We start from the raw sequence: 144,179 nt of genomic DNA on the forward strand, positions 1-144,179 counted from the left end.
TATTTTATTTACAGTATTTCATTATGAAAGACATTACTTCTTATCTACTACTACCCACTGGGGAAGAGATGATAATCTTCCTCTCCTTACTGTACCACTAAACTTACCATTGACACCAAAGTTATAAACAGTAGTGAAAACGCATGCTACACACCACAAATACAAGAGCTTACTGCCAATGCAGTCAAATAAATGACACAACAAGGAATGGCAACTGAAACAAATGGACAAAGAGCTGGGATCTTACAAATGCATATATGCAAGACCTTTCTTGTATAAAACACTAGGGCCTCTACGAAGACTGAATGTCAGCAGAAAGATTGCCATATTTCACTACCAGCTAGAGGATACGGACAGGTAACCAGAACCATCGGGACTATTACTCCTGGCAACAACGCATGGGACTGAGCACTCCATGAATGTTGAGTTTGGCAGGCAGACATATAAATGTCAGACAATGAGTTGCTGTAATCTTGATAACATTATGATTAAGACCCGTAGATAAGACAAGTAAAATGCTTTTGTTGGCTATAACACCAATAAAATACTATGCAGAATAAGTTGGTAAAGACTCAGACCATTATTTATAGGCTGAGAGTTGTAAACTCAGTGTCCCAGCCCATATACAACATTACTGCTTGTGGTTTATTTCAAAAGAACAGTATTTACACTGCATCAAACATAAGGCACTGATTCAGCAATGATTTTCCTGTACTTCAGAACTACCACTTAAAAAAAATCTTTTTCAGTCTCCACACTTGAAAGGACAATTTTCAGTTCATAAATTAAACGCCAACTGAACTAGCAGCAGCTTCCTGATTCTGGTGAAAAACTGTGATTACAAAGTTCACTAAGTACTGAAACTACAGCGAAAGTGCAGACCAATTCTATGTTGTATGTGCATGGACCTCCCTGGTGCTTGGAATGCATATTCTTTCTTCCAAAATAATGACATTAAACATGTGCCACCAAGAGTGTGTCCCTTCACTTTAGGAAGAAGTCAGGGAAGGTGGGAGAGGGGCTAGATCCATACAAGGCAGCATGCAGAAATCTAAAAGGTGGACAAAGGAGAAGCCAAGTACTTGCCCAAGCAAAACAGTATCTCCTTGGTAGGGAAACACTAGCAGAATTTTCTAGACATACTTTGTTTCTTCCAAAAGCTCTTTACATCAAATCAGACCAAAGAGCCTGTTTGCTTTTTCCACACTGACATCAGGACCTCCAACTCCAACCTTCATGACACTCAGCAGCCTTCAGCTTGCTCTCCGCAACTTCTGTGCCAAAGACAATTTTTTGCTGCTAAAATACATTGCAACTAGAAATGTTAGAAAGCATAACAAAGCTTCAGCTAATGTCTACATACATAAATAACAATGCAAATGATGTGAGGGTTATTTTTATTAGGGTCTAGTATCCTTATTGAGATGCTTTGATGCTTCCAGTATGCAGCATTGATAAACCACTGAGTCTTGGACTTTGCAGCAAAATTGAGAACCTGTTTGCATGGATACCTCAGGTGTGCTGGGAGACATTGCACGGCAACACATTAACTACTTCAAAATGTTTCCAAAGAAAACGTTTTTAAAATTGCAACTTCTAGGATGTGATCTGTAAGACTACAAATGTGCACTGTGCCAAGAGTAAAGCTGTATACAAATGCAAAAATCAAACAAAATATTGATCACTTAATATACATGATATATCACTTAATATACATTACATTGCTTAGGGCCGGTCTGTGGACATGAAGATGTGAGATTATAACCAGTCATCCTTCACTGAGACCTCCAAACTGAAACAATAAAAACAAGTGAGAAGGGAGAGAAACTGTTTCTTCCACACATAGTTTGGACAAAGAAAACAAATGTTACTGAACGTCCCTACCTCCTCTCACATGCCAGATGCTTTCCAAAGATCTCCCAGTCCTACTCTTTGTTTCCTTCTTGCTCAAAGAGGGAAGGCCAAGAAAAATTCCTATAGCTGTTAAAACCAAAATTTGCTTCCCTAACACCTACTTTGAAAATCAAAAGCAATTTTCTGCAATTTAAATGAAAATATCCTACATTTCTGCTCCAAATAAAAATGGTTTGTTCAGTGTACAGTATTTATGCTATTAAGACAGTGTTATCTTAGCTGCAATCCTCCAACATGTTTTAAGTAATTGGAAAGTAATTTGAAATTTCAAAACGCATTTCATAGTCTAAATTTACTGCTAAACCTTCTTACTAGGCTTTGTGAGTTATATCCTTAGGATTATAAGAGGGATGTTTACTTTTCCTTTAAACACAGTCTTTCTTCTGTGTCAATATTTATATTCTATTTCCAAGGCCTTTAAGTATTCCCACATTTTTGTGTATTTGTAAACATTACACTTCCTATGTCAGATAATTACATTCCCTTCTTTAAAATATGCCACCACATAATATGGTAGAATTCCTTACAGCTTAGAATAGTCCTAGCCTATTTGTCTCATTCTAGCTAAGTATAGTGTCTCTCTTCAAAAAAAAAAAAAAAAAAGGATTACATTATTTTAGTGCATTATAAGAGCCAAATACATATAGTTAATTTTGCACTTCTAAGGAAGTATATTAAACGTACTCTTAAAAAACATGTAACAGATAATTTAGCAAAACAGTAACATACATTATTTTTCTAGAAAATAAAAAGATATGAAAATTATCCTTTCTCTCATATTAAACATTTTCAGTTCCTTGTCATCTTTAATTGTTTGTCTTCTCATGTTAGCACTTTTCCTGTCTGATTTAAACCCTGACAGAATTAATGTAAAGACTCGTTCTCTATAAATAACAATAATGCCCACACCCTGAAAGTCTTAGATGATGTCACTGGGAGCCTAGCAGAAGAATTAGTGAGTTTAAAAAAAAAAAAAGGGCGGGGGGGAGACGACCACATCTACTCATTTTTATTTTGTTTTATTTATTTTTCTTTATGCCACAATCAAAATGAGGGTGAAAAAGATTGTGCTTACTGGTGCCATACACTTCTGTGTTGCTCAGGAGAAACACCTGTCACGAGCAGTATATACAACAGCAGTGACATCCGAACATTGCGTCATCTTATCTTGTGTTGTGCAAGGTAGCAAATAGCGTTGTCCCTATGTGCTTATAAGGTGAGTGTTTGGGTGTAGCTGCAAACATACGCAATACTTCATATAAACCACAGTGACTACCATTTGTGAGTGCTTCACCAGACTCTATATTCAGATTGACGTAAAGAATTTAAACATTGCTCATGGAATGGGAGACATAGGAAAAGGATTTGACTACTCCGATATGCAGTCCAAAAGAAACCTAGAACCTTAATATTAACAATCAGAATTCATTGTTTCCACAATCCCAGAGAAGCTAAATAGTCTCTCATACGTGTACAACCTACTGGATTTACTGAAATGTTATGTTAGTACATAATTTTGTATCTGTGGGTCTAGAACACTTCTGGCATGGTTAAAATAAGAAACTTGTTTACAGGCTATTTGTAAGGCCCTGAGGCCTAGAGGATCCATCAGTAGTTAATGCAATGCACATGTAGACTTGATATATGTAAGTGTGGCCCATTCATGAGCAAGCAGTTAGGGTTCGGTCATATAAGTTTATCTCTAGAATGGCTAGCAATCCAACAGTACTGGGTCAAAAATAACACAGCTACATGGTGCAAAACACTGGCTACTATAAACTCACTTTGCTGATGCACATTCATGCATTAAAAAATCTTAACTAGTTAGGCTCATTGACTTTTGGGTAACTTTTCAGAAAAGTAGTTGCATGTCCATAACTGATACCCTTGAAATTTGTACTGCTACGTGACCAGATAATGCACAGATCTGGCATTAACAATCACAGAACTCCAGCTAAGAGCTTCTGTTCGGTCAGAACAGGGATGTTCCTTTGGATTTCAAAATCAAGGTAGACACTTGGGACCTATTTGTTCAAAACCGTAACGCACTAGGAAGGTTATTTTTTATCTCTATATTAAACTATAATACAGCATGTTTCCTGATAATGGAATATGATTTCAGCTTTGGGGGTCTCAGCTTTATTATTTGTAGCAGCCAAAAAGCAGTTATTGAAGAAACATGAGTATTTTTTGTTAGGCAGAGAGGCTGATTTTGCCTAACAATGCATGCACAACTACTTGAATACAAGAGCATAAAGGAAACAGAGGCATGAAGGAAGGTGTGATGGGCTCATGGGGTTTCTGATAATATCAAATTCCCAAGCAATAGCCAGTTAACAACATACATCAGCAGGACTTGATCAACAAGTTGATATTGTACAGGTTTCCAGCAATAACTAATAAGACTTCCCTTGCATCTTTCCTATTTCTCTGAACACGCCTTAAAAATAGTAATGAAGTAATCCTCACAGCTTCTTCTGAGGCAGGGAAGTGTTATTACTACTTAATTTTACATGTGAAGAAACCAAGTCACGGAGGGATTAAGTGACTCGGCCAAGGTCATACAGAAAGTTCGCTGCCATACGTGGTATGCGTCAGTCCTTGTCAGCACTCAGTGACACTCCCTGAGGAGTTCACTCACCCCCTTTCTCTGCGTAGGCTAGCATCTTTAAGATTTCTTAAGAATCATCTTCTACCCTAACCCTGAATGAGAGAAGAAACATCGCCAGCCCAGGTGAGAGTCAAGCTGAGCATGATCCCCAGTTAATGGCTTTCCTGTTAATTCACATAGGACTCCTGATTATCTTCTGGATTGTACTTTATTTTCACCTCTGCCAGGAATTCCTCCTAACGGACTCCTCTAATTTAAAACTATGTCACTAGGCAGGGTAACATGGCACAAATAGACTATACAATAAATACATGCAGTAATTATTTTAAAAATACATTTGTATTTCGCTCAGAATGTAAGTGGAACATAAAACTCCCAATTTCTACTGCACTAAAGAACAAACGAACTAACAACTAAACTTTCCTTCTTTACTTAATATAAATTTGACAGCCCAAAGTTTCATAGAATTTGTCCTACTGTGTACACTTTTGCGTACAAATGTACAAACAAAACACGGATAGCATAATACCTCCAATATAGACACTGTTACATTACAGATGTAAATCTGTAAATCCATAACCCTCATAATGATTATCAGCAGGAATAATCTCAAAAACTAAAAACCACATGCTGAAATATTTCACTTTTACAGCAACTTTCCAACGAAAATCTCTGATGTAATTTTATGTGTAAGCATTTATGCGTACTCCCACTTTAACTACAATGATGCATTTCACAGATTACTATTTCATTGTGTGCTTGTACAGTCAGAATATTTACTGTACTTCAGGTGATGCCTAAGGTGAAAAACTTCAGTGCACATCAGGTCCCTGTCTTCTTTCTGGTTAAGCAGAAACTCGAGCTTTATGTTAGGTTTCAGTTCTCTAAACATTGCCTTAGTTTATGAAATTTCTTCAGATCTTCCTCATTTTAATTCTTCTGTTCCTACTATTGAACAAGCACCCTGAATCTCTCTTCATATTCTTAGAATCTTTTTCTAAACTACCTAATAAAGTTTGTAACTTTATTCACTCTGAAATTTCAAAAGAGAAGAAAATCCTGCTAGTTGCAATATCTTTTGTGATTTAATTTACTTTTAACTTTTATTATGTTAATTTGCATTTAATTTGCATTTAGTCTTTTCACTGAATTATGACCTTTTTATAAGGTCAACATGACAGATGACAAATAGTGACCAACTCTGAAACAAAAAGAGGAGGTAAGCGACAAAATAGTCAGTTTAGATTTTGAAGGTTTTTAAGTGGTTAACCTATAAGGGGAAGTTAGATGTGTTGGACAGGATAGGAGAGAAACATTACTCTTTTATCTGCATTAGCAAACTGCAAATTGAGAAACTGGACATAGCCAATGAGTCAGCACTTAAGTATTGGCCTCATCATATCCAGCAGAGGAAAGAAAACGAATACCATTTCTGGATGGTCAACAGAAGCGATCAGTGCCTTTTTCTCCACGACAGGGAAGAGAAAACACCGTTATCCCCTGTGACCAACACTGTGAAGATTGCATTTTCCTCAGGTGAAACAGAAATGCTGAGGTACAGCCACAGCCAAATCGAGAAACTCAGTAATTAATTGCTATGTTCAAGACTCAAGCCAAGATTAATAGCTGTCCCATCAATTCTGGTCATACTAGATTTCTGGAGGTTGGTCCTGCTGAAATCCCCCTTCCCCTTCCTCAATTTCTTCAAATTCAGGTCTCTTGTAATCTTTACAACCTGTTATAAAGCATCCCTGTGCCAATAATAGCTTAGTTCCTCTATTATATTAGTAGAAGAAAAGCAGAGTTGATGTTGTTTTACTTGTGTCACTGACTCAGTAATCCACCTTTTCAGTTCATGCATTAGCAGTACTGCTACAAGAACAGGAGTGCCTTTTCTTTGGGGCAGAAAGAGTCATTCTGTGAACAAAACAATAGGCATAAGAGCTGGGGGGGCTGCCATCTATACCTTGCTCTGTCACCGATTTCCTGCATGACTCTAACAAGTCATTAATCTCTATATGTCTCATCTAGAAAATGGGATAATAATATTTAACTATTTCATTGGAAGGTTTAATGGTTGTGAAATGTGCTGAGCTCCTTGGATAGAAGGAAGCTGCTGTCAGAGTAAACAGTAATAGCATGATTATATTTGGTGGGAAGGTTTTAGGAGAGTCACTTTGTAACATCAATATTACAATTCTACATTACACAGGCAAGCCTGGCTTATGAATCACTTACCAAGAAATTTGTCTTTTACTTCAGCTGAGGCATCTACGCACACTGCATGGAAACCAAAATTAAAGAGAACAGTTAACACCTTGTAAGCCTGTGGAAAGGTACCTTCTTTAGAGAACATCACATAATTTTCTTTAGTTTTAGAATCTAACTGCAAGTGCCAGCCTACAAAAGGTTTAGAAACACGTCTAGGGGCACTGAAACCTGCTACAGGCAAGTATGTCCCACCACATGACAGATCAATTATAGACAAAAGCACATGTATTAGTGCCTTGTTGATTTTTCCTTTGATATTTTAGAAAACAAAAGGGTCTTGAACTAATCGGTCTTCCATTAATATATTCTTAGATGAGACTGCTACTATGGATTCTGAACACATTTGTAGAAAAAAATTCTAATCCATGAAGTCAGTGGGAAATGCAGATGCTTGGCATTTCAAAACAAACAAATAAAACAACAATGATAAAAACAACAAACTGACCCACAAAGCAAAACAAACAAAAAAGCATCATTTTTTTTGCAACTTCTCTTTTTGTAGGTATTTAATGTTATACGCATACCAGGTAGCTCAAACTTCCCAAAGCCTTTCCCCTCTCCAGTGTCTCACTGTCTCCCTCTTTCTCATTGATGTTTTGATGTTGATACAACATCAGTGAACATATATTGTTTTCCTCTTCAAATTAAAAGGTAAATAAATGTTCATATACACTGTTTGTAAATATCTGTTTCCCTACAACTAATATCTTAATAAATAAATAAATAAATAGATATCTATATCCAGTACCTTGACTACAGGTAATAACATGCAACTTCTTTACTTGGAAAAGAACTTAAGTGTTCACTTTCACCAAATGCATATTACTAAATAATAATGAATAAGAACTGTATTATGTATTAGAGAAAACAGTATACAAGGGAGAGAGAAAGCTATTCTTGTATCATTTTCTGGTAAATATATTCTCAAAGGTTCTCATGGCACTGTCATGGCTCTTATGGGATTAGCAAGAATGTATAATCATTGCAGAAAAAAAGCCTTGTAATAGTAGTGGCTCTGTACCTCTAGTCCTAACAAATTGTCTCAGTTCACAATGCCTTTGAAATTCAACTGAATTTTCCCTAGGAAACACCTGTCCACAGGATATTCATATTTCAGAAAAAAAAATTATCTTGGGAAAAACATGATGTTCACGTATTTTGTCAAACACAGGGCAACTAGCTATCTAACTGATTTAATGAATTACACCATTTTGCAGCCTCTCCACAGCAACACAGATGAATAAACATCCTCTCACACTTCAGTCACACTTCCAGGTTTCATTTTTTAATGATCTGGAGATCATTAAAATGCCACTCTAGTGCCTATTGTGCTGTTGTCTGGTTGCAAAGTAACCAGTTCTGAGTGGAGTCAAGAGATGTCATTTAAATGGATTTGTAGGTAGCAGCACTTCTGAGTTCCATCAGCAAATAACTTGATTGAAGCAAACCACAGCAGAATCAGAGCCCTGTTATGATATACAAGTGGCCAGAACACATATATAGTAGGTCAATAGGATAGAATATTCATTCTACAACCTGCACCTTGGGAAGCACATATGAAATAATTACCCAAGTCCCCCAAATAAGAAACATTTACCATTTACCATGGCAATTTTCAAAAACTCAATTGCAAAATGAATGTTGAAATGGGAATTAGAAACGCAGAACCATTGTGCTTTTTTCTGCTTGGCAGTATCTAACTCTTTTAAATCTAACTCTTTTAGTGGCAAAGTTTAGAACACCAAGTAGATGAAAATTATGAATTATGTTAAATGTACAGATATAGAAAGACTTGAAGGGACTGTTTCTGGTCTCTTACTACGTTCTGTCTGCTTCTGTGCTCTGAAAAGCCTTTGTGACAAGCATCTTTTTAACGTATAAGCTTTTTGAAGTGCCCAGTACCTTCTCTTTTGTGTGACAAAAGATAGTAGATATGCTACAGGAGAGAACACTGAACCTCTGAAAAGGCCATGGATTAAGTTCAGTCCAAATTTTAGAACCAGGAGGAGTCACCTGCTTTGCAAATTGTTATAAAATAGATATACAATGACAAGGCCTATCCAACACCTATAACTGATCATTCACTAAGGCTAGGGCTTGTCTAGTATGACTTTATACTCTAGAATCTGCAGATTTAAAATGAAATCAGGTCATGTAAGTTCCAAATACTCGCTTTCAGCACGAGGAACGCACCAACTACATTGTATAAACTGACATCACTGACAGGTCTGTACAAATCTACAGTTGCTCATAACAACAATAGACATTTACAACTGAGAACGAGTCCTACTTTTGACTCAGAAGGCAGTGCCTGACATCAGGAGCTAATAATCAACACAGAAAAATGTGAGCTTGGCATGACTGAGGTAGGCATTATAAGATGTACAGCTGGGAGTGGATAAACCAGAATGGGCAAGGTGGAGACTATTAAAATCTGGCCTATTTCTTCTACTGAAATGCTCAATGAAGAACTGTACAAGTATAAGGCACCATACACATTGTATGCAAAAATAGTAAAAATGAACAACTCTTCAAAAAAAAAAAAAACAAAACAGAAGTAGAATGTATATGTCAAGTTTAGGCAAATTAGCATTGAAGAAAACAGAAAAACGTGAAGAGACATTTTAAACTCTAAATGAAGAAGTTACAGATTACTTATTTTCCTCTGAACATTGCTCTTGATATTCGTATTCATCTGTATTGATGGAAAAAAAATGTATTGTGTTGTATATACTGCTCAGCTCATACCCAAACTCCCCAGTTGACTCTGTACCTATTTAATTGGAATTATGTAAGCTTGTAAAGACTGTACCATACCCATGCAGCTACAGAAAATACTTTGTCAAGATTGCAGAGTTCTTAAATTGCATAAACTCTTCCTTGCTCAAAAGTATGAAATAGTTGTAATTAGAAAAGTAATAGGGGAGAAAGGGAGCTGCAGAATTGAGAAATCTATAAGTAAGAAGAGTAAGAATTGCAAAAGGTGTGGAATTTACCTAACATAAGCACAAAGTAGCAATAAAAGAATGAGAATACTAACCATTGCCTTCAAATACAGCTCTTTTGCATTCAGCCTGTGGTAAGAGCAATGAGCAGATCTTTGAAAGCCAGAATCTTTCTATTTTTCTCCCCATGTAAACCCCCAATACAGACATGTACAAGAGCAATAAAAGAACAAAATGATCGATGACCTAGCTACTCTTGCAATGAAATCTGTTCCTTTTTCCTGTATCAACATTAAATGTTTAATAGTTAACTATAGAAAGTTAATATTATCAAAGCATAAAAAATAACTTTCATAATAAATCATATTCATGTTTCACGTTAATAATTTTACAGTAGAAAAAATTACTTTCTTTAAAATTCAAATACATAATAAACCTCAAAAGGTAGTGTTTATGTAGTTAGGTTAGCTCCAAGGTATTTAAAGTTTTATGTGTTTACAGTTTATACTCTGAAAGTGTTTATGTGTTAAGTGTCTTTTAATTGTAAAGGGCTGCTTTGTTGAAAGGGTGCAACCCAAAGTTCAAGGGCTGACCATGACCTGTGCGGAGATGACTTGGAGCCCTAGGGAACTGGGATGTTCCTTAATTTATTATGACGCTGGCTAAGACATCACAAGATTTTCTGTTCTCTTGGTTAATGGTAACCTTGATCCTCATTCCCTCACAACAGAAACACAGGCTAGTTAGGATATACACTTTCCTCAATATGCTGTTGCAGCTTTATGAAAATAAAATAGAGAGAAAAAAAAAAAAAAAAAAAAAGAAAATCTGGGCAAATAAATTCATTTGGAGGCATACAATTGATAGGCTTAAAAAAAAAAAAAAACACAAAACAAAACAAAAAAAACTTTATTTGAGCAACACGGTATTGTCAATTCCTATGATTCAATAATGAATTTCTTTAGGCTGAGAAGAAATAAATGATTACATAAGAATATTGGCTTTCTTCTTTTCACTCTAGTGAAAAGCAATTGACCATTTCATCTGTATTTTAAAGACTGAGGACAGGAAATATTATTTATTTAACCACATAGCTTTTTAATGTTAAGTTTGCAAATTTACAATCCTGGACTGCAAAAAGATGGGAGACAGATAAGAATACCATCTGTATAATCTCACTCTCCAGTATTTAACAGCCACAGCAATCCAGAAACTAAAAAGGAAAGTGCAGCATTAGTGGCACTCTGGTTCCAGCTAGCCACAGCTATTTATTTTGACAGAAAATGCAGACATATGTTGGAGGAGGAGGGAAGGATTTGAGAGGGAGTGCTCTGTGTTGAAAACAGGATATGGTGAAACAGCTTCATTAGGCTTACCCTATCATTAATTTTAGGAACATATCTTGCAGCACCCTAAGGATATCTACTCTTTCCTGGCTTTGTGCTACAGAAGCTCACACTGAACTGGTACTAATTCTAGACCATAAACTTTTCTAAGCTCATGAAGGGTCAGTAAAGCAAATTATTTACTGCATTTCAAAGTTTTAGACCAAAGCATTAGTCTTGAATTGGACTGTTGGGGAGTTGGCAACACACTTTAGTAGCATGAGTTACTTTCTAATTAATGACCTATCACCTATTTTTATTATTCTGGAGCTTAGGATAGAAAAAAATGAGACCCTAAGAAACAGTTCTCCTGCCACATGAAAAAACAACACAACACTGGATCCTACAATATATACAAGTGCTAATGAAGAATAAAAATTAAAAGCGTAACATAAGGTGGCCTAACATACTTTCAGTTAGCAAGACTAGAAACCACAAACAACTTACTGAGCAAGTTCAGTATATTGCAAACACTACAGAAGCAAACTTAAAGGTACAGGATCTACAAATACTTTTTCCTAATAAAAGAGTTTCTAAAAAATAATAAAAGGTTAAACAGAATGTGAGAGAAAATGTATTAAGTGATCTGAAATTCTGAGTAGCTGTTTTTCTGATACTGAATAAAACCAGGTTCCTAAAAATAAAGCGTGAGAACCAATCACCACTGCTAATACCAGCAATGGTAATTATCCGTTCCACTTATACACGTACCAAAGCGATACTTAGTGTTATGAAAATAGGAGGGTGGCTGCTTCGATCTATCAGCCAGTCTAGATGAAGGACCCTTCCATGCTCAGAAATAATGGAACTGGAGAGGTGTGGATACACTTACATATACGAAGAACATTATTTACTGGTAGGGCCTGGGAAACAAGGTGTGACAGGCTTGAGCAATGCCTGTCACTATTTCTACAGATAGCTTGCTACATTGAAATCAGGCCTGTGATACATATTTCTAGGGGCTTGATTGGGTGAAGTTGCATCATAACTCCATTTTCAACTTTGTACCCAAAATATTTTTGCAGACCGAAAACTATTTTTATCCCAAAGCCTGTTGTATGATGACAGGAAATGTACTTTAAAAAAAATGATGGGGAAGAACACAAACTACACAGGAAGAGGCAGGCAACACTGCACATGATATGCTTATTCTGTATTGATCAGTTTTGATAAGTGTGATGCACACCAGTGTCTGTACACAGTTAGATCAGTGACTGACAGTAACAATCATTTCATCTCCATTTATTTGTCTCTTTTAAAGCAGCAAAAGAAAAAACTTGCTGGGTGGCTCAACTATCTCATTTATATAGATGAAAATTTCTGGATGACTTGGAACAATTTTTTGGATGTGAGCTACTTCATACTTTTATATTTAGACATGAGGGCATCTCAGCTAAGATTTGCTGTTGCTGACAGTTGATAATTTCCTTATATCCTCAACTTGTGAGCTAGTTATCTACCCAATGGAACATTTTTGTACAATCATATGACCCTGACACTAATACCAACTTAATGTACTTCTAAGACCAATGTATAAAATGTTACATCAGGAAATACAATTTCTATTTTAAACTTCATCAAACTTTTTAAAGTCAAACATTCAAACCTGTAGATTTTAATATATATATATATATATACAATAATTATTATTGCATTACTCCCAGAATATTTTTGATGCTTAGGCTATATATTCTACTTTTTGTTATTTAACTTCAATTTTGGCTCTGTCTAATATCTTCAATTTAAATGCCTCAATTAGACACTTCATGGTTAAACAAACAAATGCTTAGGAGCATTAGTCTTCATCGATTAAACTTCCGTGACTTTGTCAAAGAAAAAAATGTAAAATTTTACATTTTTCTTAACTTGTTCTCTTTCATCAAAGATTCAAAGAACATATTTGCTACTCTTATAAACCTATGCTGGTTGCTTACTTAGTTATCATATGAGTAAAATATCACAGAGAACAGAAAAAAAACAAACACGTTTTCTTGTAATTACTTTATCAAAAAACAAATATTCTCCCTCAGAATGATGCAGTAGATCCAGTGCAGTGGCAAAGAAAGTACATACAAATTTTGAAGAACAAGTGAGTCTTTGGAGCTGAGTTCAAGGAGTTGGATACGAACATTCCCAACATTAAAGAAATTTACAGAGGGCATCACATATGAAGCCAAGGAGACAGCAGTGAGTGGAACAGAGAAACTTGAGTGGAGTGCAGCAATACATAAGAAGATTATAAATGAGTTAGGTCAAACTCGTGGGCATAGATTTAAATGCAGTAGACAGAAATTTGAACTTAACATAAATCACAGCACCTCACTTTCTTCTCTGCCCTTTTTACCAAAAATCCCTCTGCCCACTTGTTCGAGAATACTGCAGTTTCATTTCTTACCTACACCACTTCACTGCCCTCAAATCCATGAAAAAAATACAGCTATCAAGAATCTTTTTTTAGGTCACTCCTTTCACTCTACATAGAAATGAGAAGTCACCGCAGAATGTTCTCTCATGATGCTAGGTCATTAGAGTTGTACTGAGTTTTCACTTTCAAAGGCAGAAGCAGGTGAAGTCCCACCCCTTCAGAGAATAACACTAAAACAAATACCCATGGGAAAATACCTGTTCAGAATTCTTAATATTTTCTTTAGGTGAATTTGAGATCTCTCCACTGAAAGGGAAAACATAACTTACTTTATATAGACAGCCAGTTCCCCAAGGCTGGAACAATCTTCCATTTTGTTTCAAAATACTAAACGTGCCTGAAATAATACCTGAAACAAATCCAAAATAAAAATGAGAAATGCATAACAACAATTTAATCCTAGCACAGATTAATTTCATTCAGAAATTCCTGTAGGGCACTCTATCCTGGGATATGATGACACACCTTATTTACCTAACATAACAATATAGATAGTAAATACATATATATTATATGTATAAATACTTAGTGCACCTAATACTGTCTTTTTTTTTTTTTTTTTTTTTTTTTTATTCATATTGCAGTAGACAGAAGTGCAGTAGTGGATTAATGTAATACAGAATCATAGGATAATTCAGATGGCAAGAGATCTCAGGAAATCTGTGGTCCAAAGCTGTTCATATCTGTTGAATTACAGATACGAGGTCAAACCTCATATAATCCTGTTAAGGGTCATATCCAGTCAGGTCTTGAACACCTCCAATGACAGACTGTGAAACCTTTTTGGACAACTTGTTCCAATGCTTGAGTATATCTCCATCATTACTTTAGAAGGGCTCAGCTTCTTTTCCAGATTTACATGACACAGTACATAATGAGCTTTTCTTGTTGCCTACAACATAGAATCTAGTTTAGATTCTAGATTAGATTCATAGAATCTAGTTAGATTCCTCTAAGAAGAGGAGATGGGAAAGAATACAGGAAAGGGTAACATAACCTGGGACATGAGCTTGACCCAGATGATTTGGACCAGTCTTAGAAGTTTGAAAGTAAATAACTATATTGCATTCGAGTACTGTCTAAAGGCTAAAACATCAAAGTTTAATCCAATTGCAATTAAATGGTAGCATAAATATAGGTTTAATCTATTAGGCACGTAGGATTAGTTTATGCTTTTCTTTAAACTTTGCTGATTTACAAATTTTGTTTTATAACTGTTGCAATATTACTTAATAAAATGATAGCAGCTGGGTTCATGCATTTCAAATAAGGATCTTCATAAGACAATTTTGTAACCATAGATTCAAGTGTTATACCTTTGCTTTGATTTTTTGATCCAAATTGATCACGGGTTTTAAAACAACATACACGTCCAATTGTATATCTAGTGCATACAGCATTTAGCATACAAGCCAGCCTGCCATTTTGCCAAACAACATGCTCAACCTGATGGCATTTTTGTCTCTCTATAACACAAAAAATGTGAACTTTGTAACTGCATTATAACCAAAATTCCTGGAAATGCTTAAGGCATTGATGGCTAAAATCCTACTGGACTAGGGAAAATTGCTGATGGAGAGAGAAAGCAAGAGTACTCCTTGCTTTATTTAGTATAGCTACTCTTTCAGGCACAGATGTACTTACCAATCTGCAATTTTTTGACTGGGATATGGTCTGTTAATGCCTACCAGCATCATTCCCAGAATGCCCACTACCTGAGCCTCAGAACAAAAGCACCTGGCTGCTGTTTGTCCTTCCCATTGAATGACAAAAGGTAGAAGTGCAGAAATGGATAAAAGGTGCAATGGTTGGAGCCTTAAAACAGCTAATATACCATATATCCTACAGTACCACAAGTAGCTACAGAGCCTGATTTGCAAAGACTGCTCGTAACAGCATAATACATAAGATCAGACAAAAGTACGACAGGCTGAAGACAAAGCATTACTACAACTTGAGGCCTTTTAACCTTCCCTTTTTGAACTATTTTTTTTCCTTCCTCTTTATCACTTTCCTGCACCATCACTGACTCCTCCATCAGACAGAAAGAACATTGTCCTCACGTGGGAGCTGTGACTTACACCAACTTCCTGGCTTGCAAAGCTCATTTGTAAACCTTCACGTCCCTCTGGCAAAACCTTCAGACCCGGAGCTTGGTTAACAAACTCAGCCTTGGAACATCCACAAATTCTCCATCCTAGAGACCAAACCAGAGATGACAATTTCTGCTAGACTAAGATACCTTTTGTTTTCTCAGGTACTCTGCTGTGGGATACTTTGGTACCCCGTGTAGTATTCAAAATACAACAGAGTAAGTGACACACTAACAGTGACCTCTGATTTCTGAGACAAAGTCGTAACACGGGAATAGACACAGCTCGTGGTATGGTGAGGAGGAGAACCTGTTTTGGCAGACAGTGGAATGGAATATAACGTACATGGGAGTCCACTATCTATCAATGTTTCATTACCTCATAACCCTGGGTGTAAGGGAAGGGGCACATGGAGACCCAGCATAGAAGAAAAGGCAGAAATGAACTGAAGAGAGCAGAGCAATAAAGAACTCCAAATGGGGGAGGAACGGGAATGTGAACAGCCCCTTTTTATAGGGAAGTACGAGTCACAGGGAAACCTCCTGTGAAATGGAAGAGTCCCTGCAGCGTGCGAGCAAGCCTCTTACAAGAGTGGTGAAGTGTACCTGCTCTCTACATTGGATAAATACAGCTGCCCTTACAATTTAAAAGACTGTTTTCAGAAAGAAACAAATAACGCACTTCACACTAGTAGCATTCCCTTCCATATAGCAGTCATTCATGAAAATACTTTGAACTCAGAGTTTACTTAATTACAAACACCCAGCAAGTTAACTAAGACAAAGATCATGTTTTTTTTTGAAGTGGCCACTCTAGCCTCTTGCTATCACTCATGGTGTTATGCTTAATGTGTGATTATCACCTTTTGGAGGCAGAGACTGGGTATTATGTCTTTGAAGCACAATGAATCCTAATTAGGTATAATCAATAATAATTACAGTTATGTAATGGAAAATAAGAAGATGAGGAAAAGCAAACAGCTGAGATCATAATAATTACTGTGTATTACGACTGATAGGGAAACTAGTGTAAGAAGCTGGTCAACCAAGGAAACAGATAACTATTTCTTTGGCTTTATAGTTGAAAAAGCAAAGCTAAAGTGTATCAAATGCCACACTAAACGTGATTTATAACTTAAGTTCTGGAAGTGAAGCTATGCTTTTTTTTTTTACATGCAACTCTGAGAGTTTTGCTGAGGTAATTTCTTTGGAATGAAGCAATTACCACCTACGTGGCAAATTGGAAGTGTTACATTCCTCTGGTAGTAATCCTCTCCTCCATTTAGCCAGAGGACAGGGAGGAGAAGGAGATGACTTGAATGGAAAGAACTGTCAGAACTACAGAGCATTCTACTGCAAGAGTGAAGAAGCACTAGGTGTTAATCTCACAGTATATGATTTAAAAGCTCTCCATGTGGAATGTAAAAGCCTTCTACACAAATGAAATAAGAGATAATTTGGTCAAGAACTGAAATTGGGCTCACTGACCCTTCTGATCATATACTTTATATTCCTACTAAGCATTGAACTCTGGCATTCCCAGAAACATTGCACAATGCTGCCTTGCTAACCCAAGATATATCTATTTTTTTCACTGACAGGTTCACATTTAAATGCTACACACCCAAACGATAATTACATGCTACAACTATATTTATATATATATTTTTTTGCTTTCCAATCCATGGAGAAATCATGCTACAGCTGTGCAATAGTATCAGCACACACACATATGCATATATGCATACATGTAAATATTTATGTACGTGTATTGATTGGGAAGTATCAACTAGCACTTCAGAAATTGAGTTTTATAAATAAAACAATGTTTTATCTTCCAAACAATTGTGGATAAAAGACAGGATTTCAGAATAGGTCTGTACTTTAAAGAAAGAGAAAGCAGTATTGCACAGATCCAAGCTTCTCAAGTTAAGCTTCTTAAGAACAGCTGTGTTGTTCTGAACAAGATAGGACGGAGGTACAACTTTCATACACACTTATGTTCTTCTTGGTGCAGTTAAAACAACAAACAAAACATGGAAATCTCAACCTTTTGGCTGCAGTTCAACAACTGCATTATGCAATCTCTATGGCCAATCAATAGCACATTTAGTCCTCTACCTAATTGGACAACTGTATTTTAATCACTGTAAAAAAAAAATCCTGTCAAAACCATGTTTTCTCAATTGTCTTTATTACTGTTGGTTCATATCCAGTTCTTACGTGAACAAAGAAGTGCTCATGTTAATCTTAAAAAACATGCTCTCTATAAGCTTTCCCCATTGTGCAAATTCCTGCTCTTGCTGCAACCTGTAGGGTTATATGAATGTCAAACACAGCACCGCAAAGACCCAAAAACGTCAGACTCAGTTCTGAGTAGGTCTAAGATGACATCGTGTTTTGCAGCTTATATTAATGAAGACAAAATTGTAGTATGATGGTGCTGAATGCTGAGAAGTAAATAGTGCAAAGCAGGTGTTTTAGTACAGTGATGGATTGTGTTCTGAGTGCAGGTCTTAGGCCTCTTCTAAGCTTCAGAGCAAACTTCAGTTCTGACGGCTCCACAGAGAACCTGCTGACTGTTGAGGCTGTTCTTGGCACAGGGTCATGGCTGTGCTAGACCTGTAGCAGTTCAGCATACAAAAAGACAGGGCAGTAAGTAATAAGTTATTGTGTGGCAGCTATGGCAAATGGAAGCTTTAGATCCTTTTATTCTTCCAACACTATTTTTTTGCTCTGCAATACGAACCTACTGTCCAGCCTTCTTCAGGCCATTGGGTCACTGCGATCAGGTGAAGTTTCTGTTCAGCTTTCTTGAGTTCCTCCAGACTGATGTTCCATCCATTAAATGGATTCCTTAGAAAGTACATTATTTTTTGCAATAAATACAAATGCGATTGTAATGTGTGACTACCCAATATCCTGAATTGTCTCTCTGATGGTTACAATGGCCCCATGATGCTGAATACACGGTGTAATTGTACAATCATCCTTATGAAGAAGTATTCATCTAATCTAAGCCATTAATTTAAAGACTTTCATTCTTAAAAGGAGTATGTCTTTCAGACTGTGGATAACATATCTGTTAACGTCATATCACCTTTTCACAAAAGGACACCATTCTTTTTGTCACTGTAGTGATAAAGAAAACTTTATATATACATGCATATATGTTTATTATGTCTTTTAATTAGGTTTAGCAAAGGAAACTATTTGTGAAAGTCAATTCAAGGTCAGATGTCTAAGTGATTTACTATCAGTGATTTGCCACCCTGCAGCAATTCACAGGTTGAGAATTTCTGCAAAAACGCAGGAAAATGCATTAAACTATTTGCTACAACTGCACGTTCATACCTCTTGTTGTATTACCTATGCACAAAAATGTCTTTGCATGTCTACTTTAAAAGTGTTAATCCATGTCCTGATCCACAGGGCAAATATTAATTACATACTTGAAACTAGGTCACTGGGTATAGTTTTTAAACATTAATTGAAACTAAGCAATACAACTAGGAATAAAAGGATAATAGAAGTGAAAAATGGGATACAAAAAGGGAAAAAAATGAAAATATAAACATGTTTCAAATCAGACAGAAGTCACTGAAGTAGTACATACATCTTGCAGTTAGGCAATCCACTGGATTCAGCTGTGGAGCCAGACACCCTCAGCTTCACTTTTCTGTTCTCAAATAAGCTTTAATTTAAGGAATATGTTATTTCTACATTTCCAACCCTTCCTCCATCAATGCCAAACTAAAATAATCAGGAATAGTTTGTAGCTTCCAGTAACATTAATTGCACTATTTTATTTTTAAATCATAATATACAAACCTGTAGTCTACAGATGTAAAGACCTAAATTATGGAATATTTTAAAACAAAACAAAAACAAACAAACAAAAACCCACCTACCATCCAGCCTGCATCAAAGTGTTATATAAATGTAACTTTCACGCATCAGCTTCTTACATGCCATGTAATTTTCTACAGAATGCTGTATGCTGAATAACATCACAATACATCTGATGAATATTTGAGCCGTTTCGTTAGGCACAGCCATATGATGATCAAAAGAAAGACCTATCCTGGACCTTCTGAAAGCTATGGGATACATTTCAGGATTCACTTGGGAGATCGTGCCCAAAACAGCCCAGAAAGCTGCACGCAGTTAGGTCAGAGCACAGGTCGTGAGATTTCCTGATGGCTAAACACGATATGATGTGAGCCTTGCCACAGCAAAGGAGCTGCAAATTGTAAGAGATAAGGTCTTCGTTCTGCAGAGCTGGCTAAGCTCTTACCTATGGGCAGTAATCTAAAGACAAATACACAAGTGGACCTTGCAAAGTAGAGCTTGATGAGGTTGGGGATGATATAAACTGCTGTGTAATCCCTGGCAGATGCACATTAAGATTACATGTGAAGCACATATGGAGGGTGTATCCAAGGCCTTACCATTCCTCACATCTGCTCTATCATCAGGACTGTCTTAAGCAGCTCCTGATGAGTGCAGCTCACAGATAAATGTTGTGCTACTGGTACGCTGTTGGAGTGATATGAGCAGGTAAAATTAAAACTGTGGACTGGAAACTAATTCTCAACTTCCTGTTTTCAGATGTTTGAGTTCTGCTGAACTTGACGGTCTATGAGAATATCACCTATTACCCCATTAATATTAATTTTTATTTTTTTCCCCTGTTAATTGTATCAGCAGCAATGGGAGCGGCAATCTTTAGATTGTTCATCCTTTAGATGCTGCTCATCCAGGAGCAGCAGCAAGGCCGATGGTTCTTTGCTTAGAATATGCCTATTTGGCCAAGTAGGAACTTGGTTAGCAGCACACTTGTTATTGGCAGAAAAGAATTATTGACTATCTGGGAAGGACAGTGAAAATGACGGAGCTGTAGAGCCATGTCAAAACTACCCCAGAAGTGTTTGAACCAGCTAGCACTATTGCCATCCACTTCTAGATGTCCTTGGGATACAAAATGTTCATAGGGTGCAGCAGTCATAATTTTCTGAGCAAGGAAATTTAGGCCATAGATACACCTTCATACTGTGCAAACATTTCTTCAGTTAATTTTAGGTGAACCCTAAATTCTTAGTGCTGAAAATGGACCATTGTGAATGATGCGTATTAATTACTGCCACAGATGTTTGGTATTTCTAAGCATTCTCACATCTGAGTTTCACACCACATTTATAACATAATACAGCATTTAGTAAAGCATTAAAACTAAAATAACAATTACAGTGTTGTGTTTGACTTCTACTGCTTTCCATGTTTGAAAACACGTATACATCAAACATGGTGAAAGAGTATATTTATTAGCAGTACATTGAGTATATAATCATAACAAATAAAATAGCGAATGCTGAGAATTAACTTTATGGGATAAAAGTTACAATTATAGTAATTATTATTATGAATCACTTTTGTACATGACACTAAGAGACATTCAGATGTGAAGTTCAAGCACATAAAATCTTAGGACTTGATGTAGCATTTATGTCTCCAGTGAGTTCAATGATGTGAGTGAAATTCAGAGGAGTATTTTAGCTGTAGTGAGGAAGTGTGAAGTACAAAGAAAATGAGTTCTCTTTAAAATACCACAATGCACTAACGAAAAAGCTAGAAATAGGGCTGCCAAAAGAACAAAGAATGTTGACCACGTTTAGGTGGAAAATGTTTTTTCAGCTTTTACAGGAGCTCCTTTCCCCTGAGATTTCAATGTAAAAGAAGTGTCTAATTTTCAAACGTGAAAAACAGGTGACAACTGAAGTAAGTTTGGAAATGCATCTATGATTACAATTAGTTACTCCAGCCACTCTTCTCTCTTCTGTGATCCAGAATTCCTGGTCAGACTACTGTTCTGTTTTGGTATATCACCAGAACCCTACAACAGTGATGTCTGCAAGGACATACCGTGCAGTCAGGGAGACAAACTTCTCACCAGGCACTTGTATTTCCAAACCAAACTACATTTCCACCACTACCACCATCTCTATCTTTACAGATTTAGAATTATAATCCACAGACAGCTGTATCCAAAGGGACTCTTCACTTCATACATCTATTAAAGTCATGGTAACAGAATGCAGAGTACCTTTGCTATATAGCCCTAGCCCAGTCACTAACCCTATAAAACCTTAATGCTCTTTTTGCTCTACATTTTGCTGACTTTTTCTTGAGTATCATACATGTGTTACTTTGCTCCAGGCTGAATGGTGTACTTTCTGTTGAAGGAAACAATATTTGTATTTGCTTACAGTATAAATAAAACTAGAAAAAAAAATCTACCCATATTAAAAAATTATTCTAAATTTTAAAATTGTTGAAAAAATTCCTTTGTAAAGGTCTCCCATAAGCTGTAACCAAAGCCCCCACTGTCTGCATTCGCCTGCCTTTAAGAATTAATCTCTATAAAAAATAAGAGAAAAGCGATTACTTCAAAGCAACATTGATACAGGTAATTTAAGCAGCCTCAGTTCAATAATTTCAGTGAGATTATACAGGAGTCCAGAATCAGAAATGGATACAGATGAAGAGTTAAATATCAAAAGATAATTTACTTGCCAAAATCTTTCTGATGAAAACTTTTATAGCACAAAAACAGTTAAAAGCAGATTTCTTGTTTATCTAACAGAAACTCTGGTAAGTTTTTCTTTTATGAATGAATGTTATTTCATGAATGTGACGAGCTAAAATGTTACTATACAGTTATAAACAAAAACAAAACAAAAAAATGCCCATTCCTATTTCCTCTCTTTCCTGTTTCCTCCCTTTGAATCACTCTGGAGCTAAGTAAACACCCTCCTTGACCCTCTTTGCTGTCCTTCTCCCTTTCCCTCACATCCTGCCCTTACACCATCACCATATCTGCGACCATCCAGACAGATTCACTGAGTGCCAAGCAGAAGGCTGCTCTTCAGTGAAGCAATCTGGGGTCCAAACTGAGGCACGGGCTGAAACACTGAGCTTCCACCTTCCAAGAGACTTCAACAAACCCCTTTCACTTCCAAACAGCAACCCAGCATCTCTCCCTCTCAACAAATATTTAAGTGGTTTGTAATTTAAACTCTGGCACCAAAAATAGAACACACACACCCCTCAATTAAATAGGGCCTTTTATGTTAAATGAGAGCAGGGAGAAGGACAGGAAGGAAGATGAAGCAGAGCTCTGGAATCATGCTAACAGCAACTTTCAGGTTAGAGCAGCTGATTCATCACTGGCACAAAATACACATCAAAATTTGAGAGAAAGGTTTAGTTACTAAAAAAAAGCTCCTGAAAGCTCACATCTCAGCTGCTAAACTAAAGTGTTTATTTATTTATTTATTTTTAAATATTGTAACTTTTAAACTTCTCTAGTCAATCTTCCAGCACAAACAGAAAAACCTTCCCCCAAACCTTTCAATTTTAGTGGTTTTCTTCTGCAGAAGTCAGCTTTGAAACGGGAACAGAAAGAATCAGATGAACACCTGTCTACTCCTACTAACACTCATACCTCATTGTTCTTACAGAGAACACTTGTTCCAGCTTGATAAATCCACAGCACAAAATCTTCTGGGAATACAGCAGAATTTAGTCTGCCCTGCTAGGCTCCCCCAAACATCTGACCCTTTATTTCACAGGAGGTAAAACCCCCTACATACAGTTTAAAGGGCTTACCGTGACTATATATCCAAGCACAGAGCAGGCTCGTACCCTGGAGCAAACAATAGCGTGTAGCCTTAATGCTTACCTTTCCTATTTCAGCTGCTGTTTGTAAAGGTGTCTAAACCACCTAAAGCCAAAATTATGCAAAAGGAAATCTGAAATAACTCAAGAGGTGGAAGTTAAATTACCCCATAATTACTCTGATGCAGCTGATAATAACATCTGGTGCTTAAATTTAACTGAATTTGACTGGAGGTCTTGGGAATAGTGCTGGGGAACCAAACTGTAGGCAGTGCGTTAACATGGGGAGAACAGTCCTAGAAACACACAAACAGCCATTACAAGAAACGAGTACACTTTTTAAATGGCTCTCACAGTAGGTCTGATTATAGGCCTTACAAATTACAAAATTATCTGGAAAATCCATCCCATCCATCTTCAGCATTTATTTTTTCACCCAATATTCTGACAATAGCTGGGTCTTCTTGGTACATAATGACAACAGATCTCTATGTGTTTCCATAACTTTACTTTTATGGTGAAGTCAGTGGAAACATAAGGGGATTTGACATATTTCTAAGTTTACTGCAAGTGAATCATTTTCAATTACAGTTTCACCATTTTTGGCCCCAGTGCTTGCAATTGATTGTCCTTGAAAAATACTGCATGCAAGCTGAATGCCTTTAAAAAATGCATATAACAAAATACCTAGGTTAGAGTAACCACAGCTATTGTGAAAGATCAGGTAGACTTTCATTTTCTGTATTGAGTTTATATAGCAACTGTATTGAGTTTACATAAAACATTAGGAGACAGACACGAATGTAAGCAATTGCAGTATCATTAGGTGAATTACAGTGGAAACAATGAAATGCATAATGTATACATGGTTTCATATCCTAACATGTCCCATTCTTTAGAAGGTAAACAGATTCCCAAACTTCACAATAAAAGGAAAACTGTTTGCAACCTTCTCAATACTGAAATCTGCTCATGAGCTTCGATTACCACTTTAAACCATCAAACTGTCACAGATATGGTCCTTTCACTTTCCCCCATGTGGAAACGTATTACTGAAACATTTTCTAAGGACCAAATATATATATATATATCTGGACCTGTGGGAGTAGGAACAGAGATTCCAGCCATCAAAATACCGACAACATAGCACCTGTGGCTGTACCGAAATAGAGACTTTCTCAGGAGGATGTGGAGAGCTGTATCGCCCTGAGAGCAATGGAAAGTGGCAGACAGGCGCCACCCTCTGCTATCAACACGGAATTACTCATTTCCCTCCACTTAAAACCAAGCTTTTGTTGTGTGTTACTAGAGCAGATAGCCCTCTCCAGGTGTGGGGTGTATGCTGGGCTATTTCAGACAACGCCCATATGATCAAATAACGAAAAAAAATAAATAAAAATAGCTCCTCAGTGTGCCCTACAAAAGAACAGATTATTCATTTTGTAGAAATCTATTCTGACTGTATGCCATGCAAATAAACATACTATTTGGAAAGCCATAGGATAGTTTTATATAAACTTATTTCTTTTTCAAAGAAGCTTGTACATAAAAACGGCCAAGAAGACCAATAGAGCTAGAAAATACTATAAATTGTAGTAAGTAAACCTGTTTGGAAAACAGAGCTTCTGTCTCATGAAGAATTTCCAAAATTGACATCAGCACATCGCATCACATCAGCTGAAACATTAGGCTTGTTTAGCCCCTCCAGCAAAGCTTCCCCAAAATACACTCCTAAAGCTCTACTTCTGGTCATGGCTCTGCTTACAATCTGTAATGAAATTCTGAACAACTGCTTCAGAAATCCAGGTTGAAAAGCACAAGGTTAAACCTTTGACTGAATACCAAAAGTACAGCCTAGGCCTTGGCCTGGCTTCTTGCAGACATACAATCTATAATAAAATCACATTACTGACTGAACAAATTTTTGTAATGCCATGTATCAGTCTTTCTTTGTTTAACCATGGTTTACAAAAAGAACTACAATATTTACATTTCTTGTTCGAGAGAAATCAACTAAATGCAGAGATTAAAATCTGGCTCTGACATCAACCCCTAACACACTAACAAGCTGAATTCCACCAACCACCAACAGCTAACAAGTTGTTTCACAGGCTGGGTCTGGCTGGGAAAGCTAACTTTCTCCTTAGCAGTCCATGTGGTGCTGGGTTTTGGATTTGTGTCCCAAACAGTGTCGATAACATACCCCTGTTTGACTGTCACTACACAGGACCTGTGCAGCGTGGCGGTCTTACCTTTCTTCCCTGTTCTGCCTGCCAGGTGAGTCGGCTCGGGGTGGGCTTGAAGTTTGTGCAGGATAAAGACAGGATACCTGAGGTGGATTGACCAAGGAGATATTCCATAGCACATAATGTTATGTTCAGCAAAAATAAATAAATAAAAAAAATGGGTCTGAAAGGCTCTGTTTTCCAAGGGGACCGGTGTGTGGGCACCGGCTGGTCTGCTTGCAGGAGGCTGCACCTTGCTGACAGCTGCAGGTGGCTGCTCACGCCCCAGAATCAATGTTCCCTTGTCCTAATTCAAACAGGCATTTCTCCACTTGGGCAGCCCCACCTTTTTACAAAATTCAGAACGAAGAAGCTTCAGACTTGTTTGAATAAGCACCTTCTGTGAAGTACAAAATAGAAAGGCAAGTCTTAACAGACTGCGAGCAGCTCTGAGGCTCAAGCTCTCTCACTGCTACGCGAAACTGACAGGCACAGAAGCTTCAACGTTTGCACAACGAACCACATATTCACAGGCAAACTCCTTTTCCTTTTTACGGGAAAAGAGGGCTGAGCGGACACACGCAGGGCGCTGCCCCCGCTTCTGCCTCAGAAGGAGCCCTCGCCGTTCCCGCCGCCGGGCGCTGAGGTGACGGGGCCGCTGCGCCCCAGCCGGCTGAGCCCTGTGGCGCCCACAAACAGCCCGGCAGCTCCCCAGATAGCGCTGTGCCACGCTCAGCACCAAAGATGTTCACACATTCTATCACAAAATTCCCGTACTATGAGACTTGATTTATTTTTTACAAAGCAGTGCAGGAAAATGAGATCCGTTCACTAGCGATCAAAATTTTGCATAGGAAACCGACTAACAATTGTGCAGCACTTAGATGGCTGTTAATCAGTCTACATTAAAACTGTTCTGTTGGGGAATTTGCAGTACTGTGATGAATTTATCCCATTTCATAGCTGCGGGGACACCTGGTCCACTAGTCCACTCCCTGCACAAACCAAGCTGAGACAGCTGACAACTAGAAGAAGCTGGGTGCAGAGTTCAAGATGTTTTTATTTTTCTCCTTATTTTTTTCTTTTTAAAAATTTGATTATTTTTAGTGATACTCTTTATTAATCTTTGACCTGAGGAGCTCATGATCTGCTCTCTCATGTAAGTAAATCTGAAAAAAAAAAGAAAAGAAAAAAAAAAAGTGTTCAGCTTTCTTCCAAACAGCCCTATGAAAAGATTAATTTGGCTGAATTAGGGAATTTTATTTTGTACATTTCAGAAATTAAGAACTACGTTTTCTAAACTCATCTGTTTCTGTGCTAGACATATGTAAAATTCAATTATGCTGCAAGCTTTCCATTTTACATTACAACATGCAGTGCCAGAATGATACATTATTTTACATGAATTCCCAAGTTAATCATCTCTGAATAAAACAAGTGCTATCAACTGCACAGGAGTATTGAAAAAATGTTAACTGTTACTAATTGGGAAGAAAAAAAATCTCAGTACCCCAGATCAAAAGACATCAACTGGAATATAGTGGAGCCATAGTTGTTACCAAGTTCTTTAATTTATTTCCAAAACAAATTTTATTTATAGCTTTCCTTTACTAGACACTTGAGCGTATAATATAAATGGTACTAATGAATAAAAATACAGTTCAAGATCAGTCAACATTTCAAGAAGTACAGTTGGCTATTTTTAAGATATTATCACTTCAGTATAGTTTATCTAGATTAACACCAGCTCATATAATCCTAGATTTAACATTGCTTTCTTCCTTCTTCATTTTCAAACTGTCCAGTTTGATGAAATGTTGAGTAGGTTTGTTTTAAAAAAAAAAAAAAAAAAAAAAAAAGCTTAGAAGCTTAGTCATAGCCTAACATCTTACTTTTCTTGCTACGTAAACATTTTTTCCTATATAAAACATTTATTGTCACTAAAGTTATACTTAACTAATCAGTGCAAAAGCAACATCATAAACAAGCTTAAACTCCATCATATGTATTTGTGTACAGAAGTGATTTTATCTTTTAAAATATTACTATTAAATTAGAAAAATAAACTAGCAGTGACAATCATACTGTCAGCAGTGCAGTTTGCAAAACAGTGAAAAGTTACCTGTAATAAAGTAGGAATAATTTGATGAATAATTTCTGCCATTTTCCCCCAATACAAAGAGTATTATTACCTATGTCTATAATTTGACATCTTTTGGAAATCTTTTTTCTCTCACATCTCTTAAGATCCACTTCCAATTTCAAAGTATTTTCACCAAATAAGAACAATTTATTCTGCTATATTGTTCCTGCTTTCCACAGGAGCCATAACATATGCTGAAATAATAAACAAGAAATAATTATCTAGGAAAACAGTAAATGATAGTGACACAGTAGGACATAAATCTCAATATCATTATCAAGAAACTTGGAAATTCATTATTATTTTTTTAAATGCGCAAGACATATAAATATTTTTCATAATCTGTTGCTGACATTTCAGTAAAATTTTTGATCAAGTGACACCTCTCATACATTACGTCGAGAAAATAAATCTCCTAAACCACATATTGCAGCAGTTCAAAACTTGAGGTACAATATACTCCATCCTTAATCGGAACTTTTAAGTACTTTAGCAAGGGAGTTGATCTATATAAGATTATTAACCTTTCAAGTAAATAGTGCAAGTATAGCCGCTTCTTACAATTTATCTGTCTTCTGTTAACTTGCCATTAAATGCATCTGTAACATCTCCCTGAAAAAGGCAGCACACTTGCGCTACACTTCAGACTTTAAGAAAAGGGTAAAAAAAAAAAAACAACAAAAAAACTTTAAAATACTGGTACAATAAAATATTGACCTATGTGTTACTAGTGTGTTATAATTTCATCATGTATATATTTCATTTTCAGTATGTTGTTTGACATTAAGAAATGCACTGTTGATTTTGTTTTTCCCCCTTGTGATGCAGGAAGCTGTCAGCATCAACTTCAACCTATTTATTCTACCTGTTTTACCACTAAGATGTAAAACCCACATGAATAGAGAGCGGAGAATTACAACTGCACTTTTGCCAAATGCTTTCAGTTTGGGAACGCTAAACAGAGGTCAGTAAGGGCATGCAGGTATCTATACATTAAAGAACACAGGTGTTTTGCATTTTGTTCACTGGATGTTGTTCCCAAAGAACTACACGTAGAGGTAGCCTGCTTATTCCTACTGGTGTAATTTCACAAGTCTTTAAAACCCCATTTTCACCAGTGGTAGGTTAATTTCTTTTCCTACTGATATTGTTTCTATTTGCTTCAACAAAGCCAGGATTTTACTAAGAATAAAGACCTGAGGTGGCCATATATTTTCCATAACCAAAGATATATGGGCTCCCTTAACATATACGCAGTCCATTTTATGCGCATGCACGTTTCTTACGAATTTCTCATAGTGAAAAATCACATTTAAATGAATAAATAAGTTTGCTGCAAGACTCCTAGTATTTAAATACATTTATAAATGGATTAGCACAGGATATTGTCTCATCATTGCTCAAGAATTAACTCTAAAGAGTAGTTAAAGGTCTTTGGAAATATTATATGCAACTTCAAAGGTTTACATGTTTTGTAAACTTATTTCTGTGTTTACTTAATGGAGTGTTCAAATGAACACATACAGCTCCTCCTCCCAATACAGGTCAAGACAAAGTACTCAGCTTTTATTAGCGTATGTTGCTGTATGTTAGTCTACTACTCCTCAAGCATGCATTTGCAAATAACCATTTATTCTTAAAGAGACAAAAAAAAACAAAAAACAAAAATAAAAACAAGAGAGCTGTTCTTCATATGTTTAGCTCAGTAAAGAATCACCCTGCTTTGTTATACGTATGATTTTGACTTGAGATGTCTAAATTTCAAAGCTACCTAAAATAAATTTGTGCAAATGCTCCTTACTAAAAGTTTCTGCATTACATGTGCACTGCAGTTTTATTTTATTTTCTTGGCCTGATTTTCAAAAGAAAAACAAGCCCCACACAGTTACTCAGCATAGGATCTGCTCGCTTTCAGCATTTTTGAAAGTCAGGATGCAGTTAGTGATTGTGCAGAGCAGGACATTTCTGTTGCAGTGTAAGCCAAGTGTTCATTTATGCCCAATAATGAGAAGACCCAGAAGTTTCATCACATCAATCAAAAACTTTCACAAATCATAAAGGATTTCAAGGATAACACCAATTGACCAGGCCTGAGTTTCACAGCTGAAAGGGCAATATTGTCCATTTTCATTGGTCAGCTCTGGAAGCCCTTTCCAGGACGACCTTATAACGGAAAAACAAAGAGCATTCTTGTTAGATTACACATTCAATATATATTTATTCAATATATACAAACAATATATCGCATAAACTTATCTGCCATATTTTTATTCTGTCACCACTAGCCCTGTAATTCTTTTGTTTTGCAGGCTGTTTATAAATACTTTTATTAAAAAAAAGAAACAAAAAAAAGACACCCAACATTTTTTTGTTGAAATTCATTTTTTGTACAAAATTAAGATTCCTAGTTTTTACACAAAATGTATTTTCCCCAGTCTTTCATACGTAGGTAAGTAGTAATTCTAAAAATCTATAAACAGCATGAGATTGCAGCTGTCCTTGAAACCTGACTTGAGATCTGCAATAGAATTTATAGCACTGGACTTTGTATGTAGAAAACAGATGTTATTTATATTATAGACTTGAGACATTATAGATGTTATTTATACCACAGACTTCTATATCATAGGATAATATTATATACTTTTATATGCAATTGGATAGTGGATACCACTAGTTACTGAATATTTTGAACCTGTTAGCTGCTGTATTACCTTTCAAGGTGAACATAGTGGCGAGAAAGCACATTCTTTATCATAACTACAGTTTTTGCGTATATCTGTGGACCAATTAGCTTTGAGAAGTACAATTTGGCACGTAGGAAATATCCAATTGGCCACAGCCATTCCTAAGAAAAGGATGATAAGAGAGGGTTATAGCTGTCATTTTGAAAAATTATCAGCACTTATTCTGAAATGGAATAAACTGACTCTTACAGGTCCTTGGTGATAGTTAAAACCTCTGGCTACATTATAGTTGTCGTTGTCAAGAGCATTATCATATACTCCACAGTACACCATATCACTGCAAGAAAAAAAAAAAAAGAGAAATTTTGTAAACAAAGCATTAACTAAAATAAGGCATAAATTAGGATGCAGAAATGAACAAAAAAATTGTCATGGCATTTAGATTTGATGATGGTTAGGTCAGGGAAGTCTCCATCGGGTTTTGCTTTTACACGACAATGGAATTCCAAATACTCTTTAAACTAGTGGGAAAACAGTTAAAATCTTGGAATGACATATTTGTAATTTTGCCCTTATGTTTTTATTCGAACTGCAATGCATACACTGTATGCTTATGCTGTATCATATACAAGTAAACATTACAATGCAATTTTGATAGCATATTTGACTTGCCTGCTATGTGGCATCCAAAGCCACCTGCCGCTTGTCTACATAAATAAAAGCAACTGCATGGACTTTTAGAACAGCAAAATACTTGTTCCTGAAGCATTTATTGCAGCCTTATTTTACAGGTATACGTGAGGATTTTAACAAACGAAACATTACACCCACACATTAAATAATCCATACTGGCATGTTTTAACACTTATTCTTATCCCTACTATACTTACTCTGGGTCTAAAGTTTTCATGCCTAACGGACCAAGTAGTTTTTCCTCTGCTATCTGCAGAGCTTTCCAAGCTCTCTCAGGTGTGAACAACTCAGGTGCCTAGTAAAATAATAACGATTTACTCAGTAAACTCTGCACACGTACAAACACAGGACTATGTATATGAATGTAGAAGACCACAAAAGCCCTAGCTATCATATTACTGAATTAAAATACAGTTACTCTTACAGAACCTACAAGTCAGAGTAAGCAAGATGACAAAAGCTATTGCTTTGGACTATTTATTTTAAATACACTTGGAAAAGACTATTACTGAAGTCCTTTACAATGAAAATAAACGACCCCGTGCTTTTTAGCTAATTTAAGGGGACTTCCCCCTCCTCATCCTAACCTAAAAAACAAACAAAAACCCACAAACACTTTGAATACAGTGAATACAGTGAACATTTCAAATTTATCCCAGTGATGAATTTGGACAGCCATTTCATATAGCTGAGTTCTGTCAGGGATATACTTTTAGTGGATATTTTAAGACAGATCATTATTAAAAGCAAGGAAAAGAAAACAAGCTTTGAAACTTTATCCTAATCAATATATATTCCTGATATAAAGTCTGTCTGCATGGCATTATAAGTTCAATAATAAATAAAACAGTTTTAAGTAAAAATACTTCCCCCCTAATACGCCTCACTTACCACAACCATTGCTATTGTAAAATTTGGTCTGAGTTGGTAATCACACCATGGACTTGAAGCTCCATAGCTGTCTTTATAAATTCCACGTTTGTGAACAAGATTTGGATGTTTTTCATTTGGATCTGCTGGGTTCTCAGACACAAAGAAGAGCTTTTCAAAGTGTGCTTGAATTTTTCTGTCCCATTCATCATATGTGATAGTTTCCTCCTTTCCTGAAAGATATTACATGTGGATTTCATTTTCTGAAAACGGCCACAGTGGTAACAAGAGAAGTGTGCTTATGCCTAGTTCTGTTTATTACAGTATTACTTATGATATTCCTAACACAGAGGTCATTGAAGCATTGCAAAAAGGGAATTATTTAGAAGTTGAATTATACTGTAGATCAATTCCAACACCTGCACAACTTTTTACAAGACAAATTTTCTCATTTGCTTTAATTAGCTGAGTAAACAGTATGAGATACAATGATCTATGGTAACTAATTAATTGAATAAGTCTAAAATTTTTAATCAACGTTTTTCAGCACGTTAACATGCCATCTCTTGCATCTAAAGATACTTAGGTAAGTTGCCAATATTTACAACATAGGATCAAAACAGATGTATCTTGTGTCATTTTACTTCACCTTCTGTAATAATGTGTTTCATTGTGATAAATGGATATCAGTGATATAATTATTATGCAAGAAATTGGATATAGGCTCCAAAATTCCTTTGAAATCCACACCCTATTATACAGAATAAAATATTTGATAGGTTGACCAGAGAATGTTGATTGTAATAAACTTTTGTGGTAACTAAAGATTTTACCTATACTAGATCCTTTCCCAAGTTTTTCCACTTTTCCTCCTAAACCTTCTTGAATGGTTTTGATATTCATCCCTGATGTTACACTGCCACCAGCTCGTTTCAGTTATATTTATATTCCAATCATGAAATTGTGAGATATGTGTGTCTTTACCATGTCTTTTTATGGTGACTCCATGGAATGGAAACTCGTTTTTCCTAGATAAATCCAGAAGCCAGCGAACAGTTGACTTGCACAAGCCAACGATTTCCACAGCAGAGCCATCTCTAAAATGATAATAGTAAGTAAGTCCAAAAATTACTTTAAGAAGGCCATTAAGGATACAGATTGTTTTCAGTTACTTGTTGAACTTTAAGGACAGATTATTCAGATACTTAATTTTTCCCATTTTGTGTTGCAGCCCACATCATACCTGATTTTTTTTAAAGTTAATATTTTGCCTCAAAACTGTGTACCATGTCTATCAAGTGTTGCCACATACATTCTCATAGTCTTCTCCGGATAATTTCCGGTATACAAGAATATTATTTCCAACATACATGTTTTTTAAATTACTTTTCCCTCACTGTTATTAAGAAGGCCAAGAATTTGAAAACTTAAACTGACTTTTGTTAGTAAATAGTCACCAGTCATTCACAGCAACATCATTCAATTTCATAACTCTGCTATTAGCTTTGAATACAAATTCAGCGAAGAAAGAAAAAAGTGAAAAATAAAACAAAAAACCACAAACAAAACACAATTCAGGAGGACAAACAAGATTTCCAATACTATCATCCAGATGGAAAAAAAAAATCATTTAAATACAATACCACTTATTACAGCCACAGTCTGTACATGATCTGAATGCTGAAAATTGGTCTGTGAAAATTAGTAAAGTAGATCCTTGCATGGAAGACATGAATTAATCAAATGAAACAAAACGCAAATCCTAGGTGATATTGGAAGGTTGAAAATAAATTAGCTTGCCAAAAGCTTCTGTGATTCTGATTTATTAGTAAACAAAAGGTATGCATTAGAGATATACTGATAGTTGCTAGGATTGCAACTTTTTTTTTTTTTTTTTTTTTACACAATACTGTCACTCCATAGAACTCTTTCACTGAGGAAACCTGACATATCTCCTTTATGAAATAAGACCATTATATTTTACTGTTTGTAATCCAAGACGAAAATTTACAATTGTACAAGAAAAACTCAAACAACAACCAACCAAAAACTGGGAGACTCCTGCACAGGACGCTTAGTCTGTCATTGTATCTCATTTTCTGGCTTGCTTTAAATCATACTGGTTAGGTTTGTAATTTGTTGCAGAAGCCTACCACACTGCCACAGTATTTCTCCTCATCTCACATAGTACTTGGCCTTCAGCATCAAGCAAGAAAATCAAACAGTTTATTTCACTAAAGAATACCCTAGTGCTGTAAATTTGCAAGAAAAGAGCTAATTTTTAAAAACATTTTATTTTTGCCTTAAGCTTAGATGTTGCAAATATTTTTGAATTCTAAATAAGAAATACTTATAATTGTGTGATTTTAATATATTTTATAATAAAAAGTTATTCATAACCAGTCTAAATAAAAATTTTTCCAGTAATCTAGTATTGCAAGCATCTAATTTTTCCTGTTATGTTTTACTACTTGAATTTAAAACTTTCGCTCCTGGCATGGAGCAAAGTCCATGAAGATGAGGGCTTCCCCTGCTAAAAATACACCTCTTTTCTTTAAAGGAGCACAAATTAAAAACACAATTAATACTTGAGCAGTCAAACAGAAGTTAGAAACACATAGAGCACTGAGAGCACCTCTCAGATGTGTTAACAAAAGGTATAATTGTGGAGAAGAACTTCAGCTGAAAAGAAATCAGCCCCCCACATAGGTTAGATTTTGTACCTCGGAGTAGCAGGAATTCCTCTGTTGCGAGCTCTGTCACTCTCCCCCATTTTATCCATCCAGGTGCCACAATTGAAACGGTTCCCTCCGAAGACAAAGCCAGTTTCACGGTCAACACCCGCTGTTACATTAAAACCTGCCAAGCAAGAATATCATGTACGAAGCCTGTACATTAACTGACACAAAACCCCAAATGCATGCTGAGCCCAAACATCCTAAATAAATGAAAAACCTTCACACAAGAGATGTGAAGTGGGTTTCTGAAGGCAGCTATACTTTTTGAGTGAACTTTCAAAAAAAATTGCACCACAACATATAAACAGTTGCTGAAAGAAAACAAGCACTCTTAAAACATTAAATTTACCTTAAGTAATATTGTTTTAATAGCATTAAACACTTTTTGAAAAATAAACTTAATAACTTGAGGAAAAGAATATAATCTTAACCTTTTGAATTGCATAGCAAGTGTGTTATATTTTGTTACCTTCATCTCTCATGTTTTGATCTATCTGTGGGCCGGCATTCCTTTCTCGGAAATTTATGCCTTCCATGTGTCGTTGCATTGCTTCCTGTATTACTTCATAAAGCGGCTGATCCTAGATTGATTGCATGTTTGGGTGATAGGAGAAAGGCAAAATAAAAAAGTACTAAAAAGGCTGTATCTATTGTGCCAATAGTAGCAATTCTTAGCCTCTAGTTTTTTAGAATTCAAAAGAAAAGCATCTAGCATTTTCAATAGCGTCTTTATCAATGGGATACATTTTATAAATTTTTTAGTATTATAGAATTATTAATATAAAATTTTTTCAAGACTGAAAGCAAAGAAAAATTTAGAAGTAAAGCCAATGGATTTTTTCTTTCTTCATCCCCAGTTCCACCCTACAATTTTCTAATCAAGTAATGCAGATGTACTAAGAAGTGCCTAAAATATGTACTTCTTGCACTGTAGTCATCTTTCACCATAGAAAAACAAATACTGCCAAGTTCCTGTAAACAGAAAAATTGCATCCTTTCATTAAAAATTATAGCTGCATTCATGACTTATAAATCAGAAGTCATCTTTACCACGCTGCCTGCAGGTTGAGGAGAAGAGTCATCTCTTGGGTACATTCTGGAAACAGGACATCTGAGAATGTCTAATCCATTTGGAACAATTTTACAGTAGTCCTGGATACACTGAAGCCACCACCATACAGCATCACGACAGTTGTATCTGGCATGCGTCCCCTGGCCGAGCAGGTTGGGAATGAGACCATGTCTTAAAGTCCCACCAAATGCTAAAATTATGTTTCTAGAACAGAAATAAAACACCGTCTTGATTAAGTTAATTTCAGGCAATTATTTAGCCAAATATTAATTACAAAATGTACAAGTTCATCTAAATAGCAAAGTAAGTCAAAGAGAAAAATAGGATCTTAAATACAGATTTGTAGCTTCCAACTGTAGCATTTTGGCATGACTTCACTTAAATTCTTCACTAGCACAAAAACTTCTTTTACAATAAAAGTTCATCTATTCTACAAATTTCTCAGTATGAATAAATTTAAATACATTTGTTTTTATGAAACATACGGCATTGCTAATATGGTAAAGGCAATTTCATTTTTCATAGGTTGTGATATTGGCCCTCAACCTAAACCGCACTGAGGTCAGAGGAAAGGTTTTTACTGATGTTTACTGTTTATGATCATCCTTGTAACCTTTTTGATTGGGGTGGACGGGGAGGGAGAGCAGGAGCAGGTGACAATTTCTTGTTAAAATACAGAGAGGTGCCAGCAACTGAAATGTTGAGAATTTTCATTTGAGAACCTTTGCGCAAACCTTGCAGAAGACACGGACTCCAACTCGTTTTAAAAGGGAATATAAACATACTAGTAGACCGCAGATATTACTGTATGAGAAAGGTAGCAGTTAGCTGGCCAAACATACAACAACATAAACAAGTGCTAATTTAAACTAACTTTTATGTTCGTGTCTTGTGGAGAGCTATGCCCAAAGTGAAAGATTAATTGGAATACCAGCTCAGTAAGTCTGGCTTACATCTAACTCATTTATCAGGCTAAACATTAGCATATCATATACAGATATCAGATGATAATAATCCAGTTAGCTGATTTCTAGTTTTAATAGAGTAGTATTAGCAGTCACCAAAAAATCATGATAGACCTTCGTACCTTTCTGATCAAAATAGAAATCCCTTGCTACTTCAAGTTCTTAAGTAATTTTCAAATTATTGCTCAGTAACAATAACACAAGTATACTTAAAATAATCACTTTAAGGACAAGCAGTAGCATTACATGGGCTAAAACTCCCTTATCTATACAGAACTGGAATATGCTATCAATGCTAAAAAAAAAAAAAAAAAAGGCAATATGAGGAGTATTTTTCATTCCATGTAAAAAGAACTTACGAATCCATCTAAGACCATTAAAGTTTTATTTTGCACATGAACTGTTTCTAACAGGTTGCATGTTCTTCCAGGTTTTAAGAGCAAGAGCATGAGTTTTTCCTAACTATCTGAAAAACTATTTCAAGCAACAGTAAGAACTAAGAATCAGTCAACTCTTACCTTGCTTCTAGATAACGCCCTGTAACTAACATTAGACCTCTCAGTGCAATAAAGGTATCCCTTCCCCAAGAGCGAAAAATCCCTGAAGAAAAGTGAGGTAAACCTAAAAAGAAATGTCATTGATGAACTCATTTGTTGATATGGCAGAAATTCCAAGAACACATGTATGTAACGAACTATACAGGTAAAAGTATATTCACATGCATAATTACTTTTTTTTTTTTTCCTGAAATAGAAACTCATTTTAGAACAATTAACTTCTAGAATTTCTAAATCATGCAAAAGACTATGCATGTCAGTAACAGTCATGTTTTTCTTTTTTTTTTTTTTGATTAAAGCACTTGATGTCACCCTTAAATAATAATAATAAAAAAAAATACACAACTCCTACCCCTCTCCCTTCCTCCTCCCCCCACAAAAAAAAAAAAAAAACGAAACAACAAAAACCACAAACAATACAGAAAGAAAATGAACAAAAAGCCAGAAGTATGGCAATATACATAATGCTCTGCTTGCAAGAGTTTATGTATGAAAGCCATGCTATCTCAGTATCATAAAAGGAATGATTGGAGAGCTGTGAATTTCTTCAGCCTAGTAATACTCTCAGCCACTATAAAAGGAATCCTGTTTCTTTTTTCCAGCAGCTTCTAGAGCTACATCTTACTGCAGACATTACGACATGTATTTTTATGCTTTAACAGCAAGACTCATTCTTAATAATTAAAACAGTGAAATCCATCCTTGTCTTTTCTTCTATTTATTAACTTTCCAGTCTAACAAACAAAAAGTTCCATAATAAAGGCTCAAAACAATAGTCTGTTGTGCATGCTTGCTCGAACTAAATTGTAGCTTCTATTAGGTACTTATTCAAAGCATTTGCTAATGCTCAAAGATGACCTTCACACCTCCCTAATTTTATAGAATATGGCAATAAGCAACTTGAGAATGACAATCTATTCAAGAGTTAAAAATATCACAGACTCAACTACGTGAAGGGAATATTTAAAAGGAAGCCCTTTCATATAATTAATCTTTATGACTAAATTAAGGGAACAATGCTTGTCTGTGCTTCCAGGCAACACTAAAACAGGCAAATGGAATGGTACAAAAAAAAAACAGAAACTAAAAGCAGTAAAATTCCGTAAGAGAAGGACAGACAGCAGAAAAAAAAAAAAAAAAAAAAGAAGAAACAAAACAAAAACCAGACAGACAGAGGCCATAGAACCTGTAGATGCTAAAAGTTTCTATAGTTTCAAAAAAGGAATGGACCAGCTTAGGGAAAAATAAATCCATTCTAAGTCACTAAACACAGGAGCTAATGCTTTCAATTTAGGAAAGTGCCAAGTTCAAGGACTGCCAGATGCTGGCTGAACATTTGGAGGAATAAATACTGTTTGCTGACTGTGTTTATGTTCTTTCCTAAGCAGCTATTGTTGCCCCTTTCAGGGACATGTCCAGACCAGAGGTTCTTCTGGTCCACTAATGGTTCTTACATTTTTCTGAAAACTTGTAAACAATAAATCCATGCTTAGACTCCATTACAATTCACTTCTTAAATTCACATTTAAAAACAAACTAAAGCCTATTATGGAAAGTATACATTTTTCTTTCCAAAAGACATAATTAAGATAGAGAACATAATTGCAGATCTCCATACAGGGTAAAATTGGATATAGTTTAGAATGTCTCTAAATAAAATATTTACAAGCTTTTATTTCCAAGAGCAAAACCAAAATGGTTGTCCCCAAAAATACTGCTAGATAAAACTGCCATAGTTTTAAACAGTCAAACCTTTATCTGGAACACAAGTTAAAGCACAGGAGAGAAGTGAAGAAAAAAGCTACCTAAATTTTACATACAGATGCTGACATTTAGATCCCAAGCATAGTGGAGAAAACTTTATAGTTTTTCAAAGCAATTTAACTGCTTTGTGAGGTTTTGTTTTGTTGTAAATGTTGTGTTCACTTACCAGCTGCCAAAGAAACACAACACTGTTCTTTCTCATTTGTAATCTCATTCAGTCTATAGGGAACATCATGTAAGGAAGGAGACAGATCGGGCAGACATGAGTATTTTCCTATCCCACACATCTGGATTGAGCCCAAGGAAAGGTGTTTAACAAATGTTGATCCATTCTGCACAAAGCTGTAATTCAACATAATTAAAAACAAAAACAAAACCCTTTGCATTCAGCAACAGCAGTCTACATTTTTCATTTACAGAAAAGTATAATAGATATTATGTGTAATAAATACGATGGACTAACAATGAGTTATTCTGAGTATTATGCATTAATTTTGCACATAAGCTTTACTTTGTATACCCCTCTTTTTTCCAAAATAGGTGCCCAAAATTAGCCTTACATTTTTAATGTATTAATGCCAATGGGAGCATTTTTGCTTTGCATACTTTTAGGGAAGATGGCAAAATAGTGAAATTGGTTTACTTACACAGATCTGAGACCTCAAAAGTATAAGAAAGCAAAAATATTTTATCATTTTTTTTTATTTAAATAAAAGCTTGTAAAACCTAGTCATCATTTTTAAAGACACATTTGTATATATATAAATTTATATATATATTCATGTAAAAATAATTCATTAAATCATTTAGTACGTTGTCTAAAAATAATGAAACTTGCATTCTTGACCAGTTCATCTCCAAGTATTTTTTCATAAAATATACTATGTTCCACATGCTATCACATCCATACCAAATTCTATGCCCATTTTAACATCTTTATTTTTACAAAATAATGGTGATTTAGAATACTCATAGCTAGAATAAAGCCTCCATTAAATCAACCTTCTTTCGCTTTCCAAGAAATGACACTGAAGTTCAAACAATTTCCAGAAGTAAGCAAAGTACTTAGATATGAAGGATATTTAAAGGTCTTATAGAAGAAACTGTCCTGATTTCAGCTAGGATAGAGTTAATTTTCCTCCTAGTGGCTGGTACTGCACTGTGTTGTTTATTTTTTATTTTTATTTTTATTTTTTTTTATTTAGGTGGAACAAAGCATCAACAAGTACAATCTGGTATCTTATTTTTCCTTCAGACTTTAAGGAAGCCTTGCATTTTCACTAAGATCGTAGCAAGAAAGTTTCTGAAGCATTGCAGGGAAATTCTGGCTTAACATTTCATCCCCTACACAATGCCAGCAGTAGTTATAAATTCAAATCCAGGACAGACATCTGAACTCTCAAATTTCCCAGCCACTGCTATTAGAAGATTGATTTTTCACTACCAATTTCACCATTTTCCATTGGATAACACAAATATGAAAATATTCTAATGACGTTCTCCAACAGATAAAACATAAAAGGTGCAGTTTATAGATAACTCTACATATCTGACATGCCAAGCATACCTAGACATCTGATGCCATCCCACATCCAGAAGCGTTGTGTATGCACCCACTAATATGGCATCAAAGTAACATGGGATAAGGTAACGTGGAATTTTCTTTAAATAGATAAACATGGCCTTCAACCATTTACCAACCTATTAAAATATAATATTATTAGAAGCTGATAACACTTGATAACAACGGGGTTCAAAACCAGTGCTTTTAGGATGCATCTAGTTAAAATATTTATCACAGATTTTGAACAGATTGTATTATATATCCAAATTATGCTTGGCCATCACACAGCTGATGCTATTGCCCGTTACTAGCATCACCACTACCATGCAACCATTCATATTCAAGAAGCATTCCATGCTAGATATTTGTGGCAGAATTGCTGTATCCCCCTGCTCCAAAACTTCAGCCAAACTCTAAGAATGGTAGGGAAAAATTTTATATTGTTCAATGACAAATGGGCAAGAACAGCAATTATGGAAAGAAATTAGTTCTTGCAAATAGCACATTTCCACAAACAACACAAACAAGTTTTTAAAACTAAGAAGCAAAGGGAAGATGCAACTCAAAAGCTGTCACTATGACTCGAGTGTGGGAAGGAGGTTTCTCATTGATTAAAAAAAGACAAGACTGAAGAGGTGAAGCTTGAGACAAGGGACTGAAAAATTGTCAAAGACCGAATAACGTGTGGCCACTCATGCAGATGGCTGCTGATCTGGGTCTGTGACTTTAGATTCTTGGGCTACACCATCTTCATTTCATGACAAAGTAGTTGACACCTGAAAGTATTTTTCTTTCCTTGCAGTGCTTTTGAATGACAACCTACTGTAAAGTCACTACCACTAAAGACTGAAAACCTGCAGATGAAGACCACATCAATGTAGTACATATAACACTATACTTTTAACATAGAAATTAGAGGGAAAATTACCTATGTAAACACTGAAATCGCAAAATTTAGTTTCACGAGACTTTGATATAGCTATTGCTACTTCATATTTTCTGCAGAACAGAAAGAAACACTGCAAATTAAGAACTCAAAAAGTATGCAGACAAAATAAGCAACAATCTTGAAAGAGCACTGAGTCTGGCTACTATCAGACTAACTTGCTTTCATCAAGCTCCCATAACTGAAGTCAGAGTCATCATTCACTTCCGTACAGCATTCAACATTCAATTACCCTTTTTTCTGCTTTTTATCAGTACACTTGGCTTCAGGAACAAAGCAAAGTAAGAATGTTACACTCTTTCTTATTAAATTCATCACCTTCATTACCCAAAACATGTCTTTCTCTTGTGAAATGAATACAGAAATTGCCTTATAGGAAATTGAAGTTATAAGAGTTATAATATAAGAGTTATAAAACAGTTAACTTGAATCTTCATAAATTATAGAATAGTTTGGGTTGGACAGGACCTTAAGGATCATCTAGTTCCAACTCCACTCCCATGAGGGGTTCCAGCTCCTCTTCCACTCAACCAAGTTGCTCAAAGCCCTATTCCAGTCTTTAAATATTTCCAGGGATGGAGCAAATCCTGCTTTCTCAGTGCCTGGCTGTGCAATCTTACTGTAACTGTATCACAATCACATATGCCTCAGTGGTATTTAGGTCATCTTTTGAAAGTAGTCACTTAAAAAAATGGTTACTTCATTTTCATTTGAGCAGAAGGTAGTAAGCAGAAGGAACCCTTCAGGCCCTAAATATTTTCCATCTCCCTTTTGCAACCTACTCTTAAATAGGATTAAGAAGAGGGAAGAAAAACATATTAATGGTTTAATCTCCTAGAAGAAATTGCCTAGACAATAAATACTTTACAGACAGACTGAACTTAAAAACATCGTAATAATTGAAAAAGAAGCAAAGCAGTCATTTGAAATCCCCAAGTCACCAAATATATATTTTTACTTACTTCTGCACAGGCTCCAGTACGTGAAATCAGACGATTGCTGACATAATCAATCATCCAATCTCCAGATCTTAAATTATCACAAAATGGGTGGCCCAAATCATTCTTTGGTCTAATGTCTGCCATTACTGACATTAACCCTGAAGATACAAACCCAACTCAGTATTAAAGGACACATGATTAGCCAGAGGAAAAGCTACAGTGCAACAGCTATAATAACTGGCTTTAACTAGAATACTTTTCTTGATCTGCAGGGAGTTAGGATACAACTCAGTTTCCTGAGAGTACATCCCAGACAGTCACAAAACACACTGTGAAATAAGTAGCATGATGGAATTCATATGCCTGATAAATTAACAATGCTCCTCAGTTATCTGGTAATGCATATGGTTTAATAAACATTACTTCTCTCATTAGCTTCACATTATATGTGTTTTCTTTTTATTTTATTTTATTTGTTTTTTTTAATGATAGAGCACTGGTGTTAAAACATATACTGAAAATTAATTTTGCAACCCCCACAGTACTAGAAAAAGAAGTTCTTGTTTAATTATGTTGTGATGATTTGATTTCTTGGGGTATAACACCAATTAGCACGGTCAAGCAGAAACAACTTACTGTTTTTTATCCAAGCAGTAGCACTAACCATTAAACAGTACTAAGGTATGATCTAGATTGAGCTGCTCTATTTTACCCTTTCCATGACAGAAAGATGTAATGCTGAAACTATTACCTTGGAGGCCTGCATACTTCAACGGTGACCAGTTTGGTATATTGTAACAGCCGCCACCATCTTCTTGTTCTTCTGCCTCACACCTATACAGCACTTGATTTAGGTCAGCCAAACTTAGTTTAGATGCAATTCTGAAATAAAGATGAAAAAATACAAACCCAAAAGCATCATTTGCATGGAAGTACAGAGAGGATTTTACAAACAATTCTAGTTGCAGACTTGCATTAAAGCAATTAAATACATAAAACTCCCTCACTACTTAACCTTGAAAATTAAGAGCCTGAATTTTCAGATGTCCTAAGTAGTGCTGCTCAGTTGTTTCTGAGTCTATTTAGAAACACCATATTAAGAGATTAAGCACAAACACTGTAACAATCATACTCCAACACTGACAAGCACTCCATGTTAGGAAGTCTACTTTAAGCAGCAGTTATACGGAACACGAACAAAAGAGTCTGGGAACCTTTTAAGTATTAACCCTGTTTGGTCTTATGCATATAAAAGGAGTATCTCAGAATTTTTATAACAATCTGACGATCCAAATTTATCCATAGAAACAACAACAACAACAACAAATCCTTCTTTTAAATGTACAGACCTTTGCTCTTACTATATCTTTCTCAGTTCTACTTCAGAAACCTTAAGAATACTTACGAAGAAAATAATGTTTTTAATATGGGTGCTGAATGATCATCAGGAAGACTTCCAGATTTAAAATGAGGACTAAACTGGATCAGATGACTACGGAGTACACCAACAGCCTCTTGTGCCTTTGGATCAAGACTAACTCTGAAATATGAATGCATAATTTATAGGAATGTAGCACTTAAAGTAACTCTTCCTAAGTCTCAAAACAAAGAATCCTATCATTCTATTTTAACTAACACATCTATTTGGCAATTATCATAACGTACCTGAATACTATTACACTTCCTGGTGTTAAATTTTCAAATTCTATTTCTTGAACAAATTCATTTGGCCCTTTTATGGCAGTTCCAGCTTGCTTTATAATTTTACTGTCTTTAATCTTAGAAGAGAAAACATATTTGCAACTGAAATTCAATATTTTTTCTAATATAAAAAATCATAAATGACAACATATTACATCAGAACATGGGTGAATAAGGCTAATTACCTGAATGTGCTCTCTGAGTTCCACTGTGAAGTTAGGCAATCCATTTATAAAACGTTCATCTTTTTTGTAAGGATTAGTATTTCTCTCAATGGTTCTAGCCTCAAGTACTACTTCTTCAATTTTCCCTAAGAAAAGTTAAATTATGTTGTAGCTGTTAATACAGATTCTTTTGCAAACATGAAGCAAATCCTAAAACTAAAGAAATAACTATGTAAAATGCAACTCTGGTTTGTACAACTGAAGAATAACAAGGTGACAAAACATGTGAGTGCTATAAATCATATGAGCATTCATTACACATTCATCATCTGGGTTGTATTTAAAACTGCAATTTTGTTCTTCTATAATAAATTAACCATTAAATCAATCACCAATTACAGCCTGTTTTTTTACTGGTCAGCTCTAGTTAGTTTGTTTCTAGTTAGTTTCCTTATTATCTTTTAGGAGACTTTGTATCAGATTAGTTTCTAAACTGCAGATGGTGTATTTTCAGAGTGTAAAAACTTATTAATATTCAAATAATTTCCTCTGTTCTCTAAATAATCTACAAACTAAGGTGTATAAGTCCTGTAGACACTTGTGCATGGTCTTCATATACAAATGTGACTGACTTAAACACACACACAGACCTGGATAACACACAAAAAGCCAGTATGGAAAGCTACTCTTCAGAAATATGAGTTTATTTATTTATTTATTTATTTATTTAAATCAGTGTAACACTTTACAAATCGCAATTTCCTCCCCTTGCCCTGTAAAACTAATCACCTTCTCACTTCTGTAAAACTAATCACCTGTTAACTAGTTCTTACCATTTCACAAACACACGTGCATGGCAAACTTACAGCAGAAAGTGTACTCCAGTAAGTATGCCTTTGAAAAACCTAAGCAAGTTTCTTAATGTTTAACCACTTTTAGAGCATACATTTTAGTACATACATAAGAAATGTTACATACTGAAAATTCTCATATTGATTTCACACACTCAACGTTGGAAAATATAGAATTGGAATGACTTGATTTTTTTTTTTGTATAATTGTCATCCCTTGAAAAGAGATCTGATTACCTGGGATACACATTTCAGGCACTTCTTTACTGTAGAAGGAAGTCTTTGGATCTCTGAAAGCAGTTCTACTTACAGCCACAACAGACTGGTGTGTGTTAGGGCAATGTCTTGTCACTGCCACTATATCTTCATCAACTTGATCTACATACACCTAGAAAAGGCATACCATTACAAAACTGTGCTCACTCAGAAAATAAATATAGAAAAGTCCCAATGTTACCCTCATATCTTGCCTGATTAAAGCCTTTAGCTCCCAGCTCCTGATGCAGCCTGTTTATGGCCAGCCTTCCTGCTAGAATTCCTGTTTGGAAATTAACTTCACCAGAAGTCAGGTGTGCTGCTGGATTCCATGTTGCATAAAATCTCTCTTCAGATACTACGGATATCTGTAAAGATATTAATATTTCAACAAATATCAGCCACTCTGAAAAAAGAACTACAGGTTCAACTATACAATGAAATTGGATGATCTTAAGTAATGCTAGCTAGTAAACTGCTTGGTAATCAATAAAATCAAAACAAAACACCAAACCCACCATCAAATACAACACCACCACCACAAAACCAAACAAAATAATTACCCTCCCTCCTCCCCAAATATTAAAAAAGATATCATAGGGCAAGAATTTTGGAATTAAACTGTAAACACAGACCTGGTGTGGTACAAGTTCATCATAACCTTTGGTGCTACCTGTAGCACAGCATGCCATGGAAACAATCATTGCACTGGGAAGAGCATCATATGCAGATCGGTGCTAGGTTAAAAAATAAATAGGTAGAAAATTAATTAAATCCATAATTCATCCCTCCCAATTCACCATACGTAGGATACACTCAGTTTAACAGAGGAAACAATTGCTATCATAATTTTCTTAATCATAATTTTTGTGATTACAATAGATTTACTGAAAAAAATTGCTACAAATACAGTACAAAAGCAATTTAAGAGTACCCCTCAAAAACCCACTCCAGTTCACACTGCTGTCTTTCTCATCCTCTCCTGTAAAATGGGATCTTAGGAGAATGGATGAAGAATAAGAGACAGAACTGCTTACAGCAGCTGGAATGAAAAAGTCAAAAAAGCTCATTAAATAGCTTTGTATACCTTTTCCCTTAAAGGACAAAACCTTGGAATTCAGTGGAACTCGTTATAAAATGTTTTTCATTTGATAAAAACTTGATCTGAAACAACATTTTTCCTACATATCACCCAAAAAAAAAAAAGAAAAAAAAAAAAAAGCATCCAGTCTGCATCAAGCCCACCCAAGGTTCAGAAACATCAATTTAGAAAAGGTTAAACAAACTGGTTTCCAGTTTAAATGCTCACCTGGATGGGACACTCATTATCATGTGTAATATCCATGAACAGTGCATGAGCAATAGCTGGCATCAGGGGTCTCAAACGTGGCTGAACAAAAGAGCCAACAGGTTCACCTCCAAAACGATAAACTAACCTTCCCTCCTCATGGCTATTATAAGCTGTCATTGCCTCTAAAGAAGAAAATAGGTAAGTGTTTGCAAAAGAATAACCATCATATATTACAGCATGCACAGAGACGTTAATGCAGCATTTTACATTTGTTATTTTGCTGTGTTCAATCATTAAAAAAAATCAAAGTAAACCTTTATTCTCCAATGTAGATACTCAACTTTGAAATATTCTGTCTGCTATAATATGGGAAGGTAGGGAAGGGAGAAAAAAAAAAAAAAAAAAACAACACAAAAATCTGAAATGGCTTCCCCAGTGGGCTTAAGAAATTCATGCAACAATAATCAGACACAATGCAGCACTTGCATAGCAGAGCTGTGCTACAGCTTCTTCTTCTCTTGCTAGAACACAAGTGAAACCTTCTGTAAATTAATGTAGGATGTTTTTTCTTGATTTACAGCTAGTACTGTATTTTTTGCTGAGTATCAGAAAGCCACAATACAACAGCTGTGCTTCTTATCACGTTGGGTACGAAATCAAAAGTGCATAATCCAGAAGCAAACATTTCTTTGGAAAAAGTACATCCTCTATAATCTCTGGTTGGAAAGACACCACATATATAGCAAGCCTACCTCTTATTAAGGAGGTAATGCCCAGCCTATTCACAAAGATATTGTCCAGCTCCTCATTTCCTGTGAACAGTTCAGCCACTACAAACAAATCTGCTCGCAATTTTCTAGCTGTGTCCAGCATGTACTGCAAAAAGCACAGCCAAAAAAGCCACAGAAAAGGGAAAGGTAGACACAAAAGTGGATAAGTTTCAAAGCTAGGCAGGGATTGACAATAGGAAAATGCCATGCAGCAAGGACAAATAGAAAGCCAAAATTAAGGAATTCAAAAAAAAAAAAAAAGAGTTGAGTTACAGAGGACGACATAAACATAAGCAAAAATCAAGAATTAGGATACAAGATAGAAATTAAATACAACACAAAGAAAAGATAATTGCATAAGCAAAGAACGTAAATACGTAAGGAAAAAAAAGCATACCAATGTTAGTGTCACATCAAAAACTCTGAACCATACATGACAATCCTTTATAACTTTCAACTGCTTATTGTACCTCTAATCAGGCTGGTAATTCCCAGGCGGTTGACAAAAACATTGTCAATGTACTCACTGCCCGTGAAGAGTTCAGCTATCACATAAAGATTAGGTCTGACTGATCTGGCTGTTGCCAGCATCTCCTATAGATCATAATACATATTTAATGGAAGTCATCCATTGTCAGCTACATATACGCAATCATTGATGTGAATCTTAACCAAACATAAACGAGTTCTTAACACATGCAGTTCATAAAAAATATTACTAACAGGTAGCATTCATAAAATTATGTTTTTATTTTATAGAATTATTCAGATAACCTACAGATCTCTATAAAAATCTTCTGAAGATTGTAAGCTAATTATAACTTTGTTTTTAAACAAAAATTTGACTCAAAATGCAAGAACAAAAGGTTGGATAAGAGATGTATCTGTTAAAATAAGAAACTATTGCAGGACTTTGGTTAAAGCCTTCAGGGTTACCATTCAAAAAATAGTAACAAGTGAAAGAATGGCAGAATTTTTGAAAACGGCTGCATTTAGGAGTCACTTATAGCTTTGGTGTGGATGCATAAACTGATTTAAGAGAGCTCTTCACAGATGTAGGGAAGCTCTGTACCCAAGCTAGGACTTAGCACAGCTCAAATCTATATAAAGATATTTTACTAATTAAGTACAATTTCTGGATGTAGTCAGTTGCGAACTTACTGGGAAACAATAAGTGATAAATGTTAGCAATAATCCTGTCTGACTGAACTTTCTGTAAGTGTTCTTTACCAACTTTTAAATTCTGGAATGTAAAACACTTTCTGTTTACTTCATCAACAGCAAAACATACAGGAAAGTATCAGTGTTTGTTTGCCATCCAGGTCTTGGAAATTACCAAGTCTAGAGCTGATATACTAGATACTGGCAGTGATTGCACTTCAGTCCATAGATACACAACAGAAAATTTACCCATGCCCATCAGCATCTACAAGATCTCAGCTGAAATGGAGAATGGAGACATACAACAGCTATACCATTTTGCTAACTGTTCAAAGTAGCTGAAACCATACCTAAACCTAAACATTGCCAGTCAAGAGACTTTATCAAGAAAATTCAGTCACTCTGCCATGCCAATTCTACAGATTCTGTAGAAGCAGTGCAGAACTTTTGTCACAGTCAGAAGCTGTTTTATTGTAAATGTGTTTATTTTTGCGTACCTCAGCTACATGAATAGGTGTTGAGTGACAGTTGTCAAGACGAACGCCATGGAAATATTTGGCAGTGATTTCAGTGTATTTTTTCATATGTGCCCAGAGGTATGGGCAGTCTTCAGGTTTGTTCCCATAACGCAGTTTCACACTGTCTCCCCAGCAAATAAGCTCCCTTCTCAAGTAAACATTTGAACCTGTAAGGGGAAAAAATCACTCTAAGAGCTATAGGACAGAATGTGAACCAAAAAGAAGATGTGGCAATTCGTTTTCTACTTCTTAAGAGTAGGAGAATGCTATGATGATGAGTAAAAATTCTAATAACAGTATCAACTCAAAATCTTGATATAGAATAGAAAAAAATAGAATAATATTTTTATAGAATAGAAAAATAGATCAGTTTGGTCTCTGTGGAGAAAGACAGTTTTGTCCTCAACTGGAATACTATCTAATCTCATTCCGCCCTCCCCCTCAAAAAAAAACTTTTTTTTTTTTTTTAATTTTTAAGTACTAAGAGAAATTGGAAAAAAAGAATTAAACCCCAGAGAGTAACTCTAATATTTGACTATTACTTTGAAAACTGTCTACACACTCCTTCTGCACTGAAAAGAATCCAACAAAAAATTGGATTGGATAAGTAATCTTTATTTAAGTACAAATATACATGTATTTGAGGGTTTTGAAGAAAGCACTCTCATTCCCAAAAGAAGAGATTATCTGTGAGCTAATTCAGAAATTAATTATATAACTTTTCCTTTAGATAATAACTCCCAGCAATTTTACAATAGCATATCAATGCAATTTTCAACATGTTTCTACCTACACAGTTCTGCTGTCAGAGACTTCACTATGGTGCAGCTCCACATGTAGCTGAGGCGACCTACTTCTTCAATGCTGACGCTGAGAGGAGAGCAGAGAGAGCCCTCTCTGCTGTCTCTTTCCCTGTCCCATCTCAACATCATCTCAGGTGCCCACCTTTCAACTGCCTGACATACACACACTGGACTTTTCAAGAAGCCAGGTTTTGCTCACTAATGCAGCAAAATGCCATTAATCTTTTTATCGTACTAGTTTTCTAATGCCTTATGAAAATGCCAACAAGTAGTGGTGTTGGAACAGTGCAAGATAAGCAACAATGACAGAAGTAGGGGAGGTCTCCCTTTCACTGACAGAAAGCTGATAATTTCCCTCTCATATCTTGTGACGCTGTATCTCAAATTCCAGTTTTTACAATTGACCTTCAGTGTGCTGAATAGGAAATAAAAGCACTATGAAGTGAGTATCTGCCTGCTATTCTGCTTTTTTAACTTCATAGGAAACTTCAACTTCATATGGGAAAATTAGACTAAATAAAATATTTGCTTCGGCTATAATATCAAAACATTTACAAAATGATTCAAAATTCTTTTACAAACCTGGTTCTGCAAAGTTTCTAAGAGGATCATCGCCCATAACCCATCCATTATGGGCCATGAAATAGCAAGCTTTATCTGGGTGATGTATCATAGCTTCTTCTTCCTCCACAGTCATGTCTTTGAATGGATAAGTAAAATACCTGTGGAATTAACAAATAATTCAAAAAAGATACATAAACCGAAATTCATTGTCTTTGAAATTAAAATATCTGCTATGAACTGGCTTGTAGACAAAAGATTCAAAAAGTCAGACTATAAATGATGGTGAGTTTTCTATTTTGTATCATGTTTTGGAGGAGAAAGGACAGGTGCTGCCACTACCTTGGTGTCAGCTGGTAGTGTAAGACTATAGCCTCAACCCTTCAGATACATTAATGGCATCAAGTATATCAGACTTTCCTAGTTCCACTCCTGCTCCATTTGCAAGAGCAATTTGCACTATGTAAGGCTTCATTGTGCTCAGAGTATTATTTCAAGCTGCCTTAAGTCACATTCATTTAATAAAGAGTTATTATTGTGGCTTTAAAAAATAGTCATCTCATTGATAAAGTGGCATTTATCTATGGGAAAGAAAATACAGCTGCACTTATGTTTATTTTTAATTAATTTTGAACTCACTTTCCCTGGATAGATGAATAGTTTTCAACAACAACAAAAAACAATACCTGGTAACTAAAGGATATTTTCTACTAATAGGACCCAGTTTAGGACCATGACCAGACAGTCGTTCATAAACCACAGTCCCCGCAAGACAGTTGACTGCCTAGAAGTAATTGAATTATGCATTATTAGAATGCCTGAATATATTTGCAATTTAAAGCAATTCAACATTAAAAAACAGAAAGTGTAAGACCTGCTCTTGATGGTGATGAATCTGTCTGTGTTGCTCAGCATTCAGCTCCTCAATCCTCTTGCGAAACCAGTTGCAACACTCTTCTATTGCACCTGGTCCATTGCTTAGCAAGAAGATGCAAAGAAGAGAACAATTTAAATAATTTAGTTTTAAAACACATAATTAAAATGAATTTAAAAGAAGATTTTTCCTATCTTTGAAAAAAAAAAAAAGATATTTATTTGGTTTTGTAAATTTAACTTCACTTGCAATTTTAACTTCTGCTTAATCATACAATACCTGTGCGGTATGAAGGTTGCCAATGCTATATTCATATCTACAGTACAGCCAAATCGTCTATATTCAGGGTCCTGAACTATCTGAAGATGTTGATTTGGATCAGATTTAGTGCTCATTTTGCCTGAGGACAAAATAGAAAACTAGTCACAAAGTGAAAACAGAAATTACATGTAAAAGACAACTTTTACATTTTGAGAACAAGTAAGATATGGGTAGACAAAAGGTTACAGAGGGGTGCAAAGGAAAAGATCTGACAGAGCTGGCTCCTCAAAAACATCTGTGCTCAGTTACAATATTGACTCCTGGCAAAAACAAACAAAAAAAGAATCTTTGTTATTTATTTCCCGGACTATGAAGCACAGTCTTCAAATGCTTTACCATTCCTCAGAACATTCTTGCATGCTCCTGTCAGCATGGTAGATTTTTCACACCTCCCCAAAAATTGGATTTTTTTTTTTTTTTATTATTTTCCAGCTCTTTTTTTTTTTTTTTTTTTTTTTAAGTTTATTTATAATTCAATAAACATTATAGGTAAAGAGTCCACCTGTTCCAGCAACACACACTTTCTTTACCTTGAGTTAGAAGGGTTCTAAATTGTTCCACAGCTTTATTAACATCCACTTGGAAAAATTCCCACAGTTTAATTTTTGGATATATCTCTTCCCAAATTATTTTACGGACACACTGTAAAAATAAAAATTATGTTAGTTAACGTTCACGATTAATATAAACACACAAAAAAGCTAAGTGCTTTGTTCAGAAAAAAAATAGTGAAATGAGGGATTATTTCAATAAATATATCTGCAAAGTATATATTCTGTGCATTTCCACAACCTTAGAACTGTTCAAGGTTTATTCAGCTATTTACAATGTTCATTGCCATATACTTAATTCTCATTTACTTACATTCAGGTGGTGATCATTTTCAATCAACGGAGGGACCCCTTTATCAATACACTTTCCATCAGCCACCATACAGGTCAAGTGCCACAGAGCTCTATCTAAGACCCAAGCTGGCTTCAGGTGAGGGGAATTTACAAGGTTATAGCCACATTCTGGATGCATCCTGAGCCACTCACTGTTAGTAGCTTATTCAAGAAAGGCATGGAAAAAGAAAAAAAAAAAAAAAGTACACAAGCTGAATACTTAGTTGTTTTACACAAAAATCTTAACACCAAGAAGCTAAGGTACTATGTCATGAATCACACATTTCATTTTAAATAAAAATGGGTGTGATATTCTAATACAGACAATAATGTGCATACAACGGTATGAGTAAATACATATAATGCAATGAGAACTTTAATTCTGGAAAAATAACAACAACAAAAAAGGTTTCAGTAGTTAATTTCTTTCCATTTTTCAGAACTGTCCCAAACACGCAATTTAACTGAAAATAATTTCCATACATTCTTTTGAATGTAACAATTGAAAAACTTCACATACAAAAAAAACATAAAAAGAAAACTGCTGCTTAGGTTTTACAAGCTTTTTTAGAAATTTTGTTCTTCACAGAACACATCTTAACATTTACAAAAACAGAGAAAAATGAAGTAACATCTAACAGAAGAGAAAAAATATAACAAGTTATTATACTGGAAACAGTAAAATAGTAAATAAAATGCCTGAAATTAGAGCAGAACAACTAAAAAAACAAGTCTGCTTAATTCAATGTTCAAACTAAAAAATGAAAGGTAAAGAAACTAGTGTAATCTCTCACTCTATAGTATGAATAGCTCTTCTAAACACCCTCCTGCATATCTAAAGTCCATTATGACTATGGCAAAATTCCATGTTTATAAGGTCAAACCATTTGTGGAAGTTAAGAACTTCATGGTTTAAATGTCATAAACAACTATAAAGCACTTTACTTATTTTAAAGTTGCATATAGCAATAATAAACTCAGGCTGTTAAAGGCCATTCTAGGCCAACCAGATTGCTTTCCTTTCTCTCTCTCTCTTTTTATTTAAATGTATTCTTGCAGCAAGAACCATGATTTACTACTCATATCCCTTCTGAAGGGAATAGCAGCCCCAAAAGTGAACATGCACCAAGTTACCAGGCAGGGTTTGCAAGTCTATCTATGATAACTCCTACTAACATGCCAAAAGTACATCTATGTTTAAGTTTAATGCATATTAGAAACTAACAGAGATGTTAACATCAAAAACTGATTCCCACCATTCTCTACTATACAAGCTTTCTCTGCTCCTTTCCAGTGTGTAAAAAACCAAAACCAACAAACAACAACAATCAAGAAAAAACAACACTTCAGCTTAACCACCACACATTTAAATTGAGCTGTCTGACTTTACGGCAGGAATGGTGGGGAAGCATCACCATTTCATACAGTGGTCTCAGCTAGAAAGAAGAAACTCTAATGATAATGACTGCTGTAAGCTGAGGGCTCATGAGCTGTAAGTGCTACCAGCATTAGCAGATTTAGTGTGAGACAACACAGTGCTTTAGGTTTTTAATGCAGATATACTGTGGAATTAATAACCATGAGCCAGTATCCATAATCCACTCAAAATAACTGACTATGCATTTCACATCTTTTACATTCAAATGAGTCTGTGAAATATATATTACAATTAAATCATCCCAATATGCAAGAATTAACTGGTTTTAAATTAGAAGTTTCTGTTCAATGAAAATGCGAAACACAGTCCAATTTCCATCTTATCATGCTATACAAAAAAAAAAGGAAAAACATTTAATAAGTTTTCTTATTATTAAAGCCCATAAAATATCTACCTGCACATGCAACACCATGACTTTAGCAGACATTTATCATTTATATGCATTTCTGCTTATGCTAAGTTTGGCATTTAACAAAGTTTGTAGCCAGTTACAAATCAAGAGTTTTGATAATGAACAACCCCAAGGGAAAAAAAATCCAGCAGTCTTATTGCAAGCTTATAAGTTTGAAAGCAGATAAACCCATCAAATACATCTTGATTAATGATTTAAGTCAGAATAATGATCACTTGAAGATGCTTATAAACATCCTTTCACCATGGTATAACTTAAATAGTTTACTCATCCATCCCTTGAAAATTAATTTGAGCTCTTGATATAACCAAATAAAGTCCTTCTGCAAACATAGCCAAATATCAATGTGACTTTTTTCCTTATATTCCTGAGTATAATAATTAGACATAGATATTTCTGTCCGTAAATACATTTTCCTTGGTAGCATGCAAATATATACTGTAAAAAGGTGATGGGATCTCAAGAACATATGATAAAAGAGATGGACTTTTAGTTGGGAAAGTGCAAGAACTGTTTATCTGCTGAGAATGTCAAAAAGCCAGCTTCCCTGAGACATATGGTCAAAAACTACACTTAGGAGAGTAACATTTTAACAAACAGAAAGGGCAAACAAATGGGCCCATATTACTTTGCAGATTGATTGGATAGGAATGTTTGACAACAGTAAACACCAAAGAAAAAAGCAAATAACTCTTCTAACTCATAGTAACTCTATGTAACCATTTTTGTTAGTGATGGTTTTGTTTTTTAAACCTCAGAGAACTGTGACATGAACATACACAGCCATTTGTTGTTTTCTCTGCCATATGTATACTAATTATTGTCATCTTCAGGATTACAGAATAATCAAAATAATCTCGTTATCTAAATAATCAAGCTTATGAATAATGAAGTGTTATCATTTAAACTTCCTCAGTCATACTGAAAAAAGCCCACTGTCCCTCTGTACAGAACGCACACCTTTAGCTATGAACTGCAATTAGATGAAAAACCTTCAGTGCTTTGGCATATCTATGTTTAAAAAACAACACAAAAACAGAACAACCCCCCCCCCACCACCACTTCCCACCAACACACACAGAGCTGAAACATTTCCTCCATTGCTTAATCCTAGCCTCTTGTCCCTATCATGGTTGTTATCTGCATGTTAGAACCAAATTGAAGCAGCAATAAAAACGACCCTGTTTAACAAGCAAGTAGTCAGTTTATGTTCACCACATAAATTAATTATGCAGATTCCATTCATTTATGTGGGCGCTGCACACCATAGATCTTAAAAATAAGCACGATATTATGAAAAATACAGATGCATACACAGTTTATTAATTCATCTCTGCGAAGGGCTCTATTCACGCAAGTTACAATACAAAATTATTTTACATCTGTTATGGAGATGTATCTGTTGTAATTGTGAAGAACTCTCCTAGACTTGAGAAACTCAAAACCAGAAAAACTAAGCTACTTAAAAACACTACTTAAAGATGTGTTAGAGGGAGAAAGGTTAAAGGAGATGATGAAATATAGGACCGATTTGATTGTTCACACAGAAATCATACCGGTATGATTGTAGACCACATCTGTGATGCAAAGCATATTCCATTCATTCTTCATTTTTTCCACAAGAGCTCCTATATCACTCCAAGTGCATTTTTTATTATGGCTTGAAAATTCAGGATTTACTTCTAACTGATCAGCCAGGGAATAACATGATCTAGACAGTCCAAGCTTCTGCAGTGGTGTAAAATGAATCATGTTGTAACCTGTGTAATAAGAAATAATTTATTTAATAAGAAAATAGAATTTCAGTCAAAGCAGTTAATTGACAGAAGCATAAATTACAGGTATACCACATATCTAAACCTAGTGTCAGGAATATCCATTGTAAATTCAGCTTAATCTTCCCCTTAAAATTCTGCATAATATAAGTTTTAAAAATCATCCTGTCATTTCTACAAACTCTGGTATTTATCTGAAATCAAAACAACAAAAGTAATTTCCTATTATCAGGAAATTCTGAATTTTTGCACTTCTGCAAATATCTAAATCATTTCACTGACTTAATCTGTTAATTAAATTTAATCTAGTGGAAAATACTTTATTTACAAACTAAAGGACAAATTAACTGTTTATACTGAAGCTCTTCAGTGCAACTTTGTTTTCTCATCTCAAGATTTAAAAAAGCAAGCATATATCCTTTAATATGTATATTGTCATTACCTGTTTCTTTTGCCACTTTGAGCCTATCTTCCCATTCATGAAATGGTCCCAGACACTTAGCAAGGAATGTCTGGAGTGTAACGCAATCCAAAGGTAACACATGGTTATCAGCTCCAACACGCAAAATAGGATCCACAACTATGTAACCTCCACCGCTTTTCTCATTTCTAGAAGAAATTGATTCACATTTACATTGATTTACACAGTAGATGCACATTGTACTAGTCAGTTACAGAAGCAGAATCCAACAAGCAGAGCAATTTCAAATATACAGTACCTTAACAGGCTGGTTAGGGGGTTTGGGGGGAGAAAGGACTGCAGGGAACCTAACAGGAAACACTGAACAGATACTCATCTACAAGGCACCATCGCTCTACTGCACTTAATGCCACTTGCTTACAAGAATACAACTAGGTTACAGAGCTTTAAACTCCACAAAAGTGATACCTTTGTTACCCTGGTTCCTCCTTTAAGAATACAGATGGTAACAAAGAAAACACAAGTGCCCACCTTTTACACAAAGGCCTCTATTTGGAGCGCTATCCTGAGAAAGAGACCTGAGCTAAAAAGAGACCTAAGCCTGAGGGAATTTAGCCAGCAGCTCCTATCTTCCAGGAGCTCAGAATACTAGGCCATTACAGTCATTCTCTTGTGTTGAAACAAAAGAGGAAGTATGTGAAATAAAGAATGACAGAACCTCGGTGCCGGAAAGATACATCTTTCAAGAAACACCATCCCAGGTCAATGAAGAGAAAACATCTTACTTGAATATTTAGAATACTGATGATTTTGAAATCTTGTAAAAATGTCTTGCCTTTCCAACTTACACAGAAAATTGATCATTGTTCTGTATATTCTTCAAATGACTTTGCAGAAAGTCTTAGCCACAAAAGCTGTTGTCTTTCACTAGCAGATTCAGATAGATTCTATTTTTGCATTTGAAAAATGCAGGGGAAAATTATGTTTTTCTTCTTAAAAGTGATTTCTTCAGTTTAAAAACATAAACTAAGGGAGCAGACTGCATTTGGCTGTAAGTATAGTGCTTCACTTACCCAAGACTGAAATAGTATTGATATGATCCAGAAATCTGGAGATCTAATTTGCAATATTTGTCAGAGTCATCTTCTTTTCCTGTGGGATTGTGCCATGATAATGTCCTGAACTTGTGGCGATCAAATAATTCTCCAGAAGCTGGATAATTAGTGCACACGGTAACATGCTTGCCTTGAAGAGTTGGGCCCAATCGGAACTGTAGTTCAAACCCTCAAGGAAAAAAAAGAAACACAAAAACACGGGCATCTCATCAGGAGTACTAGATATTTCTACTCTGTAATAAAAAGTTATAATCTGGTATTATGTTAAGAAGAAAATATACCAACGTATCTGCCAAAACCTTTTGCCAAATAGTCATATTTTCTCCCTATTTTCTATTCTCCAAACGTTTTTCCTTGCACACTTCACATAAAGTCTTTTTCCCTTTACTTATATGGTACCTTTCCAATTTGTTCTGCTTCATTATATAAACAGTCTAGGAAACAAAATACAGCAGAAGATCACAGTCATTAGACTACACATATTTTTATGCAGATTTTTATATGTAGTACTGTTAAAAAAAAAATCTAAAAGGTAAATCTTAAATTTACTGAGTCTATATATTAAGCTGATCCATGAAAATAGGAAAAAAAAAAAAAAAGAGGAACAAACTTGAAAACAAAATATTTCAAATTCATTCAAATCTGTTCTCCATTTAAAGTTCACTTAATACTAAATTCCTTACGCTTTCAAGTGCAAAATGATGTATACTTGTGTGTAATCTACAGGGTACAGACTGTTAAACTGAGAGCTCAGCAAGTCAGAGAGCTTTGTATACGTGCTGCAGCTCACACACATCAGAAAGAGCAGTACTCAGACTAAAGATAGCCATGACAGAGAGAATACAATTACGTTAAAAACACTAGGACCTAAAATTATTCTGTAGTTTGCTAACTGGATATGAAGAAATCAGTGTCGTACAGAGGTTTCAGAATATGTTTTCACTTGCAGGTATGAGAGCCTCCATCACGTACCTGGCTAATTACAGAGCCCCTTAGACTGAAAGAGGTCTAAGTGCTTGCACAATGGCTTTTACTATGTTACATACCAGTCATGCAGCTGACTAGCTACTAGCCCTAACAGTCTACAAAATTAGAATTTTAAGCAAAAGAAACCCAAATATTTGTATAGAGACAAAATTATCAATACACCCCTAATTAATTATGAAGTATAAAAAAAAATTGAACAGTGGCAAGTTCTAGCATCTTCAATTGGAGGAAAAAAAACCACAAACACAAACAAACAAACAACATAACACTCATACTTGCTCATGAAATAGAATCCCAGCAACTCTGATCTGATATTGATCAGGTCTCAAAGTCTGAGTACATTTAAACAAAAGTCTCACCAAGCTTACAGCTTCTCTTATTAACATAATCACAATTACCCCAAAAACTTTACATACAATAGTGGTTTTAGCATCTGAATGTCTGCCAGGTAAAACAAAGCTCATTTGATTAAAAAAATAAATAAAAATCCTTACATTAGAAAGTCATTTCAGGAAGGTTAACTACACTCTCAACAGTAATGTCCTGACATTTTATTACAGTGATTACTAAAATTAGAGCACAGGGATATATGCCATCGATATCTTATTTCCTGTAACAGTTATACTGATATCAAGAATGCTGCGCTCAAAATTAGCTATGCCCTCCCAGAGACTGCCATCAGCAGAGACATTTTGAACGTCTGGTAGCCATGCATTTCTGTCCAACTCCTTCCAACAAAATTTACAGAACTGGGAGGAAGGGTTAATAATGGAGGTTAGGGTCAACTCTGCACGTATTCACTAATGGCATTTTTTTTAGATTACATTGTTAGAAAAATTTGAAATCAATTTACTTGAAGAGAATTCTTATTCTCATGAACCTAAATCTTGCTCCTCTACTAAACCACTTTGACATTAGGTTCCTGGATCAACTCCATAAAGTAACAGAAAACAAACAAACAAAAAAAGATTTATGAGCAATAAATATTGCTGCATTGTTAAAAATGATTTCTAAGCAGAGTGGCTTTAATTTCAGTCTGAATTTAATGACCAGCATAATAGTGGTCCGGTTCTGTTTTTTGTTTTTGTTTTTTGGCAAACAGACTCAAGAACACTTTCAACAAGAAACAGCATCAAGTTCTTATTACTATGCAGGCAGAACACCAACATAGCGCCGCGATAAGGAATCTGACAGGCACGAGAAGAAGATTTAGGAGGAGCTGGGGGATCCTGCATTCTGAAATGTCACCTCAGACTTTCCAAGAAGTTAGTGTCACCGTTATATTTCAAAGCTATTTTATTAAAGATGGGGTGTGTTGCATAACATGTTGCAGATTAGTACTTCAGAGTTTGACTTAAGAGGACTTTTTCAGGTCAGTACAGCACGGCCACACAGAGAGAAGCTCTGTCCCGTAAATAACGCCTCACACGAAGACTGCCGGCTCCCAGCCGCTGTTTTCTCGAGGTTTGCGAACCAGGCTGCACCTCAGGGCTCCGCAGTGGAAGTAACCGTACCAGAAACTGTTTCATATTAAAAGAATGGGAAAAACAAACCCAAACCGGCAGCCCTCCCCCCCCCCCCCCCCAGCCGCGACCACGGGCTGCCCCCCTCCCTCTCGCCGCTGCCGAGCTGCCCTCAGCCGGCCGCGCCCCACCTTGCTCCAGCCTGAAGAGGGTCTTGTCCAGCTTCTCCATCTCGTTGAGGTGCAGCAGCCGCGTCTCCCTACCGCTCGCCATGGCTGCTGCCGGCTGCCTGCCGCTCCTCCGGCGGCTGGGGGCTGGCCCTGCCGGGGGGAACACACACACACACACACACACACGAAGCCAACCCGTCAGCGGCGGCCCGGGGAGCAGGCGGCCGCTCGGGAGCGCCTCACGCCGCCGGTGCCGCTTACATCTTCCGCAGCCCCGGGGCGAGCGGGGATGGGGCGAAAGGGGAGGAGGAGCAGGGCGGCAGGGAGCCCTCAGCCCTCCCCCGGCCGGCGGCAGCAGCTCCGCGGGTCAGCTCCCGGCCCCGAGCCGCCCCCGGGAGGGGCGCGCCTGACACCTGTCACCCCGCCGCCCTGTCACTGTCACTCTGTCACCGTCACCCTGTCACTGTCACCCCGCCGCCCTCCCCGCTCGCCCGCTGCCGCCGGGCCCCGTGGCCGCCATACTCACGGGCGGGACCGCGGCGGCGGCTGCCGAGGCTGAGAGGAGCCGGGGCGGGAGCGGCCCCGGGCGGGCAGGCGGCACTCGCACGCTCGCCAACAACAGCGACAGACCCCGCAGAGCCCCTCCCGGTCCTGCCGTTTTCTCGCTGTTTTACAAATAAACTTCACCGGCTCGGGCGGCGCCGGCCGAGCTCCCGCGAGAGCCAAGCGCCCGCCCCGGGGGCGCGGCCAGGCCTGGCCCGTGCGAGCGGGTCCCTGAGGGACGGCTCCGTCCCCGGCGCTGCGGGGCTGCGGCCGGGCTGAGCCCCCCGCGAAATGGCGGTGCCCGCGCAGGGTCTGCCCGCCCGCAACCCCCGGCTTTCTGCCCTGTAGCCGAGGTGTGAGGTGCTGGTTTTAAAAAAGAGAGCCCTTCTTGCCCTTCTTTCTCTGAAGGACTCTGCCCCTGCCATGGCTGCGCGCTGCAGCACCCGCAGCACCTGCAGCCGTTTGCTGCTCCCACAGTAAAGGTCAGGCTTGCAGCCTCGGAAGGTCAATCTATTTCTGTGGCCTAGAACTCCATAAGAAACGATTTTGCTTCTCAATTTACAGTCACTGTGTTATGCTGTTTATCGTTCCCTCCCAAGGTAGTATATTTGTGGAGCTATGAGAAGACCACAAAGCAATTTAGACTTAACCATTTACCTCCAGTCATCCCATGCACCCTATAGCTGTGTCTTGCGGCAACGCATTCATCCAGTTAAGATGCATTTAAGGACAGCTGAAAGGCTTTGATGTTTATGGAAACACTTCCAACCATTTCAAACTCAGTTTGTTATCCTTTGGTAGGTAAATCCCTCCCACCCTCACTCCTCCCACAGAAAATTCTAAAGCATCTTTTTTTCCTCATTACGGCTAACACTTTTGTTATCATTGAAAAAGGTTTTCACAGTGTAAGTGAAAACATCAAGTTTTATGCCCCAGGCATTCCCTAGACAGGCTGAGGGAAAATTAGGAAAAGCTCCCCCTGCATGATCTCCCAGCCCTGTTAGGAGCCCTGTGTGAGTGGATGATCCAGGCTGGATTGTTTCACGTGGATATTTCCATGGTGCCCTATGGGATTCTCCCTTCTTTGTTCTTCCCAGCCTCCTTATTCCTTACCCGGCTTGCTAAACCTGCATGCTTCATACACAGGACAGGCTTGTGCTCAACAGAAGCCCAGCTCTGTCAGTACACTACCTGTTTTGGTAGTGTACTTCTCTGAATTGGAAGTGTCCTAGCAAGGAAATAAAATAAGTTCCAACAGGTACGGGAATCACAGGAACAAAGTCAACAGTAAATGAAAGAGATCTGGACTGTATATTTGCTATGGTCCTCAGCAGGCTTCAGTATCCAGAAATGACTTTGCAGTTGTGCTGCCACAGAGCCTTACACCAGTGCCTTTGCCTCCAGGCTAGCTAGTGGCCTGGTGCATGCTGAAAACGGAGAAGGATTTAGAAATCTTGTAGCTGCTTAAGCAGTGAACAGTTCTAAGACAGGAAGAAAAAATAATACCCATGTAACTGAGTCCTTGGATAGTTACCCTAAAGTATGTGCTTGTGAAAAACATTTTAAACTAGAAGGGTATTTGTGAATGTAATTTCACCAGTGCTAATAAATTTCCAAATGTAGCTTCTGTTTTCCCTACTTGAATTTCCATTGGGAGCAGGGAAACACCTTGCTAGGTCAGCACTGACATGTCTCTGCTAGCATATCCATTCAGCTTTTGAAATGTATCCAAGTTTATGTTAAAGGATTGTTAAATTTCACATGACAAAAATCAGTAGGAAACCAAACCAACATAGAGCCTCCTGATTCCCAACCCTAAAGCAGTTATTTTGACCAATGTTTATCACAGTAGCTAGAACAGACATCAACAATCTAAATTAAAGACTTGATGTGCTATAGAGCAAAGATGTTCATTAAGTGTTATTAAGTCAATAATTAGAACAGTATAATTTCATTAACTTTCAATTCAATATGATAAAAAAGAACTATTACAAAGTTACTGAATGAATATACCAGATCCCTTGATGAAGGGGAAAGCAGAACAGACTGCCCTAATCCTTTCTCCATCCATATCACCCGATATGCTTCACATCTCTCAAAGATTTTGGGCCTGTGTTAATTCAGCAGTGGTAAATTAAATCAGTTTTCTGCATATGGGAGTTGCACCACCAAAAGATCAATGTGCAACTGCTACCATTTAGCATTGCAAACATTACATAGGGCACAATTAACAGCAGTCATGAATAGTATTTGTTACACTGGCATCTAAATGGTGAATTTCACAGTGCTGTTTCATCGTCAGTTTGCAGTTTCTTTGTGTGTGATGTGATACACCACAGCAGGAAAAGATCAATAGTAGCTTCAAAATAAGAGTGGATCAATGCCATTGATCAGGAAATAATTTTCCATCTTTTTCAAACATATTCATACCAGAATATTTTAGTTCTTTTATATGTGTTCAGTTTTGGGCCCCTCGCTACAAGAAGGACATCGAGGTGCTTGAGCAGGTCCAGAGAAGGGCGACGAAGCTGGTGAGGGGCCTGGAGAACAAGTCCTACGAGGAGCGGCTGAGGGAGCTGGGCTTGTTCAGCCTGGAGAAAAGGAGGTTCAGGGGCGACCTTATCGCTCTCTACAGGTACCTCAAAGGAGGCTGTAGCGAGGTGGGGGTTGGTCTGTTCTCCCACGTGCCTGGTGACAGGACAAGGGGGAATGGGCTTAAGTTGCACCAGGGGAGTTTTAGGTTGGATGTTAGGAAGAACTTTACTGAAAGGGTTGTTAGACACTGGAGCAGGCTGCCCAGGGAAGTGGTGGAGTCACCATCCCTGGAGGTCTTTAAAAGACGTTTAGATGTAGAGCTTAGGGATATGGTTTAGTGGGGACTGCTAGTGTTAGGTCAGAGGTTGGACTTGATGATCTTGAGGTCTCTTCCAACCTGGAAATTCTGTGATTCTGTGATATACATCTTCCTGGTACTCCCTCCCTTCCTGCTTTCTGTTTTGCACCCCAGTATTACAGAATACTTATCCTAGCAGTGGCCTCAATATGCTTTGGGTGGCCTATTTGCTAGATGTGAGATCATACCTAAGTCATATTGCTCATGGTTACTTTAAGGATTGACTGCAAAGCGTAGCAAAGTAGAGTATTTGCATGACAGTATTTTTTTTTTTCTTTTTAAATACCAGAATAGCTTCCAATAACAATAGTAAAGGTAAATTAGCACAGAGAGAACTTAACTTCAGGCTAAAATTATAAGCAGATTCTTTTGGCCTGCATGCAGGAGATATTTGACTTTATACGATTTAAAATGATAACACAGTTTTTCTCAATGCCCCACACTTCTGACCTGTAAATCCCTGAATTACAGGTCATGAATTACATATGATGATTCAAACAACAGGAAGTTTCAAAGGTGTTGAATCTTCTGGCTGGCTGTTGTCTTCTAATGGGGAGATCTTCAGAAATGCAAACCTGATTTTGAAAGAAAGCTCCGTTTCTTTAAAAGTTTCTCTGCAATTTGGTTAGATTGCAGCCTTTTCTGTGAGTTGGATCTTTGCCATACAGCGGCTGAAAACAGTGTTGTTCTCAAACACATTACACGCCCAGCTGGAATTTACAAGTGGCCTTGGACTTTAGAATCTAGTATTGAGAGAAAGTGTTGGCCAGAACATTCAACTGATCACCTCCAGACCATTTTATCTCTTTCTTTGTTTAAATCCCTTCTAAATAACTAAACAGATTGCAATAGCCTGATACGCAGGGAAAAACAGTAGGGTGAAAAAAAATATAGTTTTGTAAGTAAGAATTCATATGAGATGAAGGGGCTAAGGCACTAGCCTCTGCAGTTTGTTCTTACTGAACATATAAATGCCCTTTACTCTAGTCATTTGGCAGTATTGGTTTGACCTTTCAGAGATGAACTTGGTGTCATCGTGAATTTTTGGACTGCTGGAATATTTCTTGTCTTGTTTTTAATCCTAGCTTTGCCACTCTTCTACTCATTGGCTTCAAACAAACCATGGTTACTGCTTCATGGTCTCTGTAAAATTACACTGCTAATACATATACATATATACGTATGTATTAAATACGTTAATTATGTTAATATATGTTAAATACATATATATTTAAATAGAAAATCACAAAATTCAATGCATATATCATATGCATATTAAAGAAGTTCAACTATAATTTTATTATTAATATATTTTTTTCACAGACTTTAAGATACATTTTACTGTGCTTTTGATAAGACCTTTGCATAAATTTGATATTAATGGTCTTATGAGAGTGGGGTGACCAGACTAATTTTTTTTTTACATGTAGGACATATTAGACCTGCTTACTGAATCACTACCAGCATTTTTATTTTACTGTAAATCGTTCCAATTAACACTAGTGAGATATGGTGAGACATAAGACTTCAGCAATCCTGTTCCTAAAGTAACTGTTAATAATGTTTTGTCAAGAGGAAGATGAGGTGGAACTGAGATTGGGTAGCAAAGAAATTTGTCAGTGTGTGGAAGAGCATTATACTAGGTTTCAATTCACCTGGTAGTTCCACGTAATCCAGTTTTAAGTGCCTTAAACTGAAGCACTTGTTGGTTAGTGCTTTTGCTAGCAAGCTCGCTGTGCCCTGTGAAATGGGATAATAGGATCTCAGGTACAGTAAAATTAATAATTAAAACAACAAACAAAACAAAGAACAATACCACAGAAATGATGAAAACATAGAAATCTCAATTAGATTAATATTTTAGTACTTTTATCAGAAAACTTCAATAGTTTGCTTCATATAACGTTATGGCCCACACATCATGAAATGGGTAAAATGATTTTACTACAGCCCTTTATTATGATGTGCTTTGAATTAAGCAGGGACTTTGGGTAAAGTGGCAGGTTGCTATTGCATCATAACACCTGCACAGACCTGGCTCAAATTGATATTGGCAACCTCAATTAATTCATTTCAGATAAGCGAGGGAATATTTTTGTGTTTAAATTCTCTTTAAGCCAAAGCAGATGTTCATTTTGGTAGAAAGTATCTAACAAGTGTACTTCAGCTGTTGATGAATCAGAATAGACACAAAAACAAAGTACGTTTCTGTGTAGCCGGAGTAGAAAACCTTATTTTACTTAGTGGCTAATGCCACCAGGTGGCTATTTAGTGTAATTGACTAAAAGCAGTAAATTTCGCTTTTACTTCTGGGTAAACAAATATTTTTGTTAAATACATTTCCCAGTGTTATTTGTTACATTTGTGAAACATTTAAAAATGAGTGAACATAGGGAAGCCTGATTACCAGATGGAAAGAAAGACCAAAGGAAAAAAGACATAAAAAGAGTATTTATTGAGGCCAAAGGTAAAAATCAGTTGATAAGTTTTAAATAGTGTCAGAGCTCAAGGAAAAAGAATTAATTAAGTATGGAGAAAAATATTTCATCCTACATTGTGACTTTTACCATCGTTTATTTCCTTTTAAATGGTCAGGATTGTTTCCATGACTCGAGATTCCCTTCTCACTGGGGGAAAAAAAAAAAAAAAAGGAAAAAAAGCAAAGCATGTGAAAATTGCACTGTAGGAAAAATTCTTCCTAAGATAATGTTATTGTCATTATTTCCCTAATACTTACTTAACTAAGCTAGTAAAGCTGAAAAACTTGAAAGTCTCTTGATTTGAACTCAAGTGCTGTCTTGCAGTGGTAATTTCACCAGTGACGTAGAGAAACCATTTGCCTAGTGCACATATATGGCACTTGAGCAAGAGCTGACCTTACAGAATTCCCCAGTTTTGCTGTATCGTTTGCTTACTAGCCAGGAGGAAATTTGATTACAAGGAACCACATAACAACATGGGGCCTGTTCAGACCTAGCTGCAATGGCTTATTGTTTCCCATATTCCCTTGGGCTTGAAAAAATAGCACAGCTATCAGTACATGCCAATATTGGACTGAAAGCTATTTAATTTCCAAAATTATATGTTTTACTTGTTTGCTCAGTTCTTAAGCAACACAAATTCCCCCTGAAATACTCGTCATGCAGTCTGCTTTGTAAAATTGCTGTTGTTCTCAAAATTATAAGCTTTCAGCTACTTCCTTATGGCCTTGCCAGAAACCATGCGAAAAAAAAAGCCATCAGCTTCTCTTTATATTTGATGGTATGTTCCAGGACACAGAACAAAGGAAGGCATTTGCCACTTGCCATAGCCATCCCCTGGTGTAGTTCATCAGCAGGTTATACAACTTTATCTCTCTTCAGGGTTGTAGTAAGATTAAAACCCAACTGCCAGCCCTCTGTGTCTCTAACGGATACCATGGTTAGGGCAGAAACTTCTGCTTTGCAGTAAGTGTAGCATTGTTATGAGCACGTTAGCACAGCTATAACTGCAGTACATCTTACAAAGAAGATAAATCCGTGGGCTTGTTATACTTCGTATATCCTAATGCATTTTATTTCCTTAATACTACTTGACTATTGATACTTAAGAACAAGTTAACATGCAGTATTCTGTCATGAGAATATATTCATTAAGTCTGCATAACTATTGATTTTTTTTTTTTTCTCTCTCAATAGAAGGACTAACATATTTCAGAAGAATCCTTCCAGACAGACTGGTGACCGTGCAGGAGGGCAGAGGTACTTGTACTCACTAGTTAAAGAATTTACTAGTTTAAAGAATTCTTTAACTAGTTAAAGAATTTAACTAGTGAGTTAGAAATTGTTGTCTCTTACTTTTCTTGCTTTATAGCGCTTTAGCAGTAGCTAACGCCTGGTTAAGTAATACAAAAAGAGATGCAAAGCAGCATTCCTCTCCTTACCAACTTTACCTTTCACACATAAGCTAATATATTTCCCTAAATTCTCTGTAGCTTCCAACAGCATTGCAGCTTGCATTTCCATCCCTCCTCGCAGACCTGCAGGCTTCCATACAGCTTATATTTCCTATACAACAGAGGCAGGGCTGGCTGCAGCCCCAGACACCCCGCACACCTCGGCCCCCCGCACACTACGGCTGCCCCCGGCCCGGCCCCCGGGGCCCGCGGGCGCCTCCCCCGCTGCCGGTGCCGCCCCCGGGGCCCGCCCCGCCCGGCGCCGCCAGCAGCAAAGCGCCCGGTGTGCGGCGGGGACGAGCGGGCAGGTGAGGGGCTGCCGGGGGGGGACGGAGGGGGCATGGGGCTGCCGGGGGTTGTGGCTTAATCAGCACCAGGGAGCGTGGCTCCAGCGAGCTGCTCGGAAGCTGCTCGTGCTGTACGGCCGGCAGTAGTCGTGCTGGAAGCCGGGGGCCCTTCTGAGCGCCTCTGAACTGCTGCTGTCAGTGCAAGCGCTTCTGAAACGCTTCGGACAGAGCTCTGACCTGGCTTTGCCCTAATACTGTTAAAATACTAGAGAAGACTCTAAAGGTAAACGCAGGGTTATTGCATCTGAGAGTTACGCTGCTCAGTGTTCTCTGGTGTGTTCCTTGCTTCTTAATGCTATAGGAGTATTTCCCTGTGTTATTTCTTTATTAATATTCATATTTCTTTATTAATATTCATAGGAGGGAACCCCATGGTAACTGTTGCAGTTGATGATGTAGTTGAAATTGGTTGTTGAGTGTAACTAAACTGAAGCTACTTTTTAGGACAGTATGCACCTTACAGGGTTCTTTGTATGCTTACAGGCTTGCAGGGTTGGGGCCCTAATGGTTTGTATGCAGAGCAGTTGTCCCATATAAAATTAAATAATTAAAATCAGTCACCAAACAGGGTGAAATCCTCGCCTCTTGCTCATTCTTAGTGGATAAGAGGGAGGGTAGAAAAAAAAAAAAAAGCTGAAGTTCCTCTTTAAGACTTTATTTTTCTTCTGAAAGAAAAAATCTCTTTGATATGATAAGCTTTAAAATCATACTGTAAATTTATAATAACTTATGCTGTGAGTAATAAGGTATCAAAAGTTTTTCTTTTTATTTCCCCCCCCCCCCCCCTCCTTTAACTGCATCAGAAGGTAATTAAAGTAATGACTTAATGCAGAACTGCTCTGAGGCATGTGGAATGAAGATGTGGGGTCAGTGCTTAATGGTAACTTCATGCATTTCATCTGAAATCTAGCCTTGTGGGCTTAGCTGGGGATGCAACAAAAAATGTTGGCTTGAGGTAAAGAACACTCATAAATATTTCCTTTTTTAGTGTCTGTGTCCTGTTTCTAGTTGCAGAAGAACTTCCTCTGATCCTGCATGTGATAAGGGTTAATATTGTGAGATGTGAACCAAATAGAAGTTATGATGTACCTATAAGCTTTCTTGCTATAAGTAGAAAGCTAATGGCAATTTTATTTGAACTTCTGTCACTGTAGCAGGACTGGCTGTGAAGTTAGCACCTGAAGTAGGAAGACCAACAGGCTGCGGTGTACGTGTTTTGTCATTTTGTGGCTGTGTGTTTTTTCTTCTTAATTTTGAAAGGACAACGAATTATCATGAATGTGAATGCTAGCTGCATGAGTAAGGGCAAAAAACAGATAATCTGATATGGCAACTTTCAAACCAGCAGGAGAAATTGACGCATGCTCTCTTTCTGAGAGGGAAACTGACTCTTTAACAGCAAGGCTCTCTGCTTTGTACAAGTGTGTTTCTAAAGAGACACAGCACAGTATCATGTGTTCATACAGCTGATTTTGCTTTAGACAGCTTCTTCCTTTCCTGCTTGCCCTCTTCTCTTGTGGTGTTCAGGAGAAAAGTTTTGGCCATGATGGTTTTTGTACCTTTTGCTTGGCAACATGTTCGTCTTGCCCATCCTCTCTCTCTCTGAAGCTAGTTTTAGGTTTCATACTATGCAGCTAGTGAAATTCTGTCAAATAGCTGAAAGATAACTTCTATGAAGAGATGCTTTGTGTGTGGGCATTATGTGTTTGAGGAACTAGACTGCCAGGGCTTGCTTTCCTGTCACTACCTGCAGGGACTAGGAGCCTTTTAAACACAGGAAGGAATAAATATTAAAAAAAAAAAAAAAAAATAGTACAAATTTAGTATGGACCTTCTCTTTGCCTCTGTCCTCAGGGACATGCTGGTAACAGGAGAAAAAAAAAAAAAAGCTTACAGATAGTATGTATTTACAAATAACTTTCTCTTTGTAGGTAACTACAAAAATGAGAAATATCTCTTTAGTTTTCTTCAGTTGTTTTGTTGATTCTGAAGCCACACTGTAAATATCTAAATTAGGCTACTAAATTAGCCAGCTGAAGGCAGGTAACCAGGACTTCTCTCTTTCTCCCTTCTTGGGAGAGAAAATATACAGCTGCTTTTGGTCTTTGAAGTTTGACAATATTAAAGTTATCCACCTAAAAACCAGTTGAATTTCCTCCTGTGTTTTAGATGCAGCCTGCCTGGTTAACCCTCCTAGCAATCCAGTTACTAGTTGAAGCCGCATGACCCATTACAAATTTTCAGTCTTATTTGTAGCCTACTGTATGGTTGGTTCTGGCTCTTTCAAAAGCTGTTTCTACAATTATAACACTCAATTATTCCAATTGCTTCCAATCTTTCCCTTCCTTTTTCCTTAAAGAAGAAGGAGATGACTCCTGCATGAATGAGATGGCAAATTTCAGATGTTCAGTCAAGATACCACAGCAACACTTGATGCTTTATGGAAGCTGGTGGATACTGTTAAGCAAACCTGTCTTTCTCTTTGCAATCAGTCTTTCCAGGCAGTCTCTTGAGATACAGCCAAAGACAATTACTTTGACGAGAACATCGCTAATACTTAAAGTTCAAGCCCATCACAAGTAGCAAGAATGCTAGCTACTACATCTCCATTTCCGCTAGCTGAAAGGTGGTTTCTAGCTCACTCTTTCAGGACTGTCTTTTGTAGGTTTTCGGTGAGCTACATGTTATTAAAAATAACTGACCTGCATCCCAATACTGGTGGAGCAACAGGCCATGCCTTTAGGACTGCATTCTGATTCTTCTACATGACTTTCCCCCAAATTCATTGTGACTTCTATGTAGTGTAGGTTTCCCAGAAGGGTGCTCTCACTAGAAGCTCTTTCTCTTGGTTTCTGACCTGTCCAACAAATGCCAAGTAACGTGTCGTAACTCAAGTGATGCTTCACTGAAACTCCAGTTCAAATTCAGCCAGAACTGTCACTTCATAAGTCATCTCTCAGTTCTTAATACTGACTAATCTCTGCATGAAATTGAATTTTACAGTTATAATCAAGTTTTGTATGAAATAATCAGTAGTTGACAGTCTCGGTATTTGATCCCCTTCTTAATGGTAATGAAGTTTTCCTTTTGTGCCTTCCCTCCCAGGGCAGGGTGAGGGGGTGAGCTGTTATACTGAAGTAGGAGGGAGGGAATATGTTTGTAGTCATGCTTCAAACTGTTGGGTGTTGGAATATTTTTATTTGACAATAAAGGCACAAATCGTAGTGGTTTGGATAACTTTCATCTAGTAATGATGTGATATGCTATAGTATTGATTTGTCAAGGAGTTGTATTTCAAAAGTTTGTAAATAAGTCACTGTGACCAAAGGTTCTCAAATCAACAAGCTATAACAACTTAGAGTGGAAACAGTATTTTCAAATGCTGTAGGTAAGAGCAGACCATTCCACTGTTTGCATGCCTCAAAACTTGAGTTAACAGAATCAGATTATCACTTTGAATCTAGGTTTCATGGCCATACTTGATGATTTAAGGGTTTCACATAGTTCACTTTCAGTCAGGTTTTTTTATTCACTTTTCTAGAGAATGCAATCAAGGTGACAGCTGCTGATTCACCTTTATTAGAACACTTTTTAATTTCAGCTATGTTTATGGGAGGAGTAGAATAACTGGATGAATGAGTTCTCTAAGATGGTTTTGATCAGCCTCTCAGGTTCTTTTTGACACAAGGTAGGGAGCTTATTTTGGTTTTTACTTTATTCTTTAAAAGGTACGTATCCTTTCATAATGTGAATCATGCTTCACTTCGTTACACTTCAGCTTTCCTGAAACCAGCCTGTCTGTAATGAGCACTGCCCTGCCTGTGCAATTAAACCTAACCAAGAAAGAGGCATTGTAGTTTTATATGTAGCTGTGAGATCTAGTTGTCTTACCTTCCTGTGCTCTTCCAGCAAAGGGGAATATCAGGAAAAAGTTGCACATTGCGCAGTTTATTGTATATTCACTTACTGTAGGCCTCGGTCCTGTTACCTGTGTTTGATCAGAGCATCTCGGTGCAGTTCTTAGTGTCACTACTCCTCTAAATAGCAGTTCTGTGTTATAGGATATAACATGCTAAGCATCTAAAAATACAATCCTTTCTTACAACATCACTTGGAAGAAAATAACTGTTATATCTGTAGATCTCTCTAGAGAAAAGAGAAAACTCACTGAACGAAGTGATCAGTCTACACTGGAGTGACTTGTTGCTTGCCACTGGTAGACTTGTTTGTATTTTTCCCTGCTGAACAGGTGACCTACTTGTCCAAATACCTGGTGGTGATGGATATAATTGCTTATTGATCTTCAGCCTACGTATTTCTTTGTCACTTATCAGAATTACTTATTACCGATTCATTAGCTTAATTCATTCCCAAGCTATAATGTGCTCTGCTTTCCAGACAAAGTCACTTTTTCCTTCTCCTAGGGTGGTTATACTTAGGAGGGCATGACATGCAATTTCATGCTCTTGCAACAAGTACTCCTTTAAAGCTAAAGGAGACATCTTAGTTTTCTTGAATGTGGAAGTTCTGGGCATCTCTTGAATATCCCCTCTTCCTCTCTGTGTATTCCAATTGTCCTTGTACTGCTCATTATGTGAGGTGTGTTTTGAACAGATATTGGCTGAAGGCCAGATAAGTGTGTGCATGTTATGGAAGGGGTTGGGGAACACTAGAACACTGTAGGATCCTAACTGTTGGGGGGCAGAAGGTAAGTGATTATAAACTTTTTTTGTTGTTTTTACTTTATTCTTTAAAAGGCACATATTCTTTCATAATGAAGTTAAGCATGATTCACATTACACTTCACGTTACACTTCAGCTTTCCTGAATTCAGCCTCTCTGTAATGAGTACTTTCTTGTACTTTTTTTTTTCTTTCCTAAACTATTACCTTAAATATTAGGTTATGGAAAGGATTGTGTGTTATGAAAGAGGTTTTTCCTATGGTATTGGAATTAAAGTCCAGAGTTCTTCAATCTGAAGAAGCTAGTTAAGGAATAATCTCTTCAAGCTTGACTTCTCTAGAATTGTGACTTATACTGTTTGGTCGATCATTAGTTTGTGAGATGTTTTCTGAAAACATACAGAGAACAACAGCAGAATGATTGGTATTATGAGAGTGCTGAGTGCTTCCTGTCTTTCTGCCTCTTTAGCTGTGTAGGTAGAAAATGGGGAGTGCCAGAATATATTTCCAGGTCAAAGGGGAAAACTGAATAACTGTTGTTTAAAGCAGTATTCTAATCTGGAAGGTTCTTGATAATATCTCACTTGATTCTTGAAAGTGTACAGAGAAGGTTGTTCCTCTATAGTTAACCTTATTAAAAAATATATATATATATATATTCTTCAGTACAGTACTTCTCCCAGGTTTTGGCCTTTTGTCCTTTTCCTCTACTTATTTTTTCTTTTCTGCCAGCTTTTGAGTTGAACGAGTCTGCCGAAGAGCTTGTTTCACTTTAAATCCCTACCACATCCTCTGCTACTTAAGCTAGAACGCAAACCTATTTTTTTTTTTTTTGTTTCTGTGATATGCAGTCTTATCTCTTCTAGTAGCAAAGTGTTTTGAAGATTTCTCTTGTACATATAAGCTACTTTAATACCACTATTGTACAGAAGCTTAGTTTTTAGCTTCCTATAGATTTCTTTAATTTATAAATGAAATCACAGTGCTGTAGATTTGTGATGGTTTGGAGATATTGGAACTAAAAAAAAAAAACATTGACTAACTAGAAGTTATAGATACTATCATAATGTTATCTTGGGTGTTTGGAGGAGGAGTTGAGTGGTGATCTTTTTGTTCTAGTTTCTGAAATGTTTGATCACCATCCCCTAGATTTTGTTTACTGGTATGAAGTTGAGAAGGAGCTCTTACATTGAAAGATGAATGTAGCATTGCCCCGGATTTTTTGGATGTTTAGCACTGCATGTATGAGGACTTTGGAAAAGTTAATAATGATTACTCTTACAGTGTGCAAGACTAATGATATGTCTTGTTTCTACTTGACTGCCTGTAGATATCAGAGTTGAGTCTGAAACATCTCTGTGTCTTGCTTATCTTCACAACCATGCATGCTATCAGGGAACTTCTTAACCTGGTGTTTCTTATCACTTAGCACAGAATGGACAGAAAGCAGGCTTATTTGCCTGGTCCATGTTCCCCTAGAGCTGATAATTTTTTTTTTTTTTGTCTAAGGATTGGAAGAATGGTGTCTTAGTTCTCCCAGCCCCTTTGGACATACCTTGTTGGCTAAGACTTTATGCAAATACTGGGTGCAACTGTAAACTCTGCATGCTGCAGAACAACAAAAGAATTACCACAGCTGTCTTGAAAACAGTATTGTTTCAGAACAGATTATTATATGATGAATGCTGAATTTTAGGGGGTTCTTATAACTGTATTAGGCTGGTTAGTCCTACTACCTCACATGGTTTTTCATGTCTCCTGTTCCCTTAGAGATTATAGCAAGCAATGATATTGTTGAACTAATTGTCTGGAGGTCCAATACCCAAAAGGAGAAGTTCTAAGGAACTCCTGTGTTTGTCTTAAACATATTTCTGTTTAACCTTTTATACCAAATCCTCTTTTACATGTATAAAATCTATTTCTGACATCTGATAACCACAGTCTCCCTGCAGAAAGGAGAACTCGTCACCTGGGAGTTCTTTGTCATAAGTGAAGAAATAGACACGAGTTGTGGAAACTCATGTTGGCAGTCCTAATAATGTGCAGTTTGGAGCTATGATTAATAAATGAGTGGGAATGATGTTAGCTTGGAATGATGTTAGTTTTTTCAGTACTGTAGATGTTTATACACCAATTAAAATATTTTAAGATCCATCTGTCCTGTAGATGTGTTTAAGGGACCTGGATTTTATTTTAAGAGAGTGGGAGAGCTGTAAATAAAAGAAACTTAATATAAAATATAAATATAAAATAAAAGATGATGTAAATATCTATCTGGTGGATCAAGGGATCTATACTCTTGAGCATATAAATGGTCTGAAACACAATTTGTGAAAGTCCTTGTGAAGTCTGGTAGTTACCACAACCACTTACTAATTGTAGCTACTGAAGATGGGAATGGTGTTTTCTCATGCAGGCTTTTGTTTTAAATGTGCTTCTAAAGTTTAGTATTTAACATGTTCTAAGAATGAATAGTGACCTGCAATGTAAATGTCTGTGGTATTTAATTACTTGTAACTCTTACTTTATTCAGATGGAGCTGCCTAGCCTGGCTTCTGGTTTTTGGATGCTTATTTGCTTCTGTGTATCTGTGAATGGATATCCAAATGGGAGAGTAAGAGAAGCCTGCATGAGCATGATACCCTGTCATGGCAGCTCACCACAGCCATCACCTGTGCACAGCATTGCAGTTAATTGGACTGAATTTAAACCTGGGGACACTATAGAAGGTATTGTGTTAGTTATAACGGAAGAGTTTAATTTACTGTTTCTTTGTGTTGCAGCATGTATTTACTTGGGTAGCTACAGCAGATCTATTTAAGCAGTTGAGTGTTGTTCAGGGCATCCCTTCAGCAACCACTCTGTGTTTGTAAAATGAGCTTCTAGTGGTTGTTGATGAAGCGCTTCATTTGTCCTCTGGAGAATGTTCAACTTCCTTTTATTTTCATTACTGCTGCAGTTCACCTGTCTGGACCAGATTTTGAAGGGTTTTTCATACAAGCCCGGGATGCAGAACACTTGGATAGCCCCGCGGTTGGTTCCTTTATATTAGCTGACCGGAAACATTCTCAGCTTCTGACGTGTGGCCGTACCAAGGTATAATCTAGTTTATTAAAATGGGACATTGGGCACTAGGGTGTTTGTTCTGTCCCATTACAGATGTGGTCTAGTACAAAGCTATGTAATTTCTGAGCTCAGTAAGCATCCCAGGAAATTGCTATAACTTGCAGCGTAGAAGCATGGCTTACTGCAATTTTATTTGTCTATTCTTATAAACTATTTAAATGCTCCTGGTGGTAGAAGTCTACTGAAAGCATACAGCAGTCATAATTAGTGAACAATGAATATGTCCTACTGCATACGTGCTTATTGTACTTCTTAAAAAGAAGACATGCTCTATTTGCTTTGGAGAAGAGTAACCAATTGTTTGACATGCTTGTTAATAATGTCTCATAGCAAGGAAACCTTCCACAGTAATTGACCGAAAGGAAACACTAGAATAGGCCACTATCCTTAGTGTAGCTGTGTTAATTAGTGTTAGTGGAGCTGCCTTAGTAACAGGTTAGATCGCAATCTCAATATTCATTTTATTTAAATTAATCTTGCTTCACATGCAAGAGATCTGAACTGACTAGTGTTTCAGCAACCAGCATGAACTTCATGCTCATGTGAACTGATCTGGACAAAGAATCTCAATCTTCCTGGATTTTTTTTTTCTGTTTTTACCACCTGCCCCAATTAATGTATGCTGTAATATGTATGCAGTACTGTAATGACATGGGGTTATGTTTCGTGCCTTCTCTGATGAAGATGTAGTTCGGTGTTGTGCCTGATTTGTTTATCTTTCGTTTCGCTCTGTAATACTGGTCCGCTTCTCTCTATACAGTTATTACACTGTTCCTTCATGTTCTCGGTGTCAAGAAGTGTTACGACACTGTTTCAGCATAAACACTGCAGGCATCTCTTTTGTCACTGAAGTCTTCTGGACTAAAAGACCTCTAGTTTTTCCTTTCTAGGCTTTTTTTGGCAGTATGTATGAATTTCAGTGGTAGACTTCACCTGAGTGGATCATGACTGACTGGAGAAAAGCCAGTTGTCGACTTTAAGTTGCTTGCAGTGAATATGTGCAGTACAGCAGTGCAATATCTCTTCAGAATTCAGCTGCAGCCGATGTAATGAATGTGTTAAATGAAATGTCTTTAGTGAATACCCTCTGTGTAACTCTTAATGTGTACATTTTCAGAATTCAGCAGTCAGTCACACAAGTAAAGCAAAGAAGAGTGATGTAAAAGTTTATTGGATTGCCCCTGGAAATGCACCAAAACACGTACAATTTCTGTAAGTAAGCCCAGTATTAGCTTTAACATTAAAATGCAAATAAAATAAACATGTACAATTGTCTGACAAATACTGACCAGCAAAAGTATCCTTAGACTAATGGTCCCAAAAGTCAACACTTGCTTACTGCAGAGTCTACATTAATATAGATATTTATTCTTTACATAAAGTTTGGAGGTTGTTTTTTTTTGTTTGTTTTTTTTTTGTTTTTTTTTTTTGAGCTGACAGCAGGAGGGAATTCTGAGACTGGTTTCTTCAGTAATTCCTGTTAACTGCTTAATTCTCATATACGTGGTATGCAGTGGTAATTTTTTTTTTTTTTTTTTTTTTTGTGTGTGCCATTTTGTTAGGTACAAAACCTCCCATTATACTGTCATTTCTTTTGGAACTAGTGGGTAAAAGCCAAGGTGTAAAAACATCACCCTTCTGAGGCTATGATCTATGCTAGAGACACGAATGTGTTTTATATCTAGTAGGGCATGTAGTAGGATGCTTTAAAGTTAATTTTCCCCCCTTGAAATGATTTCTTATTTCAAAATGCTAGAAATGGTGGGGGCTGGCATAAAGATAGGTGTCTAGCAAGTATGTTGTAGAAACTATACCAGTTAAATGTTACTTTAAAAAAAAAAAAAAGAGTTCCTAATGTGTACACTGACCAAGTGTGCATGTATTATTTCTTAAGAGCCACAGTTGTGAAGAAATACAAGACTTACTGGGTGAAGATTCCTGGTCCTGTTGTTTCTCAGCCTAATGCACCATTCCCAACAACACCCTTATATGTGACATCTGAGGCTATATCAACATCACATTCAGCTTTCTACTTAACAAAGCCAGTGAGTAACTATGAACCCAAATAATTCAATCTCTAATGCTTGTGATGAATGAAATTTATTAAGTGCCATTGATACAGTTAGACAGAAAAGGAAAGATGCTGGAGTAACTTATATATCAGACTAAGAACATAGATGTCTACCCTGTTGTAGTTGCTTGAACGTGGGTTGAATGTGACCATGCCTCATGTGGGTTAAGTTTTAAATGTTCTTTCAGCCTTCTCAAGTCCAGATGAAAATTTTGTGTACGTGGGAAGAGACTTACTCTGGTCTTGACTCCTAACTTATTCAGTAACTGCAGGTTCAGAAACTTCTGAGTACATCTGTGTTACAGACTTCTACTACTGATTCTTGACATTTCAGTGGATTGAGAACGCATCACTACTTGATCCAGAATAACATTGTGACTTCTAGTACATGGTTTGTCTCATTGCTTGTCAGTGGACTTACTGCTTTAGAAAGGAAATAAAGTTCTTCCCTTCTTCCTGCCCTCATCCTGCAGTTGATTTCAACCTCTCTAAAATAAAACTGAAGGAAGTTTCTTTCAAGTTTTTACTTTTTAAGGTTATTCTGCTATAATGTCTTTGACATGAAAATTCAACTTAAATAAAAGTACACCTTAGAATTCCCTATTATTTTACTTACTACCTATCTGGTAACTATAGGGATGGGTTGAGAAACTGGTATGTGGGTGTAGATGGCACTTCTTTCCAGTTCCTTGTATGCTTTCTTCTACAGCAGGTTACAAAGGGAAAAGGAAGAGGAATTCACATTGCTTATGACTTATTTTTGATTTGTTTTCTAGTTTAATGCATCAGGTTGTGGAATTACAAAGTTTTGTGTTAGGAATCCTTCAAACTGTGATCCCGGAAGTGCTTCGTGCCTTTTCTTATCCTTCCAGCTGCAGAAGAGTTCAGTACTTATTGAAATGAGTGGCGCCAGTGAAGGGTACTTAGCATTTGCATTGTCCTATGACCAGTGGATGGTGAGTGTCCTATTTCTACTTTTGGTTACTTTTGTGATCCTGGTAGAGTTTCAATGATGCTTCAGGAAACATGCATATGGGAATTGGGTTAGATTACAAACAAACAAATTTCTTCCCTGTAGTGCTGAAAGAAAGCACAGGTGGCTTTTTAGAGAGGCTTGCAGTCTTAGCTTGAGACTGACTTTCTGCAATAAATCTCCCTGTGGATACCTGTTCTCACTGAATTCAGCCTTAGTAATAGCACAGTAGCTGACTGGAATTCCTGTCTGGATAAACTTTGCTTTGTTACCTAGGAATTAAAAACACCACCTCTCAGAACTTGCCTTGCTGTTTTCTGAAAACCACTTGCATTTCGGCATTGTTCATGTAAGAGTGACTCAATCCTATCTTTACTAAGTGTTAAAAGATTCTTTTTTTCTAGTTGCTTTTAAAGTGAAGGGACAATGCTGAAAATATGAAATCCATGAAGTGTTGCACAAAGATGCTTTTTATTCATCTTCCTACTGCAAGAGCGATTTGTTCTTAACAGTATATTTGTACACTTACAGTTATGAAAAACAACTTGCAACTAAAGGTTTTTAAAATACCATTAGCATCCATCTCTTTCTTGTTTTAGTAAAATTCTAAATAAAGAAACTTATGATACTATGGTTGTTACTTTGGAGGAGGGGGAGGAACATGTTAAATCATAATATGTCTTACTATTTGACTTCATGTGGTTCCCCTATACCACTGAGGTGTTTGAAAGCTGGGATATAGCTTAACAGTTTGAGATTTGAGTCTTTTGCTAGACTTTTGGAAACAGTCCTTATAGGTTTTTACTGGTCTAGAAATAACTCTTTCTCAAATATCTAGGGTGATGATGATGCATATCTGTGTATTAACGAGGACCACCATGTTACTGTAAGCACCGCATACCTGAAGGGACGAAGACCTCCTGTGTTGGATTCAGAGGTATGCACGGAAACCATTCCACAAATGTGGGTTTGAAGTGATGAATGGTACGCTGCTGCTTTGTGCTTTTATTTTACAAAGTAAATGTAAATAGTCAATTGGATTTAGAATTCTTTAAGTTGAGACTGATTGGGCTCCTCCTCAAAAATGGAAGTTAAACTTCTGAAGGTAGCATTTACCAGGAAGGAAGTCATAGTAGGAATTTACATGATTTAGGAACTTTGTGCAAATTACTCATGCAACTACCCTTTTGCTAGGGCTGAGGTTGTGATCTATGTATCTTGGGTTAGAGGGTAGAAGGGAAGCAGAGGATTATCACTGTGAGTTCTAAAAACTTGTAGTAATAAATCTAAGCCTTAGGTTGCTACGTTAACTTACTGACATACTTCTAAGTTGGTATGCAAGACTCTTCTTTCCTCAGACCATTGCTGTGTCATTTCTTTGCAAGCAACAAGAGTCACTTGCACAGGGTTAGTTTTAAACCAATTACTCTCCAAATCCCTTTTGATGTACTAATACAGTAGAAGGTATCACCAAAAAAAAAAAGTATTGACATAAGCTGGAAGTATCTGCTTAACTAGGGCCTTTAATACAGAAGAGCAGCAAGTTAGGATCTCTACAGTACATCATTTTTAGGATTGCTGTTTTTACCTTTATACCTGCTTCCTTATGTTTGTACTGGATTCTTATCTTCCAGCTGTTTTTGTAGAGCTAAACAGTTTTATGGGAGAAGACTGTTCATTTATCTGCTATAAATGTATATCTTGAAAGCAGTTAACCCAAAATATGATGATTGGCCCCTAGGGTCAGAGTACATGTTAGGAAAATTCTTTACTGGGGGGGTGACCAAACATTGGAACAGGCTTCCTAGTGAGATAGGTGATGCCTGTTAATGTTCTAGAAGCATTTGGATAATGCCCCTAACATGCTTTAAATTTCGGTTAGCCCTCAAGTGATCAGGCAGCTGAACTGTCTTTGTAGCTCCCTTCCAACTGAACTTTTTTATATTTTATGTTCTGCTATTGTACTGTAGTCATCTGAATTGCAGGGGAGAGAATGACCTCTTGGCTGTGTTAGCATAAGAAATGTTTTATATCGTGACCTGAGATATAGGATGCTGCCTGTGTTTGCTACTTTGAAATTAGCCTGAACAGTGACCTTAAAAGCAATAAAGAATCCTATTTTTCTGGAAAGACTGAGTATTAAATATTCTGTTTCACAGAATGCCCTTGAAGATGTGTCATGGAGGCTTGCCGATGGTGTTCTTCAATGTTCTTTTAGAAGGAGTATTCATCTTGCAGCATCTAAAGAGAGGTTTAATCTAGACACCAGTTATTATATCTTTCTGGCAGATGGGGAAGCTGGTGAAGGTAAACTTGACTTGTGTGGTTGCTGTTCTTTGAACAGTTCTAAACGAGTTACTGTAATGTAAGATATGCCTTAGCTGAGAATTAGTATGTGAACTAAGGACTCTGGTTTCCAAATCTGAGAGGCATTTAGTTCGGTCATCTTTACTGGCTGTCTGGATCATGGCTTTGATTTTCAAAGTTAAAGATGACTTATACTTGTGTTGCATGGGCACTTGATGCTAGGAGCTGTTAGCTGCTTAAGATCTAGCCCCACTTCTTAAATAATGGACTGGAGCATAATAGAAATTATTCTTCATGTTTTGTGTGCAGTGGAGAAAGCTCTCCTCTGTAGAGGGTTAAATAGGTTCATGTATATTAAGTATGGAAGACAATTTAGATGACCTGCAGATTTTGATTCACAAGTTAAGTTCCTACCATATTGCACATTAGAGGTTTTGTATAATTATGTTCCATAGTTGTAACAGGGCTTACATTCATGAAAAAGGAATAGGCTCACTTTACAAGTGTGACTTGCATTTGCCTTAAATAAACTACTTTGTCACTGTTTAGGTGGGCCAATATACAAACATCGTCGTCAGCCTCTAATTACCAATGGAATGTACAATGTCACAGGCATTCCTCAGGATATTGGAGGTTCCCGGTCCCCAAGACTCATCAAGGCTCATGGTAAGTTGCACCTCTCAGCTTTGACTTCCAGCTCAAAATTAGCTGAGATTGAGTTTTCCTCACTATTGCTGAGTATTTCCTCTTCTTGTCATTCACTTTATTTTTACTGTTGGGTAGCAAGATTTGAGGTTGTCAAAGCAGTTAAGCTATTAATAATTTTCAATTTCAGAAGAGTTAAGGTTCTCTTTACCCAGGAAAATGAATCTGTTTGACTTTCCTCTTAAATGTTACTTGGAACTTGTTTCTCTTTGTATCTTTCTCTTTGGTTTCGCTTATGTTCATTGTTGGTCTAGATCTATCTGAAATGAGAAACCCTTCGACTGATTGTCCAGAGCTGTTGAAGTGAATTTTCTCTTCTAGTACTGGACCGTAAACTAGGCCCATAAGAGACCTATCATTCATCCTGTTGATGAAAGCCTGTAATAAAGGTCACCCCTTGTTCTCTCTTGTATAAATTGGTAATGAGTTAGTATCTCCCCCTGTATGTAGGGATGTATGTGAAAGGCAAAATAGACAGAGTTGCTCTGTCATGCTGAGGATGTTGTCTAATCGTTCTTCTTATGGATGATTCTGACCTCTAGCAACATAAATGTTATAAAATTGTAGTATAAACCAGGTGATTAAAAATTTATCACCAGTAATTTCTGATAGTATACGCATGGGCTAAAATATTATATGGTCTTTGAAGCAGTATTAGCATACACATAAATGACCTATATTTAATTTTTTTTTTATTTTTATGTTTATTTTATTTTATTTTATTTTTTTTAAGGAGCACTGATGTTTGTTGCTTGGATTACTGCAGTTAGTATTGGTGTCATTGTTGCACGATTCTTCAAACCTGTCTGGTCTCATTCATTCCTGTTTGGAAAGGAGATGTGGTTTCAGGTGGGCAAAATCTCCCCCTAGTTGTATTCTCTTTCTATTAGCAGAACTTAAACCTACTAGATTCAAGAAATAAGAGGTCAAACTTGGTGTGGTTTTCTTTTTTTTAAGTCTTATAAAATGGAATAACTGCAAATTGGAAATTCAGGCTTGAATAATAAAAGCAAAGTCCAAAGACGCAGCTAAGAACATCCTTATCTGCAGATCATTATACATGTATGTATTTTAATAGTGTATTAAGAAAATCATAGTTTCTAAAAGCAGACTTCAATTTTCTAGGTGCATCGTATGCTTATGCTGACCACTGTCACGCTTACAAGCATATCTTTTGTTTTGCCTTTTATATACCGAGGAGGTTGGAGCAAAGTAAGTGTGTGGTTTGTTTTTAACTTTGTTGTAAAAATAGGACCAAATAAATGAGAAGTACATTGACTCTAATATTAGAACTATTGTCAAGAGAATTGTTGTAAAAGCTATTGAGAAGTCAAACTCCAAATTCTGGCAACGCAGAAGAATGTTGTCTCCTTTATAACTGTAGCTAAAGGAGACTTTAAAGCTAGTGCTGTCTGCTGTTTAGATGGAAGAATTTCTCAATACAGCATAAAGGTGGGGCAAATCCTGGGCAGACTAATCAGTGTCTTCCTTCTTCCTGGGAAAACCATTTCCATCCATCTGCAGAGCAGCTTGTTCTCTCCTTTCTCCTCTGCCAGGATAAACACATTACTTTTCCGCCACCATAATTTTTATAAGCTTAAATGAAATTAACATTTGTCTTTTTCTATATCTTTACATAAATATGATATTCAAATGTCTTATGTTTAGCAAGCAGGTTTTCATCCCTATCTTGGCTGTACTGTGATGGCTCTCACAATCTTTCAACTGCTTATGGCGGGTTTCAGACCATCTCTTCATGCACCAAGGTATTCAATTCATTCTATAACTGCAACTAAGAGTGTAATGTTTTCACTTCATTGTTACTGCTTAAAATGTTTTTTTTAATATTCTTTAATTTTTATTTTAAATTACTTTCCCGAACAGCATAATGCTTTTCTTCATTTCTGTAGGAGACAATTGTTTAACTGGTTTCACTGGAGTACTGGTACAACAGCTAGAATGCTAGCTGGTGAGTAAGTTGTAACTCCCTTTTAAATGACTTGAAGGAACTCTCAGTAATTATCTGGTCTATTGCTCATCTAAAGCATCTGGACATCTAGGCATTGAGTTTTAGCACATTGGATCCTCTGTGCCATTTCAACTCTGAAATAAAATTAAACCACAGATGATAGTTAAATCCTTTTGTTTAACATGTTTCACTTGCTCAGCCGTGTTTAAGGTAGGTTCAGGTATCTAATACCAAAGATACTTCAGACAAATATTAAGGACCTCTGTAGTGAGGAACTGTTTTTTATCTTGAGTCCTCTTTTCCTTTTTGAAACTTTTGAGGATAGTGTTCTTATCGTAACATAGCTCAATAATTCGCTATTTAACTTAAATAACCATAATTTAGTCTTCATTCTATATCCATAAGGTTCCACAGGCAGCTTAAACACAAGTTTGGGTGACTTTGGACTTGTTGGTCGTCACACATATTAGTGATTGTGTGACTGCACAGGGCACTGAGCAAGATGAAAACTGCTTTGGCATCCTGGCCTTCTCCTTCCTTCCCTGTTTCCACACCCACCCTGCCCAGCAAAAGCTTTTCAGCTGTAAAGATTCCTTTAACCTCACTCGCCATGCAACTGTAGGCAGTTTGTGGGAAATCTGTTTCCAAAGGTGAAAAACTTGTTTTAATTGTGCTGATGAAGTACTGAATGTCTCTATCTCATTTTTGCTGACTAGTGGTGACTATGTTCTTGGGAATGGATCTACCAGCACTTGACCTACCAGACCCATGGGACACCTATACAATGATTGGTTTTGTAGCTTGGCATGTTGGTATTGACGTTCTTCTTGAAATACACAGCTACTGTCTCATACGGAAAGGTACAAGCCCAACCAATCTGTTGTTTTTACCTTGCTTAGTGAGATTTGTGACAAAAAAATCTAAGTGAATTGAATTTGTAGAAGTGTTTTTTGGCTCCTAACTTAGAAGCTGAAGGGAATAACTGTAGAGTAATAGCGTGATATCTTCTTTATAAATTGATATGGGAGTAAAACAGTTCTTGAGACCAATGTATTATAGAAAAATTGTTTTTGCGCTGTCTCAAGTGGTAGCCTCTTATTTCTCAAGTCACAATTCATAGGGCAGACTGAAATGTGTGAGTGTTTTCCCAGAATCTATCACCTTTTGCCGAGGTCTTGATCCCAGGTAGGGTAGGACTCCCGCAGATTAATTCACACAGTCTTTTTATTGTCATAATTTACTGGTATGAATGGATATATTGCATGAGCAAAATGATCTGAAATGTAACCACAAATGCTCGCAATTTTGAGTGAACAAGGGAACAAAAATGAAATTACGGCTCCAATATGTCTGATAGTGACTTCACTGGAAATTCTTAATCTGGCTGGCTGGCTGCTGTCACTAAAAGAAGATCACTGTACACAAGTAAATGACCTGTATCTAAAGCAGAGAGGAGATGTTTGCAGGATTGAAGCAGCATGGTATCTTAACAGATGGTGTAAGGGGGCAAGTAGAGGAGTGATTAAAATAAACTTAGGTTAGTGTTTCATTCCTAGAACTAGGTGAATGAGTCTAATGTTTAAACAATCTAAACACAAAACAATTAACAGTAAATAACTGCTTTTCTCTTCCTACTAACAGCTGAATTGATAGAGGATGACAGAGTACAAATATTGCAGTCACTCACATCTGCAGAAGCAGAGGTAAGGCAACATTTGTAAACACCTGCTATGAGATGGGAAGCGTGTTTTTAAAAATAAAGACTGACACACTTTTTTTTTTCCCTTGCAGGGTCATCTGTTTAAACAGATTGTGTTAACAATCTATGTCTGTGGAAATATAGTATTCCTCATTGCCTTCCTGGCAGCAGTCTACCAAATATGAAATAAGCAATTGAAGACTCTGCAGTGAAGTACTGTACACTTGAAAAACCTGTGAGGAATACTTTATTATGTTTCCCTCAACACATCCATGAAGATGTAATTGAAGAATAATAGCACATGTTAGGGAGAACTTGAATTCAAATCAGTAGAAGGATGCTGGAATCCTGCAAAAGCTGTCTTCTGATGTGATTTTTAATGTGAGTCTTTGCCCGAGTAAGGAATTAAGTTTCTATTTTTAATAAGGGCAGTAACTAACTTGATTGGAGTTTATAGGCTAAGAAGACTGAGATATACTGAAACCACTGTTTTGATAGTTATAGTTCCCTAAACCTTTTGGGAATGTTACTAGAAAGCATGATCCCAAATCTATCATATTTGTTTACTTTACTGTATTCTAATGATGTGAAATGTGACAATTTCCTGCTTGTGACAGTTGACCGTTACAAAAACTTACTGAAGAAAACTGTCACAAATGCAGGTTAATGCATTGTTTATCTTTGCAGTTAAATGCAAAAGTTATTCTCTGCTCTAAGAGCAGTACACATATGTGCATACGGGTTTAGGAACTTCAGTCTTGTAGTTAAAACACAATTTGCGTCACTCAAAATACTGTTTTGTTCCCCTCAGTGCTTCTAAACCATAAAGAGAAAGTATGTTTGCAATACAAATACATTAAAACTAGTTGTGCTTATATAACTCTGAAACAGGAAGAACCTATCAGTATATGCGTGTATTTGGTTATGGTCTTAGCCAGTTGTGGCTTCTGAATGAATAAGATGGGTTTATGCTACTTGATTCTTAAATTGAAATGAAAATACTTGTTCGATAATGTTGCTCGTGTTTGCACTGTTGAGTGAAATGGAGATTTGGAGTTGACCTGACTTCAGGAAAACACAGCTTCTGTTAATGTTAAATGAGTCCTTTGAGCTGTTGTACCTAGGAGACTGACTTGTCTCTATGTGATAAGGGAGAGCATTTTTTTAGTCAATAACAGATTTATCTGAATGGTATGAACTAGGTAAGGGTCATGGAAAGAGATTATTCTTAAATTCTTTGGTTCATGGTTTACTTAGATATGGAGGATCACTCTAAAACAATCTCAGAAGTTAACCCTTAACAAAGCACTGAACTGCATGACACATTTCTTGTAACAATTCAAAGTATACTTCTAGCCTAGGGCTATTAACCTAGCTAAGAATAAAGGTGTTGGAGTACTAGAATAAAAAATACTGGGGCATATCTTGATATTGACTATTTTAGCAAGAGCTCTCTACTACCTGACAGCCAAGATTAAAACACTCACGTGGGTCAGGAAGTAGTTCTCTCCATTTATTAATGCAGTCTAGTTTGGCCTCTTCTCCTGAAATCCACAATGCAGTCTGCAGTGACAAAACATTCAGAAAGCTATAAGTTTGTAGTCAGTTATTTTGGCTGCTCAAGAAATCTCTTTAGTCATAGGAGCATATATATAGCTGAGATTAATCCCTCTGTCAGCAGCAGCTGTAGACTGAAAGGTGAGTGTAAGCTGAATGGTCCCGTTCCTCCCAACTGGAGAACTCAATCTCTGATTGAGAAGGGGGAGACCATGAAGAAATATGGCAAAACACAGGCTGAAGGGCAACAAGCACTTCCTTGTTCATTTTTTGATCTTTTTGATCTCAGAAACCTGGGAATCACAGGTCTATTTAATACTAAATTTCTGAGGGACTTTTGTATACTATAAGTTTATAGAAGAATCTCTAAACTTAGGTGTGATTGGCTTTTTTAAACTAAGTCAATGCCAAATTATTTCTGTAATACAATAGCTGTGCTATGTTGCTTCATTCTCATGTGAAAGTGGTCACAGGGTTTTTAAAACATGAATGTATGTATCTTAAAATATTTTTTAGTAAAATGAAAACACTATCAAATAGAAACTAGAAAATAATAGTTTTGCCTAGCAGCAAAATGGATTGTCTGTTTTCATAGTAGGCGCTTATTTTATAAATTTAAACTACCCAAATTCTTCCCAGAGAAACTCTTATTGAAATTGAACATTGGAATATTAACATGTTTCTCTAATGTAGAATAGCTCTCTCCCAAGAGCTAATGAGATGGCAGATTTTTTTTTTTTTTTTTAGTTGCTCTTTGGATAACTTTTTTTTCCTGGTACTAGTAATATTGTGTAGTTCATGTGAGGCCTCTGTAGCATATTCTAATATCTTTGATTTAAAGACTTGTTAACTTTGTGTTCCCCCTGCATGACTAGTAAAAGGAAGCAATGTGTGATTGTATTCTAGTGACTATCCCTACATTCCTATTATACTTAGAAAATAAGCTGTGCAAGAGGTTGGTAACAAAAGGCAGGTAGCAGGAATTTTGGTTCTAGAGGCACTACTGGCTGCTCTACATACCTTTTCTTTATTGATAACTTAATATCGTTTGGAGAAAGATTTCCCTTTTCTTCGTAAAGGAATCCCACTGAAGAGAACTTCATAAGAAGAGATCAAGAAGGTTTTGATGTTCTTTCAGACTCAGATTAAACTTGTGGTGACAAATCAACAGTAGTGTATTTCTGATTGGATTCTTCTAGATAGGCAAATACTCCCTAATGAGTGGAAACTCACCACTGAAGCTTATTGTTTTGATTGAATTGTTAAATCAAGTCTTCAAATACTGATCGTCTGCTCTTTACAACTACAAATAATGTTTCTTGTATATGTTTAGAAGAAAACAAAGTGGTGCAAGTTGCTTGAATGCTTTTGAATTCTTTGCTATTTTACTTGCAATCAAATTTTTGCTAGTTGATATGCAGGCTGTAGAACGAATTAAGAAATAAAACTTTTTTGTATGGTGAATGCTATTTCCTTTTATTCCTTTTATCAAAACAAAAACACATTTTTGGGGGACTTGTATTGAGTGTAATAATGCCAATGTTTTTTTTTGTTGTTTTTTTTTTTTTTTTTTCCTTTGCCGAGGTGTGAAAAGGTTGGAGAGAGCTTGCGTAGCTTTTATTTTGTATCTCTATTTATAACGCTATGTGGCGCTCTTGTTTAAATAACAGCATTTTTATTTTGCTATCAACAAATGATGTTGAAAATAGGAAGTGTTCCTAAAGCTTGAGAATTTTTATGATTACCTGATTTATTCAGTGAATCTAAGTTCACTTTAAAGCAGTTCATACAGATGAGAATGTTTCATTACATCTAAACTTTTGTTTCTATAGTTACGACCTGTTTTCTTTTGTCAAGTGAGTAAATTGTACTTTACATGTGTACATCCTTTTCCAAACAACTTAAGATAAATGGCAATCATGGAGGAAGAACCAACGTCTGCACTTCAATGCACAAGTTAATATCTCAGTGATTTCTGACCCAGAGACTCCATGTGAATCAGCAGATGGTTAAGAAGGATGATCTGCTAAAACTGAGAGTCTGTGTTCAGTTCAGTTTGATTCCAAGCTCTCTAAAGGGAGTGCATATGTGAAGGGGAAGCTGTTGCATACATTTACCTGAGGGAGTGACACAGCAGAATCAGCATGTGCCAAATGCTGCAGAACATGTTTTAACTCACATGAAAGCTAATTCAACTGTTGAATAACTTCTGCTTTTGGTTTTCCTTGTGCTCTTCAGAAGTGACTTTACCTACTAGTTGCTATTATAAAAGCTGAACACTTGCATTGCACTGAACCAGGGATCTATGACAGTCATCCTGGACAAATGAAACTGTGCTTAGGACTCCAACTCTGGCTTTATTTCAGACTCTTTTTTTTTTTTTTTTTTTTTTTTTTGCCAGACCATTGAAATTATTCAGCTATAATAGTGAATTGGGGTTTTGTATGGTGTTTGTACTGATGTGAAAAATTATTGCCTTCTTTCAATTCTGTTCTTGATATGGAATGTGGGAGAGCTCTGGGGCTGCAACACTCGGCTGATGAATCTCTCTTCTTCTCAGAAATGCTTTTCTTGGGTGCTCCATTTTGTCTCTGTTCTTTCAAAGTGATTAACTGCTATCCATGCTGCTACCTAGTGTTACAGTTTAACCTGTCTAGCAGCTAAGCACCACACAGCCATTTGCTCAGGGGTCTGTATACAAATAGTGTATTAGTGGGGGGCAGTTCAGACTCACACAAACAATAGTTTTAGTAGGTGATGTTAGAAATGCCACAGAGCAAAGCAGATCTACTGAGCCTAGTATAGTCTACACAAGTAGCACTAATGGGTGCTTATGGCAAGAGATGTAATGAGACTGCAGTGATATAATGAGACTACTGTGATACTTTCCCTTCCTGGCAAGATCTCATTGCTGCTTGCCAGAATCGGTGTAAGGAAACTTTAAGGTAGATACTGCAGTTGGACTGAACCTTTTTGATGATGGGACTTATCCATGAAATGTACAATGATTTCTTAAAAAATAAATAAAAATCCATCAATGTTTGCCTTCCCACTTAATTATTCACTGTCAAAGCATTTGCTTTTAAGTCTGTCTCTTGGTACTTTATCTTCCTGCCTTTATCATGGTTCTGCAGACATCTCATACCAGTCTTACTGTTTTTATCCTGTATGATTGCTGTGTTCAGTCATTTTGCACTTCTGATCTATCTTGATTACCCTTCTCTTTTACCCTTCAGGGAAAGGGTGACCAAAACTCTACTTAACAAGTAAAAAAAAAAAAAACAAAAACTTAACACGTTAACATGCAAGACCTTGCCACAGTTGTTGGGATTTGTTGTAATGAATCCCGAACTTCTTTATGTTCATGGAGTTGATACTTTGCAAATGCCTATCTAAAATACTGCTATGGTGTTCCCCTCTTACCCAAGAGGCTGGTAGTACTTAATAACTACTTCTGCTGTGTAGGGTTAAGCTTTTCTGTTTTTATGCTATTTTACATCTTTCAGTACTGAATTTCAGCTGCCAATTTACTTACATAATCACAATTGTGATGTCTCTTCTGTTTCCCTTCTTTTAAACTACTTCAGTAATATGTAGGGAACAGTATTTTTACCCCTTTGTCAGCTCACTTAGGATTGATAGCAGAGATCACTGGGGCAAGGCAGGGACAGATTCACAAACCCTTCTGCCTCTGTTGTAAGACCCACCACTGTCAGTTCATGTCACTCTTTTCTACTATCTAAATTGTACCCCATTGAGAACATCTGAGTTGTCTTAAAGGTACCTCCCTCTGCTCACAGAACCAAGTAATGGGAGAATAAATGTCTTTAGTGAAAAGGGGAAGGGGGAAAAAACAACAAAGCAGCACAGGCCAGACATAGAGAAAATGTAATATAGTTTATTCATTTTTATCTACTATTCCAATCTCCAGGTAACAATCTCTCAAATCCTAAAATTTGAGATTATCCTACTTACTGTCCTACTTGAGACTAGGAGCCACCCAGTGTTTAGAGGCTACGTGTCAGCTGATTACTACCATCCACCCTCACTATGAGGTAGTAGCTTTAGTTTCCTGCTCTGAAACGAGGAAGACAAGCAGAAGGTTACAGTTGCTTTTAGGTGGTACATAATTTCTGACTCAGCTATATAAAAATAATACAACCTGAGCATTTTATCTGCTTTAACATTCAAACCAGCCTGAGATCTAATGAAATAAAGCATCATAGTGCTTTGAATATAAGGATGTAGCGCTTTGAGGCACTTTTTCCTCAAGAAGGTACTGGAAAAATCTGACTTGCCCGTGACTTTTCTAGATGTAGTTGTACTTTATGGCTGCTCTAAATGCCCTAGCTGTTCCCTCGTGTGGAAAGAATATGTTGCTTGGTGGGAGTCACGGACCTTGCTGGAGGGCTAAGCCCAGCAGTGGCTGTCCCTACAACAGACCTGTTGTGGCTGCAGGACAAGTCACTGGCAAATCAGTATTTCTGAAAGGGGCCTTGAACTAATTTTAGCTTTCCTGGCCAAATGAAATGTGTACTAAGCACTACTTCTCAGTGCCTGACAGGTGCTGCTTGTCTGGTAGCCTGCTTTCTGGAAACGTGGGGCTTTCTATAGTGAGCTAGGAGGTGAAGCCATGCTTAGGAGATCAAGCTGTTTACAGCATTATGTGCAGGAGCTGTGAGGTTATGGGTGGGAGTCATACATGGTCTGGGGAACTGAGCAAGGTCTTTTGGTGGCTATACTGTCATATGTGAAGTAGAAGGGTGGGTAGACTGGGGTGCTCAAGAAGGCGGCTAAACATGTAAGTGCTGAATCTGCTGTTTTTGGATTGTTTTGCTGTTATTTAAAAAGGAATGCTTTAAATTTTGGCTTTAAATATGAAGCTTGGAAACCAGCTTTTATATTTACACTTCTTCCTGCTACTCTCTCTTATGCTTAGTTTTTAAAATAACTATTATTATTTTTTTTAATGAATGAAACATTTTCAATCAAAAGTCAAAGCAGGTGTGCTTAAAACTGAAAGGATATGCTGTGAAGTTCCTGGAGAGGGATGTTTATCTGCTCTGTGTATATGGCAACAACGTATTCCTGATCGTGCATACCTGTCCCCACATCTTCACACTTGGATGTACACTGCATTTATGGTCTTGGGTAACTTTACACTACCTTCAAAATACAAGCTTTGATTTGTGTGTGGCAGCTGGCCGAATCTAAGTCTGTTAGAGTCCATTGGGTTATGCAATGGGCAAAATAACCCAGATGCATAAAATAGAAGAACAAAGCATTAAGCATTAAGATCCAAAAGGTATGTTGAAGAAAATCTTCATAGCTTTATTCTGCTTTGAGTAATGAAATTTACTTCCATCTTATAGCTGTTAAATCACCTTTTTCCCCAGCTTTGCCATTCTCATCCTTAGAGCTGAAAAAAAGAAAACAAACAAAACCATTGTACTTTAAGTCTTTCTATTTCTGATGTTAAATCTTTGTATTTAGAATAATGAAGAATACACGTACCTCCAATGGTTAATCCAGCAGAATAAGCATTGTTTTAGTGTTACAGAAAGAAATTAGTAGAAGGCATTAGTTCTAGTAATTTGGCAGTAAAGTGAATAATAAGAAATGTACTCTAGTATCGCTATTTGAAAATTAGCACAGCTCTCTTATCTGTTTTGTTTCTGTTACCTTCACTAACACGTTACAGACAGATGGTATTGTCCTTGACTAGAAGCTGACAGATTAAAAGGATGCATGAATAATGAAACCCATTGTTTAAACTAAACTCCTCAGTGGGCACTGTAACTGTTTGGAAGCCTTTTTCTTTTGTTGATGTTCAAAGCAAACTTCTCTCTTCCTGGTGCAGTGAGTCAGGGTGGGAGTTAGTCATATTCCTGAATTAAATGTGACGGAGTAATTCATCTGTATAAACATCAGCATGAATATAGTCTGTAACTGGGTATAAGGTAGGTTCATTTGAAAGTGACAATGCAGGGCAGATGATTAAATGTTAAGGTTATTTTTAGAATAGCAATATAATGCTTTTGTTTGATATGTAAGAGCCTCCCCCCACTAAGCTCTTGATCTGAGAATGCAGTGGGAATAATCTCCAGCCCTCTGACCTGTTAGTTTGAAGACTCACCCAAAATAGCATTTCTTCCCTCCAACATGCATGTTCCTCTGTACTGGGAGACAGGGGGCCAAAGCAGCTGTTTACTTGATATATACAGGTCAAACAAATGTCCAGTTCAAGTCATGTTTTGAAGTTTGTTGCAAATCATAAAAGCATCTGAGCATAACCTTATTATGGGACCACTGACATTAAGCTTAACTCTTACAAGGACTGTACTGTTTGCAGACCAAGGCATTCTGGTGGATGCAAATCCTGGTTGTGGTTTGAGAGCAATTACTCTGTCCTAATCAATAGTCCAGGGATGTGATTTTGTCTTTCACTCTACATTACAGAAACAGGTGGCATGTATGCGTTTTCCTTTTCTATTAAATAAACAGTTTTGTTGTACAATACTTTCTTCAGCACAAATTGGGCAAGTATTGTTTTCCATTGTTGTGTATCTTCCAGTGGTAAAGAAAAAGTCAGCTCATCTAGACGAGCTACCTGCCAAAAGTTGCACTTTCACTTGCCATGAGAGTCTGTTCCATGCTGTCAACGAGGTTTTTCTGTCTATTCAGATTGTTTTTCCATTCTTCATTCATTCCATTATGTCTAGCCTTTGTTATGCCTCCAAGGACTTTATTTTCCCTAGTGAGTATGGAACCTTCAAAATATTTTCATGATTGAAATTTAAAGAAGAAAATAAACTTAATAACCCTGAATGCTAGGGTGCTAATTACAGCATGGCCATCCCTCTCCCTCTGTATTTCTGAAGGTGTGTGCCATGAGATATTGGTCTCCCACCAAGCTCATAGGGAAACAAAAATTACTCCAGTATGGAAAGAGGTATGTCCTGTGCCTTTGTCAAGTTAGGGCTATGCTGAAGTCTCCTAATTTAATCCCATATTTCTCCATATTGGTTGGGACATGGAACACTTCCTCTGCATCTAAATTGTCTTTTATCATCCCTAACTTTTCAGTAACTTGCTCTGGAGTTTCATTTTGCTCTCAAAGCAAGACTGTAACATAATTGACCTCCTTCCTGGTCTGTCCTGTGCTTTCTTGCTTTCTGTTCTTTCAAAGAGACCTCAGTGTCTATTTAATGTTCAAATACTGCCATTGCTTCCCAAGTCTTAATTTCAGAGAGGATTATTTTTCTTTTACGGTTTGTTGCTTTAGTAATGAATGTTGAGATACCAAAATAATTTTCTACTCCCCTCTTTTCACTGGTGGTGTTTATGGTTAACCTGGCAGGCTGAGGCTTGAAAAGAGTTTATTTCCTAGCTCTTTGTCATTCATTGTTCTAGATGTAGGAGGCTTTCCTGGTTTTGTTTCTTTCTTAGAATTAGCAGTGGGATTACAGGGCTGCTTGGGAAAAAATGAGTCATTTCCTGTTTTTTTCTCCACTGATGAAAATGTCCTAAGGAGTGGTAATAAATAGGTGGAGGGGCAATATGGCTTATTTTCTGATTCTACTGGGCACTTGAAGGTGCTCACTTGGAGGCAGAGCTTAACATGGAGGTGTGTTTTTGACTTTATTGGGGCAGTTAGCAAGCTGCTATTAATTGGAACATGGATTTTTCCTAAATGGCTATTTTCTCCATAGTATTGTACTTGTAAGTAAATGGGTAAGATGAATATAAATTAATAGAACAGGTTCTCAAATGTCTTTGCTAGGTTTTCCACTTCCCCAAAAGTCGTTATTTGTTTTCTTCTAACCTCAAAAGAGGGAAAACAAATTGCTCAGAAACTGGCAGGAAAAATGAAGCATCAGAAGCTTCTTTCAGGAGACAAAAATAGGCGAAAGATTGTTACAGGTGGAGGTGCTCAGCTAACAGCTCAGGTATGTGGCCCACCTGAATGGTGCTGCCTGCTTTCCTCTTTCCCAGGGTCTATTCAGGTCTGTCTATTCAGGTCAGCAGGCTGGAGAATGAACAAATCATTTTTGCTGGCAACTAGCTTCTGGAGAGCGGGTATTGCTTCTCTGTATTGTCCAGACATACGTGATAGGGGAATTAAGACTATTCCCAAAACACGAGGGGCTAGAACAGTTGATGGAATGGTTTATCTTGCCTGTAGCCAGCCACTGGTGCTTTCATTTGTTGGCATCGAGTTTTTGGCAGCAGCCTTTACTCCTGGGGGACACAGGAATTGCACAGACAGCAGAATTGATGCTTGGGCGAAGCAAAGGTTCTCCTGAGTGGTAGACAAGGGCAGTGACTGATCAGAAGTGCTGGGCAGCACTGCTGGAGTATTTCAGGCTGTATTGTGTGTGACTGAATGAGGTTGATGCTCCTAAACTGAGAGAATTACTTAACAGCTCCTCCCAGTCAGTGCATACAGCTGCACAAATACTTGAAATTTCTTTATGTGATCTAATGTCCACCCTCTCTCCTGGCTTTACTCTCACTGTTAAGAAATTCTGAAATTTCAGTCCATCTGTAGGCAGGACCTTGCACTTTGGCTTCCAAATTGCAAGATTACGCAGGATATAGTCAGGTAGAAAGGGGAGAGGGGAGGGAGAGAATGTAGAATCAGCACCCCTGGCATCCCTTTAATTCAAATACAACATTCTCTAGTGCAGAATGTGGCTACTGTCTGAAATCTGGTGATCTGTAAATACTCCTAAATGCAGTTTAATTATATGCTCTAAAATACAACATAACCATGCTATTATCCCTTCAACCCTTCTTGCTATTGTTCTTTCACCCTTTTATTATAAATGTTATAGTAAGAAACAGACATCTTAAATATGAATAGATTATAAAAACTGCTAAGAAATAATAGTATGGTCTAACCAAATGTAGAGAGGAAAATTTTCATCGTTTTTCAGAAACTATAAAGATATTTAACTTAGGTCAACAAAAATGTTAAAACTTGCATAGACATTGTCAAGGCAAGGCTGGAAGTGTTGGTTCCAGTAAAATAATGAGTAAAACAGGTTATTAAACAGCCTTTCTGATTTAAGGTGCAATCTGGATTATCTAGGAAGTGGTTAGAATGCAGATAGGCACAAAAAATTCCAGTATGGTGACAGCATCAAGAAGCAATGCTGTTAGTTACCTTGTAGAAATGAAAATTATCCTTCTAATTGAGGTAGCATTAATGAATCCATAAATTGTAACTTTTAAGAGAACAATTTTAGTCTTTGAAAATCACAGAAACTGGCTTTTCTGCGATAGGTGGTATTTATTCCAAAATTTTTATATGGTAACTAGTGCATTGCTAAAGATGAAATAGTTCAACAGTATCAAAATGCAGATTAGCGTTTGTTAACAAGGAAGCAAAGAAATGATTAGTAATTGCATATTGGTCCATGAAACAATCAAAATAATAAGTGAAATAGCTGCTACCAGAGAGCAGTATCAGGTATGCTACATGAGTGAGCAGCAGCGGCATGATTTTCCTTTTCCATTACCTGTTAATGAGGGATCTTCAGTACCATCTCCAGATACCTGACTCTGAAGATGAATGTGGTGCGTAGGTGAGCTTAAGCGTTCCTCTTGTTCTTGTAGGGAGATGGAGTTCTTGTGGGGTGTCTTGTTCAGGCTTGAACCCAGGCTTCTCACCGGGTTCATCTGTGGCACTTCTGTGTTTTTTCTGCTTGGTGGCTGATAAACCTGGCTATAGTGGCCTATGGGATGATATGATGGTTTCTCAGATTTGCTGTCGTCGTCATCGTCATCATCAATAATAACTAATTCTGCACGGATAACCCCATCGTATCTTGACAACTTCTGATCTGCTTCTGCATCATCATCATCAATGCGCTGATAACCCATGAAAATCATTGTAACTGGTTCAGAGTCATCCACGTAACATGGTACAGCTTGGACGATTTTGTACTGAACATCTTCCTCATCCTGAGGTGCAGGGGATGTTTCATTATGATGGTAGGAGTGTAAAAACCTTGTCTCATTATGTCTTTCTATTGTATTCTGATAAGGTTTTAATTCCTCATGTGCAGCTTTTCTTTTTTCGTTATGTATCATTCTGTTCTCAGGATTAGTGTGTGCTTTCTTCTCTGAATGTGAAAGTTCTGGAGAGGGAGACTTTGGTGTTGGCTTTGGAAGACCGAGCCCATTCTCTTTATGTTGCTGCATGAAGTGTTCCCCCTTAGGAGAGAATTCTGCCTGAGTGAGTCCATTCATCTCTCTTCTATGTGTGTCTTCCAGTTTTAGTTCAGGGACTAATTTGTCTTTCTGAGGAGTAACTGGTCTGCAAAATTTGTTTGCAAACACAGGCTCGTGATACTCTGTGGGAGACTGGGAATTTTTTTCAGTTGCCTGCCTTAGAAGGTCCTCTACCTCAACAGGAGCAAGTTCATCCATTCCATTTTGTGTTGTGCTGCCATTTGAGGACACTGCATAGACTGACTTCCTACCATCGTCATAGACTTTAATACCTGTCTCTTTAAACTCATTCGAGGGAAGAGGTATTGTTGACAACACTGTGTTTTCTCCTGTCTTCATGTCTTTTTCAACTTTAATTTCCATTGCAAACAATGCTGTTGAAAGAAACAAGTGCTTAAACTGATGATGCAGCAGCTGGAAGAGATGTTTTAGAAGAGTTCTGACAGTAATGGAGAAAGACTGTCAGAATGAATTATCAAAGATGTAAAATTATCGCATACATAACCAATGTTTCCAGGTTCTCATTCTGAATCCCCCCTTCCACCTTGTCAAAACTTGAAGTGGAAAAATATTTTTGGTTGGATCTACTTCTGCAAGGGAAAATAGAGGGAAAAATGAGGAGCCAGTTTTTGTTATGTGATTCTGACTGACACCTTTAACCTTAGCCTCCAGTGGTGTGCTTGGCAATAGGAGTTGAAAGACCTTGACATTCTACAAACTGAAAGTTTTGGGCACTCAGAGGGGTTAGAAAGTGGTGTTGGTAGGAAATAACCAGGTACTGCCAGTTACCTGGTGGATGTAACTGCTGGCAGAAAATGTGAAATGTGTAGCATGAAGGGAGGAGCTACTAAGTTATGCCAAATAGAGGAATGAAGTACTGGAAGGAAGCTTCGGTGTTGAAAACATTTGATCTTATTCTCAAAAGCAAATGCCTGGTGTCCCACCTCTCAGTTTTGTTGACATCACTGATAACATAATGCAGCTTAACTGAGAACATCATCTCATATCTATAATGCTCATCCTTTCCTTAATGTGTTTGATTCAATTTTTAGGAAGCCTTTGCAAATACTGGCAGCCTTTGCAGTTGTTAGTAAGCAGTACCTTTTCTCTTTTCTTCATCATCAGTGACAGTATGTCCTGCCCTCTTCAGTGCAGAAGGTCTGAAATACTTGGGAAGGTCAGGTATGCTGGCATATATGTAGTCAGCTGCCTCTGAATAAAGAATATCACCAATGCACTTATTTATGTTTTTACTGACTTTTACAAGAACTTTTTTTGAATTAGTTTTTACAAAACGTACCTTCTTCAGCTTCTGCTTTTTCAGTCTTCACTGACTAGGAAAAAGAACCATTAATAATAAATGTGATAGGTCAGTTTTAAGACATTAACTAGACAGTGTTTTGCTTTACATAATAGTTTTAACTTCTGTACATGATTTCATACTGAGAGGTACCTAAAGGTGGAATCTGCTCAGCTTGGAGTATGGCAAGTGGGAAAGAGGAACTTGCTTCTGGTCATCTCACCCTGTGTCACTTAGAATCATATTGGTAAAGACAAGACATCAGGAAGTGTTACTCAGTGAAACAGCCTCACGCTGTAGCCTAGACCAATTGACTTCAATGATTTTTTCAAAGGCCGTACTTTGGCTTTCCAGTTAATTATCTCCCTGCTTATTTTTAGAATGCATATGTGCATATGTAAGAACAACTGGAAAACTGAGGTTGAGTTTCATCATTTTTTTTTGAGAAGGCTTCAAATTTTCAAATATCAAAATGACCTTTAGACAAAGGCTAACAATACATCACTTTTCACTATAGCTTCTCTCAGGGACTGAGGAGAAAGCTTGATGCAGTTTAGTTGGATGCATCACCTGAAGGAGTGTAAGTCGTTCTCTGTATGACTGTGTATATCTCTGTCCTCTGTGTATATCTTTTGCTGAGGTGCAAAGTTGTTGATTGGTGGCAGTGTTGTTTTCTTGAGATGTGCTATAAGTAAGTTATGACAGGAATTGTTTCCTGACCTCCAACCCCTGCTCCAAACAGCAAATGGAAATATATGGACACTTGAACAATATAATTTCTTGGCCCCTCTTTGTATTTGATCTACTGTTTTAGAACAAAGGTTCATGACCACTTACATGATCCAGCTAGCTCTTCTTTCCCTGATTATGATGATGAATAAGTAACACATTCTACCTCTGGAGTAATTTGGCACTTACCTTAATTATGTCTTCTGTTGTTTTCTCAACTGACTTAAGTTTCTTTAAAATAGATTCTTCCTTAGCTGAGACTTTCATTTCCTCTTTTTCAAGGGCCTCGATTTCCTTCTCCAGTCTGCAATTACAATTCCCTTTGATTTAATATCAGGAAGAGAACAACACTGCAGATTTGATTCATTTTGAATACAGACACTAGTGGGGCTGATTCTACTTACACTGGCAAATCTCACTCTGGTATAGAATCAGCTTGTAATTTCACATGCCTCAGGAAAAACTGAAATAGTATTCTCAGCTTTTAAAAAACGTACCTGCCAGACTCCTTCTGGGCCTACTGTGAAAACAGTGACTGAAGTTAACTTATTTACTTTTCATGAGAGAATAGGTAAGGAATATATGCCCCCATGGGATTACCTCATCTTTAAGCAAATTTTCTCTCTACATTGTCTCAAGAAATGCGGTCATTCCATGGTAATTATGATGTAGGAAACTAGTCTAGTTACATACACCAGGGTTACGACTTTCTTGTTTCTTCATTGTGTGTGTACTTGAACATTTGGGACAAAAGCTGTAAATTCTGTGGTTGTAAAGGTCAGAAGGATGTTCTTCTAACTCCGAGAGTTAGAGTTATATGAGGTCACCTCACACACTATATTTTAATATATGTAGCTAAGCTGAATTCAGGAGGATAACCTAAATAGAAAAGGTCTAATCAATCTAGTAGAAGCTGGAATTCCCATAAGACCATCTTTATCCATGGAAATAAAATTGCATTCATATTTCTGAGAAAGAGCAGGTATTGTGCTGATATATGAAGGCTTTATTTGATAAAATAATGGCATTTGCAAATACTTTTGTAGATCTAAAATAGGTAAAACAGCACTTAAATGATTTTCTAATGTAAAAATTAATATAGCTAGGAATCACAATAGTAATATGTTTTGCAGACTACTTTTATGAAGTGATAACTTCATAATCATGTGGATTTTGAATACCATGCAAACTGCACAGCAGCGGATGCTAAGAGAGACTGAAGTCTGAAGCTTTCTTATGAGTTTGTTTTGGGACCAAGAATGAAGAATTTGCAGTCACCTAGAGTGGTAAAGAGGCTTTTCAAAGGTAGGCTCAGACACCAAGATAGTTCTCTACAGTTTTGCATGTGTGAATGTGGGTTGTGGGATTTCAAATTTATTTGCTTTGGTAAAATAGATGTAACAAAGCCTGACTGACAGTGGAAACTTGGTTCTTGAGGTGAATAAATGCAAGATATTTATGATTATAAGATATTTATATATGCAAGATAAGTGTGGGGGCAGGATGGCTGTGTGACTGTAGCATTTCTGATAGCTACAACAGCTCTTGTCTAGTCTACAAACTTTAAAACACCAGGCAGTTTTAAGAGTTCCACTTCAGGATTGTGCACTAAGGTGTCTGCAGATATAGGTGTGCTTCCTAATTGTTCATCACTTTTTTTTACTCGATTCTCTGGGAAAATGCTGAAATCAAGTCTCTGGAAAGGATTTTTTTTCAGCATAACAGTAGTCATATTCAATGTACCTAGGACAAGCAGTTCGGAAGGCTAATGTTTGAAGTGTTTGCTCAAGTAATATCCTCAGCTGTATTACCAATGAACTGGCAAGAGAAACTGAGCACTTCATACAGTACTGATACATGTCGCATCAGGTGTTAATAACCACTTTATAAACTTGGATTTAGAGGAGATTTCCTGCACTAAAACAATTTGTAAGGGTCCATTTAGTACAGAAGGAGACTTTGATTGCACCTCAGTCTAGTCAGTGAGAGTTTTGTTTTACAAAGATAACTTAAGGATACCAAACACACTAACTTTGGATATTCTCTAGAACAGGATATTCAGCACTGGGCTCATCTCCATCAGATTTTACTAGCACAAGTCACTTGCCAGTGAAGACATGGCTGGTGGGTTATTTTCTTTAAAAGCCCTCATTCTGTAAAAGATTGAAGTTCAGCAGTCAGAGTTTTTTGGCCTATTGATTTGTACTCTAGCCTTGTACTTGATTTAAAAAGGGCCACAGCTCCCTTTCTCCTTCCCCTTTTTTGTTGTATGTTAAAGCTATATGTTATGGTTTCTTGCATATTAAAGCTGAGTTAAATGTTTAAGGTGTCTCTTTCTTAACTGGAGTTCTTATTTTCTCAGCACTAAGATGCTTGATGAAAAATTTCTAGTCAGAAAGGTCCAGAACAAAATGTTTAACTTCTGTATATGTGAGAGGGAGAAATCTATGCCTGGTTGTTAAAGCACGTCTATAAGGTAAAGTATCTCAGTCAAATTCTTTTCTCTGGTGTGACTAAGGTAGTGACTTTAGGGAGGTGCCCCACAACCTATTTTTTCCTCTGTAGTCAAGACATTTCCATTCTGCATAAGCACATATTTTGGGGGGTTTAGATAAAAGCTTTCTTTGTAGCCTACTAGTCATCAAGTCACTTTTCCATGGGGGAGATTCATAATCAAGTCCAAATTTAGCTCTGAACTGGATCTCTCCTGCCATGGATGAGTGCAATATAGCCTTGGACTTCTGGTTCATCTCTTTCTCCTTCTTGCAAACCCTTTAGCTTCAACTTATAGAAAAAAAAAAACAGAAGTATATTTTTAAATGTTCCATATTTAACTAAAATATGTCTTCCATTGTTTTTGAATCCTGTAGAAGTTGATGACTGTAGACTTAAGGCACCTGCAAATGGTATCACAGTTGCTGACTCTCTAATCATAAGAGAATTATCACTGGATGATCAGATCCAAAACTAAAAATAAAATAATGATGGACTATACCCCAATATTCTAGGAAAAACTGCATTATGATTTGACTTATTCTTTAGTACGGACTAAGATCTAAGACATCATACCAAAGTCAATGCTAATAATAGAAATTTCAACTCCATTTAAAACAGTAAGCAGGCCAGAATAGTTGAATGCAGCCTAGCAGAGAAGCATTATTTAACTGCTTTTGTGTGATTGCTTGAGGACTCTGAATAATGTTGTGGCTCTTGCCCTTTTTAAAATCAAAGTTGAAGAGCTACAATAGTAGAACACTATGTGGATTTTCAGCTGGTGGTAAGATCCTCTTTTTTGCAACACATATGGTATCACAGATCTCAGAACTGAGATGTGAAGAAAAGTGTATTCAGGATGAAAATAAAACAAATAAAAATAAGAACTCTTACAGTGCTATGAAAAAACTAGTGTAATGACCACATTCCATATTTCCACATTTCTTACAGAATACTATTTAATATATCAAAATGTGGTTTTACAGGAGACTTTGATTGCAATATTATAATATTAAAATTAATCATTAAAAACTTATAAAAGCATAATGAACTAAAGGATCGTTAACCTTTGTTAAGGGTTTGTTTTAGTCTGGACTGTGACTGCTGCTAGACACAGGTGTAAGAAGAAGAAAAATCTTGGAAAGTTATTAAAAAAGTAAAGTGGGGGTGGATGAGATGGCTAGGCAAAAGACAAAAATTAAAAAAAAGTTATCTGTGACATCAAGAAATGTATTTAATTTTCTGTATGCTCTCACACCCATACAAACACCCACTTCAAGTGGTAATTAAGAGGACTGATCAGTGGGGCTAAAGAAAAATTATACCTATGCAAATCGAAAATTGCATCTAGAACTTCTCTTTTTTTTTTTTTTTTTTTTTTTTTTCAACACATACTAGTATATAGATGTAAATACCTCTTATGGTTCATTTTTTCACAGGATGTTGTGTATATGCACATTAGGACTTGTTGAAAGGCAACTTTTTAAAAACACAGTATACGTTGTTTAAAAAATCAAAGTCCTTTTGATTTTGTACAGGTCAAAATTTAGGCCAGGATCTCTTTCCAGTGTTTAAATCTTTAGCAGCTTGTAAATACTCTGAATCAATGACATTTTTAGGAAGTTAATCACAGTCTGGTTTGAAAGGGTCTAGCAGCTGAAACAGTGACTATTTTAAAACAAACTAAAGTTAATATATATATATATATATATATTTTCATGGTGTTGCTGTGTCTTGCAGAGGACTGGAAGCATAATGCAGTTACTGTATTAAATCAGTCCTCTGGATATTTGTCCTTTACTCCTTGAGTAGTGTTTGTTGTTTTAGAGGGCAAAGAAAGTAGTTTGGAGATGTAGAATTAAATAAGGAGCTTTAGAAGATGAGGTTCTAAACTGGTGGTGTCTCTGCCAAAGCAGTAGCTGAGTTAACAAATTCTTCAATGTATACCTGACTGCTGCTGGCCACCAGCTGATCTGTGATTGGCACCACTACCATCCCAGAAGAAAAAGGCTTATGGATGAAAAACAGATAGTAGGATACCACCCTGGAGGATACCAGACTGAGAGGAAAAGGCAGCTTAGCAAGTCTTTGCATGTTTTGAGGTGAGTCAATGCTTTAGCAGCACTGGAAACCATCTAGCCTTAGCCTGCCTTAATGTATGTATCACATTACAAACTAGAGTAGTCCTTAGTAACATGGTGATGTTTGTGCATTTTTTTTAAGTATGTTGTTTAGCAACCAAGTCTGTCACAAATGAATGCTATTTGCTGAAAATCAAATGATAAAATGGGACCGAATCTTTATTCACCTTGTTCCCTGACCCACGACATGCTCACTTGGCTCACTGCAACTTCTAACAGATAAACAAGGTGAATAGAAAAAAATGTGTAAATGCTGTTTTTGTCTGTAACCAGAGCTTTGAGTCACTTGTCTGTAAGGTGGCTCAGGCCACCCACTGTTCACTGTTTTACTGTCGCTACAAAGAATGGAACCTTCCCTTTTATTGAAGAATGCCCAAATCCTAACAGATAAATGCTAGCTCTATTTGATATGCAAGTAAAGAGTGTTTTAAAACAGGGTTAGGAGAGTAATGGAAATGCCACTGTTGTAAATAACTTGCATACAACTGCAAGCGATTGTGCTCTCAGCTGAGAGAAACATCCATGGTTCTAGGGGTATTGAAAAAAATATCTTCATTTTTTTAATTGATATTGACAACCACATAACTGTCAGAGTGGACAGAATCTACCTGAGGCAACAGTGAATTTTAATAATTGGATGCACAGTAGAAAAATTCTACTGAGCTTCTCAACATATTGTATTGTTACTGCATGACAAGTGTGTACATGATCAGTATTGCAATTTGATAGCATAGGTCAAAAGTGTGACTTCATTTTATGTATATGTAGTCAGGCCAGCTTTTACTAGCTTGGGTACCATCTATGACATGGCAAAAGTGCTGTGCAAGTATGGTGAGTGCACGTGTTGTGCTTTTTAGTGGACTTTGTTCATGCTAGACTTGGCATTACTAGGTTTCTCTATCTCTGTCTAGTTTGAAACCGGGTTGAGGATGTTTAAACAAGACATGATATGGAAGAGAGCATGGATGCCTCTCTGGAGGCCTTTGCCAGACCACTATTGAACAGTGGTAGGAGGTATAATTTACAGGAGGAGGCGTTTGAGAATAATCCTGCTTAAATGTTTAGTTCAGAGGGAAGTTTCCATATGACTCAAGCTATGTTCTTCTGCCTCAGTTCTCCATCTGTAAAGTCAAATACCTTGCCTATCTCCTCTGTGTGTAACGAGGATAAAAGCTGCCCAAGTCTCTAAAGTATGGATTGCCTAGTTACAAGAATAAATATATCAATAATGAAAATGTTTCTTTTGCTAGTAAGGCCTTAAAACCTCCAAACTGTCTTTAAAACTTCAGCAATGCTGATATAAGTACTTTTTCTACTGCTAGGTGGGTCAGGAGTATAATTAGGACCATTTCTGTACCTATTCTTAGTTCCAGGATGCATGTTTCTCATTGTATTGTACCTTGCTTGGTGATGAAACTGTTTTTTCGTGCTTTTTTTGATTTATAGTGGGTGAACATCACCACTTATTTTTTTCTATATGCTGTCTTGCAAAACACATCCACAATAGAAGGAAACAATATTTGCTATATAAGTACTACTTCATTGTACCTGTGCAGTTATAGTGAGAGTGAAGACAGTGTCATTCTGTTATACTTTCATTTAATCTTTTCATTTTATGCTTGTCATTTTTCTGATGTCTTTCACTCCAAATATATCTGAAGTATTACACATATACATCAGGTAGTAGGAATCATTTTAAGGAGAAAGCAATGTAGGGGAGGTTGCCAGAAGGTCATGGGCAAGAAAAGTTTGTTGGTGAGTCTGGTATTAACAACAAATAGTTGTAGAAATATTTAGTGGGGGAAAAAAAACACAATTGCCATGGAACAGTGGTGTGTATATATGTGTGTGTGTGTATATATGTACATATGCGTGTGTATATATATATAAGATGAAACATGCAGGGGTGTTGTAAAGAGAATAACAATTTTAATAAGAGGAGAAAGGCCTGTGTCTAAAACCAAACATTTAATGCAACTTTTCCACTGTGTTACTTAAGGTTGCAAGCAAAGTTATTTCATTTTCATCAATGTTTAAATTGCTGATTTATGGTCAGAATCTCAGCCATCCAGATGCACAAACATTGCTTGTGCTTGTAATTAAGTCAATTGGAGTTAAGTAGGAGAACTCATGCCTAATACATTTCTCTGAAATGCAGGCATATAAATAGAAAGTAGTTTGAAAAACAACAAAAACTGGCATCCCTGAATCTGACCTACATGGGAAAGGAATTCTAAACTCTTTTTTGGGGTGCAGGCTGAATGTTAATCAAGTTTCTGGTAAAAATTCCAGTTGGAATGTAACAGACATTTCTGTAGTTAGGCTGTTGCAGGTTCAAGCGTACATTAAGTTTATGAGCTCAGGAACTTTGGCCTTGTTTGGTGTGATGTGTGCGCTCTTGGTCATGTGATACAGTACTAAATGTGCAGCCATTCACAGTGCATCTGCATACAGGCCTTGTAATTATATATATATGAAAATATACAAATGTTTATATATGAAGAGGTGGTCTGAGATTTTGCTCTGGGATTCATGATGTCCTTTAAGTAAACAATCAGGTATAAATGAATGGTTTAGCACTCTCATTTCTCTCGCTTCTTCCTTAAAGCAAAAATGCATTTAGAAATTTTCATTTTAATGTCTATGGCTGTATTTCAAAGGATCTGGAAGCTTCTAATTCAGGTAAATTTTATAAATTTATTACTTCTTCTCAACTCAACTGCAATCTGGAATTAAAGCAGAAAAATTAAAATTTCTTTGGTGTTGATTTACCTCTGTGAGTTAAAGTTTTTTGGGTTTCAAGCTCCAGATTGGTTACTGTTTTACTATTTGTAATAGTGTTAAATTCTAATTAGGCTAAAACATTGTATAGCTGCATTCAGAGAAGTGAAGCTTAATATGGGTGTAATAGAGAATTAAAAGTAGAAATGGTGTAAACAGAAATTAAGGATGCTGAACTGAAGACAAAGTCAAGACAGCAATTACAAGAACAGCATCAAAATACTCCACAACTGGAAGGAGAACCCAGATCCTGGGAGATGTTGAAATGGCATTGCATATCTGACTTATCAGTCCTATTTGCTGAAATCTCTTAAAAACCATCCTATAATACTAATTAAGTCTCAATCCTGCTTTCCCTCCTGTCCTGTTTCTGGGAAGACTTGGACTTGCTGCCAGCATTGCTGTGAGACAGCTTAATTGCGATGACTCAGGTGCAGGGAACCCTTAAGGTTTGTTATCAGGTAACAGACTAGATTTAGATGCTGGAGATTAGCCTTCCTGATGGAACACCTCCGTGTTTATAAGGCAGTTTATATAGCAGAAGTTAAACAGTTTTTCTTTTTAGTGGCATAGACACTTACAAACCTCCGGTATAATAGCATTGCTTATTCTTTACTCAGTCATCAAATTAATTAAACCAGTGTAGGTTTTGTCAGGAGAATAAAAACATCATCTCCCCAATATATCTACACACCAAATCCATTACCAGACTTGGTTCTGAAGCTTAAAAAAAATAAAACTCCCCTCACCAAATTTGTTGGGGCACAAAGGAGACTTCAGCTAAACCTCCAGCTCTTACCTGAAGTCAACAGGATTTTGAAATCTATTCTACCTTCCCAGTGCCTGGAGAAGGGTTGAACTTCCACTAGACTGGTGGGGAGTTGCCTGCTCTGTGCAACTTCCCCAGTGCTCCTGCCCCACACAGCTCTGTTTCGTGTGATCACACAGGCAAAGGGACCTGTCTCACATATTCATAAACACCACCTGTGGGATGCTTTAGAGTACAGTCTTCCTCCTACCACTGCAAAAAAGAATTCCAGAGAGCTACTTGAAAAGCTGTTCTGTTGAGAAAAGTGCTTTCAAGCAAGAAGTCAGCATAATTATAGGAAAAACTAGCACAGGCTGTTGCCTGTCAGTGAGGAGAATTATCATTTGTGTCAGATGGAGTAAGGGGGGGAGTGGGTGTGAGATAACCAGTGGAGATAATCTGGGTGACAACTTTGCCAAAACACTGTGTAGGAGAACAGTGGAGGAAGAAGAGAGGAAGGTGATATTGAACTTAAATAGAGGAAGAAGCCTAAAAAAAAAAAAAGAAAAAAAAAGTGTGTGTGTGTGTGGGTGTGTTTTGTTTCTTTCCTGAATCTAAAGCAACCAAAACACTTCAGCTTTGCTGTGGATGCTAATGGGAGGTACCGCTCAGGATGCCTGGATCCAGTTTTTATACAGAGCTGTACTGTGTTTGGGAAAAGCTAACTTCAGATAAGGTAATGAGTGCCTAGAATTACATTCATAGTAAATAAAAGAGCCATATGTATGACTGCCTGTGGAGGTCAAAGTTATCCCTCTGTGGGATGGCAGCACTAAGGAATAAGATTTATAGGAATATTTTTAATAAAAAATAAATACAAAAAGGCCTTCGCTATAACAGGTTTCTGTGATTAAATTGAGGACACCACTGCATGGAAGATAAGTGAAAGTAAGTCAAGTGACACTAATAGGGGTGGACAGCTTGTGATGTTTGGAAGTGCTGTGTTATGGTAGAAATCAAGTATTAAAGGCTGTGTGGGATCTAGCAAAATTGAAGAATTTCTAAAATGATTTACCGATATTTTAAAAATCTGACTCAACAATGACTCTCTTAGAGCAAAACCATACACTGTGGCTTACATCTGAGTATAGCATAGCATGTATCTGGAATTAGAAACAAATACTTTTCAAAATATTTGTGTGGTTTGACAAAATTGGTGACATAGAAGCTTCCATAGAAGCTTTGCGACATAGAAGCATTTTTTATGCTCTAATTCAGAAAATACAAAAAAGACTGCTTTACTCTGTATCACACTGCATGTGTTTAACCCTCACTGACATTGTAATCTTTCACAAAGTAAGGTGAGACATTTAAGGAAGGACCACTTAAACCCAGACAGAGGGAAAGGGTTACTACCCTACCTGAAGATGTCTTGTTCCAGCTCATGAGTTCTTTGTTGGTCCTCTCGATTCTGCTTTTGCATTTCTTCTTGCTCTTTTGGAGTGAGAGAACTAAGGCCATCCAAAAGCCATTTTTCTCTCAAGGCCTTTTTCTGACAGGAGAAATACAGACAAGTGTACTTTAAAAGTTAGTCTATTAAATCATTTACTGTATTTGCCTTGCTGTCATAGATGTGCTCCACACTTTTGTGTCGCATCTAGCATAAAGCAATCTAACAGGGCAACTGCCACTGAAAGAGAAGTACTAAAAAACAAGGTTTGAGATTGACTTAAAAAGAAAATCAGTAAGAACAATGTCCCATTTTATTAGTTTACCTAAAGTAAAGGTAGAGGACATCAGTTTCTACCTGACATCCTAAGGTATTCAGCATTTCTGAGTGGTGCTTTTGTCCTCAGTAAAGCAGAATGGTTGGGCCAAAGTGCACACATTACAGATTCATGCAAAAGGCCTCAGTCAGAAGTGCTATGGTTTATTTCTATAGCCCTGGTTTATTGGGTCATGGCACTACATAAATGCTGGGGGAGAGAGGAAAAAGATGAGAAGCTTCTGTAAATAAGGTTGTTTTGGGTAAGAGATCTCTGGGGAGTTAATGATGCAACACTGTCTCCTGAGTTTAAAAGAACTTGAGTAATTTAGCATGTATTCTCGTGAGGGGATGTGGGGTAAGAATAGGACTGGAAAGGTGAAGCTCAGAATGCTGGTAGTCTTTGAGCAGACCTACAACATATGTAGAACTGCTACTGTAGGGTCAGATCCAGGGATTGCATATTTAGGTCCACACCTGTTTAGGTGGAGGGTTTTTTTGTATAGTAGTGGTTTATAAATGAGTGTCTTGCCGTATGTATAGGTAAGTAGATCTCTAGGTTGTCTTCAAATTTTGCAAAATCTGTCTGTATGCACGGATTTCTACAGCCATTCTACTATGTGAACAGTGGCATCTAAAGTCATCTGAGTTCTATGTTATTTCAGGGGAGAGAGATTCATGGAGATAAATTCATATTGGTAGGTTAGAGGCTGAAAGTCATACAGACTTTATTTACCTTTTCCCTCCCTTCCGTCTAATTCAAGAATATAAATCCAGTGCTGCCTTGGGGAAGAAGAGAGAGTTAGGACTCTTTAGGACATTTTCAATTGACGGAAAGCATGTATCTAAAGCTTTTAATTAACCAAAATTTTTCCATTTGTAATTTAGATTTCTTGAAATATCTGATATCCACATTGCTGGTTTTTTTTTTTTTTTTTTTAATATATATATAATTGTGTTAATTGTAGGATGTGGATGAAAGTTAAATTGGATTTTGACTACTGCTGCTTTGAGGCAGAGCCATGCCCAGCACTGAGAAGGCTGCATTTGCCTCAGTGCTGCTTGGAGTGGCTGCTGGGGTCCTTGCCCACATCCTGTGCATTGAGTTATTTAAACTTTCGCTTCCCACTCTTTTCTGTTTACTGTATGCTTCACGTGAGGTTATCACTGAGGGCCAAGTAATGGTGGAGGGTTCATAGAGAATCTGGTTGTAGTTAAATACATATTTTCAACCAGCTTCACATATGACACAAACAGCATGATAGAAAATGTGGGTAAAGCAAGCTTTCTAGGAGTTCTGTGGCACTCTTTGGTAGTATTTTCTGCAGAAGGTGAGAGCAACGTTTACAGTTACACTAGCCCTGTAGGACAATGTTCTCTCTCACAACACTGGATCCTAAGAAATCTGCAGGAAACAAGGGCTGCTCAAAACTGAAGTTCTGAGCCTTGACTCTGGCTTTGGGGACTTATCTGCCATGAAGTTGGAAGGGACTGCTGCCTTATAAAAAGGCTCAGATGAAATGGATACAGATACTTTAATGGGATGGTTTTATCTGATCTAGTAGATGCATACAGTTTGGTGTTGGCACAACTTTTATTGACTGCAAAACACTGTTCTCCCAAGATAGAGGGAGAACAGTTGTTAATTTCCTCTGAATTGAGGAGTTCAGGTTTTAGTGCTAGGTAGGACTCCTAGAAAAGTGAGATTTTAATCCTGGTTGGAACTGAAAGTTTTGCACTGCTGACTCAAATCTGTAATTCCTTGTGAGAACTACAGCAAGGCTGGCACTGTGGACCTTACTAACTGATAACCCCCATTGAAATCAACAAAAGCTTCATGTACATGTAGGGTCAGACCCAAGAAAACAAACTCCCTAAATACAGGGATAGACAATGGTGTTATTTCTGTGTTTTCCTAGAATAGTTTGCTGCTCACAACTAAATGTCATATAACCTCATGAATTTCCTTATCCACTTCTGAAAGAGTAACACACTTCACAGTGGAAACAAGCTTTGAACAACAGACAATTTCTAGGTGTTAGTCAGAAGGCTACTCCAATGAGGCATTGGCACAAGCCAGTGCAGGAGCAGCTGCCTCGGGGATGTCAGGTTCTTTCTGCTGTTTAACATTTCTTTCTGTTGTAAAGCATCTTTAGCACAGTATTTAGGTTGTGCATGTTATGCCCTGCAGCTCTAATATGAACTCTAATATGAAAGAACATTTATTTCATATTGCCCTTGTTTCATTAAAGGAAAGGGATGTTTTTATGCTGTGATGCAAGACCCTGAAAATGTCCAGAATGTTGGAAATTGATCCTTTTCTTCTGTAGTTCATCCTCACAGCAATGTGACTGCAGTCTGCAAATTCTGTAAATTGCCTGCTGCTGGTATAAGTCCATTGTAATCCTTAACAAGGCTGAACTAACCCATAAAGACACAGCTGCCCACTGGAAGGCACAGGTGTTTTGAGTTTGCAGGTCTTGCTCTCCCAGTGGTGTGGCAGTTCACCTTACATGAAGCTGGGAGAAATATAAATCATTTTTGTAACTTTCATTCAAGCTGTAGGTCAACATCAACACCTGGAAAAAGGTGTGTGACCAGCATCTACAAGATAGTATTTAATGGAATTCAGACATATCAGAGGACAAAAAACTAGACTGGAAAAGCTCTTGGAAAATAGACGCACACCACTGCTGCTGATGTTTTTCAAACAATTCTGATCCTTTCCCTTGTTGCCTCAGTGAGGAATATTCCAGACAGTAGGAAGTACTAGCTGCCAGTACATAGAAGTACTTGAAGATGAAATTTCCCATATACCCTCCCTCGTGGTGCCAGTTAGGCCCTTGCAGTTCCATAAAGCCCTGGTCACCCAGGTGTGCTGTAGTTGCTTCCATGTCCTCTATTTCATGTGGTAGAGAGGCACATGTATGGAATAAATAATTCTTCTCCAATGTAGCTCTACTGGATAAATAAGACGTGTTACACCTCATCTATCTCTTTCTAGTAAGGAGTTAGACTGGGGGCAGCAAAGTTGTAAAGTGGAATCTAGCTTCCAACAAAGAGGAACTCACAACAAAAACCCAACCCAAACTAAAAACAAACCATCCCAGACCTTTTTATAAACCTGTTGCTAAGGGTTGTAAATATGAATTAAGGACAAAACTAGGAATAGAATAGCAACATTCATCTAACAGGAACATCTGTATAACAGTGAGAATCATGAATCTGCAATAGCTTCCCAAGGGAAAGGTGTGAGTTATGCCGACTAGGTCATTGAGCTCTAAATTTCACCATACACAACTGGCGATACTATAAATGAGTGAAATCAGCCTTAGTCACTAGGGAAACGAGCCCTCAGTAATGTTTACAGAAATGACTAAATATTTTAGAGGTCTAAACTTGTTTTGAAGTGATTTATGCACAGGTTTCTTGTGTTGTTTGACTCCACTGAAATACCTGAGTTAGTCTGAAGCATCAATCCTTGATAAAGACCAAGTCTCTGAGGACATGCAGCAGAAGATATAGTAAATGTCTGTTATTAGGTGCCTTTTTTCTTCCAAATGAGTGCTAAGACAATTTCTATTTTGGGTGTTCTGAGCAGATAATACAATATATTTATATGTACACTATACATATAAATACTTTAATGTATGCTTGATCCCTCTGTGCCAAGTGAATCAATTCCCATACAGTTCTTGGATTCATTTCATGTGCAATGTGACTGATTTTAAAGAAAATACAGAAATCATACCCTCTGTTGTCTTCCAAAGGATGTATACATATATGTGTGAAATATTACTACTCTTTGTCTGAAAAAGTTGCTCAATAACAAAAAAAAAAAAGCTTATAATTGTCTTCTGTTGCCACATTTAGAAAAGTGTATGTCATATGTGGCTCTGGACTGCACTGTGCGCCTTTATGGCATGGTAGGTGCATTTAGCACATGATTTAATGTAAAAAGAATTTCTAGGAACATTGGCCTATAGTTATTTGTAAAACAAGCATTTGTCTGTCTGTGCACATATGTGCGTGGAGAGTAGATTCTTCCTTGCTAAGCTTAGTATCTCAAATATTTTTCTAGGAGCATTTTAGTTTTTGTCAAATTCCATAAAACACCTTCAGAGTATTTTTTTTTTTTTTTTTTTTTTTTTTTTTAAGTAAACCTCTAGATGATGTTTTAACTCCATGGTACCTATTAGTGCTAAGTGAAAGTACGTACTAAATCTATTGGTGAACTACTCTAGTACTCTGTCTGCAACACTAGTAAGAATTCGTGAGGTGTCTAGAACAGATCAGTTCCTCCTCAAAAGAAAGGCAGAGGAGTTAGTTTGAATTAATAGGCAAAAAAACTTGAAACATAAATTGTAGTACACCATATATACGGAAGTAGATAGTTGCTCTTTTGCTGTTACAGGAATTGGAAGACATAATTTTCTAATCTAGGCCCATAGTATTACACAATTTGTTAAGCCTGTCCTTGTGGCCAATACCTTCTGATAAAACCTGAAGCATGGGTGACTTGCAGCGGCTTGCCTGTCCCAATGAACCAGTGTATCATAACTTGGCTTGACACTAAAGGGAGGGTAGATGCAACCTAGGAGCAGGTGTCTGTTTTGAAGAGGAGCCTACTTTAATTATGCTTCTCCCACGCTTGCTCAATGAGACACCATACTTCAGGTATTGCATTCCATGTCTTTCTTGAAAACTTCTTATTCACTCCTAAATAAGACATGTAAAATACCACATCTTGCATATTTCTAGAAACAAAAATTGGTCAGTGTTGGATTTTTTTTTTTCTTTTCTCTCCCCATATGCCTGATAAAAGTGCAACTGCACATCATTATTGTGCTGTGTCCTGTAGAAAGTGAGGTTGCTGTAGTGGAATTAGGGAATGTACACACCCAGTCTGAAATGTGAGGCTTAATTTTCAGCTGTGAGTTATTCCTGGTTATGATCTCACTTTATGCCATGAAAGTGATCAAATAACATTAGCTCCTGAGTGTGATTTTTTTTTTTTTTTTTTAAGCATGATGCTTATTAAAGTCAAATGGAGTCCTGGAAAGACTCCAAAAAGCTGTGAAAATTTGACAGTAAAAGCATGACTTAAATGCATGAAGATTTGCATTCCAAAATCCAAAACCCTTATGCAAGTTGAACAACTTAAGGCTATCTTTAGTTATATAACTCCAACAACTTACTTTTAAATGCTGGTGTTTCAGTTTTTCCTCTTCTACTTTTCGACGTTTCTGTGTAATTTCTTCTTGCAGTTTTCTTTTGTCCTGCAAATTAAAAGAACAAAAACTCTTTAGAGAAATTACTTGGTGCTAAAAACTGGAGTGTGTGTTGTTCATTAGGATGAAGTCAATCTATGCAAATAAAGCCTAACTTTAACTTCACTAAGAGAGTGGTCAAGCAGTGGAACAGGCTGCCCAAGGTGGAGTCCATGGAGTCCATGTCCCTTGAGGTATCTTAGACACATGGAAGTCTCTTTAGTGCAAGTATTGTTCACTGCTTTGAATCCCTGAGTTCCTCTTTCTGTTCTCTTTAAGATCCTTTAGGTAGCACTTGAGATTCCAAGATGTGATTTTTGGGATATGTCTTCCCAAAGCCGTGGAGTTATTTGCAGTAGAATTTTGTTGTTTTCTTGAATAGCTCATTGCTTATTCTTAAACCTGGTAATAACTTATAGAAGGTATTTTGAGCAAGTTTGCTGATGACACCAAACTTGGAGGAGTTGTGGACTCGAATGAGGGTGGAAAGGCCTTGCAGAGGGATCTGGATAGGTTGGAGAGCTGGGCGGTCACCAACCGCATGAAGTTCAATAAGAGCAAGTGCCGGGTCCTGCACCTGGGACGGGGAAACCCTGGCTGCACGTACAGACTGGGCGATGAGACGCTGGAGAGCAGCCTCACAGAGAGGGATCTGGGGGTCGTGGTAGACAGCAAGTTGAATATGAGCCAGCAATGTGCCCTGGCAGCCAGGAGGGCCAATCGTGTCCTGGGGTGCATCAAGCACGGCATCGCTAGTAGGTCAAGGGAGGTGATTGTCCCGCTCTACTCTGCGCTGGTGCGGCCTCACCTCGAGTACTGTGTGCAGTTCTGGGCACCACAGTATAAAAAGGACATGAAACTGTTGGAGAGTGTCCAGAGGAGGGCTACGAAGATGGTGAAAGGCCTGGAGGGGAAGACGTACGAGGAACGGCTGAGGTCACTGGGCCTGTTCAGCCTGGAGAAGAGGAGGCTGAGGGGAGACCTCATCACAGTCTACAACTTCCTCATAAGGGGGTGTCGAGAGGCAGGAGACCTTTTCTCCATTAACACCAGTGACAGGACCCACGGGAACGGGGTTAAGCTGAGGCAGGGGAAATTTAGGCTGGACGTCAGGAGGGGGTTCTTCACAGAGAGGGTGGTTGCACACTGGAACAGGCTCCCCAGGGAAGTGGTCCCTGCACCGAGCCTGTCTGAATTTAAGAAGAGATTGGACTGTGCACTTAGTCACATGGTCTGAACTTTTGGGTAGACCTGTGAGGTGTCAAGAGTTGGACTTGATGATCCTTAAGGGTCCCTTCCAACTCAGGATATTCTATGATTCTATGATTCTATAACTTCACGTTATTTAGGCTCCTTTGTTTCTGCAGTGCATTGCAACAAATACACTGAATTGTTTCAATTAAATGCTATGAATTGATAGACAACTATCATATTAGAAAGCACATAGTTATGTTGTGCAGCAAGTGTAATAAATGAAGTTGTGAATAGAAACCAAGCATGATTTCTGATTTCCTGCACTGCAGGAAACTGTCATGGGCTTCTTAAAAAAATAAATAAAAATTCTCCATTATTCCTCTGCAGTCAGATGTTGCCGGAGGATGCTGGATAGTAATCCTCGTATGTGCACAGAAGTCCTCAGCACACGAATGTGCTGCCTTATTTGTTGTGTCAGATACCAGGAAGTATAAAATATTACAAGGCCTGGATTTCTCCTCTGCAACTTCAAAACATTTCTTATCTTCTGATCCCATACACTAGAGACAAAGTCCAGGTTATGACTAAGGTTCAAACACCATTACAGTAAACAAACCAAATTTTTCAACCAAACACCTCCCAAACATTTCAAATTACCTTATTGTAAGTTTGAATCAGGTCTGAAGCAAATATGATAAATGTACCTGTTGGTTTTTATCAAGTGTAATATATTTGGAAAACAACCCCAAATCCTTTTCACCTCCTGTAGATTTCCTTTTGAGTTCTCATATTTTTCAGTTCCAATAGTGTGTGTGTTTTGTTTTGTTTTGTTTTTTTAACTCTGTCCACAATTAATTCAGACAGTAGTATCTGTTTCACAAATAATCTCACTATTGTGCCAAAAGTGTGGAAAATGTCCCCCTTAATATTTTTTTAAAGAATTCCTGTGACAGTGATCCTTCTGCAGTTTTCTACTTATCCCAAACAGCCAAGTTCTTTCAATTTAATTCTTTTGCAACTGTTTGGAGGAGAGATTAAATCAGAGGAGAACTTGGATTTGGCCATTTTTTTGTAGAATCAATTTACATTTGTTTAAAAAAAAAAAAACCACACAGTATTTTATTCAAAATATTATATCTTTTCGAGGCAGATTTCCCATTAGAACAGAAACTGAAAATGTTTACTTAGGTCTTCAGCATTAATTTCACTCAGACCTTTTTTTCCCCTCTGAAAACCGACAGGTAGGAATTTGCTTAATCTATGCTTGTCCTTTTTAGTTTTCAGACATCCATATTTAAGGTAGAGCATCAGCAATTCAGCATTTTTATTTAATTCTACAATGCAAAAAGGAAAATCTTTCACCTCTTCATTTGGTTGTGAAAAGGGAAAATTGATTTGTTCTGGATTTCTCTATCTGCCTTTTGACCTGCTGTCCTTCAAGCAAACATTCAGTTGTGATGATATTTTAGACTGTCCAGTATCTATTTGCACACATAATTTCACTGCTTTAACTTTAAATTTGAAAGTGTAATACAACCCAGTAAGATCAGTACAGGCAACTTAGCTGTCTTAAATCAATAGCTTATAAAACAGAATCAAAATGTAACAATTTCCAGCACACATAAGTCTTTTTCATTTTCCTTCCTGAGATTAAAACATTCTTCAGGAAACACAAAGTAGGCAGGAAACACAAAGTAGCTCATTAATACAATACTATTTCTAAGCTTTTTTTTTTTTTTTTTAAGTAGCAAGTTATAACTATAAGCACTTACTGTTATGGCCTGGAATCTTTCCTTCAGCAATTCAGCTTCCTCCATTCTGGAAATCAAAAACAGACAAGTACTGAAGGAAAACCGAAAGAGACCATAAACAAAAGCCTCCTGATGGGGCTACAAAAAATGCTGAGGTGATTTGATCCACTTCCAGAGCAGAGAGAAGGCAGAATTCTTGACTTGTCGGGAGAGTCCCTGAACAGATGAACAGATCAGTCCAGACAGACACATGTAATGAGGGTGTGTAGAAGAGGCAGACGTGGAGAGTGCTGGCATGAGTTGACTGACAAGTTGGAACAGTGAAGCACAAGCCCTTTTCCTTCAGAAGCTGCCAACTCTTTGTTTTAATGTGCTCAGTTAACATGCCATTGCTTCTTTAACTGTTAAATGCCCAAAACAGAATCTTTCAGGACCGTGGTTGAAGAAAATTTTTATGTTCCCATTTCTTTTTTCCCTTTTGTGTGTGCCTCTGGTGACCAACATATTTTAAATTTAAGTATTTCTATTTCTTGTGAAGCTTGTTTCACCTGTAACATTTTAACCCATTGTAATGTTAGCACTGTAGCTGGCATGGGGTTTGCAGAGGTGACACCTTTAGTTTAATTTCCAAAATTAATTTTTAGAAAAGCTGTATTCATAGCTGAAAGAATGTTTTAAAGATGATAACCTAAAGTAAAATGAACTTAAGGCAATCAGTTCTACCACTGAATGCGTGTTAATCTGTGCAATCACTTGTCAGCTACAAAAGACTCAGTGGAAGCTTTATCTAAGTAAGGATTTCAGGGATCATCATTTCAGTGTCTATGATGACAGTGCTGTGTTAGGTGAATCTAAAATGCCATTGACTCTCACAATGAATTTCCATTCAGCTGACTTGAAGGTTTTTGTGTGTGTGTGTTCGTGTGCGCTTTGGGTTTCTGCTGAAAACTGCATTATGCTTCTTAAAGGAAGGCATACATTTCGACCTTTCCAATTACACGAGTGGGAGTCAGCCTCCCAAAATCAATTTAGGAAGCTTGTAAAACAAGTGGAACTGCCTTTAGCAAGATCCAGTTGTGGAAAAAATTCTAACATAGAAGCAAGATAAAGCTAAATTCAAACAGCATAAAGATATAATGTGAATCCAAAAATCTTTGTTTACCTCTCAGTATCATGTAACTTAAATATCTGCAAGGACACCAACATGAGTGAGCATTTATTTTTTTTTATTTATTTTTTTTTTCCTACTGATACATTGGGGTGACTGAACTCAATGGGATTTGGTTATACTTGTCAGTACATTTACCTGAAGCTTGGTGGGCTCATTACTAAGAAAACTCTAAGATGTTACCAGATTGAACGCTTAAAGTTACATACTCATAATCCAATATGAATTAATATTTAATTTCAATTTCCACCTTTCTAGTATGTCATCACTAGTTCACATACCCAAACTATTCCTCTCCAGACTGAGATTAAGGATGCATTAATGTTTTGTTTATACTGTGATCCACCCTCAGGTTTTGTTCAAACATGCAAAGACCCCATATTTGATTCTCCAATGAAGATGCTTTTTTTAAATATTAATATATGCTTCATTTGGTCAGCACCCAAAATTAAAAAAACATTACCACTTAAAAGCAAATGAAAAGTTCAAAGGCAAGTATACTGAGGTATTTCAAGAGCCAGATTACATGGGAATTTAAATGTATTCAGTTTATGGATTTGAGAATAAATTCAACCATTCCACTAAATTAAATATACTTCTGCTGCAAAAGCCAAGATAGGCTTTCTGTTTAATCTTTCATAAATTAGCGTAGATTTCTTTAATTTTTGTATTCTGTGAAGTTCATCTTAAAGTTTAACTGCTTATGCTGATTTCAAACTGTTCAAAAATATTTGAGGCAGCAAATGTTTACATCAGAAATAATTATGTTTTGGGCCAGAATCTGTTCTCTGAGCTAAACGTGATTAAGTTTTCATTGGGTGAAGAAATAAGACCAGTAGTTCAGGTTCAAATTAGAATCAATGTGATTACATTGTTTTGAATTTTTGTGATCTAGAGTATTTTTTTAATGTTATTCTTCAAAATTATTTAAACACATTTAAAAACCATACTTCTCAGTGTTACGTATTTACAGACCTGAAAATGATTTAACATCTTTCCCTAATCTAAGCCCCCAGATTTTTCAACTAACCTGAAGATGGCTTCTAAAATGTTGCTTCCCTTTTTAAGTGACCATTATTAAGAAAGTATTTAAAGCCCACTTAAAACGTTTTAAATTGTTTAAATCATATATCCTCTTGCTAGGAAGGATTTGTTGTCCAGTCAGTAGGTTGTTTTCCAGTTATCTTAATCCTATTTGAAATGGGATTTATGGACAAGAGAAGAAATGGACCAGCTGTCACTCTGTCTGCCCCTTGAGCCTGCTTCACCAATAAGAGTATCCACAATGTCTTGTCATCAGATCAGTGAATCTGAACAGCTGTGTTTTCAGCCTGTTTTCAGGATTCTTGGAACAAGGTTTTCAGAACTTGCCTGCCAGCAACATACCCAGAGGAAATTATTTACCTATTCTGCAACCTAAAGCCAAAAAAAAAATTAAAAAAAAAAATTGGAAGAATAATTTGTTAACCTGTTTCCATAATTGGCAACTGTATATTTTTCCTTTGTTAGAGTCATGCAGAACCTGTTCGTTGTATGACTGAATATGCAATACAAGTTGTATGTTTTGGCTTTACTTCCTTTGTTCACTTCTATTTTGTACTGGATACCTAATACAGGAGTAATAATGGGAATCAAAAGCATGTGGTGAAATGGTTGCATGATGAAGTAATACACAAAAGTGGGTTAAAGAATATCTTCAACGAAAATCCAGAAGTAGGACCTCAGAAGCACTTTCACATCTGGAAGTACGAATTTTGTTGTCCATTTCTATAGCAAAGTCTGAATATTGGTGCAGAGAAATCCTGTCATTTCATAACCATAGCAGCTGTCCAGGGCTGTTCTCTACAAGCAACACCATGCTCAGTTTTATTTGTCACACTGATTTCCTTTGAAAATAAATAAATAAATAAATAAAATAACCTAAGGTAATAACACCTGTATAGTGAATTATAGATTATTGTTGTAGTAAACAATACTTTTTTTTGTAGTAAACAATACAGTAGTTTTCTTTGTAGTAAACAATACAGTTTCTAGCAACAAACATCTCATTACTGGTAAACAGCTAGAAGCTTTCGCTTTTTGAAAATATATGTGAAAAAGTTAGTTTGAAGTAAATGGCATTGATAGATGGTTACTAGTTGAAAACATAGCACATACGTTCTGGAAAGCATGGTTACTAAGTTCATGACTCACCATTTTGTATATCTTAACTTTTCTGATTATTTTGTTTCTTGATGAGCTGACTTCTGTAGCATTTTTAGCTTTTTTTTTTTTTTTTTTTTTTTTTTTTGAGCACAAAAGGGGCCTCTTACTCAGCATTAAAATTAATTTTGTATTCTTACACTGAACAAATGCATTGCTGCTATGCATCTGTCTGCTTCTAGTCTTGACCTTCTGACAGCAGAGGAATGGAGAGGAGATAAATTTTATTGAAGGTCCCTCACTGAAAATGCCTACCACAGCCTGTTGTAAATTAACCCAAAGCCCTGGTGTTTGAGAGGCCTCTGTTGAATGACAAGTGTTCTCTTCAACAGATACAACAAAGATTTTGCATTTTAAAAGTGATAAATATGCCAACAAGAAATAGAAAAATTGAAAATCTGAAAACTTGTGTTTATTCTAGATTAAATACATATAAATAGACAACTAAATTTTTTTTTTTTTTTCCCCAAAACTGTTTTGTTAGAAACTTACTTGTTGGCTGTATGCTATTTCACAGCACTCCCATAAGATATAAGGTTCATTTGTCTTAGTCAAAGGCTAGTTTAATGCCTTCAAAGCTGAAGGCGGTTTCCACCATTAGTCTGCAAACTACTTCCAGCTGGTTCACTCAACAGTGTATTAACATCGCACAGTAAGCAGCAAACAGCTTTTGTCTTGAATGCATCCAGATAGACTCTTCTGAGGCTCAGTGTGGTGGTATTATCTGGCTTAAAAGCATAAAATGTATGCTTGTGATGGAAAGTGATGGAAAACTTACATATGGAAAGGATACTAGCCAGTAGCAACACCCATTACATCTGTTTTACTTTAACCTGATCTCTTTAGTATTATAAATAATGTTGTCATGCATCCATCAAATCATAAATTCTGAGCTAAACTGATAGGTGTTTCATGGAAAAATGTGTTCATAAGGGGGAAAAAACTTCAAACTGAGAATAACATAGACAAAGGAAGTTAAACTATCCCTAGAATGTTGTATTATATGTCTAAATATGTGTAGGCATGCAAATGTGTGTGTGCAACATATATAAAAATACACAGAAACTATTAGCAGTTAGTAAAGGTAATAGCCTGTTTTCCTTCCACAATTTTCTATCTTAGCTTCTCCCGGTCACTAAATTTTAATCTAATGGCCTGTTTAGCATGTGGGATTGCATGGCCATCATCAGGTAAATAACAGTTAAGGATGCTTTCTTTTATACTTTAGTTGTAGTACAGATTATATTAATTTGTGTACTTGCACGCATATGGTAAAATAAAGTGAAAAAGGAGAAGAAGAAAACCATATCCTTCCAGCGAATTATACAATGTTAGAAATTATATAAAAATGAATTGTGTACATTTCTAGGATCCTAGAGGAAGTTTATAACAAAGCCTCTGCCAGCTCTCAAGATGGATTAAATTGTTGCCTTGGAGGCCAATTTTGGCAAAGCAATACTTGAAAAAAATTACTTACCACATAGGTAAATGAATTAACAATGAATTTCTTGGGTCCTCTCATGGAAGGAAAAAAAAAAATAAAGAATCCAAATACCCCTGTTCTTACAGTGTTAATGAAGCTAAATTTTACCTTGCTTGAGTAGGCACACACCCTGAATCCCTGGGAGGAAAAGCCTTGAAGTATTATGTTTCTGTTGGTACAACTCCCTTCCTGTTGCTATTAATAGCTCTGAATATGTAAAGTCTTTAGAAATCAAACTAAAGAGACAGATATTGGCCATTGCCTTCAATTGTTTTAAAAACATTGATTATTTTATTCATATTTTATAGTAAGTTTCCTTGACAGATATCTTTCAATACTAGAGAGAAGTTTTTAAAACACAGCATAGGCTCTGCTTTCTCTTCTACACTGGAGGAATTATATGCACATGTGTATAAACTATATGCACAATGGAGCCAATCTATAAATACTATTTAGCTAAATATGATTCACCTTGCCCCCATTTTCTAAAATCACACTGTGAAATTTGTCAGTCTGGTTGTTCTTTAGTAAGTTAAACATGTTTATGTAGCTTATTTCATGTTCCCAGACTCTTGTCAGTACTTGGCCTTGTGTACATTGGAAGTGTTTTATGAAATTCTGAATGTGGGAGGTTTCCAAAGCAATTTTCACTGTGTTGTTTCTCAGTTAAAGATTACACTTCTGTGAATTGTTTAATTTAAGTTTAAGTACTGTGGTGATACTGAATGTGAGATTCTTAACAGAATGTGTTCAGGTGCCTGAATAATAATGATAATTGTGTGTGTGTGTTTTTGTAAACTGAAATAAATGAAACCACAATTTGAAATACTCAGGGTCACAGCCTTAAACATGCTGTGGAATGCATTGATTGCAACCTAGCATTTTCCAGTTGCTGCAGATATGCATGTCTAAGAATAGTGCAGAGATCTAAATCCTACCCAGCCAACTGTGTGGGGAATTTTTAGCAGGGCTCTGAAAACTAGCTTTAGTTATGTAGTTTAGTTGGTTTAATTAAGTGAAACCAAATATCCCATGACCAAGGCCAATCCTGTGGAAAGTAACAAAACCCAGACGGCTATGTTGCTGTCCATAGTAATATAAACTGGATAACATATTCTTCTGATTTTTGTTTGCCAAAACATTTGGAGAACACAAAGAGAACAGTAAACAGTGGTGGTTGTGACTAACATGCTTCAGAAGGACAGCAGAGCAAAGCTAGGGCCTTGCAGATATTTTTGTGAATACTTCACGTTGACAAGAGCTGTGTTCAGAGCACAAGTGCTGCTGGTGGAAACACTGAACATGCAGATGACTTGCTCTAGAAAGCAAAGCTGACATAGGAATCCCTTAGGGGAGAGCCTTTCTTCTGCATCTGAGGGAGACAGGTGGTAGTGAAGCCATTCAGCAAGTACCTCTAATGACCAATATTTGCTGAAGAGTGGAAGCTGTGCAGGTTACAACAACTGATTCCCATCTCCTGAGGCATGGGCAGAACTCTGCTCCCCTGGGAAGCTGCCTAACCAGCCTGTGCCTGTAGCGAGGTCTACCTTGAATACCGGAGCTTGGGTGTTCTGCAAGACTGGATTAACCTTGTCTGATGGCTCTCAGCAAGGCAAGGAGGAATTACTGTTTTCTCCACCCACACTTCCAGACATGTTTTCCTGCCACTTTCCTTCCTCTGGCTAGTCTGTGAATGCACTGAATTTGCTATCACAAATTCAGGATTGGAAAATAATTTGGAAAATGCTGTTAGGAAAATAATTAAACAAAACAAAATACTTAAACCCCAAATTCATGAACGTCTGCTTTGCCAGTGAGTCGAATAGGCTTGCTGAGAGATTAGAGGAACAGTAGCACTAGTGGGTAAGAGGGAGCAGGATTCTGGCTGGAGATGAACAGGGAGAGGGGAAGGATGGAGGAAATGTGGCTCTTTGCAGAAGTGAGTGACTGGATGAACGCCGACATCTTGCAAGCCTCAGGCCTGCCTCACCACAGTGTTCCAGCGTCTGAGACCTCTTACATTGACGGTTATAATAAGCATGTACGCTTAGCTATTTGTCTGAAACTTGAAACTGCTGTGAAAACATGATGACTTCAGACTCTGGCAATCCTTCCTGTGCTTTCTGATATTCACTGTCCTGTGCTGTGGGTGGGCAAAAAATATCTCCATGCAATGTGTTTTGTGTAAGCCCTTCCAAGTGTTAGTGGGAAAAAACATACAATTATACAAAATGTTACTGTTAGCAAGGCTGATTTTTTATTACTTATTGCAGATAACTCTTTTTGCAAATGTGGGCCTATTTTCTTCAGTGAGGCAAACTTTTTTTTTTTTTTTTTCTTATGAGGTTTGTTATTTGGTAGCTGAGTTTGGTAACTTGTCAGTCATTCAGCCTGTTAACTCCAGCTGTCCCCTGTTTGTTTGCAGTGCTAGTAGGTCATCTGAATAACACAGTGATTCTGATTGAATGGCTGGAGCTTACCAAGTGGAATACCGAGTGATGCAGTGCAAGGAGCTGAAGCTGACTAGTCATCCGGATGCCTGGGAGAGTATGTCACCATCTTAGATTTTTTGTCAGTGAAATATTTAACTTTTGCTTCTCATAGCACCCTGTTTAGTTAACCCCTTATCTCAGAGTGATGGCTATTAAATAGGACCAATAAAAAAATCTTAGTTTAACATGGAATATAGGGAATGGGAATATAATTCCTATATTATTCTCTTAAGATTTATTTTGATTGTCAGGATTTTAGACCTGTTTCATGGCTATATTTTCTTAGCAGAAAGATGTTATGTTCCTTCTTTTCACTTAAATCTGAACTGGATCATCTAAGTAATATTATACTGCTTGCTTGGTAGTTATTTAGGGTAAAATTACTTGAGAAGTCTGAATAGACACTGCTTGGTGTGCAGAAGAGGCATCCCGCTTCTTTCTCTCTCTTTTTCTCCTGGACATGCATTCCCACAGCTTATTTAGCTAATTTAGCTGTCTGCTCACTAAGCTGGCAGGGAACTAACCAAGCAAAAAAGAAGTGGCTGTTGCTGAGCTAGCAAGTAATATCATTGCCCAGAGAAGTCTGATAAGTGCCAAAATATGGTAAAGGAAGATGGTAGAGGGTGGAACTGTTTGGCTACTGGAAAATGCAAAGGAGGGGGAAAACAGGGAAAGAGGAGGGAGGAGTGTGAAGAAAAGGAACTGGTGGTAAGCTGTTAGATAAGTTTCATTGTTATATGTAAATTTATCTTTAGAGACTACTTAATACAATGTGCGAAACCACTTTTTTTTTTTTTTTTTGGAGGTCTTTCAAATGCTTTTGGCAGATCAAAGGTTAATATTTTATTATAACTCATGAATAATGCAAGCAATAATCTGGCTGCAGGATGTATGAAATAATCTTTTGGAGAATATAAAGGCTCTTTTGCTGTTGTATCTTCTCAGCTATGATCAAGTTCTTTACTGAGTGACATCAGGAAAGTTGAGCTAATGTGCAGCTCACAGCACTTCCGAATTAGATGTGATTTGTGAAGGGTGTCTTCATATATTTCTCATTGGTCTAGCAAGCAGGATCTTTGGTTGGATAGAAGATCTTGTCCAAATGTGTCTGAAGGCTGATGGCCTGCAAAGTCTGCAGATGGATGCTATTTTAACCATCTACAGCTTTTAGCAAAACATTTTTAATTTTGAAAATATGACTACTGCATTTTGCCTGTAGGTGAAATGACTTCTGGAATGGGTTTTGAGGCATACAGTTAATCTGGGAAAGAGGCTTGTCAGGTAATTTCTCCCTTTACAGAGTATTATAATAGCTTAAATAAATAAATAAAGATGATCTAGACAGATTTAATTGGTCTGTACTCTTATTTATTTTGGCTAATTCAGCTCAGGATTTTAATCAGAAGTTGTCATAACTGTTGCATAGATTTATTGCTGAGTTGTTTAATGTGGTGGTTTAGAAATTGAAGAGCTGAAGTTAGATAGATTAAACAACTTCAATAACATCAGTTTAGACTTCCAGCTAGCAGAGAGGTACTTTTGGGGACCTAATGATATATCTGAAGGAAATGACAGCTTAAATGTAGCAGAGGGACCTTAGCTCTCCTTAGTCCCAAGAAATGTCCTACATCAAGGTCATATTATTCTGAAGTTATTCTTTCTACCAGTATGAGTGCATGGAATTTATTTCATTTCACAGTTTCATTTAATGTGTTGATCACCTCTAGAGAACTTCATGCTTATTAATCACATAGTCATGTATTACATTGTCTCTCAGCCCTTCACTCATTCACTCATTTCATAATTCTGTAAGTATCTTGAAGTATTGGCAAACTGTAATTTCAGTTTCCTGTTTTGAATATTGATTGTAGCAAAACAGTTGGAATAATAATAAAAAAAAAACAACTTTTTTATTATTTTCTTTTTTTTTTTTTTTTAAGAGTACCATGCTACCAACACAAGTTAAGTAACTTTTGCAGTTAAATGATGTCTTGAGGAATACCTGTTCTTGACAGAGGCAGCAAATGGCTTTGTATTCATTTGCCCCCAGAGAACTTCAGAAAAAAGTTCCTCTTACTGGCAGAGCTGATTACTGAATTTCTGAAGCTAGGTTAACGAGAATAACAACAGAACTTTTACATTTTGTGCAAATTCTCAAGATGTGCAATATAGATCGGAAAACGAACAATTTCTGTACATTATGACCAAACACTTAACTATGCTTAGCTATGTTTGGCAACGTTCAGATAGCAATCTGGAGACTTGTCCTGAAAAACATGTGAAGGTGTGTGTTGCGGATTTTCAGAGCAGTGTGAGTGCCACGTGCTTGCACTAACTGCGTTGGCAAGGGCTGAGCTAATGCTGCCTGTTGTGTGATACCATATGCAAAATAGCAATTATAATTGATGATGCTGGTAGTAGAATGGATCTGTTCAATGGCTGCTGATAGGGGATTGAAAATAAATCTTCTTCTGAGTCCTAATTCCTTTGACTGCAGCCTTTTGCCTTAATTGCCTTATTATTGTGGCAGCTTTAGCAAAACTGACAGCAACACTTGCTGTCACGTGGTACTTTCACCAAACTGACATTCTGTTTTCCAAAAAAAAACACACTCAGCCTCCTCCTCCCACTTAGACATTCTCCTAATACTCGGTCTTTCTCCTATCCTTTATTAATCCTATAAACCCTGAGCAAATCTGTCTACCTCTGTCAGTGTTTGGTGAGGAAGGTCCTGTTCTCCAGGGTGCCAGGTCTCAGTGTGAACAGTCTGCACTGACAGGCTGCTAACAAACCTGACCACAGCTTGAATCCCTTGCTTTAAGTGTCCCTGGCCTAAGAAATTGTGAAATCCTTAGAGCAGCTTTAAGCACTCAGGACATTCTGAAAATATTCCTTGCATCCCTGTCCCTTGGGTTGTCTTGTCAATAATGGCTGTATAATGCTTGTGGTGTAGGACTCTGAGTAAAATTAAATGCCAGTTTTGAAAGCTACATGAATAATACAAGAATAGATATACAGGACAGACTTTGAAAGCTCATAAGCATGGCTGAAGCAATGAGGATTTTATTCTCACACAGTGCTTTCAAAAGAGAGTTTTGAATCAACAGAACATCTTGACTGAATTCTTCTTGTTTCTCTTTTAGAATATTACTTTAAATTCTCCAATCAACATTTCCTTTGAAGTAGCAATTCTCTTATGATTTTCTAATTCCTGTAGGTAAAAGCTATCTGTAGTACAGCTTGTCAAAAATAATTTTTATGAATGAGAAATATACTAGAGCCTAAGGCAAATCCTCCTGTGCTAAATCAGTACTTTCAGATCCGCTTTATTTTTTTTTACACAGTCCTATCTTCACCCTGTGAATGAATCCTACAATATCATTATTCAGATTAACCTCTTAGATCTAGTTTTGCTTTTAATTTTCTTATTTGACCTTTTGAGTGATTGGCAAGCAAACTTTGGTCTGGTTTAAAGAAACACTCCTAGCTATTGAGACAACAAACGCCTACTCTAATTTAGTTACTTCTAGTTCCTAGATATGCTCAGTTACAGGCATGAAAGTGGGATAAGAATTATTTTGATTCTTTGGTTTATACATTTTTGATTATTCAATTATTTTGCCATTTAGTCTTTCTGAATTAGTGGATCCTCATCAGTAATGAAAAGGTTTATAGCAACTCATAAACAAGGTGCCATGTCTTTTCAAGTGAATGTGGGATTCGAAATAAAGAATTTCAGACCTACCATGCATTCTCATTTATCTGTAGATTAAGTTGTTAGTCTGCCTGGGTTAATGTCATTGTTTTAAAAGTTTACAGAAAATCTCTGATGGCATCCACCTCCAATCTACTTAATTACAAAGCAGTTGTCTAATCAGGCTTTTTTTTCTCTCTCTTTTTTCTTTTTTTTTAATTTTAAAATTCTGTTTTGAAAGTATAATATTAAGAATAATACATTGTGTAGGAACAGCTGAAGATCTCTATTTCTCTATTCCCCTTTGGAATTCTGCATATCATGAAAATTCTTAATTAGAAATGTTTTGTAGTTTTCCTCTAAGTTTAAATGATGCAAATATACTTTTGCAGTGGCCCACTGTGCAATTGAGAAGTGACAAACTGCTGCATTTTTTCTTTAGTTCTAAGGAACTGAATCTTAATTTTTTTCTTGACTTGCAATTATGATAATTCAAACCCAGTACAGCTAAGTGCTAAAACAACAGGACAGTATTCAATGATTGAGATTTGTATGTGCTATTATGCAGTAGGAAGACTATATACATTAAATCAAATTATAAGAAGTGGCCTTTTGTACTCTTCATTTTTTTAATCCATGGCACCTTTTAAAAACAGAAACTAAATGAAAGCAACTGAATCTGAAACCATCTGATTCAACTGTTGATATCTTCCTATATAGGTATCTTGATCAAACAATTCTTAGTTTAGGATTAATATACTGACTGGGAAAATAATGCTGTTGCAAATTCTTCTTTGTTCCATTCAATAATAATAATAATAAATGCTAGCAATTTACAACTTATCTTCATTGTCTTAGAAAAGCAATAGAAACTTCTGATGGAGAAGGAAAGAATAAGTTGACAGCATTTTGAAGAAGAGTTGATTTTTTATTTTTTTTTTTATTTTTTTTCCCCCCATCACCATGAAGGATCAAAATGTCTTCATAGTGTGGCAGTAAATGAAAAATGAGTAATGCTACACAGGAAAAAGGTGGTTTATACATCTACTACATCATATTAAAGCTTGACAAAGTTTCTAGTGGCTTCTGACGGACTATGTTACTTTCATACTGAATTCCTGTGGTATTTGAAGAGAGTAATAGCCTCTTTCACAAAGTGTTAAAGCCTTGGCTGTGATTTCTTTCCTTTGCAGATATCATTTGCTCTTGAATGGAGAGGAATAATTTTATCTTTGCCATTCCCTAGTACAATAAGTAGAAATGCAGTCTTTCACAAAAGTTACTGATGTAAACTGTAGCATATAGTATAGCTTAAAATTCTTCAGTGAAATGTATAATGGTATTAGAAGAGATAAATAGTTTAGCCCAGATAATTTTTGGCTTGTTAGCCTAACATCTGTTCCAGGGAAAATGTTGAGTAGGCTGATACAAGGTCTAATAATGCATTAAAGGAAGGTGATATAGTGAGTACCAATAAATCGAAAATATTTCATCACATTCATTTGATGCTTCTTCTGGGAAATCTAATAGAGTTGTATTGTTTCCATTGATGTCTTCATTAAGAACCAAACTTAAAAAAAGTCAACTCAAGAACACAAGGGTTGTTGTTGTTGTTTTTTTTTTTAAAAAAGCAAAGACTACAGTTCACTGTCATGGGGTGATCTGGAACATTAGCAGACTTTTTCACAACCAACATTCATTTTAATATTCTCATGTGCAGGGTCATGTTTAGGAAGGATGAAATTTATAAGATTAAGGCACTATCCTGAACATTTCTGATGCTGAAGAGATGTTGGGAGTCGTGTTGGATAATCAGATGAATAGATGAATATTAACTCTGATAGCAAGCCTGTAGCTAAAATGGATAATGTGATCCTAGGACATCCAAGTAGTGTTCAAGAGTAGGTCTAAAGAGATTTAAACTTATTCTGTGTTTGTGAATGAGTGCAACTGCTATGGGGAATAGATTACCCAATTCTGCTAGCAGTGTTTCAAGAAGGATGCTAAAGTCTGACTGGAATGTTAAAAGAAGAATGATAGAAAGATTTAATAGGTAGAAACCATGTTCTGCAAAATGAGTTCAAGTTCTTCAGAAATACTTTATAAGAAAATTGACGATAAAGGATTTCCTACTTTAGCAAAATGATAATGAAATTCAGTGACAGGATATTGAAAGTTAAGATTTCAGCACACTAGGAGAGATTTTTAACAGGGATTTGAAGCAGTTAATGCAACAAGGTCTGAGTGCAATCTCTATTGCTGCACTGCTGCAGACTTTATAAAAAAAAAAAAAAAAAAAAAAAAAAGGAAAAAACAAACAGTTCCTTGGCTTTATAATCAAGGAACCATAATGTTTGTGGAGTGGCTAAAGGAAAATTATGAAACATATAACAAAAACTGACAAATTGTTTAGCATGCTTAGGAAAATGACAAATTAGATGATAATAAAAATGGCTTAAAAGGTCAGCCAAACTTATCAGTACAATCCAATACTGTTTCAGCCTTTACATATCAAAAATCCCTGACACAGAACTGGTATTCTCATGTGCCCAGCAATTCTGCCACTCCAGCTATCAGAAATGCTCTTTGCTCTTCCACAGTTTTTCTAGAGCAGTTTTCAGGTTCTGGGAACACCTAAGCTTTCCTGAGAGTCACAGACACCACCTTCTGGTTTTAATGAAACATTTCCTTGCTTTTCTTTGAAGATAAAGCTGTTATAGGGACTGACAGACAAAAGTAAGAGTGCAGGTAGGAGCAGAACTTTTCTATTGAATTAAATTTATTTAAGACTTGTACCTAAACAATACACTTATACCTTAAACTAAGTCTGACTTGTATTTAAACAACATACTTATTAATTTCTTCATCTATCACTTTTTTGCAGTTAGTGTTAGATAAATGAAGACAAGTAAAATTATTCAAGATACTTGAAGCAAATGTCTTAATGTATGATTGAAAACACTATTTACAGAACAATTTAAATTATTTCTTATGAATATTTTTCATTTATTTCTGACTTTTCACATTGTCATTAAAAAAAATAATTAGCACATCAGAATTTGCTATTTGTCATAGGGAGGTGGTATTTTTGGCACTTAGGTGAGAGTATTATAGTATCTACAGTCCTACTGTACTGGTTACAGACCATATTTACAGAACGTGCTTGTTGTGACAGCTACTGAATTCACTTGCTTCCTTCAAGCCTGTGCATTGTAAGCTGTCTTTTATAAAATGGAACCAGTGTTTTTCAAATGTGAACTGGATTTGCCAGTTTGGTGGTATTAGTAATGAAATGGAAGTGCAAAGACTGTGTGTCTCTTCACTGTCGTATCACAAACCTAGCTGAAGCTCAGTAGTTTGGATGAGAACTGAATTATTCAGAATCTAGGTGAAATGACAGTTGCTTATTTGGTAAAATAAACATCAAAAACTATCCCTTTAAAATGCCTTTTCTTAGCTTACAGGTGCAACTGACTGTAGCAGTAATGGTATATTGCTGAAATTGAACTACTAAAATACAGGCCAGGCCAGAGAATTGAAACAGCTGCTTGATTCCCACTGAACACCCTGGAAGTCTTAAGCAAGTTCTTGCTGGTATGAGGGGCTGATGTTTCAAAGGGTGCGTCTTTTATTTTATTTCTGTTGCAATACGCTGTTGTGTCTTTCTGGTCTCCATAATTTAGCTTTTCATGAATTATTTTGGATGGCACAGACCCAGTAGCAGGCTAACAGACCATAGTCTTTATTAGCAAATGCCGTTTGCCCTTGAGCTGTCTCTTATGCTAATCTTTTTATGATATCACCATTCTTTTTTCAGGAGTAACTGCATTTGCTAAATGCAACTTGCCCCTGTCAATATGCCAAGGGAAGGTCTTGTCATGTGATTTAGTACCTCTCAAAAAATGTCTCAGTGTGGCTTGGCTGACTTAATTCTTTGCATACTGAGACTGTAGTGGGCTGACTGTCTTCACAGGGGGCTATAGTTCAGATCTTGTCTTAGTGCCCTTCTAAATCAGCAACCGGACATCTTGTGCATTAGCAGACGATGGTGCTTGGTTTGGTATTTGGCATTTTTCACCCCAAGAGGCTGGAGGTTGAGCCAGGTGTTGCCACAGCATTTCTCCTCAGTCACAGCTTGTGCAAGAGCCCCTGGCTGTTTTGATATGGAGCAGAAGATGCAACCAGTAAGCAGGACTTTGCTAAATCCTGAGTCTCCTTGTACTCAGGGTTGCTTTAGGAGTCAGCCTGACGGCATGATGAGAAATTATCTGGGAGGAACAGCACTTCCCACTTGGCAGAAGCATCATCTATGTTACATTGCAGCAGTATCACTGCCTCAGTTTAGTCGCTGTGACAAGTATGTTTGCTGCAGCAGACACAACTGCTTTTTACAAATTCATTGCATGTGTGTGGCAGGTTCAGCACACTGGGGGCAGATTTTCAAGATGGCTGTCAACTCCTGTGATGCTTAGAGGCTGTTTTCTGAAGACCAGGGATAGTGAGCTCTGAACAGAGAGGATTGTAGAAACTCTGCCTCTGACAGCAGTGGGTAAAGTCTCTTTCTGTGTGCAGCAAATATCTATTCATGTAAGCAGCAACCACAAATTCTGTTGGTTTCAGAGGAGTTAATTGGATTATGAAAAGAAAATTGTGACTTGTCAATTTCTGAGCTTCTAGTCAGGTATTTAATTCCTTCTGCCTTCATAAATGGTACTCAGTGATAATTATTACGTGGTGTATATACAGCACAAGACACATGATATTGAGCAGAAGAGATAATAACACCTCTTAGATGCCTTCACATAGTGTATACCTATGTATGCATTTAAAATCCACAAATTCCTCCTACACACATCTCTATTAATACCTTCTCCTTCATCCAGAGTACTGACCATTGGCAGAACACAGTCTGTACAGAGTCTTTTCAAAGCAGCAGAGCATATTGTGTTCCAGTTATATTAGATGTTTTATAAACACTTGGGCTGGCAATGGTGTCTGAAGTGAACTTATACAGCAAGAAAATAAAAGGGGCTTTCATAAAGGCTTGGCTTTGAATCTGTGATGCTTTGCATGCCCCACCTTTTCTGATAATGTTAGAGACCTTATCTATACTGGGCAAAGTGTGCTGTTAGAAAACATGTATTTAATCTACTTTAAATAACATAATATGATTCAATGCTTAGTGACCAAAGATCACCAGGAGATAGCTGGACTTAGCAACTTCCACTCCCTTTGCTTTAGCTATAACTAGATAATTCATTTTAAAACTAGGCAACTTCATTTTCAGTTCTATTTCATGTCAATGACTAACTTATAAATCTTCCTTAACACCTCTGGAAACATTCAAATAAATCATGCTTGAACTTCTGGAACAGATTTTATTGTTAAGGTGAACTCAAGAATGCAAAACAAGGAAGAGATTGTGACAACCAGAAATCATGGTGAACACTAGGAAGAAGTTGGCTGATATTTGAGAAAATAAGTTGCTGAAGAAGCAGTGTTTGCGATCCATAGTTTGGTGTTTTGTCTGGCTAACAGCAGGTACATAATAGCAGCTTGAAAAGTCTTTGATCAGCAGTTCAATTCCCACGCTGGTAATGAGTCAGGGCTTGCTCAGCTGATACCTCATTCTGACAAATAAATTGAGTTACAGGATGGGCATAGAGCAGGAGTTGGTGTGGCATCAGTAAGAATGATAAAGTAACTCCACCAACCATTGTTTGTAGGGAAGAGCGTGGAAAGGGTAACCAATAGCACATCTATTATTGTTCAGCTAGAGCACTTTCAAAAAAAAAAAAAAAAAAAAGAAAAAAGAAAAGGAAGTATAGAAACTGGCCTTGCTTCAAGGGTGAACCTGCCAGGTCTTGTAGATGTTGGCTGTCTCAATGGGATGAGTAGATTCTACATGTTTTGTCAGATCCTAGCAAGGTAGGTACTGCCTATGAAGAGAGCTGGGAGCCGGTTTGTGTTCTGACAGGTAAAGGTAGGATAACACAGTAGTTTAAATATGGAAACAACATAATGATGCAGTTGTCAGGCTGCATGAAACTTGGTGAGAACAGAAAAACACTGCTTGAGCTGGGATTTTAATGTAAGAGTTCTTCCTCTTCTGAGGTCCTGACATGATAATGGTTCTTTCTGAGTGTATTAGCACACAAAACACATGCCTTGTGTTTTTGTACTGGATGAAACTGATTATGCTAAGGAGGTGGTCATATGTTCTTGTATACCATGGCTCTAAGAGCCACATGAGTGCTAACACACAGTTCAGTTACTGATTCTGATCTTTCCAGCCTGCAGTATAGCGAAATTAGTATTAACAATTCAAGGTAGCTAGGACTTAATTATATGGAATCTGATCCTCATTATATAGAGCCTGATCCTCTATGTCTAATCACTGGTTCAGATCTAGCATAACTCCCCCAAATCTGGTGTGTAACCTTGACAGAGAAGCTTCATGTTTGTGTGAGTGTGAATAATGCACAGTCAGGCTTTCTATTTGTGAGTAGCTGTGGGTGCTGTTGACTGCCATGAGGTTCCAAAGAGCTTTAGTCCACTGAGTTACTGCACAGTTTGCTCTTGCAGGGGAAAAAAAGTAGCTTTAATTATTTAGAGAGATCAAATTAATTAAAGAAGGGTGTGACAGTGCAATTTAATCTCTCTTCTTTATAACATCCCCTGGGATACTGCAAGCTTGGGCGGCAGGAGGGGCCAGTTAAACAGCTTAGCATCTCACCTGCACTGAGGGAGCCAGCCAAAGGAACGCTATTCTTGTAATGCTCAAACCTGACTGAGCTAGAAGTAATTTTCAGTGGCACACAGAAAGGTAGGTTTTAGCTCGTTCATAGTCTCCTGGGGATGGTTTTCTAAGAGAACTTTTCTTACAGGTATCTTTCTAAAGCCACACACGCCATCTTTATCCCCCAGCATTGACTTTGTAAGCAAGATTGAGTACCGTTGTCTGTTACTTTGATAGATGCTAGGAATAATAAACAACCTGGATCTATCCTCTACCTGTGAGCCCTTGAAAAGCTCCCTGTAGATGGGAAATATTACTTTTTAGTGCAGTTCAATTCTCACATCAAAGAAGGTCTTTTCTGTGTACCCTGTAAACCTCTTTGAAAGAACACATTTGTTTTGAAAGAAAAATTCCTGAACATCAACCAAAAATCTCACTTGGCAGATGAACTATGCTCATTTTTGCATGGATTACTTTGCATGCTCCAAAATATCATCTATTCATTATTAGTTTAAGCATCACTAAAGTACAATTCTCAAGTAATATGTTTCTAGATACAGTTTAGATTTAATTTCACTATGTAAAACTGCATCCTGGTATATAAGTAGTGACTAGAAAAGTTTCTCATTTCTCAGTCCCATTATAAGGAATGTCTCTTATGGAATTTGTTGATTCTTTTTGGACTCCAGTGAGCAATTCCATGGCATGGTGATCTCAATGGTGCAGGTGGCAAAGAGCATCCAGAAATAAAGCATTTGTAGCTCAAAACATGCAATTACAAGCTATGTCTGGGCAGATTCAAGGTCAAGCTTGCTGCTTATAGACAGAGAACCTTTATGGGAGGTGGCAGCTAAGGATTATGTTTATAGAGGAATATATTTGGCTCTGCTCAAATACAACACAAACTGCATTAATGTGCTTCACTACATTGAATTACTCTACAGTGCAATTAGGACTATCTGCCAAGCAGTTTTTTGGAAAAGAGACATTTCTAACAGAAGCATATGGCCAAATGATAGTCAAGAAACACATCAGCCTGGGTATTCTTTAGTCAACTGAGAGCTCCATCCTTACTGTGTTAGGGGAGAAAGAAATAAGATTATTCTGGCATCTCTGAAGTCTTTCAGCTTTAATTTTTTGGCTAGTCAGCTATTACCAAAACTGGACCAAATTAATTCTTTGGGTACCTTTGAAGTCAGAAAAGTTATAGTTGTATTAAGACCCAAGCTTCTTCGTATACTGGTTGTTCTGAATCTTGCAGAAGAATGCTCTTTTGAGAGCTTTTCTTTAATTGCATGTAGTGTTTAGTATTCATTGTTCATCATGAGTCACCCTGCTGTCTGCTCAGACGTTGTATTTGCAAAGAGTTCTTTTTGCCTTTTCTCAATTATAAGTGAAAAATGATTTTTTTTTTTCTTCTGCATCTGATAATGCTTGATACTTTGACTTAGACACGTTATAATTCCAAAAGGACTGACTCACAACCAAGAGCAAGTTGAAAATACTTGTCTTTCCGACCTATGTAACAAATACTTAACTTCAAGTACTTGCTTTCAGTGGGAGGTTATTGCTCTGAAACTCTGATGGACAAACCCAAGCTTGGAGAAAAACATTTACTAGTTTTCCCACTTTGTTTTTTCAAATAACTGTTCCTATACTTTCCAGCTTGCTGTTTCCTCAGCTAACATTGCCAACATGAGCTGTTTCCAGACTAATGGAAACTTCCTTCTGAATGAAGCAAGTTGTACTATTTGAAAATGGAAAACATTTGTAATCTTTATATACAAAGAAATAAGATCTTGCCATAAATATAGAAGCAAAGCACTGTTCGTTCCCAGATTTCAAATGTGTTTGAAATAGCTGTGAGCTGGAAAAACATTTGGGAATGTGACGGAAGATGGGTATTCTAAACATCTATTCATGAAATGGAGAAGGTTATTCTCTTATTTTGCTTCTTGAGCCTTTTATTCCCACAGGACATGGCCTTTTGAAAAAGGAAAAGTGGCCAACAGGAAAGAAAGGCATTTAAGGAAGAAGCACAACTGTAGCCTGAGTTGTTGGCTTGATTTTATCACATTCTAGATAGAGGAATGGAAGATGAATGGATTCACGCCCAAATTCCACTGCTGTCGTCAGCAGAAACTTTAGAACTGGGCACAGGGGCCACGTGTCCACTTCCATGTGGAGCAGTTAAAGTGCAAGGATCTCTGAGTCTGTGTCCTGATGTACTGTTGGTACATCAGTTGGTTGATCCTGTTCAATGAATGTGAGTGGTTAAGTATTGTGGATGCAACCACAGTGCCAGAGATGTCTGTAACTTACCTAAAGAGAGGCGTCATGTAATTTTTGGGACAGGGATTCATGGCAGTACAAATCTGGCCTCTTTTTTTTTTTTTTTTTTGTTCTTTCCTCAGCATTTTCAGACCTCCCAAACCAGCACGATTGCTATCTTCGTTATTTTTCTGAAATCTGCAGCCAGACCATGGCACAAGGACATAATTAAGGACATAAAATGCTGATCTCTTGAGTGATTTCTCAGATGGATCTAGTGTATAGAATAACTTCATAGTTAAAGCAATTTTGCAGATTTAGAAATGCCCAGCTAGAAAATATAGAAGGTAAGAAAAAAAGCTACAAGTAGACATATAAAAATGTCCTAACTTTGTGTAACAAGCTTTAGATAGACCAGATTTCATAGTTAAATATTAAGATATAATGATCTCCCTGTTTTTAAAGCCAGAGTAGTAAATGGAAATATCAACAGAGTGAATTGCTTGTCATTTTTTATGGTTGTATATCACAAAGCGAACCACGCTTTTCTGTAACTTTCATGTGGCAACTTCCAGAAAAGAAAAGGTAAAGAAACCAACACAAAGTCTGTACTTTTTCTCTTCAGGAAGGTTTATATACCTTTATTTGCATATATGTATAGACTATGTAATTGCTAGAAATATTTGCTTTTTGGGAATACTGAGTGACCAGTCACATTCCACTTGATATCTGTCCCCTGGCAGAGATTTTGAGAACTTTGGTTCTACCTATTTTTTCTCATAAAAACATTAGCTAGAAGGTCAGGCAAGTGCTTTGTCAATGATCCCTCCAAAGTCTTTTCTGTATTTGTTAATTGCTTGAAAATTGCTATCGTGTGCTCATTTCAGGGATTTTATTACAGACCAAAGGTAAGAATAGTGTTATAAAATAAACCAGGAAAAATTTCACCTCTTTTTCCATGACTGCATTTGTCCAGAGGTCTGCATTGAATTTTTTATTCAATGTATAGCTTGTCCAAAGTAGAAAATGACACATGAATTTTAAGAACTAAGCCACTATCATAGCAACACTGAGTTTTAATTAATTTATAACACAATGAATCCATAATCAAATACTTCTGAACTTGTTCGCACTGTTCTACTCTCCTTAAATATCGAACTAATATCTTTATCATCTGTTAAACATGAGATTTTCCTCTGCTGGGAATATTCCTTATCAGAGCTGGGTAATCTTTCTGTTGCAATATTTCTCATTCAACAGATGAAATTGAATGACTGTTGAACCTTCCAAGGTAGTGGCTAATAGGTAGGTGCTACCCATTAAAGGTTTCCCTTTCATACTTAGCAGTTGCTATATAGCATCTGGGAAACTTGATTCTTGTAATCTATTTAGTATTCAATATGGATATACGTGTGGTATATATGGGGGTGCAGGGGCAGGAGTTAAATAGAATGGTGTTGTCTGTAGTGGAAGCAAAAGAAACCTGTCTAAAAGGATAAGTGAAAGTTCATTGGTATATGTATAAAGCTATAGGTATAACAAGTCTGTAACTACACCTTTGTGGTGTTTGCTAGGAATCACGTTGTTCACAGCTTGGTATGAAAATGTATAGTGCTGGAGAATCTGACACTGCATTTCCATGCCAAATTGTGAATTCTCCCTGGAATTCAAAAACTTGAAGTGTCTTTAAACAAATAGAAGAAGCTCTCTTGAATCTTTGGTAATGAGAGCATTTTATGCATACCGGTTTACTCTGATTCAAATGCCTCCATGAAGTTATTCTGTTTTGTTACAGAAAATATCACCTGGAAACAGTTGAATAGGTGTTGGGCAATGAATCCTGCTCTGCAGCACTGCTGGAAATTGTGTGCACTGATAGATCATAGTCAAACAGGTTATTATGACTGTCACTGAGTCAGTCCAGGCTTCCCTCCAACACCCAGCCTTCCTACCCACCCTTGAACACTTCTACCTTCAGATTTCATGTCATGACCTTTTATGCCTTTTCTTTGCTGTTTCCAAATACTTATATTAGTGAAATGATACAGAGTCCTGCTGATCTGTGTGCAGATGAACTTTGCTGTCAGCTGTGTAGCCAGCTGGGACTGATTTATATAAGTCCTAGCCTGAAGGTGTTACGGACAGCACCAGGCAATCACATCTGCTGTTTGCTATCTATCTTTTGCTCTATATATCCATATTCTCTGCACTTGTGAAAGTCCCACCAAGAATCCCAATGTAGTAAATGTCACTGATATGACAGTAGCAGTTAAACCCTTTGGGAGCTCCAAAATGAAAATAAATCCCTCAGAAGTGTATTGCTAAAGTCTTTCATGGCAATGGACATTTTCAGTGTACTGCTGGAGTTTGGTGTGTGGAATATCTTCCCTTTGTGATCCCTCTGAGCATCCCTGCTATGATATGAAACTAGCGTGATTTGATTTTGTGTCATATTTTAAGTACTGTGGTTTATACAACAATCCATTTATTTTAGGGGACAAGTCTGACTAATGATTTTATGGTGATAAGGTGTGAATATCACTACCCATGGAAGATGATTGTAGATGTAATTAAAAAAAAAATAAAAAAATTCTGATGCAAATCAGAACAGGAATAGCACTAGATCACTGCTGAAAAACTGGAAAACCTTTATGTTCATCCAGTTCCTGAATGTTGGGGGAATGTTGGGGGGGCGGTTACCATGACTCTTCAGCCAACAGGAACACACAAACACTGCAACAACTTCAGGCATCCTTTATTGAGGAAAAAGACAATAGATGTCAATTGCAGTTTGTTGGACATTGGATTTATTTTAATTTTATAAATGCGTGATATTTTTAAAACCATAGTGAAAATCTTCACTATGTGTTCACTTAGATCTGCTTAATACTTCTCACAGAAAGTTAACAAAGCAGTCCTCTGTTGTGGTGGACACACCAAGATTAAACTAAGTATGTACCAATGCTGATTAGGAGTTTGTGGGAGAGTGCAATTCACTCAATTCCACGTGCAAATTTCATAATTTACCATAGATTTAAGCTGCAGATTTTAGATCGCCAATGCAGTGGAGCCAGTGGAGATGGGCATCTCCAGAGGGAGGGCACTTCCACCATTAATGGCTCTGGAAGTGTCTGACTCCCTCTGCTGAGTACAGAGCCTCTCTGCTGCACTGCTTTTCTTGACAAAAAAATGTTCTTGATTCTTTATTTGAAAAAAATCCAGGTTAAAAAAAAAGTTTAATATGTAGGCAAATCAAAGTCTACAGACTTTGCAAATATATTAAATGAATATTTTAACATGAACAGAAACATTTATGTTGCATTTTGATGTTAACGTATATTCTTTATCCCCCCTAATGTGAACATTCAATAGATATAACACAATTGGATTGCTGTCTACTGTTAAATCTAGAAAAAATGAAATGCCATCCTGAAAAGGAGCCAAGCTGGATCCCTGTCTGCTATCTCTTTGTCAGTCCTGTGCAGTCCAGCACTGGTGCTTCTGACAAAGACCTATCAGCCTCACAATAGGCAGATATGGAATAATCCACCCTTTTGCCTTCTCTCAGGGGTCTGATCTGTAGCATTTAATGATTGTTTGGAATTCTGAAACATTATTCTCCCACGTGCCTGGTGACAGGAAGAGGGGGAATGGGCTAAAGTTGTGCCTGGGGTGTTTTAGGTTGGATATTAGGAAGAACTTCTTTACTGAAAGGGTTGTGAGGCATTGGAATGGGCTGCCCAGGGAAGTGGTTGAGTCACCATCCCTGGAGGTCTTTAAAAGACGTTTAGATGTAGAGTTTAGGGATATGGTTTAGTGGAGGACTGGTTAGTGTTAGGTCAGAGGTTGGACTCGATGATCTCGGTCTCTTCCAACCTAGACAATTCTGTGAATTCTGTGAAATTACATAATTCTTACATAAAGCTGATATCTTAATTATACTTAATTCTGGAACTAACTACTTAATCCTTTTCTTAAAGATGTTTCAACATCTTCCTATGGCAACAGGTTGTACAGTTTAATTAGACAGCAAGTGTAGAAGTCTTATAAGATAATGCTAACATCAGTTTCTTTAGCAAATATTGCTGTGTAAGTGTAATTACAACTAATTTGGGGTTTAACAAAGTACGCTAGTAATTAACACTTTGTTTATCAGCTTCGATTTTCTTTCTCATCATTGCATCTGTTTACCTAGTGTGCTTGGATCTCTTTGTGTAATAATTTCAGTTTTTGTTATGCTGTATGTGTGGTGTGTTGATTGATAACAGAACTGAGATTCTACAGGTCTAAGTAGATATAATCCATCATAATCTACAGAGGAACATTCATTAAATTTGTATGTAAGCATATTAGGGGAAAAAACCACAAACTGTGTGTATTATTTAAATGAAATAATAAACACTAACAGCTATAGTTAAATTAACAACACAGAAAAACACACATGGGAGAAATTAGTTAATTTCTAAACCACTTTATAATGTATCTGCTTATTTCTATAAAACATATAAATATCTCTAGCAAAACTATTAATATTATTTGCCTTTCGCAAAATAGACAAAAATAACTAAGCATAATTTTCTTCCCTGAGAGACCACACTGTTCCTTCTCTATTTAAGATCACACTCTAATAAAGTTTAACGTCAGACAGAAGCAGGTTTAGAACAGCTGTATGAAATTTAACTCCATTTCATCATTCCCTTGTCCTTTCTTTGTCACCTCTCTTTCCATCCTCTCTCTCCTTGTCTCCCAAAACTGGTTACAGTCATGGTCACACACACATTTTAAAATTTTAGTTCAGTTCTAACTCTGAAATAAATGTTCATCTATTATGAACTAGCACAAATACATTGAAAGTATTTTGGATAAATCTAAAGTTCTCTGTCCTGTCCTCACACATCTGAAGGTCTAAGAACTCAAAATCCAAACTCACGCCATAATTGTTGATGTATGAACTAGGAATTAGATTTTTTTAGTAAGAAAGAGAAAAGCAGAATAAAAAGAAGAATCAAAACACTAGGGAAGGGCAGATTTTGATAGTCGTATTTCCTAAGAGCAGTATACAGCCTCAATATGTTTTAAGAAGTTGGGACCTTACCTTTTGTGTCTTTGATGTTCGGAAACAGAAGCATCAGCTTGCATTTTGATGTCACATTTATCGCTACCACGTTACAAACAACAAAATGATAGAGGACTGAAAGAACTACAGGCTGGGGTGATAAATCCGTTTGATGCTGTTTTCCTGTGTTTTATTCATGCACACTTCCAGGTGAAGTATGACCTTCTTCTGTGGAATTAAGAAAAGCAGATGGAAAAATATATTTTAGAAATCCCTGTGCTGGGTCTAAGAAATACTTGCTGAAGATATTTCCTCTAACAAATCAGTTTATTATCTAAGAGACCTTGTTGAGGTCCTTGCCCGTTATAGTCTAGTAAATATTTAACTCACTATATGAGACTTGGGTATGCATGATTTGTAAGTGGGTGTAGCTCTTACTTTGGCATTTATTATGGCCCTTTGTTCTAGACAAATCCTAGCTAAATTAGTGGGTAAGGTAAAGATGATGATGACTTACTGTAGTTGCTGGACTGATAAAATTGCTAGGCAGATGATAAAGGTTGCTTTGAACATAAGTGATAAACTTTCATACCATAAACTATTTAAAAATGTAATAAACATGTTGAAAGTCTGCAGGAAAAATCACAGCAAATCCATTCTAATATTGAACTTCCGTGATCAAGAATGCTAAATTTTCTTGCAGATAGGATGAATATGCTACACTGGATGTGGAATAAATATATGTTTTGTTTCATGCGAAGTTGCTCTAAAGACATATTAAAGATAAGTTTCTTAGACTGGAAAATCAGGAGAAGCTGCTTCTCTAAACAGATATGTCAGAAACAAAGAGATAAGGAAGCAGGCTGCTTGGGAACTGATCTGAAAGGAGAGCAGCCTCTGCTACCTGCAGTAGAAGTTTCAGGGGCAGCAAGCCTGCAGTGTAAAGTTCTGAACTCCAGAGAAAGACAGGGTCTTTTTAATTTTTTCCATATTCTTCTTAATTTGTGTTCCTATCATTTAGATAAGTAAACTTAGATGAAATGGAAAATATAATGTTGTAGCTGTTCTTTCTACATTTGGTTAAGGTAAACTTATGAAAATCCCATGTTTCTCATATATACATGTATATTGCTCCAGTTATTTGTCTTCAGGAGATGATAATAAAAAAAAGTTAAAGACTAGTGAGGAAATAATTTTAAAGGAGACTAAAGAATATATATATATTCACAGAACCTTGCATATCAACTGCTGTATGCAAGATTAGCATCTTTAGGTTGCACGGGAACCCCAGTGCTATTTTCAGAGCGCATCCTTTAGAAAGGCTTGTTCACGTTACAATCTTCCCAGACTGCCTGTGGTGCATCTGGCTGTAGCGTGGCTTTTATCTGGGTAAAATCGCTTTCGAGCGTCTCGCTTCCGAGGTCTGATGAGGTGAAG

The 144,179-nt window shown here is 36.9% G+C and overlaps 3 protein-coding genes across 6 annotated transcripts; 1 reads left to right on the forward strand and 2 right to left on the reverse strand.

Annotated features, from left to right (window-relative positions):
- Positions 1-27,371: 27,371 nt before the first annotated feature.
- On the reverse strand, positions 27,372-61,114 carry AGL (amylo-alpha-1,6-glucosidase and 4-alpha-glucanotransferase). 2 transcript variants are annotated; one of them, XM_084291004.1, is made up of 34 exons: positions 60,947-61,114; positions 60,442-60,570; positions 57,759-57,969; positions 56,707-56,873; positions 56,046-56,249; positions 52,620-52,801; positions 52,286-52,397; positions 51,714-51,834; positions 51,435-51,537; positions 51,247-51,344; positions 50,582-50,721; positions 49,176-49,363; positions 47,988-48,111; positions 46,766-46,929; positions 46,092-46,193; positions 45,672-45,824; positions 45,439-45,589; positions 44,372-44,496; positions 44,151-44,263; positions 43,891-44,025; positions 43,237-43,367; positions 42,507-42,643; positions 40,602-40,735; positions 39,201-39,376; positions 37,232-37,334; positions 35,727-35,952; positions 35,146-35,257; positions 34,662-34,797; positions 32,923-33,035; positions 31,960-32,171; positions 31,266-31,363; positions 30,625-30,712; positions 30,403-30,536; positions 27,372-29,851 (listed from the first exon to the last, which is right to left on the reverse strand). In XM_084291004.1, the coding sequence occupies exons 2-34, from the start codon at positions 60,521-60,523 to the stop codon at positions 29,734-29,736; spliced, it is 4,593 nt and encodes a 1,530-aa protein (XP_084147130.1). In that variant the 5' UTR covers positions 60,524-60,570; positions 60,947-61,114; the 3' UTR covers positions 27,372-29,733. The 2 variants fall into 2 exon arrangements, with proteins under 2 accessions (XP_084147130.1, XP_084147131.1); XM_084291005.1 differs by lacking the exon at positions 60,947-61,114 and adding an exon at positions 60,682-60,827.
- Positions 61,115-68,295: 7,181 nt separating this feature from the next.
- FRRS1 (ferric chelate reductase 1) lies at positions 68,296-88,539 on the forward strand. Of its 3 annotated transcripts, none has more exons than XM_084290853.1 (16): positions 68,296-68,360; positions 75,353-75,548; positions 75,779-75,915; positions 77,063-77,157; positions 77,840-77,990; positions 78,793-78,972; positions 79,828-79,926; positions 81,149-81,296; positions 81,846-81,962; positions 82,735-82,850; positions 83,127-83,213; positions 83,670-83,767; positions 83,912-83,970; positions 84,687-84,830; positions 85,612-85,673; positions 85,762-88,539. In XM_084290853.1, the coding sequence occupies exons 2-16, from the start codon at positions 75,353-75,355 to the stop codon at positions 85,852-85,854; spliced, it is 1,782 nt and encodes a 593-aa protein (XP_084146979.1). In that variant the 5' UTR covers positions 68,296-68,360; the 3' UTR covers positions 85,855-88,539. The 3 variants fall into 3 exon arrangements, 2 of the variants coding, with proteins under 2 accessions (XP_084146979.1, XP_084146978.1); XM_084290852.1 differs by lacking the exon at positions 68,296-68,360 and adding an exon at positions 74,489-74,541; XR_014618649.1 differs by lacking the exons at positions 68,296-68,360; positions 83,912-83,970; positions 85,762-88,539 and adding an exon at positions 74,489-74,541 and having other exon boundaries at positions 85,612-85,667.
- A 2,643-nt stretch (positions 88,540-91,182) lies between these two features.
- Positions 91,183-117,849, reverse strand: PALMD (palmdelphin). Its single transcript, XM_084290806.1, has 8 exons — positions 117,659-117,849; positions 114,621-114,701; positions 109,079-109,209; positions 99,684-99,798; positions 98,766-98,799; positions 98,567-98,677; positions 96,751-97,839; positions 91,183-92,645 (listed from the first exon to the last, which is right to left on the reverse strand). Exons 1-8 carry the CDS (start codon positions 117,701-117,703, stop codon positions 92,602-92,604), a joined length of 1,650 nt encoding a protein of 549 aa, XP_084146932.1. The 5' UTR covers positions 117,704-117,849; the 3' UTR covers positions 91,183-92,601.
- Between the last annotated feature and the right edge of the window lie 26,330 nt (positions 117,850-144,179).

Source organism: Netta rufina (assembly GCF_964035555.1).
Source record: "Netta rufina genome assembly, chromosome: 8".
NCBI lineage: Eukaryota > Metazoa > Chordata > Aves > Anseriformes > Anatidae > Netta > Netta rufina.

Excerpts from the sequence above, each read along its gene's own strand:
- AGL (XM_084291004.1), bottom strand. The coding sequence starts at position 60,523 with ATGGCGAGCGGTAGGGAGACGCGGCTGCTGCACCTCAACGAGATGGAG. Across the intron at positions 43,368-43,890 it reads TTAAAAACATTATTTTCTTC|AATTGCATCTAAACTAAGTT; the intron begins GTAAGTATTCTT and ends TCTTTATTTCAG. Across the intron at positions 35,953-37,231 it reads GGGCGTTATCTAGAAGCAAG|AAACATAATTTTAGCATTTG; the intron begins GTAAGAGTTGAC and ends TTTCTGTTCTAG.
- FRRS1 (XM_084290853.1), top strand. The coding sequence starts at position 75,353 with ATGGAGCTGCCTAGCCTGGCTTCTGGTTTTTGGATGCTTATTTGCTTC. Across the intron at positions 84,831-85,611 it reads CTACTGTCTCATACGGAAAG|CTGAATTGATAGAGGATGAC; the intron begins GTACAAGCCCAA and ends TCCTACTAACAG. Across the intron at positions 85,674-85,761 it reads TCACATCTGCAGAAGCAGAG|GGTCATCTGTTTAAACAGAT; the intron begins GTAAGGCAACAT and ends TTTCCCTTGCAG.
- PALMD (XM_084290806.1), bottom strand. The coding sequence starts at position 117,703 with ATGGAGGAAGCTGAATTGCTGAAGGAAAGATTCCAGGCCATAACA. Across the intron at positions 109,210-114,620 it reads TGAAACACCAGCATTTAAAA|AAAAAGGCCTTGAGAGAAAA; the intron begins GTAAGTTGTTGG and ends TTCTCCTGTCAG. Across the intron at positions 97,840-98,566 it reads TGATGAAGAAAAGAGAAAAG|CATTGTTTGCAATGGAAATT; the intron begins GTACTGCTTACT and ends TTCTTTCAACAG.